Raw genomic sequence first — 144,179 nt, forward strand, 5'->3', positions numbered from 1 at the left:
TAGTGAGGCATAGACTGTGCCAGGCACTATTCCAGGCACCAGGGACACAACAGTGAACACAACCACCCACAGTTCTGGTCCTATAGGACTGACATCCAGTGAAAGACGCAGGCAGTAAACAAGATCAGACAATATACAGGATGACAGATGGTGGTTACGTACCATGGAGAAAAATCAAGAAGACAAAGGGGAGAGGCAGTGATGAAGAGTCACAATTCTAACTGGGATGATGAAGAAGGCTCCTCTAGGAAGGTGAGTGGCATTTGAGCACAAGCTCAAAAGATGCGAAGGAGGGAGCCATATACAGTTTTAGAAGGAGAGAATTCCAGGAAAGAAGAGCAGGACTTGTGAAGAATGTAATACACTGGCACCAGTACTAGGACTTAAAGCAGGGCCAGGCTGTCCTTCCAATTAGAGATGATGCCACTGCCCATTAACCCTCAGCAGAAGTTCTAGGATATGCTTTTCCAGAACACCTGTCATCTGTTTTCTCATGGAAACCCAAAGCACCCTAAGTGAAAATGCAGATTTATGCCAAAGATAAAATGGGTAGGGATTATTCACTTTACCCAGGGCTTCACAATAGGAGGCTTTTATTCAGGAAACTCCTCTAGCATGTGTAAAGTGGTTTTTGCATTTAAACTGTGATTCTCACAATTTTTTGAAAGCCTATCTATTGCACAAAACAAGGAACCCCTATAACGCAGATGGATTTAGTCTGAGCCAGCCATACCCCCCTTTCCAGGTCTAGGGTCTCCCCGTATCTCCTTATCCAGTGTCCTTTGCAAGCTGCCAGATAAGGTTAGAAGCATGACCCTCAGTGGGAGCTAGCACCAAGTGACAGGCTGGGCTAGACTCCACAGTCTGGGGCCTCTAATGCCAACAGCACTGGGTGCTGACCCCCGGCTACTGTCCTAGCTGCTGTTACAGCCACTCTGCCCCCTCCCACTTCACCCTACCTCCACAGGATTTTCACTCAAAGTGGTGGAGGTTGTTTCATTGTTGTTGTTTTTTAAAATTAGAGGTTATCGTTTTTCAGATTCAAACAATACCCCATTTGGAAGATATAGAAAACGCAAAAGAGAATGAATAGGTTTTTTACAAAACATCCATAATCCCATCATCTAGAGAAAACCACTGGTGTCCGGCCTGGCTGGCTACTCATTATTGAAATTCTAGCCATTTAGATTGATCATCATCTTCTGTGTCTCCATAAGCTTTTCTGCCATGATGCCATTCCCCTCAAGAATGCTGGAAGCAAAGGCTTGGATGTTGATAACCACAAAGGTAGAAAGGATGGAGATCAACATAAATTGACCGATTCAATTTAAACTGCAAACATCCATGTCTGTAACCAGCTGGGCAGATGCTGAACCTAAAGATGGAGTGAGGAGGCTTCCTAGACATGCAGGTGCACCTCGGAAACATGGCTTCAAGAAGAGGCTGGGAACTACCTCATCCGCAAGAGATTACAGGAGAGAGCAGTAACAGCATTGTAAAAGGTAGGAAGAGGACCCAACTCCTTCTTTCCAGGGTCTGTATGTGCTATGAAAGGTCTGGCTCTGCATGGTGCCCCTCAGGAATCCAGCTCTATGGTGAGAAGCTGCCTTAGTACCTGGAGCTATAGCTACTGCCAGTGTTGCTGGCACCCCAAAACAGAAATGTGGCAGTGATGGTGGAGACAGTGGTGGGAAGGGGTGGATATGACAATTGTAAGACAGAATGTATCAGTCAGACCTTGCCATAACCCTGTATGACAAGTCATCCCAAAATAAAGTAGCTTAAAACAATGATCAATTATTATTACTTAGGCATCTATTGGCTTAACTAGGGGTCAGCTGACCTAGGCTAGGCTCCACTAGGCTAGGTTTCAAACTGCTGAAAGGTATAATCTCCATGTCTCTCTAACCAACCTCGGAGCAATGGAGTAGCTAGATTATGTTTTCATGCCAATGGCAGACATGTACAAACATAAACTTGATTTCAAGGTACATTTCAAGCCTTGGTTTACATCACATCTGATAACAGTCCATTGACCAAAGTAAGTCCGGTGACCAAGCCAAGTATCAGTGAAATGAGGAGATATTCTGCTTCTAGGGAGGGAACCGAAAACTAACATAGCAATGGATGAAGAATAGTGCAATCTACCACATAGTTGATAGGCCACCAGCATAGGCATCAAACGTCTGCAATAATTCAAATAGGACCAGAAGGTGGCAGAGAGCCAGGGAATAAGTATGGGGCCAGATGGGTAAAATCACCCCAGGATTAGGGGCAGCCAGGACACACCAGTGCCTGGACCCCCAGTGCTGCCTGTCCTGACTCTTCCGATGCCTTGGCAGCCTAGAGGGTCCATCATTCTGCTGGTTGGTGGAGGCCCTGGAAAAACTCTCAGCCACTTGTTATGTACTGAATGTTTATATTCCCCCCAAATCCATATGTTGCAACCCTACCTCCCAGTGTGATGGTATTAAGAGATGGAGACTTTGGGAGGTCATTGAAATAAGATGAGGTTATGGGGTGAACCCTCGGGAATAGGATTAAAGCCTTTGTAAGTCACAGGAGAGTTTTCTTCCTCCCCCTGCTGTCTGCCATGTGAGGGTACAGCGAGCCATCTGCAACACAGAACAGGGCTCTCACCAGAACCCAATCGTGCTAGCATCCGAATCTCAGACTTCCAGTCTCCATGACTGTGAGAAATAAACTTCTATTATGCGTAAGCCAGATGCACAGTCTATGGTACTTTGTTATAGAGCAGCCCAAACTGACTAAACTATCAGTCCATGCCCTCAACTTTCTTCTTTATAAACTGCAACCGTTAGAGGATTTCTTCTGAACCCCCACCTCTCTCCCCCCCTTTCTTATCTTTATACTCTTTTCTCTGTCTTCATTAATGTCACTTCTTCCATAGTGTATTTATCCAAAGCAGGTAGAACTGCAAGTACCACCAGAAACTGGTCAGAGGCAGGTATTTCCAGGTGGGTTGGACTGCCTTGGAGAAAGCAGTCTAGCTCTATAGCAAGGCATTCTGACTTTAAATTAAGACAGAAACATGGCCAAGTCTTAGCCCCACCCTATCAGTGTGATTATTTTAGTATCTCTTAGCTTCAGTTTCTTTACCTACAAAATGTGTATAATCACTTTTACCTTGACAAAGCTATGAAAATTAATTATGATAATGTGTATAAGGCAGGAATTGTCCAGCACAACCTTGGATGCAAGAAATATTTCATTAAGATAAAAGTAAACCTAACTTTAAATCCCCATCCTAAAAGTTAGTAGCAAATGCAATCACAAGCATTATCAGGGCTCTCTCCTGTTTTGTGATGTGATAGTCTCTCTAAGCTGAGCTCCAGGGGCTGTCACTTGCTCTTTCCTGAAGGCCCACTCTACAGGTGGTTAGATAGTACTCAATAGTTGGATGGGGAATACGTGTAAATCTATGGCTGAACTGTTTATAATAGCCAGGACATGGAAGCAACCTAGATGCCCATCAGCAGATGAATGGATAAGGAAGCTGTGGTACATATACACCATGGAATATTACTCAGCCATTAAAAAGAATTCATTTGAACCAGTCCTAATGAGATGGATGAAGCTGGAGCCCATTATACAGAGTGAAGTAAGCCAGAAAGATAAAGAACATTACAGCATACTGACACATGTATATGGAATTTAGAAAGGTGATAACGATAACCCTATATGCAGAACAGAAAAAGAGACACAGAAATACAGAACAGACTTTTGAACTTTGTGGGAGAATGTGAGGGTGGGATATTTCAAAAGAACAGCATGTATACTATCTATGGTGAAACAGATCACCAGCCCAGGAGGGATGCACGAGACAAGTGCTCCGGCCTCGTGCACTGGGAAGACCCAGAGGAATCGGGTGGAGAGGGAGGTGGGAGGGGGGATCGGGATTGGGAATACATGTAAATCCATGGCTGATTCATATCAATGTATGACAAAACCCACTGGAAAAAAATAATAATAATAATTTTAAAAAAAATTTAAAAAAAAAAAAAATCTATGGCTGATTCATATCAATGTATGACAAAACCCACTGAAAAAATAAATAAATAAATAAAGGGAAAAAAAAAAATAGTTACCAGAAAGACCACCCTCCAGAGGTGGCTACTGCTCGCTGACCTGTTATCTACATTGTGATCACCAGAAAACCTGCTGTATAGCATCCTAAATAACAGAATCATTGATACAATGAGTTGGATTGTGACCCTCAAAATATGCTCATGTCTGAAGCATCAGAACCTGTGAAAGTGACTTTATTTGGAAAAATTATCTTTGTTGATATAATTAAGTTAGAGATCTTAACATAAGAAGATAAGGAGATTATCCTAGATTATAAATTAGAGATCTTAAGGAGATTGTCCTAGATTATCCAGATCTACCCTAAATCCAATGCCAACTGTCCTTACAGAGGGAGATTATACAGACAGAAGTGAGGACACTGACACCCCGTCAGTGTCAAGACAGAGGCAGAAATTGGACTGATGTGACCACAAGCCAAGGAATGCCAGCAGCCGTGAGTAGCCAAAATAGACAAGGAACAGATAGACCTCTAGAGTCTCCAGAGAGAGTACAGCCCTGGCTCACCTTGATTTCAGATTTCTGGCCTCCAGAAGCATAAAAGAATAAATTCCTATCATTTTAGGAAACCATGTTTGTGGTCATTTCTTACAGCTCTCACAGGAAATTAATATGTAGTGTATATAAAGATGCTAGAAAGAGGTTCTCATTGGTCAACTATGAGAACTGACTGAAATAGATGAGAGAAATGATGCTACAAACAAGGGGTTAATTTCCAAAATATACAAATAGCTCATCCAGCTTAATATTAAAAAAAACAAATATCCCAATCAAAAAATGGGCAGAAGACCTAAATAGGCATTTCTCCAAAGAAAGATACAGATGGCTAACAATATGAAAAGATGCTCAACATCACTAATTATTAAAGAAATGCAAATCAAAACTACAATGAGGTATCACTCACATCAGTCAGAATGGCCATAATAAAAAATCTACAAACAATAAATGCTAGAGAAAAGGGAACCCTCCTACACTATTGGTGTGAATGTAAATTGGTGCAGCCACTATGGAGAACAGCATGCAGGTTCCTTAAAAAGCTAAAAATATAGCTACCATATGACCCTGCAAACCCACTCCTTAGCATATATCCAGAAAAGAGAAAACTCTATTTCAAAAAGATACACACACCCAATGTTCATAGCAACACTGTTTACAATAGCTAAGACGTGGAAGCAACCTGAATGTCCATCAACAGTTGAATGGGTTAAAAAGATGTGGTACATATGTATACAATGGAATATTACTAAGCCAGAAAAAAGAATGAACTAATGCCGTTTGCACCAACATGGATAGACCTAGAGATTGTCATACTGAGTGAAGTAAGTCAAACAGAGAAAGACAAATATTATATATCACTTATTTGTTTAATCTTTAAAAATGATACAAATGAACTTATCTACAAACCAGAAATAGACTCACAGACATAGAACACAAACTTATGGCTACCAGAGGGGAAGCGGGATGGGATGTGGCAGGGAGATAAATTAGAATTTGGGGATTAATATATACATCTGAGGATATATAAAATAGCTAAACAAGGACCTACTGTATAGCACAGGGAACTATATTCAATATATTGTTATAACCTATAATGGCAAAGAATCTAAAAAAGAACACCTACATATATGAAAAAAAAATAGTTGAGAGATACTACCCATCTCTGCACAAACCTAGCATAAGAACCCAGCAAGGCCTTTAGCCTGGATATGTAGGGGTGATGCACAGACTTGTTCTACAAACAATCCCATGTTGAGCTATTGATTTGGAAAATTCTGGATGCCTGAAATCAACTATACAGGGACTAGACCCTAGCTCTGGTGTACTATTATATCTGTATCAAGTAACTAGTACATGTAAGGAAGTGGTCGAAGCCTCTAATAGAACAGAGAACTGGGACTTCACACGTGTACAAGAGGAGGTGGTAGGAAGTACATGCCCCCTTGTTACTAAATGCTGGGTCAAGCTACTCAACACTCCACATCTCTGAAATTCACTTATTCTTACTACTGGTGCTACTGGTGTTTCTTTTACATTTTTCTTCTGAGTATTTCAGACCAACTGTTAATATGCTAGGCCAGATGCTAACCATAAAGATTTGGTCCTCCAGTGTTTTGTATATAAGCTCACAGATGCTATGTAAATGCTTCGTAACAGTAAGGAATATAAACAATTTGTCACAGCAAGTGGATTTTAAGTGAGATGTAAGAAAGAATTCCTTAATGAGGCATCAGGATGTTGTGGAAACTCCTTTGGTGGAAGTCGTTTAAAGCAGCTCACTTTTTCTTTCTGGACAATTAAAGCATCACTTTCCTAAAGTAATGGATGTTTATATTCCTTCCAAAGTTATAAGATTTTATTTTTTATTGCTTAAATTAATAACATTTTCTCCCAAAAGTTAAAAATAATAGCAGTAATAAATGCTAGTTCAATGATGGTTGTGTGGCAATATTGGACCTGAATTTGGTTTCATTCTCATCGTTGCAAGAGAATTAAAGACTAGTGTGAGATTAAAGTAACTTAGATCAGTTCTACAAAGGCTCTAAAGACCACAGGAATCCTGAAACATCAGGAACTCGACAATCATCACTCCACACTGGTCAGCAAGCAGGTGCCACTGTCAAAGGCTTCATAGGCTCTTGTGTCCGAGTAGCTCAGTGCTCTCCGTACAGATGGGTTTGATGGCCTTTGCTGTTGCTTTGAGCATAAGTAACTAGAGTCTTCCTTCTCCTTGATGTGTTGCCAGCCTTCCGCCACCCCTCGACTCCCCCAGGGAGAAGAACATAGATCCCCACCACTCTCAGCCAGCCCCATCTGTGCCCTGTTCATTTCTGTAGAAATTTAGTTCCCACCTCTGCCTCCTCCAACCACAGTGCTCTCCTGCCTCCTCCTCTGGGGCCCCATCCAGGATCTCCTCTGGGATTGTGCCCAGAGGCCTCCCCAAAAGACAAAACAAGAAGGTGTCCCTGGTAACATGAACTTCACCACTGGCAAAAGCACATCGGTGCAGCCCAGTGCCCTTGGAGTAGGGAGAAGGAAAATCTCTGAAAGAATACACATATAAAATTGAAGAAACTAAATTTCCCTGACACATGCAAACTGCTAGGCTTCCCAGGTGGCACTAGTGGTGAAGAACCCACCTGCCAATGCAGGAGACATAAGAGGTACAGTTTCGATCCCTGGCTCAGGAAAATCCCCTGGAGAAGGGCATGGTATCCCATTCCAGTATTCTTGCCTGGAGAATCCCATGGACAGGGGAGCCTAGCAGGCTACAGACCACAGAGTTGCAAAGAGTCAGATATGGCTGAAGCGACTTAGCACACACATGCACATATGCAAACTGCTAACGTAGTGCTAGCTATTCACTCGGTGAGTCCTCTTAATACCTGTCAGCATCCATCAGATCACACCGCCTAGCGATGGCATATGTGTACCGGCAGACCCATGTCTGGTTTGCTCACACCCTGCTAGGCCTAGCAGGGTTCCTGGCTCATGGCAGGTATTCCATAAACAGTGTTCAAAGATTAATTTGTTATTCCATGAATGAGGAGTGCAAACTTTCCTAGAAACTGGTGCAAAGTTGGAGATACGACAAGATATAAGAACTACTATGTTTGTGGGTAAAAATCAGGCAGTTGCTAAAAAAACAGACAACCATTTTGGTTGCTGGCACCAGGGTGAAATGTTTGCCATTTATCTTCATAGACAAATGTTCCTTCTTTATACTTTTATGTATGTTCCAAAATATCTGTAATAAACAGATAGCAGTTGTACTTTGGGTAAATTAACTGTCTAAAAACATAATTTTTTCATGTCCTCACTTCTCCACTGCCTATTTTCCTATTAATTTGGAGACAGAAAGATGCATGTGTTCCCCACATTGCATGCTCCTGATTAGTCCCACTTGTTGGTGAGGTAAAGAATGCCATTTGCAGAAAGTCAAAGAAAATGGATCTAAGAAGCTGCTAAGAATGGTTAATGACTCTGTCTAATCCCTCCCAGACTCCATGGATGGGATATGAGGGAATCTCCAGTTCGTCAGTCCCTTTATTTGTTTACCTAGAGCTTCTGGGTAGGAATAATTTTCCTGCAATGTTGATCTCCGATAAAACAGGTGGAGACCTGGACCCTGTGGGCATCTAAAGAAAGTAATGGTCAACACAAAAGTAAGACCTTTGGGACATCGGGCCTCCCTGGTGGCTCAGCTGGTAAAGAATCCACCTGCAATGTGGGAGACCTGGGTTTGATTCCTGGGTTGGGAAGATCCCCTGGAGAAGGGAATGGCTACCCACTCCAGTATTCTGGCCTGGAGAATTCCACGGACTGTATAGTCCATGGGGTCACAAAGAGTTGGACACAACTGAGCGTCTTTCACTTGGGACATTAGTCCTGCCTCCACTGGTCACACACCAGTGATGCCATGTCTCTAAAAGGAGCTCTCTCCAGGACAGGGATTCTGAGGGTTGTCACCATCTAAATGACACCATGGGGTGAGGATAGGGCCAGAGAAGATTTTGTTGGCTCCTTTCCATCCCCAGTGGTGGTCCTCAGAGAGCTTCTGAGGGGCTGCATGTGGGTGGGAGTGGTTCCCTTCCAGGAAGAAGAAAGCAGAGTTGGCAAGCTCACAGCACTAAAACACACCAATGTACAATGCCCCTTCATCCTCCATTGCTCTTGTAGAAAAACAAGAGGAAGTAACTTACTCATCAATTGCAAGAAACATTTAAGTCACTATGAGAAAAGCTTTCTGACTCCAGGAGAAGCTGAGATGCTGGGAAAGGCTCAAAGGATGAATGGTACTCAAATCCACACCCTCAAGGGGAGAAGATAAGGGTTTCAGGTTATCCTGGCTGAGAAAACTGAGTAAGAGGGTTTCACAAGGCCAGGGACTGCCCTGGCCCATGGTCTTGACCTTGAAGATAATTGGAGACAACCAATTGAGAGGAGAAGGCAAAGCCAAAGAACACATCCAAGACTACACAGAAGCACTGGATGTCAAAATGCCTGAAGGATCAGGATGTTTCCAACTCTGCATGGATGGGAGTGAGGCTCAGGGTCTCAATCTGAGGACAAAGTAAGTGCCCAGAGTCAGAACCAGCAAAACAAGAGCAAGCAAGGATGGAGTTTGAATGAATGAGTACATCAGTGAGCGAATGAACAGTGTCACAGGAACTAGGCTGGAATGTAACCTGGCAGGAAGGTTTGGGGCTCCAACCAAAGAAAGATGTCAGGGGCTTGTCCAGCTTCAAGACAGAACCAGGGTGGAAGCGGCTCAGTGTTGCCTGCAAGTAGAGCACAGGCTTGGATCATTATTTCCAAAACCCCATTTCTCAGAATGCTTGTCCCAGGATATCACCTTTGAATAAAAAATAATTTGAGGAGGCTCTATAATACTTAGTAATTAGTAATGGAGCCCTGTAACACACTTGAGTTTATTGAAAGTTCTGAGAAGGAACACATTAAAGAAACCTGTTGAGCCAAAAACATTTCCCAAATGGATAAGACCATAGTTTATCTCTCATCCATTAAAAAATATCCACCCTAAAATACCAATTAATATCATACTGAACATGACCCCTTCTCTGAATACACTTTGGGGAGAGCTGGCCTGAGAGCAGGACCCCTTCAGCTATTTTTTGGTAAAGATTAAAGGCAGCACCTACAAGTGTTACATAGTCAATACTCCATACCTACAGATTTTCCATCCCTAGATTCAACCAACTGCAGATGGAAAATATTTTTTAAAAATTGCAAAGTTCAGAAAAGCAAAACCTGAATTTGCTGTGTGCAGGCAACTATTTACATAGTTTTACACTGTTTTAGGAATTATAAGATGATTTAAAGTATACGGGAGGATGTGTGTAGATTATACGCAGAAGTGTTAGTTGCTCAGTCATGTCTGACTCTTTGAGACTCCACGGACTGTAGCTCCTCTGTCCAGGAGATTCCCCAGGCAAGAATACTGGAGTGGATTGCTATTCCCTTCTCCAGGGGATCTTCCTGACCCAGGCCTTGAACCCATGTTTCCTGCATTTCAGACAGATTCTTTTCTGTCTGAACCACCAGGGAATATGCAAATACTCTGCATTTTATATAAGGGACTTGGGCATCCAAGGATTTTGGGGTCTGAGGGGGTCCTGGAACCTATCCCTGCCCCCATACAGACGAAGGACTGTAGTCCCTTCCTCCCTCCTTTATTCCCCCTTTTCCTCTCTCCTTCTTTACCTACCTTCCCTTTCTTAATCCAGGGGTTCCCTTTCATTTCCCTCTTTTTCTTGCCCACCTTCCCTGACAATGCACAGCCATTCCTTGGTCCTCAGAGTGAACATCCCACCACAGCTGTAGCTCACTGGTTTCCTCTCATCCCCAGAGCCATCCAGAGATCCCTATCTCAGCAGTTTGCCCAGGGCAGGCACCGCTCCAACAATGGCCCTATTAACTGCCAGCTGCATTTCACCAGCCTGCTGCAGGTTAATTGGTTCACATGACAGAGATGGAAAGTAAACTGCACCCCCGTTGAACTGATCCTTTCTGGGTAACAATCCGTTGTACTTCCCATCTGTTTTCACAAAGCTTCCAAGAAACAAGTGAAGGCACCAGGCTTAAAGACGAGGAATGGTTTCTCATTAGCTTGCCTGCTCTGGAAGATGGCCTGGGCTCCCCGTCCCCTCCCTCACCCCCATGCCCCCAGCAAATACAGTGGGCTCACCATTTCTGTGGCCTTAGAAACCTCCACAAATTCATCATAGGCTCTGCATTTTGGGTTTCTAGTCTTCTGTTGAAATAACTGCTTTTTATTTCTGAGAAGCTTTAGCTGAGTTTTTGGCGGGGGGTTGTTTTTGTTTTTTTTTAAAAGCACATTTAGAATCTTCCCAAGACTTTTCAAATAATTGCCAGACCATGGATTCTAACATGCTTTTTCATCATATTTAAGCATTGACTGCCCAGGTGGAAATCTATATTCCTTCTCATACTTAAGAGTCTTTTCCCCTGAGTATTGTCTGCCCTGCTATTTTATTCCAGGTATAATTGATCTTTTTACTCTCCTCAAAAGTGCCTTGCAGAGTGCCAATAATTTTGTAATAGAAACCTTTTATTAATGGACTCCCCACAGCTTAATTTTGTTTAGATAAGTTTAAACACACACACACACACATAGGAGGAAGGAACAGTTGATAAACTTTTTTTTGCACCAAAAGTCAGGCCACCTGTGGAGTAGCTTATAGGGACTTGGGGGTGTGGAGTGAGCAGGAGACACTGCTATAAACAAAACTTCAAGCAGCTGCTGGGGAACTGTGAGTCACCCAAAGCAAGCAGGATGTCCCACTAAGCTACAGATTGTTTGGCTACACTCGGAGCTGAGTGGCATCAAGCCCAGCATTGAATGATGCACAAGGGCCCAAACCAGGCAGACACCTCTTAGCTAGCTGTCCCCACTAAGAAAACCCAAGATGCTTCAAGAGCAGCTGTGGGCTGACATGTCCTGTGTGCTTGACGTGAGAAGGAGTGCATTTTTACCCCAAGATCAGCCTCTACACAGAGAGATTAAATCAGTCCCATACAGAGGAACTGGTTTTCCCACGCTGACCTGTGCTTGTGAAAGGCTGTCAAAAGTTGTTCCAAGTGAGACTAATCAGAGTGAAAGTGATGACAGGACAGATCTTACCCACAATCCGAGTACCCTGACTACAGAAGGAGCCCCACCACTGAAACCCTCCAAGGAGGTCAGCAGTGGGACCCAAGGCAGCTGCCTTGCAGAGGCCTCTACACCTGCTACAAACCTGGGCCTTCCCAGCAATAGAGCCTTTGTGGTCTCCACTACAGGGTGATTTCATTCTATAATGACAGCAATTAGCAGAGGTGACTTTGGACTAAGCTGAATCATCTTCAAATTTGCTTTTATCCTGACATAACAGATCTAAGCTAAGTAGCTCTATGATTAAGTAGAGAATAGGACAGCTAAATTCACCATATGTTCCTCCCCAAATATTTACCCTGTTGGCCTGTTATCATGCCAGAAATCCCTTCAACTGGGGAAGGTTAATGTTAAGACTGTTAAAGCCATTAGCACTGTAGTTTAAATTAACTTTCCTGAATGGTCAGTTAGTTGGTTGGTTGGATGATGGAATCGAAGGGTTGATAAAAGTATAAATTGACAGAAGGAGGAATGGAGGGATGGAGAGAAGGCAGGCTTAGGTTCTCTAGAAAATGTAGACTAAGACACATCAGTAGGGGTAAGATAGTGAGAAGAGAAAAACAGAGAACATGAGAGACTGCCTAAAAGGACCCATTTGGGAGAGGAGAGGACATGGAAACCATGATAATTTGGTAGAGAATGGAAGATGGAAATGGAAATAGTGGAGGTGAAAATCCTAGGAGAGTAAGATAAAATTGATTATCTTCTTCACAATTTTGAGCAAGTTTTTTATAGTCAGAATCAGCTGCATTAGAGCCATTCACCATCACTTCCTTCCAGCCATTCATCCAACTACTACGCTAGTACCATCCCTTCTCCAAACCGCAGAATGTAAAGAAAAAGGACCCAGAGGAAAGAGAGTCCAGTTAAGGATGTTTAGTAACTGGACCCACAGGTAGATCTTTAGAGGGAACTTGATTGTCCACAAGGGTTGGTGTGTGGCTTGGGAGAGGCACACACCCTCAGCAGCTGGGAGACTTGCAGTCTCTGAACCTGCAAATAACCTTGAACTTTTGAGCTCTCTTTTCCTACCACCCCTTTGATCTCTTTACTCCAACTCAACACCAAAGATCTGGAAAAGGAAGTACCTTTCAAAACCCTACCATTTGGCTACTTGTTGGCAGTGGAAAATTTTAGGAAAAAGTTAAAAAGTTGGTTATAATGGCACTGATGGTCAAGTGAAGAGTTCCTCTATGATCCCTGACCAGGCAAGGATGATGAAGAGATGATTAGCAACATCATCCTGCAAGCTCCACCTGAAGTCAGCTCTTCCAGGGAACAACCGTATACCCTAACTTTGACCAATCCTTTCCATGGAGTCTGACACCCACATCTCAGCACTTTAGTGAATGCCTGTCTCTAGCTGTTTCCTGTGTACAAAACTGCTTCATTGGTCTTCTGATTCAATATCTCCATGGTGTCTGGAGGTTTTACACAATAAAACATCCTTAATGAACACTCATTTACTGGACATGCCCATGCAATTTTGGTAGAGCTGAACTTTTACAATGAATCATTTTGGGGAAATAATTTGGTATAAGTCTTCAAGCAGAGACTATGATTGCCCACAAACAATTATTCTCTCTATCTTTAGATTGCTGAATTTTAATTAGGCATAGCCAAGCTTAGAAGAAATGGAGTAGCCCTCACAGTCAACAAGAGTCCAAAATGCAGGACTTGTGTGCAATCTCAAAAACAACAGGATAATCTCTGTTCATTTCCAAGGCAAACCTTTCAGTATTACAGTAATCCAGGTCTATGCCCTGACCAGTAATGCTGAAGGAAAGCTGAAGCTGAATGGTTCTATGAAGACCTACAAGACTTTCTATAACTAACACCCAAAACGATCTCCTTTGCATTATAGGGCAATGGAATGTAAAAGTAGGAAGTCAAGAAATACCTAGAGTAACAGGAAAATTTGGCCTTACAAGGCCAAATTGTACTACAGTACAAAATGAAACAGGGCAAAAGCTAATGGAGTTTGCCAAGAAAACACACTGGCCATAGCAAACATCCTCTACCAGCAACACAAGAGAAGACTCTACACATGAACATCACCGAATGGTCAACACCAAAATCAGATTGATTATATTCTTTGCAGCCAAAGATGGAGAAGCTCTGTACAGTCAGCAAAAACAAGACCAGGAGCTGACTGTGGCTCAGATCATGAACTTCTTATTGCCAAATTCAGACTTAAATTGAAGAAAGCAGGGAAAACCACTAGACCATTCAGATATGACCTAAATCAAATCCCTTACGATTATACAGTGGAAGTGACAAACAGATTCAAGGGATTAGATATGATAGACAGAGTCCCTGAAGAACTATGGAAGGAGGTTCACAACATTGTACAGGAGACAGGGATCAAGACCATCCCCAAGAAAAAGAAAAGCAAAAAGGCAAAATGGCTGTCTGAGGAGGCCTTACAAATAGCTATGAAAAGAAGAGAAGCAAAAGGCAAAGAAGAAAAGGAAAGATATACCCATTTGAATGCAGAGTTCCAAAGAATAGCCAGGAGAGATAAGAAAGCCTTCCTCAGTGATCAGTGCAAAGAAATAGAGGAAAGCAATAGAATGGGAAAGACTAGAGATCTCTTCAAGAAAATTACAGACACCAAGGGAACTTTTCATGCAAAGATGGGCTCGATAAAGGACAGAAATGGTATGGACATAAAAGAAGCAGAAGATATTAAGAAGAGGTGGCAAGAATACACAGAAGAACTGTACAAAAAAGACCTTCACGACCCAGATAATCACAATGGTGTGATCACCCACCTAGAGCCAGACATCCTGAAATGTGAAGTCAAGTGGGCCTTAGGAAGCATCACTACAAACAAAGCTAGTGGAAGTGATGGAATTCCAGTTGAGCTATTTCAAATCCTAAAAGATGATGTTGTGAAAGCGCTGCACTCAATATGTCAGCAAATTTGGAAAACTCAGCAGTGGCCACAGGACTGGAAAAGCTCCGTTTTCATTCCAATCCCAAAGAAGGGCAATGCTGAAGAATGCTTAAACTACTGCACAAGTACACTCATCTCACACGGCAGCAAAGTAATGCTTCAAATTCTCCAAGCCAGGCTTCAGCAATATGTGAACCGTGAACTTCCAGGTGTTCAAGCTGGATTTAGAAAAGGCAGAGGAACCAGAGATCAAATCGCCAACATCTGCTGGATCATTGAGAAAGCAAGAGTTCCAGAAAAACATCTACTTCTGCATTATTGACTATACCAAAGCCTTTGACTGTGTGGATCACAACAAACTGTGGAAAATTCTTCAAGAGACGGGAATACCAGACCACCTGACCTGCCTCCTGAGAAACCTGTATGCAGGTCAAGAAGCAACAGTTAGAAACAGACATGGAACAACAGACTGGTTTCAAATCAGGAAAGGAGTAAGTCAAGGCTGAATATTGTCACCCTGCTTATTTAACTTATATGCAGAGTATATCATGAGAAACGCTGGTCTAGATGAAGCACAAGCTGGAATCAAGATTGCAGGGAGAAATATCAATAACCTCAGATATGCAGATGACACCACCCTTATGGCAGAAAGCAAAGAAGAACTAAAGAGCCTCTTGATGAAAGTGAAAGAAGAGAGTAAAAAATTTGACTTAACATTCAGAAAACTCAGATCACGGCATCATCTCCCATTACTTCATGGCAAATAGATGGGGAAACAGTGGCAACAGTGACAGACTTTATTTTGGGGGGCTCCAAAATCACTGCAGATGGTGACTGCAGCCATGAAATTAAAAGAGGCTTGCTCCTTGGAAGAAAAGTTATGACCAACCTAGACAGCATATTAAAAAGCAGACATTACTTTGCCAACAAAGGCCCATCTAGTCAAAGCCATGGTTTTTCCAGTAGTCATGTATGGATGTGAGAGTTGAACTATAAAGAAAGCTGAGTGCTGAAGAATTGATGCTTCTGAACTGTGGTGTTGGAGAAGACTCTTGAGAGTCCCTTCGGAGATCCAAACAGTCCATTCTAAAGGAAATCAATCCTGAATATTCATTGGAAGGACTGATGCTGAAGCTGAAACTCCAATACTTTGGCCATCTGATGTGAAGAGCTGGCTCATTGGAAAAGACCCTGATACTGGGAAAGATTGAAAGCAGGAGAAGGGGACGACAGAGGATGAGATGGTTGGGTGGCACCACTGACTCAATAGACATGAGTTTGAGTAAACTCTGGGAGTTGGTGATGGACAGGAAAGCCTGACATGCTGCAGATCATGGAGTGGCAGAGTCAGACATGACTGAACTGAACTGAATTGAAGCTGGAAACTGCATTTTGTAGCCTTCTTGTTATTTGGTCATCTGACTAAGCCCTGACGTAGAGATATGGGTAGGAAAATATGTGCCACTTCCGGGTCATGGCCTCATAAGGAAAGCATGTGTGCCCTCTTGAGGTTTTCCTTCCTTGTTGGCTGGGATGTGACAGGAGCTGGAGAAGCCGCCATGACCAGAGGTGCAAGCTGCTGTGGACGTGGCAGGGTTACCCCTCAGGCCCCAGACCACTTAGCTCTGGTCTGTTTTATAAAAGAGAAGAAAACTTCCTTCTTTACTGAGTCACTCTATCTTGTCACTGTATATTAGCCTTTACTTTCAGCAATTTAATGTCCTAAACATTACAAGTTTTAAAATATTCTTTGGCCAAATAACTCTACTTCTAGACACACTGGTGAGGAAACAACACTAAAATAGCAAATAACAACAATAACTATAATAATGAATTAAGCTTTTGTTCAGTTGGACTGGGGGATGTATCTAAGAGATAGAGCATGTACCTAGCATACACAAGGCCCCAGATTCAATCCCCAGCACCTCTACTTGGGAAACTCTCTTCATCAGGCTTCCCAGGTGGCGCTAGTGGTAAACAACCCACCTGCCAATTCAGGAGACATAAGAGACTTGGCTTCAATCCCTGGGTCAGGAAGAACCCCTGGAGGAGAACATGGCAACCCACTCCAGTATTCTTGCCTGGAAAATGCCATGGACAGAGGAGCCTGGCGGGCTGCAGTCCATGAGGTCACAAAGAGTCGGATACGACCGAGTTACTAGCACATTCACTTTCAATTGGACTATTATTTTCCATATAAAAATTGACAGCATCCTAAAGGTATAACACTAGGGAAATTTATGTCACTGGTGCAACACGTATGCCCTCCAGTCTTACCACTTCAGAGCCTTAACTGATCTGCATTTCTTTGCCTGAGGACTTCCTCTGCCCTTGCAGGAGGCAGGCTGGCAACGCTGGGAATCAAAGCCTCCTAGGAATCATCCACCAACCAATGACTGACAGGAGCTGATATATACTGAACACATGTTGGGATATACTGCCCTGCCCCCTTCATTTCAGAGACCACAGTACTGAGGTGGTAAATGATTTAGCCATGGCAAGAACTGACTTAAAACTCAATTCTCCTGCCTCTTTGCTCACCACACCACACTGCAGTGTTAGATGGGGGTTAAGATAAAGCAATGCTGGAGAGCTTGTTACCTGTCCCTAGAAAAGAGCTAAGACTCCAGTAGGAGGTCAAAGTTAAGTATAACATCAAAGGTAAATTAAACACAGAATGATATTTTGAATGGAGAAAGTGACTGCCAATTCAGTTATAATACTGTAGGTCCAGAAAGCTGTTATTGCCAATAATCACTGTTAATGAACAGATTCAGATCTCAGCTTTAAGTACTTTGTTCAGGTAAATGGACTTGGGGGCAGGGGTGTGGGGGTGGGGGGGGGAGAATTCTTCTAGAAAGATCTGCTAATAAATTTCAGCCTTGATATCTAGGAGTCCATCCTTTGGGGATAAAATCAAAAGGGCACTCGCCCTGACTGACACCTCAGCTTTAATAGTCTCACAGGGTCCCCAGTACAAGGATGGAGGTGTGTCCTGCCTTTCAGCCAGTTCTAACTGTTCATCGGTTTCCCCTTCTCAGGCTGATTTCTTGTCACTGCACAGCAAACCCACTGTTTACATTCATTCCCGACTGGGTCCTTTCAGTTGAGGTTCCTCTTCCTTATCTCATCTTCTCTGTTGCAATTTGTGGCTGAGTGAGGAAATGCGTCATAGAAAGAGCAGCTCTCTCACCTTCATTGGTCCCAATTCTGTTGGCACAAATGGTGGGCTGAAGATAAGTTGAGACTGGGCCCCCAAAGGGTGGGAGACAAGCCAGACCCAAACACCAACCACCAGGCAGGATCTTGCCTCCTTTTCAACAGAGCCCTGCTCTATTTACACTTAGATTTTTGGAGAACTGTGTTCACCAACCATCTTTTTATCTTGCCTAAAAAAGCCTCCTTTAAGAGCATGAGGAAGCTGTCTAATCAGGTAAGGGCAGCCCCATTTAGAGGATTCAAGTTGAGTGCTTTCTCTTGAACAAGAAAAAAAATTAAAATATAGCAAAGATCTCTCTCACATTTCATTAACAACCAAGTCAGAAGAAGGAGAAATTCCTGACCAGCTAAATGTGTGTTTTATCTGAAGGTGTCACCTTTAGAGAATCACACCTTGGGCTGTCTTCATTTCCTTTACAAGTTGCTTCCTGTGAAAAATGCAGAAAAGCCCGTTACCTAGTTTCAGACTCCTCAACACCCTAGAACTTAAGAAGCAACAAAAATTAGAAATGATATATGAATGAATAAATAAAATGTTATGAACATACAGTGGACTCAACCATAAAAAAGGAACAAAGTTCTGATACAAGCTACAACAGATGAAATCTGGTTATGCTAAATGTAAGAAACCAGACACACGGATCACACATCATATGATCACATTTATTTGACATATCCAAAATAGATAAATCCATAGAGACAGAAAACAGTGGGGGAGCTGCCTGGGCCTGTGGAGGAAAATGGGGCAGGGTCTACTGGGGGCCTGAGATTTCTTTTTGGGGTGATGAAACTGTTTTGGACTTAGATAAAGGTAGTGGTGTGTGCTAAGTCTCTAAATTGTGTCTGACTCTTTGTGACCCTATGGACTATGGCCCACCAGGCTCTTCAATCCATGGGATTCTCCTGGCAAGAATACTGGAATGGGTTGCCATACCCCTTCAGGGGATCTTTCTGACCCAGGGATCAAACCCGCAGCTCTTACATATCCTGCATTGGCAAAAAGGTTGATGGTTAAAGGAAAAGGGAGCAGCAGAGGATGAGATAGCTAGACAGCATCACTGACTCAATGCACATGAATCTGAGCAAACTCTGGGAGAAAGTGAAGTACAGGAAAACCTGGTGGACTGCAGTCCATGGGGTCACAAAGAGTCGGACACAACTCAGCACCTGAACAACAACCATAGAGGTAGTAGTGGCACAAAATTGTGATGGAAAAAAATTGTGATAGCACAAAATGACACTGAAGTACGCACTTTAAAAAGACAAATTTTGTGTTATATAAACCTTCCCCAATTTAAAAAAAGTGACAAACTGGGCAGCTAGTTCTCTCTCCACAGATAATGGACCAATCTGAACATTTGCAAAACAATTCATGAAAATTTCCAAGTTTACAGAACACTCCACCATATCAAAGTTGAGGCCCAGACAACCTTCTACAAATACCTAACCAGAAACCTCAGATGGGTCCAATGTTGCCTAAATTTGAAGGAGTTGAGGATTACTTGTCTGAGCTAGGTTGACCTAGAACTGAAACCAGGCTGGGAACAAGTGTTCACATTGTGAGCAGCCTCTTTGAATCATTCTTTCCTCCCCGGGTTTCTTTCCGAAGCACTCACAGGTCTGCTCTGCAGGACAGCCTCAGTGCGGAAGACCTAGTCAGCTCAACTTAAAAGAGAAGGGTCCTATTCATGCCTGGGGGCTTCCTTTCTGGGAGAGGAATTGACCTGAGTAGAAGGCCAATAGGTGGGAAGGGAGTAGAGGTTTGGTGGGCATAGGGGGGTCGGGACAGGGGGCGGCATATGGGTTGAACCAGGCAACGTAGATTTTGTTTAAACTGCTTCTCATTCTAAAGAACTCTTTTCTACAGAGGGCCCCAAGTTCTTCATGTCCCGGAGCCACTCTGTAACTGAGCAAGGGCCCCGGCACAGAAAGCCAAACCAACCGCAGGTGTTTGCAGCAAAATAAGTGTTCATTTGCAGGGTGCCAAGCAAAGACAATGGGGAGCTTGTGTTCAAAAGACCCAAACTCCCCGATGACTTTCAGGCAAGGGTCATAGGATGCCTATCAGCTCCGGACCTTCTTTTGATGAGTTGGTGGTGAGGTAAGAGGTAATATTTCAGGAATCTCAACATTTTGGTTCCCAGTCACCTGTAGTCAGCAGGTAGTCACCATCCTCCACCTGAGTAGGGTTCTTAGTTTCTAGAGAACGACTCCAAGATGTGCATCAGATTGCTAGATAACAATCCATCCTTCAGGAGGAACTAGGAATCCTGTTACTCTGTGGTTCTAGTCATTAACTGCTTTGAGTCGGCCCTTTGGAACTTACGGAAGGCCCAAGAGACCAGAGCCTTTTCTATAAACAAGAAATGGGAGACACAAAAAGGCTTTTGTACCCAGGAATGCTCCACAGGGTTCTGCTCAGCTTCAATCCCCTTTTCTTTGACACTCCTCAATCCTGAGGGGCTCAGGGGCAGGATGAGAAAGAGGATAACATTTTGGACAAAGGGAACTCTACTTAATGCACTGTGGTGGCCTGAATAGGAAAGAAGTCCAAAAGGGAGGGGCTATATGTATATGTGTGGCTGACTCATTTTGCTGTACAGTTGAAATGAACACGGGCTGCCCAGATGATGTAGTTGGTAAAGAATCTGCCTGCCAATGCAGGAGATACAAGAGACATGGGTTCAATCCCTGGGTCAGGAATAACCCTGGAGTAGGAAATGACAACCCGCTCCAGCATTCTTGCCTGGAAAATTCCATAGACAGAGGAGTCTAGAGGGCTACAGTCCATGGAGTTGCAAAGAGTTGAACACGACTGAGCACACACATGCATGCACACACAGAAATTAACACAACATTGTAAACAAGTTCATTCCAATAAAAATTAATTTAAAAGGAAAAAACCCCAAAAATCCAAAACAAAGATACATATTTTGGTTAGCTCAAACTACAAGAGGCTTTTAACTCAGAATATGTCAATGAATAATACAATAATATTTTTTAAATTTAAGATAAAGAGAGTAATCATAAACTCAGTGAGGGAATTCAGTTTAAGGGGAACTCAGTTCATCCCTATGCCAGTTTTAACTTTCCTCACATCTTTGAAAAAATAGGGCATTAACTGCTCTGGCTACTTTCTGTTGAAAAAGGACATCATCCTGCCTGGATCTGGGGAATCACCTCCATTTCAATCACCTCAGTTTCTACAATCTGATTTGGCCCTGGACCCTACTGCCTCCCACTTCCCCCCACCCCCCACAGGCTCACTTTGGCTCAGGCAGAAGCACGTTCCTCTGGGACCCTTCCCACACTTCCCTGCATGAAGTGGGAAGTGTCTGTTCAGGCCCCTAGGGGAGGGTCACCAACTTCCTGACTACTCTACGTCTTCACTGCTGATGGAGTCTTTATCTCTCTGACTCACCTCCACGGATTTCACCAGCTCAGGACCATCAATCTAACAGCTGAAATCAGGATCTCGGGCTTTATAATGGGGTTGGACCTTTAATCAGTCACTTCTTAACTGCCCACTGGGTTTCTTTGCCTCCCACCGAGGACAGGACCTAGGTCTTAGAACACGGTGTCTCCCCCAATGTGCCCAGCACACAGCAGACTCTGAAAGGTTATCTGCTAAATGATTCAATGAGTGAATGTCAGAAAGTTAGTTCACATGTGCTTAGTTGCTCAGTCATGTCCAACTCCTCGTGACCCCGTCGACTGTAGCCCACCAGGCTCCTCTGTCCATGCGGATTCTCCAGGCAAGAATACCAGAGTGGGTTGCCATACCCTCCTCCAGGGATCTTCTCAACCCAGGGATTGAACTCAGGTCTCCTGCACTGCAGGTGAGTTTTTTACTGTCTGAGTCATTGGGGAAGCCCAAGAATACTGGAGTGGGTAGCCTATCCCTGCTCCAGAGGATCTTCCCAACCCAGGAATAGAACTGGGGTCTTCTGCAGTCCAGGCGGTTTCTACAGAAAAAGGCACTGGGGATTAAAAATGAGAAGAGGTCCCTGTTTATTTGAAAAGTCAAAGACCTGCTATACAATGTGACAGATGCTGGAGTAGAGGTTTGTAACAAAGGCTTTGGGAGCGCAGAGGAGAGAGCAAATGACCCTCTTGGGGAGAATCCAGACTGCTGAGCATGAGAAGGTGAAAGGAGCTGGACAAACCACAGAGGAAAAATGAGTGGGACTTGAAGGATAAGCAGGAGTTTTCACAGGATGGAGGGGCAGGGTATCTTAGAGACAAGTCATACGAGGGTAGATTTTATTTCTAAGTCCTTTGGGGAACTGGATTTTCCCTTGATTCCCTTTTTTTAATCTTTTTTTTTCCCTTGGAATACACAAGAGGCCTTCTTCTATGTCTATTTTATTATCACATGGTTGAAATGTTTTTAAGTAAAATAAAAGGAAAGAAAAAAATTGGACCATCTTTCTTTTCTTTTCTTTTTTTCATTTATTTTTATTAGTTGGAAGCTAATTACTTTACAAAGTTGTAGTGGTTTTTGCCATACATTGACATGAATCAGCCATGGATTTACATGTGTTCCCCATTCTGATCCCCCCTCCCGCCTCCCTTCTCATCCGATCCCTCTGGATCTTCCCAGTGCACCATACATACCATACATACTACTACACATACATAAGAAAAGAGAGAAAAAAAAAGAGAGAGAGAGAATATCACACACTCCAAAGATATATGTCACTGATGGGTTTTTTACATTATATTCCGGTCTTTCTTTATGGAAAGAAAGCTGAGCACCATAAAGAAAGTTGAGTGCCAAAGAATTGGTGCTTTTGAACTGTGGTGTTGGAGAAGACTCTTGAGAATCACTCAGACTGCAAGGAGATCAAACCAGTCAACCCTAAAGGAAATCAGTCCTGAATATTCATTGGAAGAACTGAGGCTGAAGCTAAAGTTCCAATACTTTGGCCACCTGATGCCAAGAACTGACTCACTGGAAAAGACCCTGATGCTGGGAAAGATTGAAGGCAGAGGAGAAGGGGACAACAGAGGATGAGATGGTTGGATGGCATCACCAACTCAATGGACATGAGTCTGAGCAAGCTCTGGGAGTTGGTGATGGACAGGGAAGCCTGGCATGCTGCAGTCCATGGGGTCGCAAAGAGTTGGACATGACTGAGTGGCTGAACTGAACTGAACTGATTCTGGTCTTAGCTTAACAGATGGGTTCTCTGATAGGATATCACACGTGCCCTCCCTCGTGTCCTCCTGGGTTACCTTTCCACTCTAATCAATGACGAGGTGACTGCCGTGTGCAGGAATAACCTGACAACACCTTGTCTCCACTGCTCCAGAGCTTCCCTGTCCCACCATGTAGGACACCACGCATTTCTAACAGATTACAAGCCTGGAAGTATGAGGAGTTAACACCTCCTGGGGAAAATCTTGACTAATGGAGGAAGAGAGACAGTGGGTATACTGGACAAATACTCCTGCCTTGTGTCTCCCAAGCAGACATTCCTTAGCCAAATGCTACCTAGCTCCTCAAAGGGACTTCACTGGAATCAAACTTTAGTCTCCCAAAAGTTTAAATGAATTGGCAATTCATTCACTTAATAATGTCCTTTTTCAATTTGCTTATTTTTTAATTGAAGAATAATTGCTTTACAGAATTTTGTCATTTTCTGTCAAACGTCAAACATGAATCAGCCATAGGTGTACATATGCCCCCTCCCTTTTGAACCTCCCTCCCATCACCCAATAATGCCCTCTTGAATTAAATTCCCTCCTTGCCTTTTGTACTCTTCTCAGTACCTTGGGGTCACTTCCTAAAATAATCTGGATGCAAGCCCTTCTCTCAGGCTTACACATTTGGGGGAAAACCCAGGTTAAGACAGCAGATACCAGAAGTGGTCCTAGAAAGCAGACTCTTGGAATTGGATCTCTCATGGGTCAGAAACACTGTGGCTGGTGATAAATTTGGTGATAAAAAGCCCTGAGGTACAGGAGCATCACAATGACTAAGACTCTCACCGGTAGTCATCCTGGATGAAGCACAGATGAAAGGTGAGGCATTGGCTTATGTGGTAGTAGCAGCCCTTGAATGGTAGAAGCAATGTAATTTCAAGAATTGTGGAAGTATACACATTTTGTCAATGACTTTAGATACTTTGATTTAAAAAAAGAGAGTGGCCAACTAAAGATAGCCAACTATCAACTTTGATATATCCTGTGAAAATGAAAATGCATTTTTGCAGTTTTTTATGATGGAAGATATGGCTTATTTCCTATAGCCAGAGATCAGGTCATACTGAAAAACATGCACAGGATTTCATAATAAGGTTCACAGAGCTCCAAAGGAGACTGAATGCACTGCCTCAATCGACCTCTTTACTAGATCAGAGTCCTCAAAGAGCAGGCTCCAAAAACCTAGGAAAGGGACATTTGGGTAGATGAGTGTGCAAATTTGGAATGTTCAGAATTTTCTTAATCTGCAGCCTAGCAAGAGGCTCCCTCTCCCTTGCCAGAAGAAACCAGCCTCTTCTCACCTCAAACAGCAATAGGATTTGACCTGAAGAAAGTGCTCTTGTAGAATGGCGCTTGTCCTCCTCAATATCACCTTGTTCCCACTCAATGCCTTGATACTAAAAACTGGAATCAGGTTATAGCACACGCCAAGTGAGTAAACCCAGCCCTTGCTGCGGGATGAAACAGCATATAAAACCAAAGAACTGCAAGACCTGCTCAGATCCCTAGGGGAGGGTCACCAACCTCCTGGATAGTCCATGTCTTTACTTCTGATGGAATCGTTATCTCCCTGGCTCATGTCTTTCTAACATGTGCACAAGCTGACTATATGTGCCAGAAGGAGGGAGCAGGTGAATGAATCTTGAAAGGTGAATATAAGGCTGGATAATGAAGAATTTTGGGATTTCCCTCAAAGCTGTCAGTAAAGAATCTGCCTGCAATAACAGCAGACCTGGGTTCAATTCCTGGGTCAGGAACATCCCCTGGAGAAGGAAATGGCAACCCAATCTAGTATTGTTGCCTGGAGAATTCCATGGAGAGGGGAGCCCAGCAGGCTACAGTCCATGGACTTGCAAGAGTAGGACACAATTTAACGACCAAACCACCACCAAGGAAGAATTTTAGGACATTGACATTTTAGGGATCAGTGAACTAAAATGGACCGGAATGGGAGAATTTAATTCAGATGACGATTACATGTTCTACTGTGGGCAAGAATCCTTAGAAGAAATAGAGTAGCCCTCATAGTCAACAAAAGAGTCCAAAATGCAGTACATGGGTGCAATCTCAAAAATGACAGAATGATCTCTGTTCATTTCCAAGGCAAACCATTCAATATCACAGTGCTCCAAATCTATGGCCCAACCACTAATGCCAAAGAAGCTGAAGTTGAACAGTTCTATGAAGACCTACAAGACCTTCTAGAACAAACACCAAAAAGGAAGTCCTTTTCATCAGAGGGGATTGGAATGCAAGAATAGGAAGTCAAGAGATACCTGGAGTATGAGGCGAGTTTGGCCTTGGAGTATAAAATGAAGCAGGGCAAAGGCTAACAGAGTTTTGCCTAAAGAGCATACTGGTCATAGAAAACACCCTCTTCCAACAACACAGGAGACAACTCTACACATGGACATCATCAGATGGTGAATACAGAAATCAAATTGATTATATTCTTTGCAGCCAAAGATGGAAAAGCTCTATATAGTCAGCAAAATCAAGACTGGGATCTGACTGTGACTCAGATCATGAACATCTTGTTGCCAAATTCAGACTTAAATTGAAGAACATGCGGAAAACCACTAGACCATTCAGGTATGATCTAAATCAAATCCCTTACGATTATACAGTGGAAGTGACAAGTAGATTCAAGGGATTAGATCTGATAGAGAGAGTGCCTGAAGAACTATTGATGAGGTTCATAACATTGTGCAGGAAGCAGTGATCAAAACCATCCCCAAGAAAAAGAAATGCAAAAAGGCAAAATGGTTGTCTGAGGAGGCCTTACAAATAGCTGTGAAAAGAAGAGAAGTAAAAGGCCAAGAAAAAAAGGAAAGATATATTCATCTGAATGCAGAGTTCCCAAGAATAGCAAGGAGAGATAAGAAAGCCTTCTTCAGTGATCAATGCAAAGAAATAGAGGAAAACAATAGAATGGGAAAGACTAGATATCTCTTCAAGAAAATTAGAGATACCAGGGGAACACTGCATGCAAAGATGGGCTCAATAAAGGACAGAAATGGTATGGACTAACAGAAGCAGAAGACATTAAGAAGAGGTGGCAAGAATACACAGAAGAACTACACAAAAAAGAGCTTCATGACCCGGATAACTACAACGGTGTGATCACTCACCTAGAGCCAGACATTCTTGAGTGCAAAGTCAAGTGGGCCTTAGGAAGCATCACTACAAACAAAGCTAGTGGAGGTGATAGAATTCCAGCTGAGCTATTTCAAATCCTAAAAGATGATGCTGTTGAAGAGCTGCACTCAATGTGTCAGCAAATTTGGAAATCTCAGCAGTGGCCACAGGACTGGAAAAGGTCAGTTTCCATTCCAATCTCAAAGAAAAGCAGTGCCAAAAAATGTTCAAACTACCGCACAGTTGCACTCATCTCACACATTAGTAAAGTAAGGCTCAAAATTCTCCAAGCCAGGCTTCAACAATACGTGAACTGCAAACTTCCTGGTGTTCAAGTTGGTTTTAGAAAAGGCAGAGGAACCAGAGATCAAATTGCCAACATCTGCTAGATCATCAAAAAAGTAACAGCATTCCAGAAAAACATCTACTTCTGCTTTATTGACTACGCCAAAGTCTTTGACTGTGGATCACAATAAACTGTGGAGAATTCTGAAAGAGATGGGAATACCAGACCACCTTACCTGCCTCCTGAGAAATCTGTATGCAGGTCAAAAAGCAAGAATTCAAACTAGACGTGGAACAATGGACTAGTTCCAAATTGGGAAAGGAGTACATCAAGACTGTATATTGTCATCCTGCTTATTTAACTTATATGCAGAGTACATCATGAGAAACACTGGGCTGGAGGAAGCACAAGCTGGAATGAAGATTGCAGGGAGAAATATCAATAATCTCAGATACACAGATGACACCAGCCTTAAGCAGAAAGTGAAGAAGAACTAAAGAGCCTCTTGATGAAAGGGAAGGAAGAGAATGAAAAAGCTGGCTTAAAATTCAACATTCAAAAAATGAAGATCATAGCATCCGGTCCCATCACTTCATGGCAAATAGATGGGGAAACAGTGGAAACAGTGACAGACTTTATTTTCTTGAGCTTCAAACTCACTGCAGATGGTGACTTCAGCCATGAAATTAAAACACACTTGCTCCTTGGAAGAAATGCTATGACCAACCTAGATAGCATATTAAAAAGCAGAGATATTCCTTTGCTGACAAAGGTCTGTCTAGTTAAAGCTATGGTTTTTCCAATAGTCATGTACGGATGTGAGAGCTGGACCATAAAGAAAGCTGAGTGCCACAGAATTGATGCTTCTGAACTGTGGTGTTGGAGAAACTCTTGAGGGTCCTTTGGACTGCAAGGAGATCCAACCAGTCCATCCCAAAGGAAATCAGTCCTGAATATTCATTGGAAGGACTGATGCTGAAGCTGAAACTCCAGTACTTTGGCCACCTAATGAGAAGAACTGGCTCATTAGAAAAGACCCTGATGCTGGGAAAGATTGAGGAGAAGGGGATGAAAGAGGATGAGATGGTTGGATGGTGTCACCAACTCAATGGACATGAGTTTGAACAAGCTTCAAGAGATGGTGATGAACAGGGAAGCCTGGCATGCTGCAGTCCATGGGGTCACAAAGAGTTGGACATGACTGAGCAACTGATCTGAACTGACAAATATAACAAACATGACACTCAGTATCTGTTAAATTTAATACATGTAAAAACAGAATTATATTTGAAAAGAATTTGTGGGTTAGATTATTCTCACTTTGAGAGGATTCCTAATTATTTTTGAATCATGTAATTCTAGTCAATTACAAACAAATATTATAATAACTACATATTTTTAAAATCTAATTTATAAAATTGGATAAAACAGTATGTGTGTGTATGTCTAATGTGAAATCTGGGTACTTTGTAATGTGCATACTTGGATAGAGAGTGGGAAATCTCTGGGAGGAATAGTTTGGTCCATAAAATTCTTAAATAAGTCTTATTTATAAATATCACACTTGATATTATCACTCTTGTGATGTCATTAATTCTAATTTATAGATATGTTGACTTAATATAGAAATATCTTTGGAAGTATCTTTGATTCTTCAACCTGAAATCAGAACAAACTTGTTAATGTATGTTATTATAATTTTAAAATGTAAAAAATAATCATGTGAAATAGCCAACTAACATATTTAAATCAATCCTTCTCAGGAAATACTGTCTATTACTTATTAAATGAAAGTTTTACTGATGGCAAAACTGGCCCAGAAAGTTTTACCACTGGATAATACTGATTAGAAATTCAAGTCCCTGGACTTCAGCTCAACTCTGAACTGTTTAATCCAAGAGGAACAAATGGTCCTGCTTTACATTATCATAAATTATCATCTTTTTTCAGATCACTTCCTAGTTTTCTCAGGAGTCATAGCCAGTTGGGAGCATATTCATTTACAAAAGGATTATGAAAATTCAATAGTTTAAAATTTAACAGGCCAACCTGGCAGAACTGTCAGAGATGAATGATGCTTTAAAAGACACACAGTGAAGATGCTGCTCCAAAGATCTGTTAACTAAAGTGCATGGTAAGACAGTGGTGGTTTCTTCTGGACAATTTTGACACCACTTCTAACGAGAGAAGAGACCAGTATTCTGTTTTGCTTAACCATGAAAACAAGTGGGACCAGAAGCTTCTTCTTCTTCCTCCCTCCTGGGAACAGACTCCAGGTTTACAACAAGATTCCCTTCTCTTTCATTCTGTGGGATGTAACGACAGAGGCTCACGGACAGTGCTAAGGCACTGTAGTCATTTTGCAAACCAACCATCAGAAGAAGAATGCCCGCAGATGACATAGCATATCTCAGAGTGAAGACTGTGGAAATGATGGTATTATTTCAGTGCCCTCTTGATGGCTTTTACACCAGTGTATTTCCTGTGTCTGAATCTTGTATGCAAAATCTGACCTTAAATTGGGCTACCCAGTACCAGCTCAAAGTTTTGTGGTTTTTCTTGAGTAATACAGGCCATTTTTGAAAGTTGGGAGAAGAAAGACAAGAGGATGTATCTATCTGAGTTTATGGGAACTTTAGACACGTGTCTCTTGAGGCCCTCCGGAGAGACAAACAGTCTGATACCAGTAGCCCCAGTTTTTAGCCTTCCTTAAACAGCAGGTCAGATGTTTTGCTTCCCTGTTTCCTGTTTCTGTCGTCAAGAAATGTTCCAGCTTTGCGGTAACACCCCCATCTTCATTGTCTGCCCTCACCTCTGCCCCCTTCACCCAGGGAATCTGTTTACAAAGCCATCTGGTTAGTCTTTGAAAGCCACAGTGCTGGGGGCCCCAACTCCAACTACCAGCAGCTCACTCTGTAGACCAAAAGAAAAGGGGGGGGGAGGGGCAGCTTTTTGTTGTTGTTCTCAAGTTGATGAAACCAGCAAGGTCCAGTAACTTTTCAGAAAGTTAGAACTTGATGATAAATGAAAATTGAGGACAAGTAAAGATATTTTTTCAAACTCCTCCTCCATTCATTAAAAAAAAAAAAAAACAACCCTACCATCTATCTGCCTTTCAGTCCTAATGGCAGAAATCATTAGGAAAAGTGACTGAACTTAGGGGCAATGCTCAGGGAACCTGGCATCTCGTAAGTGTGTTTTGAGAACCAATAGAGCCGGCAGTGGATTCCTCTTCACACATAATTCTGCAGAACTTGATAACCTTAGCTATACACAAATTTAAAGAAACTATCTCATAATATCTCAAACTATCACATTCTGGCAGAGCTCACAAATAAAGAAGCATGCGTAACATGTGAACGTGGTGTCTGTGTTTGCGTCAGGAAGGGGGGTCATAAAGCAGTTAAGAACAGGGAAGGCAGGACCCTGGGATCTGCTCGTTCCAGAGTCAGCCCCTCTGGCGTTGCTGCTCTCAGCGCTCTCTTGATGAAACCCAGTCGCCCACACAAAGTCGGAACAGATTTGAGGAAGGTTTACCAAGTGTCTTGGGGAAACTTCTGTGGCCTGCAATTGGCTGTCTGAAATGTGTGCCTGAGGTTTTGCATCGCCTGCCAGGAGTGCTGCCTCCAGCGGAACTGCTTGAGGAGCACACAGCATCCCTCAGGCTCTGCTGCCTGGGGATTTCCAGGGCTGAGTGATGAATAAGTGATGCTCCCAACACTCTCTCCCAGTGGTCAGGGTTCTCTTTCTGTCATACAAACAGAGGCTCATAGCAGCATCTCTGCAGCCACCCATTCTTGGTTTCAGCACTCATCTCAACCTCAATGGAATAAGTCATCACAGGAGGGAGAGAGGACCAGAGAAAGCAGCTCTTAACCAGCAGTTGTACCATTTAGCTGACTCTGACTCTTAACATTAGCTGCCTCATCTTTAAAATGGGGATTGTAATTCTTAAATAACTGGTTTTGAGAAATATAAGTATGTAAAGGGGCTTGAAAAATATAAAAAGCACAAAGTAAATGGAAGATATCATCGATGGGCTCAGCTCTGATTATCAACTGGTTGTGCGATCTCAGTGATTATGAATGTAACCACTAAAGGCCATTCTGAAAATGCTATGAGCTGTGAAAGATAAAAGAAAAATTTTAAACAGCCAGTTAGTTTCTGTCTGGCTAATATGATGTTCAGCACAAATATGTTCTCTGGTCCTGATCACATGGAGTCAGTTCTTCTGGTCTTAGTGGTGAAACCCACCCTCCTCTCTACCTCTTCTCCTCTGGTAATCTCAGGTCTGATTTATAATTTTTCCCTGAAAGAATCTTGACTTTCGGGAGGACACTGGACATTTCAGCAGAGGGCCAGGCAGCTCTGCTCCCCTCTCTTGAGTTTTAATTCTATGAACAAATGAGTACTGAGTGGCTGCAATGTGAAGTAGGTTGAGGGGCTTTACCAACACTGCACCTGTGACTGCAGGCAGCCTGATCTGCTTCCTAACTGGCAGAGATAGGCACACCCAACCTCTCTCTAAGACCTTTTCCGTTAGAGTTGACTGTCCTAATTAAAACTGTGACCCAGATATAGTCACCTCTACTCCAGAGAACTGATACAACTGTCTCGGCAGGAAAGAGAATTTCCAGTTTAAGTACATTAAAGTGAACTAGAGTCAGATTTATATCAAGTCAACCTCAAAAGCAGTGAAGGTGGTGATGTGCTCAGCTAGGGAAGAGGAATTGGGATGAATACCTTGAAACTCCCAGGCTGCCAAGTGTTGACATGCCCTGACCCAAACCATTGTTCAGCCAGGCTGATGCTACGCCCTGAACATGCCACGGTCATGCCCATCTCTGTGGCTTTGCTCTTTCTCTGACTTCCCTTCCAGGCTTGTCTTCTGCCCTCTTTTCAGTTCTTCAATTGGTCACGCAACAAATATTTCCTGAACGTGTTTTGTGGTTCAGCACCAGACTAGGTATTGTGGATCTAGAAAGATAAAACTAATATGACCAAGACTCTCAAGAAGCCTGTTTCCTGGCAAGGGAGATGGAGCATATGCTCAAGTAATTCTAGTAGCAAACATCCAGGGAGAATGGGATGTATGCTCACTAGAGTGGCTAGGAGAGTATGGAGAAAGGAGTAACCCCTTATGGCCAGAGGACTGGGGAAGGCTTCATGGAGGAGGTGGCATTTGGTAGAAGCCCTGATAAAGTGTTTCAAGAGACTCCAGCTAGCATAAGATGATGTGGCGACAGAAATTGGCTTGGCTGGGTCTGCAGGTCTAATAGGTCCAGGAAAGGATCTGAAGGGACAGTGGAAAGGAAGGGAAGCAACTTTTCTATTGAGTACATACTATGTGCAAGTCCATATGTCATCATATAGTCTATACCACTGCTCTCCATAGGTTTTACTATTTCTATGTTGTGGGTGAAAAAACAGTTTCAAAGAAATTAAGTGACTTCCTCTAGGTGCCAACAGGTAGTAACTGGCATAGCTAGGATTTTAGCTACATCTGCCACCTCCAAAGACTGTCCACTTTCTCTACATGAAGCTTAGATCTGAGACTCGAAAAAGAATAATACAGAAACCTGTATATCCACATCCTAGAAAGCTAAAAAACTTGGATCTCTCCTTCCTCTTTGCTCAGTTCCTCAAACTCTATCCTTCCCACTAGTCCTTGTGTCCATGTTTCAGGCTCTCTGATATTCACAGTTACTGTTGGCAGGGTCCCATTGCCCTGAAACATTCTTTATCAGCCCATAGGAATCAATCATAAACTCCCAACAAAGATGCAAGTTCTTAAGGGAAAGGAACTGATTGTACCCTTCTTCCTTACCCCTGAATGAGCAGTTGCGGAATTAATGATCTCTTTTTAGAGACGATGCAGAGATCAGCAGTGACTGCCCCCTCCCCATTATGGGCTGCCTGCACCAGTGGTAGAATGAGTGTGGACTTCTCAATTCCTCAAGGCCCATCCACAAACATTTTGCCTTCCCGGAAGTTTCTCTCCACAAGGAAGACACAAAGAAAGATGTCCAGCCCTGCTGAGAGCAACCAACTCAGTGGGCCATGGGCCACAACTGGCCTTGCTTAATCCAGTGGTCATGTATGGACATGAGAGTTGGACTGTGAAGAAAGCCGAGCACCGAAAAATTGATGCTTTTGAACTGCGGTATTGGAGAAGACTCTTGAGAGTCCCTTGGACTGCAAGGAGATCCAACCAGTCCATCCTGAAGGAGATCAGTCCTGGGTGTTCATTGGAAGGACTGATGCTGAAGCTGAAACTCCAATACTTTGGCCACCTCATGCGAAGAGTTGACTCATTGGAAAAGACCCTGATGCTGGGAGGGATTGGGGAAAGGAGGAGAAGAGGATGACAGAGGACATGATGGCTGGATGGCATCACCAACTCGATGGGCATGAGTTTGAGTAAACTCCAGGAGTTGGTGATGGACAGGGAGGCCTGGTGTGCTGAGATTCATGGGGTCACAAAAAGTCGGACACGACTGAGTGACTGAACTGACTGACTGACTGAATCATGAGCCAGTCTGAGAGTTGATTATGGCATTTTTACTGATGGATCTAGAGAACTGCACCTCCCTCCCTAAGTGCAAAGAAGGAGAAATTCCCAGCCTGGAAGGAGACACTGCCCCAGGTAGTTCCAGCTCCCACATGGAAAGGCCTGCTGTTGATGCCAATTCACAGCGGAGGAATTTATTTGGGTATCTCTGGATTTAGTGCCTTGATAGATGTGTCAAAGGCAGGAGGCAGCCTCACCTTCCCACTGGTGTGGATCTGATGGCCCTAATCATTTCCAGACCATTTAACACTTCCACTCTTATAATGGTTGATTTTTCCAGGTCACAAATTTCATGGCCATACTTGCTACTTACAGGATAACTATTGATCATTTAATTGCAAGGTGAGTACCATGGAAAGGATGAGAAAATCACATGGTAAACAATTAAAGCCTATGTGATTGGTTATTTTTGAGTCTGCCTGGTGACCAGTCATTTATTTTCAAAGTAAAATTTAGTCCCAGAAAAACTCCCATGGGTGTACATAGGGATGCTCAAAAAGTGTCTTCCTTTTAATTCAGAATTATATCAATGTTCTTATTTACTCTCCCTGAAATCTAACAGGAGGTTTTCTTTCCATGGTGCATTCCCCAATGCAGCAGAGTAGAAGAAGGCTAGAATTGGTGGATACAAACCTGATGAAGAATCCCAGTCCCACCAACTACCAGGGTGCCAATTACCAGATGATACCTTGGGTGAGATGCCTAAATTCTCTTAGCCTCAGTTTTTATTGGTCAGATGGAGTGAGCATACCTACTTCCTGGGGATAGTGTCAACTGACTGGTTCAAAACTGGGAAAGGAGTACTGCAAGGCTGTATACTGTCACCCTGCTTATTTAACTTATATGCAGAGTATATCATGCAAAATGCTGGGCTGGGTGAATCACAAGCTGGAATCAAGATTGCCAGGAGAAATATCAATAACTTCAGATATGCAGATGATAGCACTCTAATGGCAGAAAGTGGAGAGGAACTAAAGAACCTCTTGATGATGGTGAAAGAGAAGAGTGAAAAGGCTGGTTTAAAACTCAGAACATAAAAACTAAAATCATGGCATCTAGTTCCATTACTTCATGGCAAATAGAAGGGGGAAAAGTAGAAGTAGTGGCAGATTTTATTTTCTTGGGCTCCAAAATCACTGTGGATGATGACTGTAGCCATGAAATTAAAACACTTGCTCCTCAGAAGAAAGGCTATGACAAATTTAGACAGCATATTAAAAAGCAGAGACATCACTTTGCCAACAAAGGTCTGTATAGTCAAAGCCATGGTTTTGCCAGTAGTCATGTATGGATGTGAGAACTGGACCATAAACAAGGCTGAGCACCAAAGAATTGATGCTTTTGAACTGTGGTGTTGTATAAGACTCCTGAGTCCCTTCTACTGCAAGGAGATCGAACCAGTCAATCCTAAAGGAAATCAACCCTGAATATTCGTTAGAAGGACTGATGCTGAAGTTGAAGCTCCAATATTTTGGCCACCTGATGCCAAGAGCCAGTTCATTGGAAAAGACCCTGATGCTGGTAAAGATGAAGGCAAAAGGATAAGAGGGTGGCAGAGGATGAAATGGTTGGATGGTATCACCAACTCAATGAACATGAGTTTGAGCAAACTTCAGGAGATAGTGAAGCACAGGGAAGCCTGGCATCTGTAGTCCATGGAGACACAAAGAGTCAGACATGACTCAGCAACTGAATAACAACAAGATAATTTAAGTAATATGTCTTGTGCAGAGCTGTGATAACTGTAAGTACCTATATGGTGCTTATTCCATGTCACCTGTTGTCTTAAACACTCCATATTACACACTGACTTGATCTTTATAACAAGGAGTAACTATTATCAGCCCCATTTTATGAGTAGGAGCCTGAGTTAAAAGTAGCTTGCCCAAGTTCGTCAGCTGTCAAGTGGTAGAGCTAGGACTCAAACTCAGGAAAACAGGCTGCAAAGTCCATGTTCTTAACTTCTATATGGTAAGTTCCCTACATACGAACCTTCAAGTTGTAAACTTTCAAAGACGCAACCATGCATTTTGCATGTCCTATTACATGAGTTAGCTCAGGTGCCTTACATAGTTTACATGGATTCTCACATGCATGCATCCTCTTCAAGTGATTGCTCTTTTGTGTACTGTATAGAGTTCAGTAGTACAGTATCTTTATTTCAAGGCCAGGATGTCCGGATGCAAGCGTAAAAGAAACAATGATGGAGATGGTACTACTGTACTTTTCAAGGTACTGTACTATAAGATTAAACATGTTCTATAAGATTAAATGTACTATAAGATTAAAAATGTACTATAAGATTAAAAATGCTTTTTTGGTATTTGTTTGTTTATGTATTATTTATGTGAAAAGTATTATAAACCCTACAGTACAGTACTATATGGGCTTCCCAGGTAGCTCAGGGTAAAGAATTCATCTGCCAAGCAGGAGACATGGGTTCAATCCCTGAATCAAGAAGATCCCTTGGAGAAGGAAATGGCAAACCACTCCAGTGTTCTTGCTTGGAAAATCCCATGGACAGAGGAGCCTGGTGGGCTACAGTCCATGGGGTTGCAGAGAGTCAGACAGGACTTAGTGAGTAAAGAACAAGAACAACAACTGTACTATATAGCCAATTGTGTTAGTTGGGTACCTGGGCTAACTCTATTGGATTTATGAACACACTCTCAGTATGGATCTTGTTTGCATATAGAAGACTTACTGTACTAGATTGGCCCAGAGGCAGTAAGCACATGTTATTTGAAGTCAGAAGGTACTCGGTGATGAAGCTGATTCACTAGATGAGTGAGAAAATCAGAGGTTAGGTTAGAGGCTGTAGTAGGCAGCCTTAAATGTGCCTCTCAAGGACTCATGATTCTTGGTATTCAGGCCCATATGTAATCCCCTCTGCTTGAATGTGGACTGGACCTAGTGACTTGAGTCTGAAAATTAAAATATGGCCAAAGTGATGGTGTATCACTACTAAGACTAGGTTGCAAGAAGACTGTAGTTTCCATTTGGGAAATGTGTACTATCCCTCTCCCTCGACTCATTCTGAGAGAAGCCAGCTGCCATACTGTGAGCTGCCGCACAGACAGGTCTATGTGGCAAGGAACAAATAACTCTTGATAAACAGCCAGCCATGGTTTGCCAGCAGCCACGCCAATGAGGTTGAAAGCAGATGCTCCACAAGTCTTTGTAACCAGCATTGTCAACGTCACCAACTTCAGTCGATAGTTTCTAAACCCAATAAGCTAGGCAAATACATGGTTCTTTCCAGCACTTTCAGATTGTTCACCAACAAACTTACCAAACATAAACCTAATAGCCAGATGAAAAGAGAAAAGGAAGAAAATAGGTTTGTATATTTGTTGGTTTCCATTTTCTTAATAAGGATCTTCCTGTCCCTGGCAGAGTGAGGAGGTGGGTGAAGCTATATCTGTATCAGAAAGAATAAGACTCAGGTTTCAGCCCCCTCTCAATCTCTCTCCTCCTCCTAACTCTGCACTCAACAGCTGCAGGGCTTTGGAGAAGGCTGTGAACCTTCTGGGTCTCAGCTATACCATCTATAAAAGGGGGGTGATATTTAGCCTTCCTGAACAATGAAGGGGACTGGGCCAATCACTCTTCAAGGATCCTTCTAGTTCTGAAATATGATTGCCTGTGCCTCTATTCAGACTGAGTTTTGACAGCTCTGTTACTGTGGTTCTCAAGCTTTTTGGTCTCAGAACCTCTTTACTCTTAAAATTTTTGAGGATCTGAAAATTCCTTTTGTTTTGGAGGTGTATACATATATATATATATATATATATACACACACACACACACACACATATGCACACACACACACATATATATGTTTTTATTGTATTGAAATTGAAATAAGAAAATTTCTATGAAGTATTAGTTTATTATATTAACTAATAATGATTCTTAGTTCATTTAAAAATAAGAAGCCTGTTACATGTTAACATAAAAATAAAGAAGGGATGTTGTCTTACACTTTTCAACTCTCTTTATGTCTGGCCTAATAGGAGACAGTTTCCCGTATCTGTTTTTGCATTCATTCTGTTGCAACACCACATGTCAGGGAGCTTCTGGAAACTGCTTAGTACACTGGTGAGGGAATGAAAGTGAAAAGGGCAAATAACATCTTAGTGTTATTATGAAAACTGTTTTGACTTTACAGAAACCCTAAAAGGGTTTTCTGGAACCCCCAGGGATCCCTGGACCACATTTTGAAAATTGTTGTTCTGTTAATACTGGTTGGAAATGCCAAGGTTTCTTCTCAACCTTTTGACTACCCACCATGGGAAAAAACAAAAAACACACATGTTCAACACATGCACACACACACACATACACAAATACACACCATACAAGGGCAATTTCCACACTTTTTTTTTCTAAAGCCTCTCTCTGAGAAACCAGAAGTCAAAATGTCCACCCCAAGCAGACCCTCGGCAGAGACCCCACTCCTCAAGACAGGGTGTCAGCTCATCCTCCAAATGGTAACTTCCTGCTTATCTACAGAACCCAGTGAAAGTAACAAATGGCTTTTTGAGGGTCTGCATCTAGCTTCTCCAACCGGATAAATAGCTGAGGAATTTCAAATGTTGCTTGCCTTTGAAGCTTTGGCTTCAAAAACAAATGCCTAGAGGAAATCAGCAATGAGAAGGCCTGCTTCAAAAGCCAGCAACACCCCCACCACCACCATCCAACAAAGCAACAGGGATGTTCCAAAGCCCCTGCAGTCAGCCAACCAGGAAGCAACCCAAAGTGGGGATGGGGGCAGCATCGGACCAGTTGGGGGCTTTCTGAGAAGACCTTTAATAAAGAGCTAAGTGGAAAAGGAAATCCCTAGATCTGACCGTACTAATTGGGTGGGATATGAGGTAGGAAGTCTGCCCAACAAGGAGATTTGGTTTTGGCACTACCATCTTGGCGTTGGTAGCAAAATGACTTTTCTGAAAAGGACAAATGGGAATAATAAAAATGCTAAAGTTCCTTCCAGCAGCTCTTCCATTCTGTGCTCCCTACCAGTTACGCACACAAATCTGTGGATATATTTCTGAACCAAAGCTAGGACACAGCTCCTATCCCATTTATGCCTGAAATACATAACTCTTTCATTTCTTCAACTGCTATCAAGACCCCAGTTTGCTGTAGGCACTGTTCTAACACTGTAACAGTGCTGTCACTGAAGTGATAGTCAGTGTTCACTGTGACTAAAACAATGAAAAATTCTTGCCTTTATAGGAGAGAGACAGACAAACAAAATACGTCGGACGTCAGTGGTGATGTGTCATAGAGAAACTTAAAACAGGAAAGAGGAATATGGGCTATAGGGTTGAAGGCTGTTTGCAATTTTAAATAAACTAGTCATTATAAGCAAATACTATCTATGAGCCTTAGAATTTGAAATATTATATAACTTTGTATGAATATGACAATCAGAAAGTCAAACAGCATTCATCCATTCAGTGAGTCAGATTATCAGTCAGTCAACCAACAAACATTCACTTGGAACAAACTTGGGAAGCTTGCCCCCTTGGGTGGAGATGTTTTTGTTCAAGAGGCAGCATAGGGGGATTTGTTCAAGACTCCTCATGGATACCAAAATCTGAGGATGCTCAAGCCCCTTATATAAATAACATGGTACACTCAGCTCTCCATACCCAGGAGTTCTGCATCTGAAGATTCAACCATCAGTAGATACCAAGGGCCAACTCAACTTACTTGAAGGGTTGTTCTAAGATGCAGCTTTATTCACGCTGGACACTAGACATAAAACCACTCCCAGAAGGTAGCCATCAAAGAGGAAATCAGCAGGGACGACCAGAGGGAATTATCTGTGGGCACATGAGACACTCCCCATGGGAGCTCCCCCTGAGAAATAAATAGGGTCCAGTGAGATTTGAGACTTACTTGGATCCCATTTGGCTGGTTGAGTCTTGGGAAAATCAGGTTACCCTGTTCTTTTTCAGAGATTCTGCTGGGCTCCCAAAGCAGAAAGGAAGACTCCCACTGATGATTATAACTGACCAACAGAGCTGGCTGCAAAAGGGGCCATTCCAAACAGATCAGCTGATTTTATTAGAGACAGAACTGTTTTCTGTGAAATAAAAGACTGTTACACCTCGGCCTGACTGGAATCCAGGCTCTGTCTTCCTTACTATGCAAGTGCTGGCCAAACCCTCTTGGGATAATAGTATCCCCATTCCTGCCCCCCAAATGTTGCCACCAAATGACTATAGCTCCTTCTTCATTTGAATAAGAATCCTGCTCCATCTGTTAGAAGGAGCAATATCTGTTCATGCTAATCTGATTGCTCCTACAACTTGTATTAAAAAACATGGAGGTTACCACAGGCTTTGCTCTGACCTTTGATTTTCCAATATCGCATCTGGGGTAAGCACTTCCTTTTAATCTCTACGGACAATAGGCAAAATTTCACCGAGGGGTCTGCCGACGGAGACAGAGATCATAGAGCATGTGTCCATGACCCCAGGTTAGATGATTATAATAATGCTTTTTTAGACTCTTCTAATAAAGAATATGCTGAACAGGCTCCAATACGCAATTGCAAAAGTCTAATTGCTGTTAACATGTCACTCCCATCACGGGGGCACAACTGTGTACTGACGGCTTGTCAAATCCCGAATTGATTTTGAAATTGCTTTAATGAGGCGGTGAATAAGTTTGCAGCGGGCCTGGCCATCTGAGTGGCCTCCACGGCATCAGCCCAGATCACCTGCAGTTGCTTTGTTGGCCGTTCATAAATGAGGACAGGGCACGCAGACGGTTGTTGTTTGGTGGCTGAAGATTTGCAAGCTCTGAGCAGGGATTTTAGTCCCTGTTCCCACCTCTGAAGTCCCTTCTTGCATTTTAGATTTATTTTCATGTGTGTGTGTGTGTGTGGTGTGTTTTCCTTCCATCTTCACTCCCCTCACCCCCCAGCCCAATAAATACCTCCAACAGAAAGGGTTGGGCTGGTTTTTCACAAAAGCACAAGAAAGGGTTACAGGTTCCTTCTTGCTCCTCAGCCAACCCATGTGAGAGCCACTCTGAGAGTAACACACCACTCTGTTCTGAGCTTTGTCCTGTTGGTCAGGACTGATTGGGGATATTGGATGCAGAAGGATAGAATCAAGCTTGCTACTTGTATCACTGTCCAAAATCGAGACGTTGAACAACCACCCCCCTGCCTCCAAGATGACTATTCCCATTTTTTGTTTCCCCTGAAGAATGAGAAAAGTTGGTAAAGGTTTTTCAAACTGTCAAAGGAGGGACCTCATAGCTCTTCTCCATATCCAGCCAACTAAAACCTAGTGGGACAGAAATGGCAATGTTTGTTTTGATATCATGCTCTAAAAGCAGCTATCAGCAGGTATTTCAACACTGCAAGGCAGGATTGGGCACAGTACCAAAGAAACCTTCCAAATCTGACCAAATCTGACACAATGGGCTGCTTCATTCCTGCTCAAGATGTGGTTTGGGATTCGTGATGAGGAAATGGTACTATCCCAGCCAAGAGAACTGAATAAGCTTTCCTGTTTCCTTATCGTTCACGTGTAAACAATACCAACACCCTGACAATGGGGACAAGTGTATACTCAGCTTGCAGTAAAAATGAAAAAAAAAAAAAAAGACTGCCAGCAACACTTCACAATCGTCTCTTTTATTACCTGCCTCCCCCGCCTGGAACATTATTTCTTTCAGAGCCAAAGTAGCCAAATTGCCTATTTCCAAAGGAAATGAGCACATTTTAGAAAAGCATCTGTGTGTATTATATTCTGAGGGGCATCGTCTCATTTCTATGGCCACCATGTTTCTGAATGCCTGACCAGCATCCTTATCAAGAACAGAGATGACTTCAAGAAATTGGATGCTACAGCATCCATATATCAATGTTACGATGATGTATTTTTCATGAAATCTGTAAATGAGGTCAACAGGATAGGGATATTCTGGATGACAGAACCTTTAATAGATTTTGAGGAATGACCTGCTTCCCTCTAAAAAGTCAATTTACTTTTTTTTTTTTTTTTTTTTTTGATGCTTGCTTATTACAGTCTGATCCTGCTACTTTGGCACAAAGTCCCACACAGCATGTTGTGAGAAAGAGGTATTTATTTTTCTATAAACCGGTGAGTAGAAATACAAGTTGTTAGCATGAAAGCAGTAGGTAGTTGGCATCTCTGGGGTTTCTGATATTTTGTCTTTTCTTATCACCCAAAACATAGTCTCAAAAGCTGAAGGAACAGGTGACGTGGTCATCAAAAAAGAGTGACAAAAAAAGGACAAAGAAAATGCTGAGAGTCCTGGGTGTTAGGATTTAAAGTTCCAGAGTGTCATTTTTATACTCTCAGTGAAACTGGAAAGTCATCTCAGTTTCTGCCAAGACCTCTGTCTGTCCAAGACATCAACTGCATGCTGGGGTCTGTTATTGTAAGAAGTGTCTGACAGAGGGTTGAGGGTGAAAGAAAACGGAGCTCTTACGTACTGCTGTCCATTCATTCCCCTGCTCAGCTCTGGCTGAATTCATGCAGGGCTGAATGTGGGCACCCAGCGCAGCTCACACACCCTCAACCCAGCAAAGGCCAAAAGCAGAATGAGGTCCCAGGGAAAGAGGGACACCAGGAACAAAAGTGGCTGAAGTGAGCCATGGCTCAGAGTGAAACTTCCCAGCAAAACTGGGAAGGCTGAAGGCCAATCACCAGGTCTCCTGCCTGGGCTTGGGCATCTTCTATCATTTTTCTGGGCCTTCCTCTCCAGAGCTGTGGAACAGAACTATTAGGAACTCTGAACCAGAAGGCAGCTGTGAGGAAACAGAGCTGTTAGGGCTGCAAAGGCCTTAACAAGGGCCACTTGGTGAAAGCAGTAAACACTGAACTCATACTTAGATTTAGATCCTGATCCTGATCTATATACACATACATATATATCTGTGCATGCACACACACACACAGAAAGAAAGGGAAATGTGGTTTTAAAGATATAACAGGAACTTTTAAGCAACTAAAAGAAGGAAAATATCTTTCTATATTATATACATTACTCTATTATTGTCCTTATGATTAACAAAACAGTATAGACAGTCTTTTCCAGATCAGTGAACATGGCCTCAGGCCTAAACACAAGAGGGAAAATGAATCCTGAGTGACAGAGCCTGGAATTTCACTTGCTCCCGCCACCTGCTCTTGGAGGTCACCAGCACTGCAGTGTGTAATTACCAACCTCGTGACCGCCTCTTCCTTCCCCTCTGCCGATGGCTAATTGATGGCCTTCACACCAGTGCTGGGTCAGTCCTCTGAAAACATCTTGAGCAGAAACTACTCCTCCATCTAACAGATGCTGCTCACTTGGGAGCCTCCCAGAGCCAGGACCTCAATGATGGCTTGAGTTTGCTCAAGCATGAGATAAAAAAAATGATAGAGCAAAGAGCAAGATGACAAATCTACTCGAGGCGGAAGGAAAATTAACCACAGTCTTAGAATCTGGTCTTGGCTGTATCATCTACCCCATGCATTAATGTATTTATTGGTCCTCTTCCAAGAGAACGATATCTAAGGTTCAGGTTCTTGCCTTTCTTTTCAGGTCTTCCTCGCTTCCCTTTGAAATTACACACACAGTGAAATCACTGCTTCAGCAAATGCTGAAGTATTATAAACAGTCCACATGGCAAAGTGTTGTTCACATCTGTCAGTGGCTGCAAAGAGAGTCGCTAACTTCCCTAGGACCTTCTGAACCAGTGAAATAAATACAAATCTCCAGCCTAAACCTGGGACTCTAGGCCTAGGTGCTGTGCCTTCATACTGGCCTCTCTAAAACCAGAACCAACTTTGTACCCAAAAGAATTTGGGGGAAATAGTCTCTCTTCTTGCTCATCTCTGAGCTGCTAGAGAATACATCTCCTTGCTTACTCCAGTAAGCCTATCCCTTCTTTCTCCCCAAGCAGCAAATTCCAGCTCCCCTGGGGGACACAGATCCTCTGTGGTGGGCCTCGTTTCCATTCCAGACCCTACTTCGTTTCAGTCCATTAACACAGTCCAGCTCAGACAGGACTAGAGGCTTCCCCTGGAAAATGTGAGGGCAGGGAACCGCTCAGGGCTCAGGCTCATCCGGCTCTGTAAACGCTCTCGGGACTTCCCTGGTGGTCCAGTTGCTAAGACTCCGTGCTCCCACTGCAGCAGGCCCGGATTCAATTCCTGGTCAGGGAACTAGATTCCGCATGCTGCAACTAAAGATCCTGCATGCTACAACTAAGACCCAAGACAGCCAAATAAATATGTTTTAAAAGCAACACTTTCACTCGAACCCTTCACCTTACCTATAAACATAAAGCTCTAAAAACGAAACTGGCAGCAGGAGCTGTGTGCTAAGAGACGGCTCAAAAGCAGAGTTTCAAAGACTAGGTATTTTTCAATATCTAAAGCTATCTGTTTCTACCACTTGCTCTAGATTAGGAGTTAGCAAACATAGCCTACAGGCTAATTGCCTGTATTGGTAAATAAAGTTTTGGGAATATAGCCGTGATGGTTCATTGACATACTGTCTATGGCTGTGTCCAGTTCAGTTCAGTTCAGTCGCTCAGTCGTGTCTGACTCTTTGTGACCCCATGAATCGCAGCATGCCAGGCCTCCCTGTCGATCACCAACTCCCAGGGTTTACTCAAACACATGTCCATCAAGTCGGTGATGCCATCCAGCCATCTCATCCTCTGTCATCCCCTTCTCCTCCTGCCCCCAATCCCTCCCAGCATCAGGGTCTTTTCCAATGAGTCAACTCTTAGCACGAGGTGGCCAAAGTATTGGAGTTTCAGCTTCAGCATCAGTCCTCCCAATGAATATTCAGGACTGATTTCCTTTGGGATGGACTGGTTGGATCTCCTTGCAATCCAAGGGAGTCTCAAAAGTCTTCTCCAACACCACAGTTCAAAAACATCAATTCTTCGGTTCTCAGCTTTCTTAATAGTCCAACTCTCACATCCATACATAAATACTGGATTGTTAATGGTAACATTCATCAATTCATCTACTATTGACTATTTTGGCTTACGATGGAAAAGCTCACATAATCTTACCAAAAAAAGAAAAAGGAAATTCATATGCACTAGGTCCTGCTTTGAAGTGGCTGCATGCATGAAAGATAAAACTAATGACTACACACAAGCAAACCAACCCAATAATTTTTTTAAAGAATGACAAGGCAGGAGTTGCATATATTTAACTGACACCCACACTATGGATATTGAGCAAGTGCTTTAAAATCATGGAGCAAATAAAGATAAAAGAACTCTGCCTTGTAGAATATCAATGCAAAAAAAATTATTGAAGATTGTTTTCTATCAAACTCCACTAGTCAAAGTCCACAGATATGAAAATGAAAATAATCTCTGTAGAGATTTGTCTCAAATTTGTAGCGCTTGATCAAATATCAACCATTAAGTGATTCTTCACAAAGAAACCTTTTCATAAGGAGTACATGAGAACAAAGAAATGGGTACTTGTTTTTCCATGGAATATATAATGCCAAATCTAGCCAACTTCCTGACTCTGTCCTATGCCTATTTGCCATTTTAGAAGTCATTGTTGAAATCGTCTTACTGAGTCTGATATGAAGTAAGACAAGATCTCTGCAGAGCTCTAACTTGTATTTTCCAAACAGTACATAACTAAACCTTACAGCAAACTTACTTCTCTGGGTCACCCCAAACCCCAAACCTTTGGACAGAACTTGACGCAGGTCCAGTTCGCTTGGCCAAAAGTGTTAAAGACTGATATGGATTGGAGGTGGAAGTAAGCTGGAAAATCTCACTCTTGAGCCAACTCATATTTTCCCAGTTGTTGGATTACAGACCAAAAGAGTTAAGTATTCAGCATCATCAGACTCCCTTGTTTGTCTGCACCACAGTCCCAGATGGCTGCATAGATGTTCCACCCATCTGACCAAGCCCCTTTGGGTGGTGAACAAGGAGGCTTCAACTTCCCTCTTCTGACTCCAGGCTAGGATGGGGCAGGCACAGTCAAATAGATAACATCTATATCCACAGCCACATCTCTCACACATATATATACACACCCAGAATGAGCCTATTTCTTGTGATTAAAATGAAGGAACTCTATGTAATGCACTGTGGTGACTTAAATGGGAAGGAAACTCATAGGGGATATATGTATACATATGGCTGATTCATTTTGCTATACAGTAGAAACTAATATGACATTGTAAAGCAGCTACACTCCAATAAAAATTAATAAAGACAAAATATTACAAGTCAGAGTTAAAAATCAAAGGCAGAAGGACTCTGTTGGGGAAAAAAAAGAAAGTGCTACAAATGTCATCCCCTCCTTATTTGAAGCTCATCTCCCCACAGGATGTGGTGCTCCTCCTCTGTATATTGTCCACACTATTTTATAAATAAACTGCATCTTATTCATCCTTGAACACCAAGCATCTGGCATAGTACGTGGCAAGTAGGTGCTCATTCATTTTTTTTTTCATGTGTTCATTCATTCAGCCAATGTTTATTGAACATCTACTATGTGAAAAATGCCTTGCCAAGAACAGTAATAACGAAATGAATAAAACACAATCTGTGTGCTCAGTGTGGGTATGGGAGTAGTTAGGCCAGCACAAGGACCCTTCCTCTCTCTGGAAATGTAGATAAATGTTGTCATACTGCAACTTAGGATCTTTATAAAGTAAAGAAAGGAGTTTACTTTTTGACTATGAAATTTGTATTTTTCAACAATTATAGTTCACTAAGACATGGGATTGCTCTTCACAAGCAGTGAAACTTAACAAAAGGTTGTTTTGATTCTCCTAGTGATGTGCAAAGACATCACCAAGATTCCTCGGGTCTTGCCTTGCTTCAGGCACTGCTGCTGCTGCTGCTGCTAAGTCACTTCAGTCGTGTCCAACTCTGTGCGACCCCATAGACGGCAGCCCACCAGGCTCCTCTGCCCATGGGATTTTCCAGGCAAGAGTACTGGAGTGGGTTGCCATTGCCTTCTCTGGCTTTAGGCACATGGCAGTCAAAAACAACAAAAAAAGAAAACAATCAATCTGTCCATAAGTTAGAATCAGAGGATCATAGAATGGTAGAGTCTATAAAAGGGCATTTAAAATGTTACTAGAAACTATCTAATGCTAGATGACTAGTGTGACCTGTTTCATTCCTCTGTTCAACTGATAGAGTGACTGACAGGTTATTTGGGCTTTGCTGGAAGGGAGAGTTACACAGGAAGACTTGGCATAGGGTGATCATTTGATAAATGGGTTCTGAATGAATGAAGGCAAACACCTCAGGCTCTGTAGAGCAAAAGGGAGCCTCAAGATCCAGAAGCTCAAATAAAGCTGCCACACTGACCTTCTCATCAATCATCAGTCAAGGTCCAACAGTGTTCTAGGGGCAATGAGAATGCAGAAGAAATTATACCTGGTCCCTGACCTTAAAGAATATATGAACAAAGATACGAGCAGGCAGTCTGTAGAAGCAGGAAGTCAAAAATATATAAATAGATGTTCAGACTCATCAATTGTCAGGAAAAGTGCAAATCAACATATTAATTAGATGTGATTTCATTCAAAATAGACTGGAAAAAAATTGGTTTTAACTGGATGATAATACTGAGTGTCATCCTAGGGGTGGGATAAGGGGTCCTTTATGTATGGCTGGTGGGAACGAAGACCAGTGCAGCCTTACTGTGAGCAATCTGGCACTTCCAAGTCAAACTGAGCATCAGTCGCTCAGTTGGGTCCAACTATTTGTGACCCCATAGACTGCAGCATGCCAGACTTCTCTGTTCATCACCAACTCGCAGAGCTTGCTCAAACTCACGTCCATCAAGTTGGTGATGCCATCCAAACACCTAATCCTCTATCATCCCCTTCTCCTCCTGCCTTCAATTTTTTTCAGCATCAGGGTCTTTTCCAAAGAGTCAGTTCTTCACATCAGGTGGCCAAAGTATTGGAGTTTCAGCTTCAACATCAGTCCTTCCAATGAATATTCAGGACTGATTTCCTTTAGGATTGACGGATTTGATCTCCTTGCAGTCCAAAGGACTCTCAGGAGTTTTCTCCAATAGCACAGTTCAAAAGAATCAATTCCTAGGCACTCAGCTTTTTTTATAGTCCAACTCTCACATCCATACATGACTATTGGAAAAACGATAGCTTTGACTAGACGGACCTTTGTTGGCAAAGTCAAGTCTCTGCTTATTAATATGCTGTCTAGGCTGGTCATAGATTTCTTCCAAGGAGCAAGCGTGTTTTAATTTCATGGCTACAGTCACCATCTGCAGAGATTTTCGAGCCCCAAAAAATTTTCCTCATCTATTTGCCATGAAGTGATGGGATCGGATGCCATGATCTTAGTTTTCTGAATGTTGAGTTTTAAGCCAACTTTTTCACTCTCCTCTTTCACTTTCATCAAGAGGCTCTTTAGTTCTTCTTCACTTTCTGCCATAAGGGTGGTGTCATTTGCATATCTGAGGTTATTGATATTTCTCCCAGCAATCTTGATTCCAGCTTGGGCTTCATCCAGCCCAGCATTTCACATGATGTACTCTGTATATAAGTTAAATAAGCAAGGTGACAATATACAGCCTTGACGTACTCGTTTCCCAACTGGAACCAGTCTGTTGTTCCAAGTTCAGTTTTAACTGTTGTTTCCTGACCTGCATACAGATTTCTCAGGAGGCAGGTCAGGTGGTCTGGTATTCCCATCTCTTTCGGAATTCTCCACAGTTTGTTGTGATCCACACAGTCAAAGACTTTGGCATACTCAATATAGCTGAAGTAGATGTTTTTCTGGAACTCTCTTGTATTTTTAATGATCCAGTGGATGTTGGCAATTTGATCTCTGGTTCCTCTGCCTGTTCTAAAACCAGCTTGAACATCTGGAAGATCACGGTTCACATATTATTGAAGCCTGGCTTAGACAGTTTTGAGCATTACTTTGCTAGCGTGTGAGATGAGTGCAATTGTGTGGTAGTTTGAATATTCTTTGGCATTGCCCTTCTTTGGCATTGAAATGAAAACTAACCTTTTCCAGTCCTGTGGCCACTGCTGAGATTTCCAAATTTGCTGGCATATTGAGTGCAGCACTTTCACAGCATCATCTCTTAGGATTTGAAATGGCTCAACTGGATTTCCATCAGCTCCACTAGCGTTGTTCATAGTGATGCTTCCTAAGGCCTACTTGACTTCACATTCCAGGATGTCTGGCTCTAGGTGGGTGATCACACCATCATGGTTATCTGGATCATGAAGATCTTTTTTGTATAGTTCTTCTGTGTATTCTTGCCACCTCTTCTTAATATTTTCTGCTTCTGGTAAGTCCATACCATTTCTGTCCTTTATTGTGCCCATCTTTGCATGAAATGTTCCCTTGGTATCTCTAATTTTCTTGAAGAGATCTCTAGTCTTTCCCATTCTGTTGTTTTCCTCTGTTTCTTTGCATTGATCACTTAGGAAGACTTTCTTATCTCTCCTTGCCATTCTTTGGAACTCTGCATTCAGATGGGTATATCTTTCCTTTTCTCCATACCCTTAGCTTCTCTTCTTTTCTCAACTATTTGTAAGGCCTCCTCAGACAATCATTTTGCCTTTTTGCATTTCTTTTTCTTGGGGATGGTCTTGATCACTGCCTCCTATACAATGTCACAAATCTCCATCTATAGTTCTTCAGGGATTCTGTTAATCAGATCTAATCCCTTGAATCTATAGTTCCACTGTAAGGGATTTGATTTAGGTCATACCTGAATGGTCTAGTGGTTTTACCTACTTTCTTCAATTTAAGTCTGAATTTGGCAATAAGGAGTTCATGATCTGAGCCACAGCTCATGAGCATATGTGTAACCTGTACATCATTATTCCAGTTCTGGGTGTGCATACATCCCAAAGAAATCCTCACACAGATTAATAAGGGACCATGAAGCAGGATGCTCATGTTTGCATTATTGGGGATGATGGCATGAAGTTGGGGGTAATCTGGGTATCAACCCCAGGAGACTGGACAGATAAAATATGGGGGGGAAATGGTGTAATCCATGGTGTACTACACTCAGTTGGAAGCAGCCAACTAGTGTGTGTTTGTGTTTAGTCATTAAGTCATGTGTGACTCTTTGTGACCCCATGGACTATAGCCCACCAAGCTCCTCTGTCTATGGGATTCTCCAGGCAAGAATATTGGAGTGGGCTGCCATTTCGTACTCCAGAGCATCTTTCCAACTCAGGGACCAAACCCATGTCTCCTGTGTCTCTTGCATTGGCAGGCAAATTCTTTACTACTGAGCCACCTGGGAAGCAACTGACTAGATAATCACGTAAACACACAGATGGATCTTGAAAACATAGAGTTGGTTGAAAAGAGTGAGAAACAGAATAAAACATAAAACAATAACATTTAAGAAGTTAAAAAATATACACTTATAAAACTATAGTGTCATTTTGTAAGAGTTTACATGAAATGACTTTTCTTTAAATACATTAGAATAGTTGCTTCTGTAGGTAAGATGTGGAAAGGATAAATACAGATTTTGGTTCCTGGAAGCAGAGTGATGCTGTAACAGACACATGTGGGAGTGGCTTTGGAACCTAAGAGCAGACAGACGCTGGGAGGAATTTGAGGAGCAAGTTAGAAAAAGTCTAATTGCCTTGAATAAACTGTTGGTAGAAATCTTGACTTTGGGCACACTGCTGGTGAGGGCTCAGAAGGAAATGAGAAATATGCTCTTGGAAATGGCAGGAAGAGAAACCTTATAAAATAGCAAAGTTTAGTAACACTGCTACCTGCTGGTATATGGAAAGTAAAAAAATATTCCTAATGTACTGTGTAGTTGAGTTAAGGACTGTGTTCAAAGTAATGAAGGTGTCACCTGGTCTCCTGTTGAGACATAGTAAAATATAGGAGGACAAAAACAAATGGAGGAAAATATTGTGATACACAAAACAGGTTTTGAAATTTTTCAGCCTCTCCAGACAGCAAACAATGCTAAAATTCAGAAATGACTTCCAAGCAAATGTTAAATCTAGCACTGCTAGGAAAACAGAGTCTAAAGATAAAACTGAAGATGTGAAAGTAAAACTTTTGTTAAAACCTCAGAAAGATCAAGGATGGAGCCTCAGAGGTTATAAAAGCCCCCTTAAAGAGGAAAGGAAAAACTTCTATTTCCCTCTGTGTACACTATTGACACCAAAACCAGATATGGGGAGATTTTCCACATCGAGAAAGTCTCTGGTTCTCAGAGGACACCAGCTTGATGTCCTATATTTTAACTCTAACACTAACTGCCTGGAGTTGGCATCAACCCTGAAGATGAGATGGTTGGATGGCATCACCGACTCAATGGACATGAATTTGAGCAAACTACAGGACATAGTGAAGGACAGGAAAGCCAGGTGTGCTGCAGTCCATGGGGTCTCAGAGTTGGACACAACTGAGCAACTGAACACCGACAATACGCACAGGTTAAGAACGCAGCCCCATAAGACTGCCCTTCCCCACAACTTCAGACCCTGGTCTCAAGTTCCAGGTCATCACCTACACTGCTGACCAACGGGCTGTAAATGGTGGGTTTCTGCAACCCATCCTCAAGTTTGATAATCTTCCAGAATGGCTCACAGAACTGAGGAAAGCCCTTTACTTACTACTATCTATTTATTAATATTATAAAGAACACAACTCAGCGACAGTCAGATGGAAGAGATGCAGACAGCAAGGTGTGAGAGAAAGGGCATTGGGCTTCCATGCCATCTCCAGGCATCTACCTCCCAGCACCTCCAGGTGTTTGCCAACTCAGAAGCTCTCTGAACCCCTTTGTATGTGCATGCTAAGTTGTTTCAGTCGTGTCCAACTCTTTGTGATCCCATGGACCGTGGCCCACCAGGCTCTTCTGTCCATGGGATTCTCCAGGCAAGAATACTGGAGTGGATAGCCATTCCCTTCTGCAGGGGATCTTCCTGATCCAGGGATCATACTCACATCTCTAATGTCTTCTGCACTGACAGGCAGGTTCTTTACCACTAGCGCCACCAGGGAAGCCCACTGAACCCCTTTGGTTAGGGTTTTTATGGAGGCTTCATTACACAGGCACGATTGATTAACTCATTAGTGGCCCCTGGAGGACAGGGGTTGGGACTGAAAGTACCAATTCTCTAATCATATGCTTGGTTCCACTGGCAACCAGCCCCCCTCCCTCCCCCAATTCCTAGGGGTTTTCCAAAAGTTGTCTCATTATCATAAACTCAGGTGTGATTGAAATAGGCTTGTTATGACAGAAGATTCTCCTTCTATCTTCAGCACTCTGGAGCTGTTTCAGGAGCCAGGGAAAAACCAAATACTACATAGCAAAGGATGCTGCCAGTGCTATTATTATTCAGGACACCTATGAAGGTCTGGTCAGGAGCTAGGGATGGAGACTAAATACATATTTCTTATAATATCACAAGATATTAAAGGTGTGTCTCACAAATTCCTCTCAATCAAACTATAGGGCTCCTAGAAAGTCAAGGGTATTGGACCTCAGCCATCTCAGCAAGAGCCAAAGGGGCTTATCTCAAAAAAAAAAAAAATTGTAAGTATGACTTCTGCCTCATGGAGTGAACCCCAAAGAGATCCACAGGAGATGTACAAACTTCTTAAAAGACTTATATTTGTGGAAACATTGCCATCTTTGACTGCAGAAGACAGAAACGGAACAGAATCAGGAGATGCTTTTAGATTCCCAGAATTCTACAGGCAGGATGCAGGCTAAGAGAGCTACTCTGCTGCAAAAATGTACTACTTTCCATAAAAAAAGAAAAGATGATTCAAAGAGCAGAACAGCCCAGAGAGAAAAGCTACAAACCAAGCAGAAATAACCTCAGGCCTTGGGATACAATCAAGAAATAGCCATCATTTGCTTGGGTGACTTTCAGAATTTCTATGGACCAATGAGCCCTTGTGCCTCCAATTTTCCACCTTGTTAAACAGGAATATATTCTTGAGCAACAACTGTATGTTGCATATATGGAGGCCAGATCACTTATCTCTTTAGTCAGGTCTATAGATCAAGAGGATCTATATGTAAGGTACTACACTTGAGGAGCCTTACCCACACAGGAATTTGATTTAGATGCAATTCTGGACTTTGAGGGGCTTCCTAGGTGGCGCTAGTGGTAAAAACAAACAAACGAAAAAAAAAAAAAAAAAACCCACCTGCCAATGCAGGAGACTCAAGAGACCTGGGTCGGGAAGATCCTATGGAGGAAGTGGCAACCACTCCAGTATTCTTGCCTGACAAATGCCATGGACAGAGGAGCCTGGCAGGCTACAGTCCGTGGGGTCACAAAAGTTGGACATGACTGAGTGACTGAGCACAGAGTACCTAGACTTTGAACAGGTATAATATGAGATGAGGCTTTGGGGACCTGAAGGGAGGAGGGTACTTTGTATGTCAGAGGGATGTGAATCGCTGTAGGTCAGAGGAAAGGCTATGAAAGGCAACCTCTAAGGTAGCTCCAAATTATTTCTGCCCTATATTCCCAGGCTTTGTATAATAACCGCCTTGAGCTGGGGTAGACTTTAGTTTCTAAAAAGTAGAATATGGAGGAAAGTTTATGATATCACTTTGAGGTTAGGTTATAACAAGACCATGGCCGCCATCTTGGATTTTTCTCTCTCTCTTGCACTCTCTCATACTCTGAGGGGAGCCAACTGCCATATTGTGAGCAGCACTATGGGCCCATGTGAGAAGGATCTGACTTCTCCAGCTCACAGCCACTGACGACTTGAGGTTTGAAAACAGCCCCACAAACGAGCTGGCAGGTGGTTCCTTTCCCACCTGAGCATTGCATCCCTGCAGCTTCAGTAACATCATGGTCTTAGCCTTGGGAGAGATCCAGAGCCTGAGGAGTCCAGTTAAGCTGTATCTTATTCCAGACTCAGAGAAACTGAGATAATAATTGTCTTTCTAAACTGATGAGTTTTGGGGTCATTTATTATGCAGCAAAAAATGACTAATACAGATGTTATCTCCTACAGATTTGATTTTCTACGGGGATAAAAAAATGTTTTTAATGTTTATTTTTAAAATATTAAGAGGAGGTTTTCATCCTGTTTATAATTACCTAGCTAAGTAATTATAAACAGTCCACCACAGTTTCACTCCGTTAAGTCCTCATTCTACAGAGATTTTTGTCTGATTCTGTGCAAGGGCATGTATGAGGTATGGATAAAGAAAAGAGAGAGAAAGAAGTCAAATCCCCTGGTTTCTAAGAGCAGATGTCCCTTGGGAAAGAAGGCATGTGACGCAGAATAGTACAGGGTGACATAGACCACCATGAAGGCTTAGTCTAGGAAGAATAGGAACCCAGGGACAGGAGTTCCTGAGGCCCACTGGGATATCTCTAACAGTGTATACGCGACTCAGGACTCAGCGACACAAAAACAATTCTAATTGGCTTATACTCAGTAACTAAAAGTTCCAACAGGTGTCACACTGGTTTTCGGCACAGTTAGATTGAGGGCAGCCCAGATGATGCTATAAAGACCCAGTCACCCCTCTCTGACTCTGCTTCTGTTATCTTGGCTCCTTTTCAAGCAGACTGTTTTACAAGGGCTGAGCTGATCTGACAGGTGTCAAAGGAGTAGACAGGTGTCAAAGACAACATGACAAAATGAAAGTAACAAGCTTTTATTTACTTGCTACCATAGGATAGGAAGGGGCTTCCCAGGTGGAAGTGAAAGTCTCCCTCTCAGTCATGTTCAACTCTTTGTGACCCCATGGACTATATAGACCATGGAATTCTCCAGGCCAGAATACTGGAGTGGGTAGCCTTTCCCTTCTCCGGGGGATCTTCCCAAACCAGGGATCGAACCCCAGTCTCCCTCATTGCAGGCAGATTCTTTACCAGCTAAGCTACAATGGAAGCCCAAGACTACTGGAATGGGTAGCCTATCCCTTCTCCAGTGGATCTTCCCGACCCAGGAATTAAACCCAGGTCTCCTGCATTGCAGGTGGATTCTTTACCAACGGAGCTATCAGGGAAGCACTAGTGGTAAAGAACCCGCCTGTCAATGCAGGAGACACAAGAGATGTGGCTTTGATCCCTGGGTCGGAAAAATCCCCTGGAATAGGGCATGGTAACCCACTCCAGTATTCCTGCCTGGAGAATCCCCATGGACAGAGGAGCCTGGCAGGCTACAGTCCATACGGTCACAAAGAGTCAGACAAGACTGAAGTGACTAAGCATGCACACATAGGAGAGGAAGGAGAATAAATCCCTTGTCCCCCGGTGCTCTATTTATCCCCACGAGTCAGCACCTGGGGAGGGACAGCTGTGTCAGCACAGGTAGGGGGAACTGTCTCACTGCTGAGGGGTCCCCAAACAATAGGTTCCTGCCTTTCTATGCATCTGGGGTGAGAGGGTGGGGATACCTAGCATGAGAAAAGTTCAGAGTACTGAGTCCAAGTGGAGAGAGTATCTGCAAGGTTCCCCCCACTTCCCCCACAAGAAAGTTGCAGCTGAGGCCTCTGATGGAGGTTTCTGAGCCAGAAATGCAGATCTGAATAACAGCAGATTGGCCATGGGGCCTAGTCCTTGACGGCAACTCCCTTCAGAGCCTACCATGCATTGGCTGCTGTGGGGAGGACAGTTCTCCGCCCTGAGGCCTGCCAGGTAAAGTGTGATGGACTAAATGTTTGTGTTCTCCCACCCCACCACCCCACATTTGTATGCTGAAGCCCTAACCCCCATCTGATAATATTTGGAGGTAGAGACTTTGGGAAGTAATGAGGGTTAGATTAGGTCATGAGGGTGGGGCCCCCACTGATGGGGTTATGTCCTTATAGGAAGAAGAAGCACCAGGGCTCTGCCACTCTCTACACATGTACAGGCACAGGGAGGTCATGTGAGCATACAGGGAGACGGCGGCTGTCTGCAGACCAGAAAGCAGGCCCTCACATCTGCCAGCACCTTGATCTTGGACTTCCCAGCCCCCAGAACTGCGAGAACAAGTGTACATTGTTCAAGCCACCCCATCTGACATAAAATCTTTGTAAAATTGCCTATGGTAAGGCCTGAAAGATCACACATAGGTTTTTGGCTAGGCTCCGATCCCTCGCTTTTCCTCTATGGTCGTGAGATGACTATCAGCAGCTCCAGACTGACATCCTATGCGTTTCAGAAACACCACAAGGAAGAGAGGACTCTGTCTTAGTAGTTCCAGCAGAAACTTTGAGACAGACCCTGATGAGCAGACTTGGGTTCTGCACCCATCCCTACACTAAAGATGGTGGCCAAGCGGATGAAACTAACAGAGTGGTCTGGATCTGAATCTGGGGGTTGGGACAGGACTTTCCCAGACCACTTAAACTGAGAGTCAGGGAGGAACGCTTTCACCAGAAGTGGAAGTGGATCCCAGGTGAGCGGAACCCACAGATGCCCACTCTCTGTGCTTGAAAGTGAAAAGATTTCTATCCAATAAATATTTGCTGACCTGTATGCCAGGCACTGTGCTGGGCCCTGGAGTGACGGCAGGGCATGAGAGCATCAAGCTTAAATTCTACTGCCATGACAGCTAATAAACACAGTGAGCCGGTGAAATACAGCCTGTTAGACTGTGAAGAGGGGTAAGGTAACAAAATAAAAGCAAGAAAGGGGGACAGAAGGTAGGTGTATGAGGGATGAGCACCCAGAAAGGCCTTACTGAAGGCAGTCAGAGAATGTGTATCCCAGAGAGCTGGGAAAAATGTATTCTAAGCAGATGGAGCAGCCAAGACAAAGGTCTTGCTATGAGAGCATGCAGATTATTACGTTTGAGAAAAAACAAGGAGTACAAGTTGCCACATAAAATATGAAATGTTCAGCTAAATTTTAGTTTCAGGGACTTCCCTGGTGGTCCAGTGGCTAAGACTCCACACTCCCAGTGCAGGGGGCCTGGGTTTGATCCCTGGTCAGGGAACCAAATCCCACATATCACAACTAAAGATCCCTCATGCCACAACTGAGACACAAAACAGCCAAATTAAATAATTTAAAATTTTGAATTTTAGATAAACAACATAAGAATTTTTTAGCATAAGTACATCCCAAAGATTGAATGGGCCATAATTAATGCTAAAACAGTTTTGTTTCATGCAACATTTGGAACATATTTATACTAAAAAACTATTCATTGTTTATCTGAAATTCAGATTTAACTGGGTGTCCTCTATTTTTGTTTGCTAAATCTCTAGGTGAGTGTGACTGAAGTAGAGTGAAGAAGCAGGAGAGGGTGTTACAGGCTGAATTATGTTCCCCAAAAGAAGATATTTTGAAGCCCTCACCCTCAGGACCCCAGAATGTGACCTTATTTGTTAATAGGGCTATTGGAGTTGTACTAGTTGAGATGAGAATATACTAGAGTAGGGTGGGCCCTGATCCAACATAGCTGCTGTCCTTATAAGAAGACAGCCCCATGACGACAGACACACAGGGAGAAGGCCATGTGACCACAGAGGTAGAGGTTACAGTGCTGCAGCTGCAAGGCAACAAATGCTAAAAATAGCAGCAACCACCAGAAGCTAGAAAGAGGCAAGGAAGGATCCTTCCCCTTCAAGTTTCAGAGGGAGCGTGACCCTACTTTGACTTTGGACTTCTAGGTCTAAGAACCATGAAAGAATAAATGTCTGTTGTTTTAAGCCACCCAACTTGTGGTGTTTTGTTACAGCTGCCCTGGGAAACTAACAGGGGAGCCGCAGAGGATGAGGGCAGAGCAGTAAGGAGGGTGATGGCTGGATCCTGCGGGGCCTTGGAGGCCACGTGAGGACTTGGCTTGCTCTTCAAGGCATCTGAGAGTTTGGGGAGAGGAGTGGAAAGTGATGTAAGAGCTCTCCCAGAGGACGCAAGGGAAGGAAATGCTATGCGATGCTTCAGGGACTACAGGCAGTTAAGTCCTGCTAGAGTGTGTAGGTAAAGGCAGTGGGCAGGGCAAAGTGTGAGCCAGAGCTTGACGAGCCTCTTAGTAACAAAAACAGGGATATGCTTCCCTCTCTGTAGGCAAGAGGAAACCAACAGAAAACTTGGAGCAGACAGCAAGCCAGGCTCCAGTGTACTGCTGTTCATGGTTTTTATTATTCATCACATTAGAGACGAGTACTGAAGAATTCAAGGTGGTGGACCATGGTGAAATTCCAAGTATCACAGTTGGCAAGGGAAGAAGATAACCTTCTCCAGGGGATCTTCCTGACCCAAGGATGAAATCCAGTCTCTCACATTGCAGGAAGATTCTTTACCATCTGAGCCACGAGGGAAGCTCTTCCATGAGATAGGGGACCTTAATCCAAGCCTCTCAAATCACACAACTGAGACAATCACATTCCCACATACTCCAGAGTAACTTGGAATATAGCTAGGATTTCTCTGAAATATCAGAGATTCTATCCAAGACCATGGATATGCTGAGGGAAATAAAATTCTTGTCTGCAGGGCAGGATCTGGAGGAGCAAGTAGATGGTCTAGGAGAGAGCAACAGGGAGATTCTAAAATGTCATGGGTCCCTTCAGGGATATCTTACACAGAGGTAGTCCTAGAATTACACTCTGAGAAACTCTAAGATAAAACATAAATCAAGGGAGGAAAACAGGATATGTGTGTGGGTATGGACAGGTGTAATGTGCAATTTGGGTTAGGGCAGCGGGTAATGTCATTAAGAAGGTACTACTATATGCTAGAGTAACATGCAAATTTTTGTGAGTATATCCCTTCCTGGGAAAATGGATACATAACTACCATGAGATTTTTTTAAGAGATACTGAACCAAATTAGGACTGAGAACCACTGCATTAGTTAACAGACGTTTTCTGCTTTCATATAGAAGGTACTTTCTTTCACATGGAAGTTCAGAACTCACTTGTATTTTGAGTATCCTCAAGACTTTGGCCTTAAACAGTGGTTCTCAACCTTAGCTGCATATTAGAATTACCTGAGGGGCTTTAAAAATTACTAATGTCTGGGTCTTAAACCCAGAAAGTCTGATTTAATTGGTTTGAGAGTATGATCTAGGAACTGGAACATTAAAAGCTCCCCCAGGAGATTCTAATTGCAGGAAAAGCAGAGAAAGACCAATGAAGGGTTTTAGATGAGCCCTACCTCGTGTTAGGAAAGTTGGGGTGATTATTTCCACTCACCAACTAGGAAACTGAGACTTTGGAGAGTGTGTGATGACCCGAGGTTCCACAGCTGGTGAAGTGATTCGAGACCAGGTTCTTGGCATCCCGATTCTGTGCCCTGGCCACTATTCCACCATGGGGCAGAGGCAAGCAGGATTTTGGTAAGGAATGAAGGGCCAGTGCAGGGCTCCTGCACTAGGAATGACAAGCCTGGGGGGAACCCCTCATGGTAGGAAGGATGGGATGATTATTCTGGGGTGATTACTTTAGGGGACAGAGGGGAAGAAAAAAGGTGGCTCAGAGGAAAAGCAATCAAGAGTTGACAAAACCAACTGCAGGCCAGTGAGAAACGCTATCGCTTGGCCTGCATCTGTGAGGACTCCCATCTCCCCTACAACAACCCAGTCAACATCGCCCTCCCAGCTGGCCCAGTGCTGAACAAAACAACAGCGACAACAAAAACCCTCTGAGATAGATGACATTAACAGCTTTGTGGCTTCCGATAATCCAATTCCTTCCTCATTCTTTACCACCAGCCAGGATTGCTGACGTGGGGGGGCATGGGAGTGGGCAGAAGATAGACCAGAAAGAAATCACTATGCTAAAAGTAATGCCTCCATCGGCTCAGTAAAATCCTAAAACACTTTCAACTGGGACAAAGCTTTCTATTCTCTAAATGGTAATTAGTAACGACTTCAAAAGCCAAAGCCCCTAGGAGAGAGAAGACCATGGATTAAGAGCTCAAGGTCTTAAGTGTTCAAACTTCTTTTTCAACAGAACACTTTCAGCAAAAATATCTTTATATGTGTGTATTGTTTATGGATCATCTATATGTCATATTATACTTTACATTTGATGTGTTATATATACACATCTGCGATGTGACTATTACATATATACTATATTGTATGTTTATTACATGTAATATACATAATATGTAATTTAATGTATGTGTATATAAATATAAAGGAGATCAAAGTAAACTTACTGTGGACAAAGCAAGGGCCAGATCGGAAATTTCTTGGTGGACAGAAGGAGAATATCCCCAGCTCCCCCCTCTTCCACCTCCCCCTGTCTGCCCTTCCCCCAAGCCGGATCACCCTTAAGCCATCTCAGTCAAACTCCTAGGACAGTTTGTAACAGCTGCAGGAAGGAATTCATTAATTTACTGGACATGTGTTGAGATCCCACTGTGTGCCTGGCTTTGTGCTAGATTCTAGGACCACAGGTACGGGAATAACAGCCTCTTTCTTCAAGGACCTCATCATTCTCTTGAGGGTCATGGACAGGAAAGGGATAATTACACAAACTGTGATAGATCTCACCTTGCTAGGGTGGGGGAGGTAGGAATAGCAGGGAAGGCTCATCAAAGGAGGAGACCCCCAAAGTTAGGGTCCACTTTTAGAGCAAGGCTTTTTTTTTTGAGGTATAGTTGATTTATCCCTGGGTTGGAAGATCCCCTGGAGTAGGAAATGGCAACCTGCTCCAGTATTCTTGTCTGGAAAATTCCATGAACAGAGGAGTCTGGTGGGTTACAGTCCATGGGGTTGCAAAGAGTCGTCTATGACCGAGCAACAAGAATGTGCGCGCATACGCAGACACACACACACACACACACACATACACATACACATTCCCTGGCTCAGAGCAAGTTTGGATAAGATGCTGACAGGGCAGTAGAAAGACTTTGAATATTGGAACTTAAATGGGGCAGAACTAGAAAGACAAAAAGGCAGGGCACCTTCATGTGCCGGAGACCAGGGTCTCAGGGGATAAATCCTGCTTTCTCACAAGCTTCTCCCGGTGGCCCCAGTGCCATTTCCTGGGCGCTACTCGTGGGATGGAAGGAGGAGACCAGAGGCCCCGTCCAGACGCACAGCCCCGAGGTGCAGGTCTGGGGCCACCAGACTGGGGCTCTGGCGTGAAAAGAACTCTCTTTGAAGTGAAAAAGATCAAAATGGCTTTTGAGAAATCAGATCTCCTCAGCTGGATTTCAGCCCTGAGAGCTTGCTTTGCCAAAGGCTGGTAATAAAAAGAGAGCAAATGCTCAATAAAGTTCTGAGGGCCAGAGGGAAAGCCTCTCCATCACAAGCTGACCTCTGAGAAGACCCATCCCCTACACACAGGCAAGCAAAGCCCACAGAAGAGGAAGGAGACAGGGGCCTGGGCCAGGGGTACCCTGAGGCCAGGCATCACCCAGGAGAAGAGCAGAGCACAGAATCACCCTCTGAACAAGCTCCCAAGGAATAAGGGCAGGATGACTGTCTGCCTGAGACAAGGGAGATGAAAGCGGGGCAGTGTGTGGTATCATCATCACACATGTGGTGGGGCCCTCATGGTGCTCCTCTCCACCCCCAAAAAAATCAGAAAGCACAGGGATTTCCTGGTGTTTTGGCCTTTTTTCTGTGGTCTCTTGTCTCAAAAACTGCTTTTTCCTCTCTACTTCATCTTCTTCCTTCTTCCCATGACACCCTGGTGACAAAGAAAAATGCCCACATGGGCCTTGTTTTCAAGATTCAATCAAGGCTCTGAACTTTTATCCTGCTTTTAAGAGCACCCTGCACCAATAGAGCCTGGCAAGGCTCTGCGGGCCTTAACTATCTCCCAGAGATGGATGGGGCCCCTCACCCCAGGGAGAATGCACCCCCTGCAGCTTTCCCAGGTGGAGAAGCTGTGTCACAGGAGGCCGGGCTGCTTCTAACAGGCACTCATCTTTGTTTCCACACCCCACCCAGGGGATTTTTCAATGAGACTGCAGGCTTGAGAAGGCCCTCCCAGCTCAGAAAAGAGGAAACCGAGGCCGGGGACTTCCCGGCGCCCCAGCCCAAGCCTGCAATGAGACAGGAGAGCCCAGTGCGAGGATTCCCCAGCCCGCGAGTTCTCATGTCTCCTTCCGGGGGACCCTCTGCACAGCAGGCCATATTACCAAAGAGCCTGGGGAAGCCAAGGGTGGACCAAGGTCTCCCAGAGAGGCAGAGAAGAGCTGGCTTTCTGTCCCATCACCTCCCACCGCAGCAGGCACTGAGGAGGAAATTAAAGCTTCAGGGAGAGATTGTTGACAAGCACACCTTTCATACTAAGGTGCCCATATCAAAAACCTTCCATGGCAGGGTGCCACCCAGAACAGTCTGCAAGCGGTAGCCTGTGACACGGTGCCCCAGCCTGGGGGAGGATGTGAGACGCTGCAAGATACAGGAGGCAGGAAGGTTGAGCCTATGATAATCTTTACTTGATAAGAAGAGTGTGCTGAAGAGCCATATAACTAGGTAATAACAGCTGCTAACTTTCACTGAGCTCTGCTGTGCTCTCATGGTCTCCCTTTCTTTTAAACTCAGAGCAGCACAGCCCACAAGGTGAGCATAGAGAGTTGAGTCTCTTGCCAACAGTCAGAAAGAGGAAAAGCTCGGATCTGAAACCAGGCAGTGTGGCACCAAACCCCGCATCACTACCACTCCCTCTGCCAGATCTTTCAACAAAGCTTTAGGCCTCCTGGGCTTCGTTACAGGAGCCAAGTAGAAGGCAATTGACGTTCTCATTTCCTCATTTGTCCAAAGTTGTTTTCCAGGCTGGAAGAAAGCTATACAATTATCCAGGGTGACCTTCCAGAAAGAGAAGGTTGTGGGCTCCACAAGGACAGGAACCAGGTTTGATTCTTCTTTGCATCCTCAAATCACATGTTCAAATAGCCCTTGCTGACTCCTGGCTTGGACATATACAGACTGTGCAGACAGAGGCAAGCTACTGAATGCCTCTAGGCTCCAGGTCTCTAATCTGTAAAATGGGGAGCATAATGCAGCTCTCCCACTGTAGCTGCATGATTAGAAACCATATGTGTAAAGTCCCTCTCACTATACATGGCACATAGTAGGTGCTCAGTGAATAATGGCTGTCACAGTTACGTTCAAAGCCATAATGCCAAGGATCAGGAGTATGACTGGACATATCCAAAGTGCTTGCCTGAAAGCCAGATAGAGCAAGACAAGATAACTCAAGATATTCTTATAGGTGTTTTTCAAGCAACCTTCTCTGAAAGTTCTCTTTTAGAATTTTAGAAGGCTCTAAGTGATTCAGACTCTCAAAGAAGGAAGATTCTCAGGAATCTCTATTGTACAAGATATTTGATTGGCGGGCTTCCCTTGTGGCTCAGGTGGTAAAGAATCCACCTGCAATGCAGGAGATCTGGGTTCGATCCCTGGGTTGGGACGATCCCCTGGAGAAGAGAAAGGTTACCCACTCCAGTATTCTGACCTGGAGAATTCCATGGACTATACAGTCCAAGGAGTCACAAAGAGTCGGATAGGACTGAGTGACTTTCACTTTCACTTTTCACTTTGATTGGGAATTCCCCCACTCTCTCCTCCTAACAGAATCCTGATGTCATGCTACACTCCTCAGTAGGGTCTTATGCTCTCAGGAAGTCTGGCTCCAGCCCCAGAGTCTGAGACATAATTGATCTAAACCTATCATGGTGGTTCATGGCCCATATCAGAGATTTATTCAGACATGGGCACAGGACATGGTTATGACTAATAGAAGATGAGAAAAAGTAAGACAGAATTTTCTTATAGAAAGAATTTTCCTTAGGGACCAAAAGTGTGTGTGCAGTCCTTTTTGTCTTCCTGAATACTGTCATGATGAGTGACATCTGGAGCCATGGCAGCTATTTTGCACTCATGAGGAAAGCTGATGCAAAGACAAAGCCAACACACTAAATATGGCAGAAAAGAGAAGAAACAACTTGATTGTTAACAACAAACTGGAGCTACTAATTTACATAACTCTGTAGCACCCTACTTGGGACTTCTTCTTATGTGAAATGATAATGTTTCTTTCTATTCAAGCCACTTGAGTCCATGACTTTTATTGCTAGCACCCAAGAGTATTTGGCAAATTTGCCATCTTAAAAAAGGTAATCTCTGGAAGGAAGTAATCCTTAAATTACCTTGACAGAGACCCTAATATCTTGAGTTGAATAAGAACCCATAGTCTGAGGCTCAGACACAAATACTTCTGCAAGCACACAGGGTGAAGCCAGTCATAATACACTGGAGTCCAGAAAGGTACAGTCTTAGGAAGGAGTAGTCAGTTTTTCTGATTCTGCAGAAATCCTGGCTTCCTGACCCAACAATCCTGAAACTCAAGGAGCAGCAGATCTGTAGGCTGTCCTGGCCCCCTGGCTTAGTTCAGGAGGGCTCTAGGTTTCCTCTGAACCCAGCGGCAGCCACGTTCCATGCTTTGTGAACAAATAACAAAGGTTGCTGCAGGGTTTGGACAGGGTAACACTCAGAACTAACAGTGAAGCCTTAGGAAGCACTCAAGTAGTCACACGTTGCCAAGAGTCCACAAAGCACAGGATGTCTTTAATTTTTCCACCTGTTAGGGTTCATCAGCAGGGAAGGGGGAAGTATGGAACCTAGTGTAGCCCATGAGGCATGCACTCAATGACACATGATTTGTGCAGGGTAGCAGATACTGCTCTGGGTGCTGGCAGGGGATGAGGTGGTTGAAAACCTGCCCTGCTGCTGCCTTCATGGGGCTCTCAGAGGAGGTGGGGAGTGTGGAAGGAGGCGGGGAGAACAGCCTGGGCACACATGAACACAGGAAAGCATCCGTCCAAATGCCAGGCAGTAGATGCTAACTGCCCAGAAGGTCCTAGAGGAGGTCTGGGTACTGCAGGAGGGCAGGGTCACGTCAGGTAGGGGGCCTTCTCAGAGTGTGTAAGGAGTCATGTGACTGCTCAGTGCATGTTCATGTTTCTAAAAGGACTATCCAGATCTGAGAGCCTTTTTTTTTTTCCCCTAAACTACCCAGACTGGCTGCTGGGTGCCCACCATCACTTCTGGGTGGCTTCAGTGTGCAGAGCAAAGACACCCAGAGTTTCATCACCAAATGCACAACAGGAGGCAGGGATAGCTGTTATGACCCCAGGGCCAATCCAGCCTTACTGGACATGGCTAAGATTGTTTTCTACATGTTGAACAAGGAAGAAAAAGCAGGAGGGAGAAGAAGAGGAGAACAGGGTGGGTAAGGGGTGGAGGAGAGGAGGAAAGAGAGTGGGGAAGAGAAGAGGGAGAGGAAGAAGTGGCAGTCTCATCAGGGAAATCTGGGGCCTGTGAAGCCTGAAATATTTACCATCTGGTCCTTTACAGAAACAAATTTGCTGATGCTTGGACTAGACTACAGTGGCCAAAAATGTAACCCTTATTTGACAAGTTTCCTTGAGGTCTGCCTGGGAAAACTGAAATACGCTTGGCTGCCAAGGCCCCCTCCTGATCCAGGCAGGTGCTCTGGGTAGGAGAGCAACCAGTTTAAGGGCTGAGGGGTTTGGACCCCTCCTATTAATAGTTCTCCTCTGTGTGTAACCTTGCAGGTCTGTGCCAACCTTCAGGGACTCCCCACAGTAATGATTCACGCAAGACAAACGGACATTCCAACACACTCCTGGCATCCACCACTCCTGAGAGGGAGGCCTTCAGGAAAGCCATGAAGAGTCTAGCCCCACACACCACCCATCAAACAGAAAATACACTTCTTCCCCCAGGTGGGCAGAGCAGGTGGGGGAAAAAAAGAGAAGTAAATGCCAGGAGGTCTAGGGCACCCTCCAGATCCCCATACTAAGGGGATCTCCTGGTTTGCAGACCGCAGGCCCACAGCCCTGCACCAGACTGGTTCCTTGGGCACCAGCCCTGCCTGCTCTGGCAGGAAGCCATGCCGAAGCGGCTGCCCCATGTTGGGGCCAAGATCTATTCTAGGGAGCCTATCGCCCAGGAACAGAAGCTACAAAGCAAGCCAACCGCCTTCTGTATTTGAATAGGATTCAAACAATTTGAGTTTCTAGAGTCTTTCAGCTGGCTGATATTTCCAGCAGCAATCAGCAGACAGAGGTAGTTATTGTATCAGCACAGAGAAGACACTTTTATGATCAATGAAACTCATTATATTCAAATATCCAATTCCTGCCAATATACAATTAAAATAATTATTTCAAAGCAATTTGTTATATAATTGAGTCTTTTCTATATATATATGATACATATACACACATATATATAATTTGCTATATAATTAAGTGTGTTATAATTACTACATCCTCAAAGAAACAGCAGCAATTTTTATTTCAGGGGGTGGGAATCAGACTTGGCTGGCAAAGGGACTTTTGGTTGCCCCTGGACACCTGGCCAGGCTTCCCTGGTGGCTCAGCTGGTAAAGAATCCACCTGCAATGTGGAAGATCTGGGTTCGACCCCTGGGCTGGGAAGATCCCCTGGAGGGGGGCCTGGCAACACTTCAGTATTCTTGCCTGGAGAATCCCATGGACAGAGGAGCCTGGCGGGCTACAGTCCACGTGGTCACAGCTGAGCAAATAAGCACAGGACCCCTGGCCACAGGCAGTGTTGGTAGAGAGAGGGGAGCGGGGCTGTTTGAAGGATTCCTGCCTAGTCTCTTCCTTTGGCTTGAGGAGCTGACTGCTAACCTAAGAGTTCTTTGAGACACGGGGCCTTCCCAAGTGGCTCAGTGGTAAAGAATTCACTTGCCAGTGCAGGAGATGCGGGTTCGATACCTGCATCAGGAAGATCCGCTGGAGAAGGAAATGGCAACCCATTCCAGTGTTTTTTCTGGGATAATCTCATGGACAGAGGAGCCTGGCAGGCTGCAGTCCATGGAGTCACAGAGTCGGACACAACTGAGCACGCATGCACGCACTTTAAGAGATGTATTTATTTTTGGCAAAATGTTAATACCCTTGGAAGGTCATCTCTCTCAAATATTCAGTAATGGGCACATCTTTTATAGTGAAAACATTATACTTTTTAACAGAAATAAATGTTGGGAGAGTTATATGACGAGAACCTCACTGATAAAAATGCCTTCTTCTAGAGGTGGCCAGTGGTAGGGGATGAGGCGAGGCTGGACCATCAGTGTGGATCCAGAGTGAGTGAGTGAAAGTCTCTCAGTCATGTCTGACCCTTTGCAACCCCATGGACTATATAGTCCACGGAATTCTCTAGGCCAGAACACTGGAGTGGGTAGCCTTTCCCTTCTCCAGGGGATCTTCCCAACCCAGGGATCGAATCCAGGTCTCCCACATCGCAGGCAGATTCTTTACCAGCTGAGCTACAAAGGAAGCCCAAGAATACTGGAGTGGGTAGCCTATCCCCTCTCGAGTGGATCTTCCCAGCCCAGGAATCGAACCAGGGTCTCTTGCATTGCAGGTGGATTCTTTACCAACTGAGCTATCAGGGGATCCTGACTACTTAGCTAAACACCAGGGTCCATGAAAAAGACTATTCTAGGCTTGAACCAAGGGGAATCCAACTCTTGAACACCCATGTAGGATCAGTAAGATTCAGTAGAGATGGGGAGCTTTCTCTTTGTACCTGTTGATTCATTTATCTTTGTCAAGGGAAAAACACAGACGTCCCTAGGGGTCAGACAAGTAACGTAAATGAAGGAGGCGGACAGGTACAAGTCAGGGGGAAGTTCTGGGGCCTGAGCCGTCACTCTGTTCTCAAAGGAAGCAGCTACTGTTCAGCCTCAAACTATACGGCAGAAACAAAAGGCCAATGTCACCATACTATCTACTTTTCAAAATAGAAGTTGGAAACTCAGAGTTTATGTGTGACATCCCAATTTTTGTATGTTGACTCACTTTTGTAGTCATTGTACAGGCTAGCCAAAGTATGTCAGAGGTGTATGTATAACTTATTCATTGTATCATATGGCAAAAACTAACACAACATTGTAAAGCAACTATATTCCAATAAAAATTTAAGAAAATAAAATGTCAAGTCTGAGTTTATAACAAATAAATATAACATCAAAAAAAATTTAATTAAAAAATATATGTTAGTGGGCTGTCTACAGCTTCCCACATCTATAAACCCTGACACTGATGTCTGTCAAATCAAAGTAAATAGAGGGGGAACTGTCACAGGTTGGGTCTCCAGCAGCAGATGCTAAGACGGGATATGAGCAACAGAATGTCTACTGGGGATCTACACCTGTGGAAGGAAGGGGGCAGAAGGAAGATTAGACAAAGGGAGAACCAGGCATGCCTGACCAAGCCTATGCCACATGAGAAAAAAGTTCCAGCTCAAATATTGTTTGTCAGATTCTAGAAAGTGCAACCTAATATATAGCGCCAGAAAGCAGCCCAGTGATTGCCCGGCATTCAGGACAATGAATGAGAGATGGTTACACCTAGGTAGACACCATGAGGTGTGACTGAAAAGGTTTCTTCAGCAGTGGTGGTTTCACTGGTATATGCAATTGTCAGAACACCTCAGATGGTATACTTTAAATGGATGAGGTTTATTCAATGTAAGTTATACCTCAATACACCTCAATAAAAGCATACTCTTTTATGAAAATACATTGCTAGTCAGAGCTGTCTCTCATCAGTCCCAATAGATGGACTATTATATCTTGTCTTACTCAGTCATCAGATACAGATTGTCCTAGGAAGGGGTTGACCTTGGGCAAGCCAGCTCTTAGCAACAGAGGCTGATCCTGAAAGAACTCAGTGCTAGAGACTTTCCCAGCTAGACATAAGGTCCCTCCTTGAAGGCTGGTGTGGGTATATGGACAGTGAGTCTCACCTCTAGAAGTACAGAATCAAAATCCCAGACTCAATGTAACACAATTGGCCAAGCATGTCATAGAGTCACCAAAGCCACCTTCTAAAGGCCAAATGCTACTTTCTATTATAAAGGTCACTGAGATGGGCTGGTCTGTAGGAACGATCTTGAACTGATGGCCAGAAGGTCTGGGGATTCATCCCAGGTCTGACACTTGCTTCCTTGTTTCCTTGCCCTAGAAATATGGACAGTAACCCCTTCTTTCTCCCAGTCTGCAGTGACAATCAAATGCTATAGGAGTTCTTAGAAAAGTTAAAAGCACTTTGCAAGAGTCTTCAAAGAACTGTTACTCTTAACCACCCCCAGGCTGATGACTGTCACACTTTCCTTAACTGTATATGGTAACCAGCAGTTTGGGTCCCTCTAGGAGAAAAGTTCCCAAAGCCTAGGATTCTGGGCTCTAAACTGGCCAGATTTCTGAGTTTCGATTCAATGCCCTTCATGGATACAGAACAATGACAGGAATGCCTTTGTTTGGACTAAGGCATCAGTAAGACCACCATTATCAAGAATAATAAGTGGTACATAAAATACGGGGCTTCCCAGGTGGCGCTAGTGGTCAAGGACGCGCCGGCCAATGCAGGGGACATAAGAGATGCTGGTTCGATCCCTGGGTTGGGACGATCCCCTGGAGGAGGGCATGACAACCTACTCCAGTATTCTTGCCTGGAGAATCCCACGGGCAGAGGCGCCTGGCAGGCTACAGTCCACAGGGTCACAAAGAGTCAGACATGACGAAAGCAGTTTAACACACACCCATACACATAAAATATGATTCTAAAGCTAAAGGTTGCCTCCTCTGACCTCCTGGGCACCAACCTACCAATGAGCATCAGTTCAGTTCAGTTCAGTTCAGTCACTCAGTCGTGTCAACTCTTGACCCCAGTGAGCATAGTCAGGCTCAAATCCTGTATCGCCAAAACACACCCTGCAAACAAACCTAACAAACAAACCTAACCACAAACAAACCTAAACCATAAACAAATCCAAGAAGCTGACAGGCCTCGGGTTATACCCCTGGGGAACTCATGACCCTGGGACCTTCAAGCCACTTCCCATATAATCCAGCAAGCGACAGAGATTTACTGAGATCTTGTGTAAGACCTAGGCGCTGAGCTCCCTGGCAGGGCACCAAGAAGCAGAAAACCTGGCCCCAGCTGTCAAGAACAGCTCATGTCATGGGGACAGCAAAACATGCATCCGTGAAAATAGCGGCAGGAATCAAAGGAATCAGAGGGGTGACCTCAGAAGTCTCTTCTGTTCTAACTTCTGGGATCTAGCAATCACTGTCCAATGTATTTAAATTGTCTTTCTCATAAAGATACCATTGAAAAGTAATAGCGTATAGTAGGCTCTAGGGTCATCTACCTTATTCCTAGGTAGATGAACTCTAGGTCCAGTCCTACCTCATTAGGACTGACTCAAATGTGTTCTTTTTTATAGTTGAGTGATACTCCATTTATATATGTACACAATTTCTGTATCCATTCATCTGTCAGTGGACATCTAGGTTGCTTCCATGTCCTAGCTATTATAAATAGTGCTGCAACAAACATTGGGATACATGTGTCTCTTTCAATTATGGCTTTCTCAGGGTATATGCACAGTAGTGGGATTGTTGGGTTGGTTCTATTCCTGGTTTTTTAAGAAATCTCTGTGCTATTCTTCACAGTGGCTGTATCAAGAGAAAGACAAATGTTGTATACTAACGTATGTGTGTGAAATCTAGAAAGACGGTACTGCTGATCCTACCTGCAGGGCAGCAGTGGAGATGCAGACGTAGGGAACGGACTTGTGGACACAGTGGCAGAAGAAGATAGGACAAACTGAGTGGTATTGAAACATATGCATACCGTATATAAAATAGCTAGTGGGGTGGGAGATGGGAGGGAGGTTCAACAGGGAAGGGACATATGTATACCTGTGGCTGATTCATGTTGATGTATGGCAAAAACCAGTACAGTATTGTAAAACGATTATCCTCCAGTTAAAATTTTAAAAAATAAAAGTAATGGTGCTTTCTTGTTTTCTCGGTTTTCTCTGCTGTATCAGGTCTCTGCTACTATGTAACGAACTATCCCAAAATTTGAGTGTTTAAAACAGCCTTCAAAATTTTTCTTGTTTGCTCATGAGTCTCTCTCTGAGTTAGCAATCTGAGCTGGACTCAGCTAGGCGATTCTTCCTCTGACCTCACGTGCATGGAGCTTAAGTGGGGCTGGAAACAGCCTCAGGTGACCCAAGGAAGCCTCGCTCCTATTTCTGCAGGTTGAGGCTGGCTCTTGTCCCAGGGGGACAAAGGTGGGATGGCTTGGTCCATGTAGCTTCTTCATGTGGCAGACTCAGGGCAGCATTCCAAGAAAACAAGAGCAGAAGTTCTATGGCCTCTCAAGAATTAGAGGTTGTACAGACTCCAGAGTTATACATCTTCCATTGCATTTTATAAGTTAAAATAAAAGAAAGTCATAGAGCCACATAGATTCAAGGGATGAGATAACAGATTTTGCCTCTTGATGCAAGGGATAACAAGGACAATTGAAACTGAACTTAAATTGTGTGCAGTTTATCCTGACATTATCTGCTCACTTATCTCCACAGTCCATTGGTCACCACATATTCATGTCAATTTCATTGGAAACCCACTCACATTGTGAAAATATGTAACTACAATCACAAAATGTGATTAAGCAGTTTTTGAAAAACTGCTTTTGCTTTCCCACACATGAAGCAAAATTTATCTATATGTGTATATATATATGTATATATATATACTAGGCATATATATATAGTTCACTTCCTCATTTTATACCACATTTGATCCAATATCTTTACAATATCTACCAAAGAATTTCAAAAGAAAACAATCAGGCATTTTCTTTGGAACCAAGTCCAACAAGCCTTGATGACAATGTTCCAAACAACTGCTGTAAATTAAGGTAAATTAAGAATGATGCATTAAAGAGCTGATGTTCATAGTTCTGGACTGTTTTGAGATGCATTTTAGGTCTCGAGGCTGGATAATTTTTCATGGTTATGCTAGAACATCATATTACAAGCAAGTCAACTGTCATGGGAACTGTCTGATTATTGACCATACTCCTTAGAACCTTATCAGCTTACAACTTCCTCCCTCCCCCTACCAAATATTTGGAGGGAGAAATCCAAGTAGCAAGTCATGGATCGGGTTGCCCAGCAATTCACAGACCTAAAACAACTCATGAATCAAAATTGACAAGATATTAGAAGACTAGTTTAGACAGTAAAAATCTTGCCATCAAATCTTCCAACTCAGAGGTCAACAAAAATTTGATACCTCTTGATAAGATAGACCGTTGCCTTGACATGCAAAGCCGCCAATAGAAAAGGCATTCATACTGCCTTCTGTGTACATCGCACAGAGTCAGGCTTGTCAAAAATTAGACCCTTCCAGTGATACTGCCCAAAACATATAGTTTCCTCAGAACCTTGAGAAGATACTTAGAAGGAAAAAATAAGCTCAGACCCAGTTCGGTTGAAATTTGTCACTTCCTCAAAATTTATTCAAATCATCACTTAGGCAACTTCTCTTTCTAGTGTATGGAATTTGTTCATTCCATTATTTTAGGAGCATTTCCTTTGGGGGTTAGACAGAAAACAAACACACAAAACAATACGCATATCCTGCCTTCAAGAAAGAAGAAGTAGGACTATGACAGTGAACTTGACATTTTCACGTACATTTTCTTGTTTAAGGCTCACAACACCCCGATGATGAGGTATTATTATTAGGTAACAGGTATTATTATTTGTTGTTGTTGTTTATTTGCTAAGTCATGTCCAACTCTCTTGCAACCCCATGGACTGTAACCCACCAGATTACTCTGCCCATAGGATTTCCCAGGAAATAATACTAGGTTGAGTTGCCATTTCCCTCTCCAGAGTACCTTACTGACCCAGGGATTGAACCTACATCTCCTGCATTAGCAGGCAGATCCTTTATTGCTGAGCCACCCCCATTTTAAAGATTGGGAAACCGAGACTTCAGTTAGCAACCAACATAGCCAGATTCAATTTCAGGGAATAACAAAGTGAAAAAAGCAGAGTTTGGAGGGCACTGGAGCTCAGATGAAACACTGGGGGTACATCAGTTTCTAAGCAATAGAGAACTTTGCAAATACTGTTAATGGCAATGGTTGGGAGTAGGGAGCATGGATGGGCCATGCTGGATGATGGCTGATATCTTCGTAGAAATAAAAAATTGAAACCTGGGCAGAGTTGAGAGGTGCTAAGAGAGTGAAAACGAAGAATGGGTTCAAGGATGGCTCCTGGATGAATCTGGCACAGGTGGAAGAGAAAATGCAAATGAGAAAAAGAGAGTCTTTGTGGAGGAATGAGATCTGGGAGCATCCATTAGCCCAGAAGCCAAAACTGGCAAGCTTTAAAAGTAAAATGCAGCCAAAGGGTGGAGTGGGATGAGGCTGGGTGAAAAAGTCACTGGACTTCTGGAAGAGGGAGACCAATAAGGACCATCAGGAGAGACTGCAGGTAGATGACAGATTGTGGGGGGTTAGAGAGAATGTGGCTGGTGAGAGAGTAAGGCCAGCAATATAGATTCCCTTTCCAAAAAGCTTCTCAAGGAAGGAATGAGGGACTTGAATGGCATGCCAGTTCAGAAGATGGTAAGATCAAAGGAGAGGATGTATTCTCCGAGGCTCTCTGAGGCTGGGAGGAGCGTGGGTGTGGAGATTTGATACCATTCCCCACTTCCTGGCCTATGTAACCTTGGGACTGTCCATGTAAAGAGAGATTTCCTCATGGCTGCTGAAGCTGTTTAGAAAACAGGTCCTCACCTTTTCATCCCACTGTGTTCCATTCACTCTTCCTATAAAGTGTTTCTTGGATTCATCTACTCTTTTCTGCTCCCCCACCTGAGAGCACAGACCTCTCTCCCAGAACTTTGCGTCATCCATTTCTCTGGCTTTCCAAACCTCCCACTCCCTCCCCTCATTTTGAATCTGAACCAGATTAACCTGCCATTAAAACTGGTTTGCAAAGCAAAAAAAGCACCAGAGGGTGAAAGCACTCTCATAGGCACTGGCCCAAGTTCAAAACTCCTGTCCCAAAACAGAAGTAATTCCATTAGGAGCCTCATTTCCTCAAACCCAGACTTTCTTACACACCTTCCACATGACCTGATGGTCCTGGGACTGTCCTCAGCCCTTTCACACATTAGACTCATTGAGGAAGCTTTAAAATGCCAGAGGCCCAGACCCATTTCAGAGATTCTGATTCACTGGGTCTGCAGCGGGTCCAGGCAAAGGTATATTTTAAATAGTCTTTGGTCAGTTCTTTTCTGCAGCTCTTTACTGCTCTGTGGGATATTCATAAACCTTGTTCTGAGCTTTTGTTCAGCGATGCTTTCCTTGCCTGAAATGCCTTCCTTCTTCCTTTTCATAAATCTAAATATGCCACATTTCCCTCAGGCCTAATACAAGCCTGGCATTTTATTTAGGAAGTCTTCCCAGACTACCCCAGCCAGTAAAGATCTTCCCCATCTCCAGTTCTGACAGCACGGACAGATGGCACCTGAAAATCTGTTTGTTTGTTTGTTTGTTTCCTTTGAACTTTTTGTTTTATATTGGGGTAGAGCCAATTAACAATGTAGTGATAGTTTCAGGTGATTGGTGAAGGGACTCAGCCATGCATATACATGTACACACTGCTATATTTAAAATGGATAACCAAAAAGGACCTACTTACCATACAGCACATGGAACTCAAATGCTATATGGCAGCCTGGATGGGAGGAGGGTTGAATGGATACAACCTATTGAGGAGGGAGGGGGAGCCTAATAAGAGGAGGGGGAGAATGGAAACATGTATTAATATATGAAATCTGGTTCTTAATTCAACAAGCGTGTGCCAGGTTCACTTAGTTACTGGGGGTCCAAACAGGTAAAACGAGGTTCTGCCTTCAGGGTTTATCACTGAGGTGCAGTGTGGTTTTGGGGTGCTGGTGATGCACACAAAGCACAAACATCAGGGGCAGGGATGGGCAGGACAGCACAGAGGTACCGGAAATCCCTCCAGGTTTGGGCAGCAGAATGTGAGTGTGGATCTGTTGCCACAGATGGGGCACAGGGGAGATGGAGAAGGACCTTGGATCCTATAGTCCTGCAGTCCCCAAACTCATGTCTGAGGAAATGTCCTCTGACTCTGTCCTTCTGCCTTTGACCTGACCCCATTCTCACCTAGCCACTCTTTCAATTCCAATCTGCCTTCCCTGGGGGTGGGGGCAGGGGGTTCCTCCCCAATGGCAGATGCAAACTTTTCTTTACAGGAAGGAAAAGATCCCTCATTGCAAGATAGCAAGATTGTCATCAGCTTATTATTGCATTTAATCTCAAGGCAGATAACTGTCTGCCTTGATAACTGTCAGATACCTCAGTTCCAAAGACACCCTGCAGAACCACAGGTGGGCCCCCTTCTCACCACCATACCCCCAGGATCCTCAGGGGGAGGGGCACCACACAGCAAGGAGGGCTTCAGAAACATACTGTGAAAACCATGATCACAGGTCATTGAGGAATCCTCAAAGGTCTAGGTTGTCCTATAACTGTTTCACAGGCACAAATCTCACCTCCAATAGGTTTTAAACCCTTAAAGGCAAGAAACCAGTCTCCCACATATTTGCTCCCTCCAGCTTGTCGCTCAGGACATTAGAGTATAATAGAGTTGATATATGAACTTGAACAAAGGAGGCTACTCACAATCAGGAAGCGTGGAAGACAGAATTTTCAAAGGGTTATTAATCATTTCAAGACAAATGTAAGCATTTGGACGGTACATGAGAAAAAGAAGTGAAGCTGACTTCCAAGAACTTGGAAAGGCAGTTGCCCTTGGAAAGTTAGGTTGGAAAAGCGCATTCACAAGTGGATGAGGTCAGCTATTACACTAAGAGAAAGGGGAGGGGGGGAGTAACCTAAAAGAGTTTCTGCAGCTGTGTGCCCAGAGTTTGAGCACACCTAAGTCTCCCTTCAAGGTGACAGGATTGAAACATAATTGGATTTTAGAAAATGGAGAAGTCATCAGCCATTCTGTGTGCAGCCTGGGAAAGTTCTGTACAAACAGAAAGAGGTTGAGTTCACAGAGAAAAGCAAACCAGTGGGGTCAGAGGTTGGCCGTGTTTACTCATGACCCCCAGGGGAGAGAGAGAGACAGTTCTATGGACAGAGCCTCATCATGAGAGGGCTGCATGCTGTGCGAGGCGAGGAGGGCTCTGCGGGGCTAACCTGCAGTTTTCACGGGTTTTGACTGCCCCACAGTAACTGACACTGGACCATTTCGGGACAAAAGGGAGGCAGGGAAGGGGTATGCTTTGTTGGAAAGGAAAATATATAGAAGAGCACAGAGGATGAACACAGGGGCTGGCAAACCAGGCTTGGAACAGATGAGACCCCAGCCTCCTATGAAGGTCTTGGTCATAGAAGCTACTACATAGCCTCACCTGGGTCCGGAACCCAGAATAAATGAACTCCAACCATTACTTCCTTTCAAGAAGCACAGCCCTGGGAGAGAGTAGGCAGTGGAGAAGGACGAGGTCAAACGCTTCCTTCTTGGCAGAAGGCTCCATTAGGAGGAGCATTTCACTTACGGGAGAGGATGCACTAGACGAACCATTCCCAAAGGGTTACACACGACGGAGGAGAGGAAAAACCCCTGGAAGAGAACTAGAGTGCTGCTGGCAAGTGGGAATGATCAGTGATCACTGGCCAAGTCAATATCCACAGCATGGTCTAAGGAAGTGTTTTCTAAGGCCTCTGACCTGACCCCATGCTCACCTAGCCACCCTTCCACTTCCAATGCTCCTTCCCTGCGCAGGGGCAGAGGATTCTTCCCAGAGGGCAGGCGCAAACTTTCCAAGGGAAGAAGGACCCTTCACTGTAAGTTGGCAAGACTGTCAGTCACTTGGGGACATCAGTCCTGCAGATACAATGCTCAAGCAGGACTAAATGGACCTATGATGTCAGACAAGTGTGTTGAGATCTCAGAATCAGGAAGGCTGCTATGATGATATTTATCCTTTGGATCAAAATTAGAGCTGGAAGGCCTTTTAGCAAACACTCGATTTGGTTTTCTTCTTTTTCAGATGAGGAAGCCCACACAGAGGAAGTGACTTGCTCAACAATGCAGCTCATGGGTGGAAAAACAAAGGCAAGCCTTGATTTCATCCATTCTCTACATCATAATCGTCTTAAAAATGAGAAATGGCATCAACTTTTCAGGCCTCCTAGAAGTAGGTGTTTGCCTCACTGTCTCCTCTGCCCTTCAGTTGAGGGCAGTGATAAAAGCAACTTTTGAACCCCAATACCAGACGTGATGTCTCCCTTGCCTTGATGTATAAACTCAGTGAAACTTCCATACTGAAGAACTGTGGTGTCCCCAAGAATTTACTTGCCTGGATAGCGACTAGAAAAAAATGAATTGTCAAGACCTTTTTTACAAAACAAATACTTATTACTGAAAATGTTACTAAATAGTTTGTGTGAGAGAGAGAGACAGAGAGAGAGATCTCCATCTTAGTAAATATCATCAAGAGGCCAAGCTTCAGAGGCCAAGCTCAGCCTCTGAAGTCAGGGCCCCTGGAATTGATTTCTGCTGCATCACCTTGGGAAAGTTCTTTAACCTATTTGAAGGTCAGTTTCCTCTTCTATGATATAAATAAACTACCTCCTCAGCACACTGTTTTAAAGTTTGAATTAGATGATCTACAGAAAACATTTGGGACCTGCCTGGTCAATGATGAACACAGAAGTGTTTTTTAAGTTTTTATTTATTTATTTTATTTATTTTGGGCTGTGCTGGGTCTTCACTGGTGCTAATGGGCTTTCTCTAGTTCCAGTGAGGTGGGGGGATTCTCTCTAGTTGCTGTGTGTGGGCTTCTCATTGGGGTGGCTCCTCTTATTACAGAACATGGACTCTAGGCTCTTAGGCTTCAGCAGTTGTGGTGTGTGGGCTTAGCTGCTCTGTGGCATGTGGGATCTTCCCAGATCAGGGATCAAATCTGTGTTCCCTGCATTGGCAGGCATATTCCTAACCACTGGACCATCGGACAAGTCCTGAAGTATTCTGTTCTTAATGTTATTAAGAATATAATGAAATCCCTAGTGTTTGTGCTTTCTTAGAAGACCCTAAGAACAGCTCTTGGATGTTCCAAGGCACAGCACTGGTTCTCACCCTCGTTTAGAATCACCAGGGGAGTTTTTAAAAGTACAGATGCCTAGGTCCTACTCCCAAAGATTCTGTTTCCATTGGTCCAGGGTGCACCTGGGACATGACTCCCACTGCATCTAGCTCCAAAGGGATCCTACATACAACAAAATCTGACAGCCACTGATTGACAGAATTGAACCTGTAACTAGAGACCAGGTCAGAAGAGGACCACCAAGTAGCCAAGCTTAGAGCCACTGTACCATCACCTGTCTCCTTACTTCATTGAGGCCACTACTGAGAAATAAACTGCTCTTGACGATCTCAAGCTTGTCATTCCAAAATAATAGAACAAAGGCGATTAGGCCAAAGTTAAGCTAATTCCAAATCTTGCTCTGGCAGCTAATTTTGGGGCACCAAATCCTTTACCATTTCCCACCCCACCCACCCACCCCCCCCCAAAAAAAAAAAAAAACAGAAATAAAGAGTGCCTAAAAAAATAGAGTTTGTGATGGACGGGGAGGCCTGGCATGCTGCGATTCATGGGGTCGCAGAGAGTCAGACACGACTGAGCGACTGAACTGAACTGAACTGAACTGAACTGAAAAAAATAGAATTAAAAAAACTCAGGTCATCAAAAGTATAGTGATGGTAGTCCTGAAAAATGAAGGTAGTCACTGTTTTGTTTGCAATATGGAGAATAGGTTCTCCTTTGTGCCTACAAAGTGTTTTCCTACCTATTTGTTGGGCTTGAGTTTGGCTATAGTTTAATAGGACACAAGAGTTTGGCTGTATTTTTAACAGGGCACGAGAGAAACAGAGGAAGCTATTTTTGGAAGCAGACTTTCTTTTTAAGGTTGCCCAGGGTAGGGGGTGGGGAAGCAGACATGTGACCTCTTTTTCCAGCTGACTTCACAAAAGATCAGGAAGAGGAGGGCACCCTGGATGGTCCCCATGAGTCACTGACTCAGATCCCACCCTTTTGCTGGCCTGGCCTTAAAAATTTCAGGGTGCTGCAGCCAGGCGGCTGCAACTGTTCACGTGCCCACATTTGGGGAAGTGAAGCCTGGGAAAGAAGCAATGTAGGGGCAGAGTTTGCTGCTTATCAACGGAATTTTGCCCTGAAAGCCGGGCTTCCTCCTCTCAGAGGTCCGGTCCTGGCAAGTCCCTTCACGAGCCAGCTTTCCAAAGAGGAACGCCTGGGGGTGGGCTCCAGTCCTTTAGCTTCCTCTCCTTCCCTGCCTCCAAGGCTCCTGATTCCAAGCAACTGTGGTGGGAATCTTGATGGTGGAGGCTTAGACCTGGGACCAATGACACGATGCCAGCAGGAGGTCGATTTCAATGTAGACAATAACTTTCCAAGAGTTCCATCTGGGGAAGCTCCAGTGGTTGGAGGTCCCCACCAGGACAGGTGTTGACACAAGGCCTTAGACAAGTCATAGAGGAGATTCTGGAACCAGACAGAGGTTGACCAGATGTTCTCAAAAACCTTTTCCTTACCTGGCAGTCTATTTCTATGAATCTTCAAGTTAGTGTCAGTTATTCAAGACAATAGTAAGTCTGAGAAATACTTTTCTTACTGTTTTACATTTACAAATTGGAAACAGTTCAATCATACCAAATAAAGAAAATAATAAACTAGACTTTTATAAATTCATCACCAAGATCAAACACATTTACCAAATTTGCTTCAGATCTCTCTTTCTCTATCCTCCCAAAGTAAAAATGTCCAGATACTGTTCCATTTCTTCAACCCTTCCCTTTTCCTTCCCCAAAGGAACCATTAGTCTGCAGTTGGCCTAGATCACTCCCATGTGTGTTTTTGTTTTTTAATAAACATGAATGTATTAATGAAAATCATATTTTAACATTTTAATATAAATTACATCCATATATATTAAGTATGTGTATGTAATACACACACATATCCTTTTACAACTTGCCTTTTCACTCAACATTGTTTTAGAATTTATACATTTTGATAAAAATTTAGTTTAGTACACCATTTTAGCTTTTACATAATAGAATATTTAATTGCATGAACACATTTTATAGACCACAGCTTGTGGGCTATGTGATCAGCACTCTTTTGTGTATGTGTGTATATGTATATGTGTGTGTATATATATACACACATGTACAGTATACAGATACATAAACACACAACACAAATCTGCACACACAGATGATAGCTCTGGGTTTTACACCTAGGAGCAGAATTGATATTTCATAGCACAAGCACATTTTCAACTTCAAAAGATATGCCAAATTATTCTCCAAAGCAACTGTTCCAATTTACACTCCCACCAGAGTTCCTTTATGCCCACTTCTCACCATCCCTGTTGTTGTCAGACTTAATTAATTTTTGCTAATCTGGTAGATGTGAATGGTAGTTCATTGTCTCAGTTTGCATTTCTCTTATCATGAGAAACCAGTTACAGTTTTTGAGGCCAAAAATAGAAGCCAATCCCTCCCCATCCCAACCCCCCAACATGCACACCCTTGATGGAGGCATAGGGGAGTGTGGGAGCCCAGATGGTAAGGTTCCAGAGACCCAGGGCTAGAGCAGGGACATTTCATTTAAGGGTCAAGCATAGATGAGTGTCAGAATTGAAGGCTGAATTCCAAAAGGACAGGCCAAGGAATTGCCAAAGAAAAGAACCAGAGAAGGGATAGAGTGTGAACTCTGAAATCAGAGAGGTAGACAAGAGAAAAGACGTTGGAATTGATGGGAAAGGGTCCACATTACTTCCTGAGAACAAGAGCAGTTGTTTGCAGCTGGCACCTGGAGAGGGAGCAGGACGGGGACTGGGGCAGCTGAGCAGAAAGGAAGAGAGAGTAACCGGCACCAAGGCTCTGGCAGCCCAGTCAGCCACCCCGCTGTACCCTTGACCATCATTAGTCTCCACTGTGAGCCCAGAGAGCCCTAAATAACTGTGTATGTCCTTCTAAATGAAACTCCCTAGGCCAGATCATAAAATCTGGGCCACACTTGGGTTTGAGGGTTTGGGGTTTTCGTTTCTTCAGAGCAAACAACAACAAAAGCGCTGCAATGGGTGAGTGACTTATTTTTGGCAAATTGTTTCTCCTTCTAGTGGCTTCTTTTCAAAAGATGTTTTGGAAACATTTAACAGTCTTTCCCATAGCCTTGCTTCTCAGGGAAGTTAAACAAAGCCAGATTGACGGATGGACTTCAAGGCATGTGGACCAAAATATATCTCCCATATTAAAGACACTGAAACTTTCTGGGAATAACTCATTTCCTTGGGGGGCACCGGGGGTGTGGGAATCCCATATATCTCCATGTCCTCTTACCAGGCAGAACTCTGAGAAGCAGAATCCTCTCTCAACGTGTGTGACAGATACGGTTCTTAATGGGGACAGGAAACCACTCTAACCTCAGTAAGTCCATAGTTTCAAAGCCAACTTTCCCTTCGGAGCACTTTGCTTCAAGTACAGCCAAACACTAAGAACAACAGCCAAGGAATCCTCCAGAGAGACAAGCGAGGAATAACCAGTCATGACTGCACAACGGCATCTTGAGGGGCTAAGACACCAGGACCCCAATATCTCCTTTTCTTCATTTGACACAAGGGGAGTATAAAATGTGAAGTCCTCAGTCCAAAGTGGACAGGATTGAATAAAAACCTAGAAACATTGAGTGTCTGAAATTATTCTGTAAACCCAAGATGTAATGAGGATTAATCCTCACTATTTTGACCTCTCTAAGATTAAGTATGACCAAGATACACTACATTTATGATGACTTGTGAATGACAAGGCCATGCATGATACTGATGGTCATTTCTGTTATCTCTTGTCATTGAAATCTACCATAAAATACCTGCATCTTTGAAGTAAGTTTTAGAGCCCATTTACTCATGTTCATGCAACACACACACACACACACACACACACACACACACACACACAGTAGTATATTTACATAAGAACATTAGTCATACCCTCTGGGATACCCAAAATGCCAGAGAACTCATCCATTCAAGGTTCTTATTTGAGTATTAGCTAGGAAGAGGTTGATTAGAATAGGCTATCAAACCAATCAATCCTAAAGGAAATCAACTCTGAATATTCATTGGAAGGACTAATGCTGAAGCTCCAATATTTTGGCCCCCTGATGTGAAAAGCTGACTCATTGGGAAAGACCCTGGTGCTGAGAAAGATTAACAACAAAAGGAGAAGGAGGCAGAGGATGAGATGGTTAGACAGTATCACCAACTCAAAGGACATGAGTTTGAGCAAATTGCAGGAGATAGTGAAGGATGGGGAAGCCTGGCATGCTGCAGTCCATGGAGTCACAGAGCCAGACACAACTCAGTGACTGAATAATAACAAATAAGTAAGTCAGATTCCGCCAGTAGGCAGTTCACAAGCATCAGAGATGGTCCTAATGAAAGGACTTCTGACTGAGCCGTGGGCCAGGTTGAGGGAACAGACCAAGGATGGCAAAGCAGCCAGGGCCCAGCCACCAGCAGGAAGCCATACCATGCTAAGGTTGAGGGAACTCAAGGAGGCAGCAGACTTGAAGGATGGCTCAGCCAGTGCCAGAGACTCAGGACACAGACACAGCCCAGCCTCTCTCTTTTCCCACCCCGGGACCCCCTACTATGTTCTCCCACTTGCTAAGCCCAGCTGGAGGGCATCTGATCAGCGGACCTGCATCATGCATCCTTGAGTCCGGCCCCACTGAGCACAGAGCAGAGTGGGGAAGAGAGGAGTCTGGCTGAGGTCTGGAGGGGATGCGGGTACCAATGGAAAATAATTAGCACTGGGGCTCTCCCTCCATCCCCTGCTGTTTCCTGTTTGAACTGGGGTGTCCCCCAGTCAGAAGGCACATGCAGAAAGCAGCAGAAATCCTCTCTTGATCAAACAGCTCCTAAGGGTCAGTCTCCAAATTTCTTAGCAGAAAGATAGTCCAGTTTGGAGTCATTTACCTCAGCAGTTAACCAAGCAGGAATTACCCTTATCATTTGACCATGGTCACAGCCAACTCTATGGGTGAGGAACTACACTTGGTTTTGCTCAAGCAGCTAATTCATGTCTCCAAACTAACTCACTACGGTTTGCAGTAGGGAGAAAAATAGCACACCTCTCTCTCTCTGGAGAAGCTGCATCAGACAGGCCCCAGACCAGAGGATGCAGTGACCACTGATGGAATAATGGCCAGCACTGACTTGTCCCTGACCACGTGCCAGGCATGGTTCTCCAGGCTTTGGGTATGTGTGGGTGAGTCTCCAAGGCACAGGATGGCAGGGCGAGAAGATGAAAGTTGTGGGGCTGATTCCCCTGCTCCATAACCCCCCAACTTTAACAGGAGCTGTATGCCTCTAACTATGCCCTCAGCAACTGCCTAGAGGCCCCTCTCCCAGGGCTACAGTTCTCCTTGGATTTGAGAAGATACTCCCTCAGTTTCCCCCCCAGGCCCAGAGTGCTATCCCCTGGGTGCCTTTCTATTCCCTGCTGGTTCCCTTTACCCAGCCTGGTTTTTTTATTAAAACCTTCTTCATTACTCTTTTGACTGATCCATCTACCTCCCGGCAGCTCCCAGGCTGGTCCAAAGTGTGTGAACTCCATCAATGATGCCACTGCTCCCAGACTGAGAGGGCCACCTTCATAAGTGCACGTGGACATTGATGATGGCAGGGAAGGACCAGCCTCCTCTGTGGACACAGCAATCTAGAATAGGGTTCTGTCCTCAACAGAGACGTAGTCTAACGTCATCTTCTTCTCTTTTCACAAGAGGCAAGTCAAGCAGTTTGTAGTGAACCCAGAAATGGGCTCAGCATTGCTATATTAAAAAAGCACTTTGCATTCAGAGAAAAACATGAGCTTTGGAGTCAGCCTTCCAAGCATTCAGACCCCAGCTCTACTGCTTATCCACCAGCTGACACAGGCAAGCTATTCCTCTGAGCCTCAACATCCTAGTCTGTTAAATGGGACTAAAAATATCACTCAGCATGGTCATTTAAAGATAACAAGTGTTAAATACCTGGTACAGAGTACACCTTTACTGAATATAAGTTCTCTCTTCCCTTACTTTGAGGATTCTCATGGGTCCTAGACTGAAGTGACTTAGCAGCAGCAGCAGTCTTAACATTATTGCATCTGGGTCTGAGAAACCTTCGGTCCCCCTCCTTCACATGAATTGAGTTCGCTTTGCCTCTCCATCTGGAATTCATGAATTCTGAGGGCTTTATTCCTAAAGTGGGATGGGAGGCTGGTTTTCTTGATGAGACCTGAGATTTTTGGATACAGGCAGTTTTCCCTCCTATATAATGCTGTGTGCACATGCATGCACACGTGCGTACACACACACACACACACACACACACACACACACACACACACACATGGGTGTACATGTGCACACACATTGAAATCCGATCTCAGACAAACTCATTCCCACTTATGACTCATGCATCCATTCAGATAATATTAATTGGTCCCTGGAGAACATTACAGGGGATAAAATGACAGGGATAACAAATGGGAGATGAGATTGAGAATGCTTTCTGGAAATAATAGTCACCAAGGGCCCAAGGAGCTGATGCCTGGCTTGGTTACAGTGTAGTAGGTATTTCTTCTAAGGCAATTTTAGGTTGATGCTCAGTCCTTTGTGGCAAATTCAGGAGCATTTCTAATTCATTTAGCCATAACTGTGGGGTGGAAACAGTCCATGTCTCCTCTGCTAGTGCTTATGTCTGAAATGACAAGGCCTGTGAAATTCTAATTTGGATTCCACCAGCATGCTGTTACCAGCCTATAGACTGTAGGAATATATTTCAGACAGTGGGTCTGAAACTTCATGTGTATCAGGATAACATGCCCAGACCAGAATCATATTCCCCATACCCAATGATGTCAAAATCACCCTTGCATTTTTAGGAAGTCCTGCAGATAATTCTGATGAATATAAATGCTGAAAACAAAAAAGGTTAAAGGACTAGCAAAAGAGCCTGTCACATCCCCTCAGGCCACCTGCCAATTGAATCAGAGAAGGCAGATCCATCACTGATGAACACAGATTTGCAAGTAGCCACTGGCCGATGATGAAGAGACAGCAGGAGAGATGACCCAAAAGGCATTTCTATCTGGCTTTCAAAGGGGCTTGTCTCTGATTTATCTCTTGCAAAAGATGCACCGGACATGTGCAATACAAACTTCCACACATAAAATTTCTTATGGGCAACTACATTGCTGGGTAAGGGAGGAAAGGAAGAAGGATGTAGACAAGAAGGCGGCTGAAATTTGGAAAGCAAGAGAGGGCAATTCTGAGTGGGGCAGAGAATGAGTGTGTGAAAGAAGCACAGAGCTGGAGGCTTGAGCTGAGCTGGAGGCTCTAGACTGCAGAAATCCACCTGCCTCCTTTATCACGCTGCCTGCCTATCACCCAGGCTTCCTAGGTGGCGCTAGTGGTAAAGAACCTGCCTACCAATGCAGGAGACGCAAGAGATATGTGTCCGATCCCCGGGTCAGGAACATCCCCTGACACTCGCATACCTATCACCCAGACCTATGCTGCCAGGCAGTAGCCACAGCCACACGTAGCCAGTGAGCCCTTGAAACATGGCCAGGTCATATGGTGTGACTTAAGTGTAAAATACACATCAGATTTTGAAGACATCACCAAAAACTAGTATAAAATATCTCTCAATAACTTCTATCAATTACACATCAAAATGATATTTTATATATCACAGGTTAAATAAAATCTATTATTAAAACTGCTTTTTTAAATGTGACTAACATAAAATTTTAAATCACATATGTGGTTTGCATGTTTGCCTCCCAGTAGTTCAGCTGCCCAAACTAACCTCTACTATTATTTAACTGGGTTTTTTTCCTTTACATTTGACTTACCTTTTTTACTTCAATAAACTTAGCCTTATCCCAGGCTAATAATAACCATCAACCACAAGTTCACTGTGCCAGTTTTTTTTTTTTCCTAATAAGCACTAAAATAAATACATAAAATAGCTCATCCACATACTGCCTAAATTCAGCTTGCGTTTTGCCCCGTGGGACAAAAAGCCATATCTTGGGAAATATGAGTTTACTGCAAAGACTTTGATATCCAGAGAGAAAGAAAATGAGCCGTCCATGGTCACTACGTGGGACAGGGGCAGCCCAGGGCTGTTTGGTAAGCTCTGTGGGTGGGTGGGGCTAGGGTCACCTGGGCATCCCCATGAACACGTGCAGGTCTGCACTGGAAAATGTGTGACCATCAGCACAGAGGGACTGGCAACTAGTCACGCTCTCTGCTTTTTCTCTTGCCCCGTGCCTTGCTTAAATGGTCTGTAGGGAACACAGCTTCTGCCTTTGAGTAATTGTGGAGGCAAGCAGAGCCCTTCTGTAACCTGATAGCCCACCCACATCAACCACCAGTCTCTCCCTTGAGCCCTCTACCCACCAGGCCTGCTTCCGGTGGGTAGTGGGGGAGGCAGTTGCCATTGTCCACAATTCAAGGCCCCTCTGGGTCACAGCCTGGCTCTGCCACCCTCTCCCAGCAGCCTTTCCTGATCTCAGGAGAGGATCAAAGGACAACCTCCTTCCACAGGATCAAAGGACAACCTCCAACCTCCAGGCAAGTCCCTCACCTTGGCAAGCAGTAGGGACCCGCCAGGGAAGTAGAGGGGCCAGGCCAACAGTCCTTGACCTGCAACCTTTTTCTCTCTCACCTTCACCCAGCAGGGGCTTAACAAACGCTTATGAGGAACCAGCCTGTGAGTATGAGTCTTACCGTTCCCATCTCGTGTCCTCTAACTAGGAAAATGTCCTCCTGAAGAGCAGAAGGTTTGGGATCAGTCCCAGCAGCCAAAGTGAAGGGACCCCGGCTTCCCCTCAAAGGCACCTTCTAGAACATTCTTGACCCTTCCAAAAGGACACTTCCAGAGGTCTTAAATAACCTCCTCACAGACATCAGTGTGTGCCCCCTGCCACTGTCTAGAGCAGCTTTTCCTTTCCTCAGCATCCAGATCCCTCAAAGTTCCTATCTGCTATTGGCCTTCTTCATAGTTTTAATGTGATTTCAAATTTTGACTCATTGGTCCAAAATTAGAGCTCCCCGTGGCCCCAGATGTGATCTCCCCTGCCCCAGAGCTGCCCTGAGAAAAGCCCACCCATCAGACCAGCTGCTGCCCACACCGCGCCCCCCACACACACACAGGAAGGAGAGAGCCCTCCACACAGCCCAGCGTGCATGCCTCAGAAAAGAGCCCGGATGGCTGTGCCCACACACAAGGCTGGCAGACCTGTCCTGTCCCTCAGCAGACCATCTGAAGACCAAGAAGAGGAGCAACCCAGTGGGAGACCCGGCCCCCAATCCCAGCCTGGCCTCCACACACTCAGTCTTCAGGGGCACCAGATGGCATGAGGCCATGTGGAGTTAAATGCTACCGAAACGAGGGGAAAGATCTGCAAGGAATCCAAGCTGCCTTGTGCGTCACTTCCACAAAAACGCTAACGATAGCAGATGATCATTGAGCAATCCCCACTCGCCAGGCCCTGCACTTAGCAGTGCTTCGTCTCATGCAATCTTTACTGCAACCTGAGGAAAACCATTCAGGGAGATTAAGTAATTTGCCCAAGGTCACACAGCTTCTAGGTGGCAGCTGGTTGGTACCCTTAACCAGCTGCGTGCACTGCCTCCTTCCACATTCCCTGTTAGAGATGGACAGAGGGAGACAGGCCACAGAGGGTGTGAGGGCAAAAACATGCTCAGCACAGCTGCCCAGACGCCCCTCAAGGACACACAGGGCGGTGACGTGGACCAGCACAATGGGCTCTAGGCCCAGGTGGCTTCTTCCCTTTTGTCCTTCTTACCACCACAGTGCCACACTCAGCAGAGCCCCCTCAAGGTCGCCCTACCACACACGCCTCCCCAGGGGTCTGTGACAGGCTTTCAGGGCCTGTGTGGTTGACAGCTTGAATCTGACAAGATCTGTGCTGAAGACAGAGCCCCATAACCAACTCTCAGTGAAACGCCCGTGGCCTTCTCTGGGGACCCCCGTGATGGATGGGCCTCTCTCTGAGGGTCCCAGGGGGCCAGCAGGGAGGGCTGAGGGCTCCAGGGCCTCACTCAAGCTGCCAGGAGGTCAACCACCATTTAATGACTGCCCCGTGCCAGCCGCCTCTCATTTGCTCAGAGGCTCAGCCCAGGCCAATCTCGTGTCTGGCAAACTCCACGCGTCCCAGAGGGCTGTGCTCACTCCTGTCCCAACACGCTCCTTTGTCCAGGCAGAGGCCAGGGCTGGAAGGAGGCCCTTAGGGCTGCAGAGCTGAGACAGCCTCTCATCCTAGCCTGGTGCCCTCCCTGTCTGCCTCCTAGTCACAGGATAATGGAAACAACAAGCAGAGGGGCCCACCATGCACCTAAAGGAAATCAGGAATTTGCTCATTCATTCACCCATTTGTGTATGCATAGTTCATTCACAGACATTCACTGGGCCCCTACCTGATACCAGACTCTGTGTAAGCACTGAGGATGCAACAGTGCAAAAGACAGACATCATCACTGTCCCAGGGAGCAGACCATTTGGCAGCAGTTTCAGGGAAGGGAATTGGGAATTCCCTGGTGGCCCAATGGTTAGGACTCTATGCTTTCACTGCCAAGGGCACAGGTTTGATCCTTAGTCAAGGAACCAGGATCCCACAAGCTGCACAGTATGGCAAAAAAATATAAAAACAATACAAATAAACAAGAACCCCTCTTCCTACCCAGGAAATAGTAAGCAGCGCAGGATGGTTAGAGACTATTGAGCCCAAATACAAACAAGGGATGAAGCAGGGCAACATCTCCCTCAGCAGCCCTGAGTCTCGGTTCCCAGGCCTTTTCAGGAAATCCACTATACAGGGAAAACTTCCCATATGAGAGGTTCTCCACGCTGGCTGTGTCTCAGAACCACACTGAGCACATCTTAAATATACAGATTTCTACAGTTACAGGGCTTCCCAAGTGGCAGGATGGAAAAGAATCTGCCTGCCCATGCCAGAGATACAGGAGATGCAGGTTCGATCGGGAAGTTCCCTTGGAGAAGGAAATGGCAACCCACTCCAGTATTCGTGCCTGGGAAATCCCATGGGACAGAAGAGCCTGGTGGACTACAGCCCATGGGGTTGCAAATAATCAGGTATGATTGAGCGACTGAGCACACATGCACAGCTACAAGTTTACTACTCCTAGTGATTCACCTCTAGAGGTCTCAGATGAGGCCTAGGAATCTGTATTTGTAAGCACTGTTCTAGGTTAGTGTAAGGCATATTCAAGTTTAAGAGATGCTACCCTTGAAAGAAAGAGTTTGAGTCAACTCCAGGAGTTGGTGATGGACAGGGAGGCCTGGCGTGCTGCAATTCATGGGGTCGCAAAGAGTCAGACATGACTGAGTGACAGAACTGAACTGAACTGAACTGAACCCTAGAAAGAAAGTGAAAGTGTTAGTCACTCCGTTTTGTCCAACTCTTTGTGATCCCATGGACTGTAGCCCACCAGGCTTCCCTGTTCATGGAATTTTCTAGGCAAGAAAACTGGAGTGGGTTACCATTCCCTTCTCCAGGGGATCTTCCTGACCCAGAGATTGAAGCCAGGTCTCCTGCACTGCTGGCAGATTCTTTACCATCTGAGCCCCCAGAGAGGACCTTACCCTTAATTGTTCCTTATTTATCTAGATATCTATTGGACTTAGATCCATGGGGAAACAAACAAATGAATAAACAAAGGCATGCATGTTTGGAAGGTTGTGTGTGGCTGTGGTCAGCTGGAGGGGCCCAGGCTGAGGTCTAGAGAGCTGGTGTGGCCTGGAATCCATGGGTGTTAGTACCCCAGAAAAGGTGTGCAGGGTCGGGGTAGGATGTGAGACCGCATGCCGGTCGCCAGGCTTGGGACATCCTGGCAGGGAGATGCCGATGAGTACACAGCGCTCTGATGACTCAGGGGAAGTGGAGTCTGCAGGCCACAGACATGCTCGTGACACCTCAGGGAGCCCGTCTGTGACAGGTGATACAGAGGCAGACAGCGTGGGATGGCCCTGACTCTCAAACGCCCACAGTCACTGCCTTGCATTCATCAGTTATTAATTTTGCACACACTGGGTAGAGACCTACCACAGACCAGGCAAGCCACCAGGACTGAGAAAGGAGGGAATGACCCAGTCCCTAGCCCCAAGAATGCCTGAGGCTGGCAGGAGAGACAAGCATGCAAAGACACAGAGGTTAGAGAGGTGAGGACAGGAAGCCTCTGGACATCCCAGCTGAGGACAAAGCCACATACCTAAGGGCAGAATGAATCCTGGAAACATCAAAAGCTAAAGAGAAAATAGTGACCCCCGGGTTTAGAGTAAAACGTATTGCATAGGACTCGAGTGGGGAGCAATGTGGAAGGATCCAGTTTCCACTACTAACTTGCTCTGTGACTTCAAACAAGTTACTTAGCCTCTCTGAGCCTGTTTCTTAACCCATGAAATGGGATAACAACACTAGCAGCTTCATAAGATTATTGTGTTAACAAAATAAGAAATCAGGTGTGGGAACACTGACCATACAGTCAGGACTTAATAAAATGTAATAAAGATGACCATTAATGGAGCCCCTTCCATCAATTCTCATAAATACAATACAATCTGAAGGAGCTGATCTTAGGCCCAGTCTGAGGAGGAAACAGACTCAGACAAGTTTCACATAGCAAAGAGAAATGGCAAAGCCAGAACATGAACCCAGGCTAGTCTCATTCCAGAGGCTCTACTATTAGGCTAAAGTGAAAGTGAAGTAGCTCAGTCATGTCCGACTCTTTGCGACCCCATGGACTGTAGCCTACCAGGCTCCTCCATCCATGGGATTCTCCAGGCAAGAATACTGGAGTGGGTTGCCATTTCTTTCTCCAGGGGATCTTCCCAACCCAGGAATCGAACCCAGGTCTCCCGCATTGCACGCAGACGCTTTAACCTCTGAGCCACCAGGGAAGCCCATAATACTAGGCTAAGCTGTATACAAATATATTTTTGAAAGGGAAGATGTTTAAAAATCATAATAATTATCATAATAATCAAAAGTGGCAGTTCATCCAGAATTTCACATCAGATTAAGAAAACTGGACTGTATTTATCCAGCAGGATGTTAATCATATTGATAGCTGCATTTTATTGAGTGCCAGGCCTATACAAAGCACTCTTAAAAATCCATACAAAACAACTGTTTTACAGATAAACCAAGTGGGGCTTTTTTTTTTTTTTTTTTTTTTTTTTTTTTGCTTTTTGTCCATACTGCGCACCATGTGAGATCTTAGTTCCCCAACCTGGGATTGAACCCATGCCCCCTACAGCCCTGAGTTCTAATCACTGGACAACCAAGTGATTCCCCCAAGTGGGATGTAAAAGGTTTAAAAAGCTAGCTTGAGGTCATTCCGTAACTAAGAATAGTTGAGTCAGAATTTGAACCTAGGACTCTGACTCCTTGTGAACTTCACCATGCTGGTGTACTGTAGATTCTCAAAAGGGTGCAACCAGCAGAACATCCAAAAGACAAGACTCCCTGGACTCCGAGACACATGAGGTATTTCTCAGGGGATGTCGTCACTGACATTGGAATCAGACCTGGTTTGGGTGCAGAGCGGGAGAAGGAAGAGGCAGGGGGCACAGAGCAGGGGTCAGCCCAGGGCGAGCTGCTACCTTCCTTGCAGCTGAGGAAACACCCAAGGCTGACGTCTGTCCAGGTAGCAGGAGCTGGGTGCGGAAGGGCACCTTCCCACATGGAAGCAGGAATCAAGGCGCCTCTAGGACAGTCTCCAGCTCTGCCCCAGACGTCTGCCTGCCCTTTCTCACGGCCTTGATAACTTGGGGATGGTCTCATCTGCTTTGGACGTTACCCCAGCAACTTCAGTCACATCTGAATCTTTGGTCTGTCTGGGTGAGAGTCTGTTTTTTATTGTGTGGTTTTGTTTCTTTTGTCAACTAAAAATGAAAGGCCAGTGTTCCTGACCCGCCTCGGCCTTGGAAGCCTACTGACATTGACCGGGTCCCTTCCCTTCCCCTCTGAGCTCTCCCATCCACTGGTGACGCCCGTCTTCCTGACCTCACGGGGTGACAGCAGAGAAGAAATGAGGTCATTGAAAAGACTGCACAGAAACAAGGGGTTTTTTGGTTTGGGATTTTACTGGGTTTTTTTTTCTCGTTTTAAATCATGACAGCCTATTGCCCTCTCTTTCCCTGGACTCAGGGCAGCACTTGATTCTGACTGAGGAATATCAAGGACTGTGTTGTTGAGTGAGCCCATCTCACGCACGCAGAATTGCACAACTGGCCAGACTTCCAAGGCCCTCCCCCCATCATCACCCAGAGAAGAGGCAGTGAAGGGAGGACCCAGACAAGAGGGGATTTCCTCACTCTTGTGCCAGTGTTGGCACAGACCCAAGAGGCCCAGACGTTTCCCAGCCCCGGGGTCCCTTGGCCTGAGGAAAGGTAGATGAGGAAGATTTGGTCTCTGCCCCTCCTGCCCCGGGAAGCAGAGCCATCCAGGCCCTTCCTCTGAAGATGGAGCCTTTGTGAGCCCAACTGCAGCCTCAGAAGACCCCAGTGGAACTGCCCACAATGACATTCAGACCCTTTACAACTGCCCTGTCCCGCCATTCGCTCGTTCAGCGAAGGCTTCACCCAGAGAAGGAGCAGAATGTCACGTATCAAGTGCTGGTTTTGATGTTATAGATTACCCAGCCCTCCCTCTCCCACTCCCTACCCTGCCAGGCCTCCCTCCTCCCCCTCACCAGCCCCCCAGCAAGTCTCCTGCCCAAAGCTGCCATTGCCTTTAGGGCAGAATAAATCTCCTCTCTCCCCATTATCTTAAATTCCCTGAACCCATCTGCCTTAACCAAAAAAGAAATAAGGTAAGTCTGGTACAGCTCAGGCCAGCCAAGCTCCTCTCCCCAGAGGGTCAGGAAGCTGTGTAAGTGATATATCATAAATATTCTATTCCTCGATATAAATGTCTTGGGGCTTTTATCCGCTTCCTCCCAAGTCAGGCCATTCCATGGAAAGAAAGTTTAAATGAAGTGAACCTTTTCAAGGAGCTTAACACATTCTCTTTCTTTGGAGAAAATAAGTAAATCTGCATTTAGTAGCTTTTTTTTTTTCTTCTCTGCGGGCCTGACTAGAAGCATTTTAACGGAACTGAACCCTTTGAAGAGGAGAGGAAATGGGAGACCAGTGAACCCCAGACTGGGAAAACAGGTTGGGGGGGAGGCACCAGAAGGATAGCTAAGCCTGTCACCCCTGAAGCAGCCCCATTCTGAGAGCCAGACCCCTGGGGCTCAGAAGCTCTTATTTAGGGAAAGAGAACAGCTACTGACGTGGTGGGGGTGGGGAAGCTCAGCCCACCACGACCACATCCACACAGTGAGAGAAAGTCCCAAAGTCTGAAAAACAAAAACACAAATAAGGAAGTATCTGAAGCTGAGAAAACCGGCAGACACCTGACAGCTTTCCTTACGTAAATCTCGATCAGGATACCAAAACAAATGACTAAAGCCGGCAGCACTGATGAAGAAGCTGAACCCTGGTTTCTACAGTCGGATGACTAGAGTCAGAGACTTTAAAAACAGGAAGCGCCAGATGTAATATCAAATGACCCAGACAGTGAAAAGTGAGGCAGAATACTTAAATTGGAAGACAGGAAGTCACAATCACGCCACAAACAATACAGATATTTGTCTGAGATATGTTTGGCCTGCTGCCCTATCACGGACAGAAAATAGAAAAATGCAGCCAAGCTGAGGGTATTTATCAGACGTGAGACCAAAAGAAATGGCCACCCTGACATCCTCTCTGGCAAAACCTCATCTCTGCAGTTGAGTAAAACTCCAGAAGTTATATTGCTGGGTTTAAAGTGCAACTCACAGGCCTAGGGCCAGATACCATTACTAAGCCCTGGGACTTAGCTCCCAAAATAAAACTCTTGGCCTCCCTGAGACTCCCTCACTGCTCAAGGTAAGAGTAGCGGGCAACCATCATTTCTGGCAACTGTCATTCCCCCTCCAGGTAACAAGAACAAGTTCACTTTTGCCTCCTCTCCCCCACTCTTGGTAATCCTTCAGCTAGCTTCAGTGACGCCCATTCCTCCCTGAGCTGCTGGGCTTTGTGGTAGCCCCTCAATGCAAACTGCATTGCCAATCCCTGTCCACACTGACCCTCTTTGAGCCCACGAATTCTGAAGGAACTCCTGGAAAATAGAAGCTCTTTATCAAGTAGAATTACTAACCTTAGAGCATAAAATTTTACTGTTGCTAAAAGCCACTATATGGCTAGAATCTGCTGAAGAATCAAAGCCAACACAGAGGAAACCACTGCATAATAAAGAAGAAAAAAAAAAAAAACAAGACTTCATAATATAATTATGAACTCCTGGATCCATCCTTACTTGAAGTTAGATCAGGCTCCTGGATTTTTCAGCTGTGAGAACAGAGATCTGATTTCAGTGGCAGAGATCTGTCACTTGCAGCTAAAGGACCCTAATACAATGAGCAAAGGGTTTAGTCTCTGGTCTCTGTGAGATATTCAGAGGCATCTTCTCTCTCCTGCTAGTTCTTGGCAATAGGGGTCTGCAACCATATTGGCTATGAGACCTTAGCCAAGCTTCTTTGTCTCTGAGTCTATCCTCCTCTGAAAAAGGGAGGTGAACAAGGAGAATTCTAGGGTTCAGACAAGGGCTGAAACTGTGATTTCAGAACTTTGTAATATTCTCTGAAATGTTTCAGATCCCTAAAAGCACTACCCAGGATATACTTGACTTTACAATTCAGCAGATGATTTCTACATCTTTTCTGCATAACCCAGAGGGTCAACTTTTGTGTGGGGATTTTTCAGTGTTGCAGAATAGGGAAAAATATAGGTTCTCTGGTTCAGGCAAGTTCTGCAACTCAATGTTCCCTTTGACTCTCTTCTCTATGTCTGGGTGGCCAAGAGCCACAGGTATTAGAAATGGGAAAGGTATTAGAGATGGGAAAGTATCACCCTTCCCTGTCACCCAAGATTGCTGTGATCCCTGGGTATGTGGCAGGATGCTTGTATACCAGAGATATGTGAAGGCACATTCATCAGGAAAATAAATATAAGCTTATAACTTTAAGTGTACAACTTTCAGATGATCTAGAATGTGACCTATATCGGTCAAGATTATTTAGACTATATGTTACAGATAGACCGTTTCAAAATGGCTCAAACAAACAGAAAAGATAATTTATTTGGCTTCTGTATAAAATGGAAAAAAAAAAACATTATGTCTTCAGGAATAGCTGGATCCAGGTGCTCAATTGCTATCTTCAGGAATATGTCTCTCTCTTTCTCTTAGTTTTACTTTATTCTTTGGAGAAGTTCTTAGATTTCTACCAGTTGTTCCAAGTTTATATCCATTTACCAAGTTAGCAACCTCACAAGAAAGAAAGCACCTCTTTGCCAATAGTGTCATTGAAAACCCCAGGACTAATGCCCATCAGTCCAGCTTGACTCTTGTGTGTCCATCTCTGCAACAAGTACTATGATGCTCATTGGCCAAATATAGAGCACACACCACATGTGTGTGCATGTGCCCGGGACTCAGGAGGTGTAGTCAGCCTCATTTGGCCCACATGGCCTAAGACTGAGGGAGGGCTGCCAACCCAAAGGAAAACTAAAATGCTACTTCTAGAGGAAAAGGAAATGAGTGCATGGAAAACAACTGACAGACACTACCCAGCTTTGGGGCCAAACACCAAGGGCCCAACTCTCTACAACATGTTCCTAGAACTAAAAGGAGAGGGAGTCATTCTTTTCCTCCTGCAAAGGGCCTCCCTCCCAGTAATGAAGACAGTGTGGGGTAGGGAAGAGGACACAGAAGTACAGTTCCATGGGTCAGGAATGGAAGCTTAGCTCATCTGCGAACCTTCCCATATGGGAAGGTCCTGGTCCCAGGGAGAGAGGAAGGGAGCTTATGTTAAGGCTGTGCCCTGAGTAGAACACTGACAGGTACAGAGTTGTGGGGGGCCCCTTCCTTCTTTCTTAGGCCCCTCTTCCATACCTGCTTCTCTGGGACACACAGAACAAAAATGCAACCCCAGATCACAGGCTACCTGAGCTGCTGTCATCATTTGTCTGGTTCACCAGCACATGTGGCCCTGAGGCCAGTCACTGCCGGAGGACCCACCCATTGCTGCCAAGCATCCTGCAAGAGCTGTGGTATTGAATGTCTTTACTTCCATCACATTCACATCACACAAGTGCACTGATATTCCAGCTGGAGCACAGTGAAGACCTGCTAGTAAAAGACAATAGGGCTGGACCAAGCCTCCGTGTGCACCTGACTCGATGAGTCATATCCTCCAGGGACTGTCGCGGTGCACCATTGTTATCAATTAAAAAGAGTCACGTATGTCCCGCATATTTGAACGTCAGAGTGGCAGCCAAGTTTGAGGATGTTGTTCATTGGCTTGGAATTTAATTCTCCACTAAGACATCCATAGATAATAGCACAAAAATAACATCCCTTCCAAAGGCAGTTACATTTTAATTAAAGATAAGTTAAGTTATTGTATCCAAAAGAATAACTAAGGTCCTAAACAGTGTGTGTTATTTCATTTGCTTTGCCAGCTCTGTTTTAGCCATTCTAGTCACTCTGAAACTTCTTCAAGGCCGAGTGATGTCTTAAGTTTGGCTGAGAAAAAAATCATCCTGGTTCTCTCTAGTTTTTTACTACTTTCTTCTTCAGAGGGAAGAATAAATAGCCTGATCACCACTCCCACCCCTCACTTTCACCTAGAGAAGCTCTGGTTGATAACGGTGGTAAATACTAACAGAAGAGATGTTGTAACTAAATGTCATCATGTTTATATCTATGTGCATCTTCTGCAATATAAGATAAACGAACTAATCCTCCTCACCAAGCTGGGGAGGACAACGAACAAAAATTATAGCAGAGTAACGTACCAATGTAAATATTTCACAAAATCTAAGTGACAGTAAATAGAGTCAAATTGTGAGATTGCAGTGGGACTTTCCTGAATTATTCGCAAGCTCCACCCCTTAATAGAACAATTTCTAGTTGTTTTTAATCTTTGGCTTTTCAAACTCACTACCATTTTACCATGCTGATGAAATAAGTATTGTATCAATACTAATTTACATATAACAGATAATTTTTAGGCTCATACAATGTGCCAGGCAATGTGCTAAATATTTACATGTGTATGAAATAGATAATTAACAAGGACTGGCTGTACAGCACAGGGAACTCTGCCCAGTACTCTGTAACCTACATGGGAAAAGAATCTGAAGAAGAATAGTTATATGTATATGTATAATGGAATCATTTTGCTGTACATCTGAAATGAACACACTATTGAAAAATGATTATATTCTATGGCATTGAAACATGTAAATTATCATATGTGAAACGAATCGCCAGTCCAGGTTCAATGCCTGATACAGGATGCTCGGAGCTTGTGCACTGGGATGGGGAGGGAGGTGGGCGCGGGGTTCAGGATGGGGAAGACAGGTACACCCAGGGTGGATTCAAGTCAGTGTGTGGCAAAACCAATACAATGTTGTAAACTAAAATTAATTAATTTTTAAAAAGGAAAAATAATTATATTCTAATATAAAATTTAAAACTTTTAAAATAGATATTTTACATGGATTATCTCCTTTATCCTCAGAGCAATTCTATGAGAAGAAGCTATCACCACACCGATTTTACACATGAGGAGACTGAGTCTCAGAGAGGTAGCACAACTTGGGGCCAAGCATCACACACAGGCAACGTCATCCAGAGCTCGTGTTCTTAACCATTTTTAGGCTGCTTTACATTCCATGACCCCTCCCCTGGGAGCCACAATAGCTCCCTACCACCTCCCAATTCGGGCTATAGCGTTGTCCTGTTCTTACAGCCCTCCCTGACCTGGCTGATCCCCACGTCTCCATCCTAACTTCCCCGTCTTCCTAACTAAGCACTTTTCATTCTAGATACACATTTTCTCCCCCATTCCCACCCATCACTCACGTCTCTGGAAAAAAAAGAAAGCGTTAGTTACTCAATTGTGTCCAAATCTTTATGACCCCATGGACTGTAGCCCACCAGGCTCCTCTGTCCATGAAATTCTCCAGGCAAGAATACTGGAGTGGGTAGTCATTCCGTTCTCCAGGGGATCTTCCTGACCCAGGGATGAAACCTGGTCTCCTGCATTGCAGGCAGATTCTTTACTGCCTGAGCCACCAGAGAAGCCCACTCACTTCCCTGTTAGCCCGTAAAACTAAACACATGAGCTGACCTTACTTCCATACCTTTCTACAAGCCATTTCCTTCTCTAGGAGGCTACCTCCTCTTCTCCACCAGTGGAGACCTCCAAAATCCCATCTCAAAACACCATTCTTCTTCTTTTAACTTATTATTTGGCAGTGCCAGATCTTAGTTGCATGTAGCCTCTTTCAGTTGCCACATGTGGGAACTAGCTCCCCGACCAGGGATAGAGCCTGGGCCCCCTGCATTGGCAAGGTGAAGTTTTAATCGCCGGACCACCAGGTAAGTTCCTCAAAACATCACATTCTTTTATATATACATATATGTGTGTGTGTGTGTGTGTGTGTGTATATTTTTTTTTCTTATATATATTCTGATGCCCCTGTGGCCGCCTGTCACTCTCTCTCCCTGCTAGAAGCTCCTATGACCCATTTAGGTTTTTTGTTTTGTTTTTACCATTCATTTGAAGCATAAACACTGCCTTGTGATGTTGCCTAGCTTCTAAAGCATACGAATTATAAGCCCAACTATTACTAATAGAGCATCCTTCTAGAAGGTAAGAATCACATCCTGGCTCTTCTGACTCATCATTACACCTAGCACAGAATCTGGCCCATTGCTCAGCTCAGCCCCCAGCGAGGGCACACACAGTCTGGGGTTAAGAACCCTGAGTGCCATCTAACTGCTGGGACGTTTCATACATGAAACATTCTAAACAAATGTTGATTTGTGCTTGTTCATCATGACGCAGCGCAAATCAGTCCCTAGAAGGGGACAGCCCACCGCAGACTCAGTCCTCAGCTCTGATGCCCACATGGCCGCCTGTCACAGGGGTGTAGGCCAGTTTGTGGGAGACTCCGAGGAAGAGTCAGCTGCTCCTGCATGTCAGAAGCTGAAGCAGAGGATATGCTGCAACAGCCTTGAGTCTGGACATCTGTTCAACATGTTCCTCTCCTCTCCAATCCTGAGAGCTTGAAGGAAACAAAAACTATTAAAAAAATTTTTTGGATTCTCTACATCACACATATTCAAGTTTATTTTTAAAAGAAAACATGAAAAAAGTATAAAGAATAACATATTATCCATTATCTCAACCACCGTTATCTTTCTGGTACATTTCCTTCCAGTCATTTTTTTGTTTGTTTGTTGTATTTTCTACCTGACTAGCTCTGTACTAAACAATGGAATAGCAAAAGTAGAGACCTGTCCCAGCCCTCTAGTCTCCTGCAGATGAGCATGGGAAACAGGATCACAGTGACGGGTCGAAAAGTGTGAAGACAGGGACAGTACAAAGGCCAAGGCTATGGAACTTCCCACACAGAGAGAGAAGAAAGGGCAAAGACGGACAGAGAACTCTGAAAGCGCCTGCCTCTAGTTCTCGCCAGCACAGTTATCGAGATCCTACTGTGTGTCGGAGCAGTGGGGAACTGAGAAGGCCTGGGGACAGGAAATGACTTGTAGAAGGTCAATCAGGTAGTTAGCTATTTCCACAACACTTACTAGAACACATGTTTTGAAGCCACAAGATCCTAAAGAAGACTTCATGCAAATAAACCCACAAATCACGTATATGTGAGTGTATGTGTGTACAATACATATTTTCAATTATTTATATTATTTATATATCATTTATAAATGTATATGTATTTCATACACACATGAACATTCCCTTTATCAAATTCTGTGTTAATACACACAAAATAAACTGCCTTAATTAAAGCTTCAAACTATATGAATTGAGGACCATTCAGGAAAATCTGGGGCACATAGTTTGGCCACTGTCATTATGCTACAACTTTTTCTCAATCCAACACAGATTTCCTAAAACAACCTTGCATTCCAGCAGGATATAAAGCCCTGTTGAGGATGCCCTGCTCTGGAATCAAAGAGTCAAGAGTGGCTGGAAACAGATCTGGTTCATTTTACCCTCCTGCTGAAATGGGATGCAAAACTAAACAATGTCATTAGGGAGGCAGAACCTCATTTCCCTCATAGCAGTCCTTCTAACCTAGAAAGCAAAAGGGCCTGGGCCATTAGCAAGCAGAACTACCGCTTGCTATTTTGCATTTCCTTCCTCGAAACTACCTTGAATAGTTTGAGCCATGATGGCTACAGGCAAGAGAGGAGGAAGAAGGCAAACTAAATTAATTTTTAAATTAAATAAAATAACAAAAAGGAAGCAGGGGCAGAAACTTTGTTAGCCCCATAATTCCACATACTTTGAGTCCAGGGCTCACTCCATTCTGACAAAAGGAGTGGACAGAGCTGAGCTCTGCTCCGCATGATTAATTCCACATTGTTCAATAGAGGTCGGTCCAAATGGTTAGAACTAGATGATAATCACAAAGTCCTCTGTGAGCCGTTAAAAATGAATTTGCCTGATATGTTCACAACGTCTACTGAGCAACATCAAAGGAGCTCAAAGCACAGTGGACTTTGATGAGTAACTAGTTTTAAGTCAGGTAAGAAAAAAATTTTTTTTCCTGAACGTTTTCCTGCCTGCTAACTCTAAAAGCCCAACTTGTGTTCTCAGAGTCCACAATAATAAATCAGCGCAGCAAAGAAAAAATCATCATAAAGACATATGGTGTGCCTCCCAAAAACCCATCATGTGTCCATCATTAATACATCATGGATCGTTCATCACAATGCCATCTTTTGATTACTTTCTTGTAGGGACAAACTCAAATGCATTTTCTTTCTCCTTTTCTTTTTACAAGAATAATTTAAGAAACCATCTAAGGGACTTCCCTGGTGGTCCAGGGGTTAAGACTCCACTCTTTCAAAGCAGGGAGTCTGGATTCCATCCCTGGTCAGGGAACTAGATCCCACATGCTGCATCTAAGGCCAAGTGCAGCCAAATAAATAAATATTTAAAAAAGGAAAAGAAACCATCTAAGGCATTATTACAATAGACAACACTAGAGGATGACTTTCTGGCAGCAGGAATTCCCATCACGGTGAGAGCTCTTTCCAACCTCTGGAGCCGAGGAAGCAGAGCATTTGGCTGGCTTTTCACAGCAGGGTCCCAGAGTCCCTCCATCTCACTCCTCTTCCTGCTTTGCTTTATTGCATATGCTGCTATTTTCCACACATCACTGGCTCCAAACTTGCTTCTCCCCAGACTCCTTTCATCTCATTCACCTTCTCTTACTTCCTGACTCTTTGCTAATTCAGCAAACATGGACGAAGCATCTCTTCTTGCAAAACACAGCTTCACTTTCTCCCTGTCACACGCCCATACCCATTTCCCTCCCCAAGCAAATCTTCCCTCCTGATTCTCAATACATTCTGTGTGCAGAGGAAGGAGGTACATAAGTTATCATGAAATATTTCAGACTTGCCAAAAACCTGTAAAGAGTAATAGAACGAAACACTTGTGTACCTACTGCCTACCTTAAGGGATAAGACATCAATATAATTGACATCTTACATGTCCCCCTTCCTTCCTGATGACAAACTGTACCCACAGATTATCACTAAACTAAATAAGGTTTTTATCATTCCCATGAATTTTTAAACATATTTATAATATATGTAAATATCCAAACATAATATATTGTATTGTTTTACATTTTCTTGACCTTTATTTAATGGTTTTGTACCACATATTTTCTTTGGGATGTTCTTTGGCTCAGCATTGTAAAGTTGAACATCACTCACAACTTTAGCTCTAGTTATTCTTTTGTCATCAATGTCTATTATTCCATTGCAGCAATGCAGCCCAATTCATTTATCCACTCTCCTCCTGATGGACATTTAAGTGAATCCCAATGTTTTTGTTATTACAAATAGTGTAAACATTCTGGCATATGGATCCTTGCACACATTCCCAACATCTTTTTTAAATTAATCTTTATTGGAGTATAGTTTCTTTACAATGTTGTGTTAGTTTCTACTGTATAGCAAAGTGAATCAGCTAGACATGTACATCCAATATCCTCTTGATCTTCACCTGCACAATGATACTAAGGGAATAGCTTTTCCTTAAAGTTGCCAATGAAATGCCTCCCAACACTGCCATGTTTGCCTCAGCCTGAACTCTGGCCCTTTCCCATCTGATCCATAACTTAAAGGACATAGCCAGGTGACTTTGATCAGTGAGGCTGAAAAGACAGATCCCAGTAGATGCCAGCCCCATCCCCCGTGGTCTCTGGCTCTGCCTCTCATCAACATGCCTAGGAGCTAGGGAGGTGGCATTCCCTTCCCATGCTGGGAACTTCGGCACAGAATCAAGTTGCTGCTATTGGGTTTTATACAGCACATCCGACAGGCTGTTTGCTGCCTTACACAAAGGAATTGATGCTCTCCTGAGAAATTAATTTGGATTTCCATTCCACTTCAAATTGTGAAACAAGAATGAACACATCTCAGCCTGGGTGGTCTGCTTCCCTCGCTGTTTCTCCTAATCCCTTTCCTCACAGTCAGGCTAAAAGCACCATTATCCACTCCTCATCAGGGTCTGGGGTGCCCTGTCCCAGGCTTGTTCCGTTCCCTTGCTCTGTTTTATTTCCTGTATCATCTCTTTGGTCTGGGCTTCCAGATGTTATTAAATAATCCTTGAGATATGCCTTTAGGATTTGCTGTAAAGACACTTGAGATAAAATATCTGTCAGAACCAAGCGGGTAAGAATAAATGGGAAAGATTTGGTATGAGAGCTGGGCCCTTCCCTCCAGCAGCAATTATACTAGGACAAATCGGTTTTGATTGAAGACAGAGCCTCTTCCAAAGTCTCCTTTATCAAGACATTAAAATTTCCCCCTTGTTTCCCGAAAGTCAAATTTCCTTTTTCACCTTTGCCTGAATACTGAGGGTTTTCAAAATTACTTTATAAGATGCATGTGGAGAGTCTGAGTAAAACCATAATAGGAATAAGGATATTGAGAAAGAATATCCAACTAATAACTAGAAGCAAAGAATTGTTAATACCTATAATCATTAGCATTCCAGGCACACAAGACAAAATTCTTTACAAAGAATGGTACAACCGAGAACAACATAAGGAACCACACATAGCAAAGACCATACAACTGAAATATATATTCCCGAAGGCCTTATATATTTAAAAAAAAAAATAAAACTAGTGTTGGGGAGGAAGACATTACCTTCTAAATTTCCCACATGACAATCTAAACAGATATAGAATTTACCACCATAAACACAGAGAGAAATCTTGCCCCATAAGGTATATATTCCTTGATTTACACACACACACCCACACACACCCACACACACACACACACACACAGCATGAATAGTCACTTACATGCTGATGAGGCATAGGCCTAAAACTTTCACCTACATTGAATTTTTGCAAGGTAAATAATATTTAAGCATTTCAGAAGTACTTTTTCTTCATTATGCAGTTGTATTCTATTTAATGAGCATGAACTATTGTCACACATTGTACCAGTTACTTTTTATAAGGATTTCATACATTCCCAACCAATGCAAAACACTGCATGTTTATTATTTCATTGGGTCCTCAACAAGAGGATAGTCTTACCCTCATTTTTCTGATGAGGAAACTGGTGCTTCAATAGGTAATCAACCTACTGACATTTCCTTTGTTAGGGAAAGAAGAGTAGGACTATAAATCCAAAGCAGGATTTCCCTTGTGGTCCAGTGGATAAGAATCCACCTGCCAATGCAGGGGACACAGGTTCAACCCCTGGTCCAGGAAGATTCCACATGCTATGGGGCAACTAAGCCTGTGAATCACAATTACTGAGTCTGCATGCTGCAACTACTGAAGCCTGCAGTTTTGTGTCCTAGAGTTCCTGCTGCACAACAAGAGAAGCCATCACAATGAGAAGCCCACGCACCGCAACTAGAGAGTCTCCACTTGCTACAACCAGAGAAAGCCCACAAGCAGCAACAAAGATCCAGCACAGCCAAAAGTAAATAGATAAACAAATATTTTTTCATCACAGAGATTATCCACTAAAAATCACAAATCTGTAAACCATAAGAACACACAGAGATTTTGAAGTGAAGTGTTAGTCACTCAGTCATATCTGATTCTTTGTGACCCCATGGACTGTAGCCCGCCAGGCTCCTCTGTCCATGGAATTCTCCAGGCAAGAATACTGGAGTGGGTAGCCATTCCCTTCTCCAGGGGATCTTCCCAACCCAGGGATCAAACCCAGGTCTCCTGCATCATAGGAGGATTCTTTACCATCTGAGACACAGGGAAGTCCCAAATAAATAAATCCAAAGCAGTCTGTTGGATTCTAAAACCAAAGAACTTAAGTGAAACCCTAACCTGGCTCCACACAAAAGACAACTATGGTACTTACAATTTTCAGTCCTCAGAAAAACTTGACTATAGTAGATTCAGATGGATGGATGGAAGGAAGGAAGAATAAACAGATGGATTGACAGATGATGAATGAACAACAGTTGGTAGAGACAAAGGAACTTCATATCTCAATGAGGGAAGACTCAACAAAGTATTTTTTTCTCCATAATAAGGGATGTGTTATATAAACAGACATGCTTCTAGACACAGAAATCCTTTATTATTATTCAAAATAGACAGATAAAATGTAAACCCAATCCTTTATCTGTTTTATGAATTTCATCTTCACTTCTGAATGTCTTTTGACCTTTGTACCTGAATCCACATGAATAGGAAGAAGTACTTGAAAATGGGGATTTCCTGAGTTGTGCCTATATACATCAAGCTCAGCTGCTTAACACATGAAAATAGCAAGGCCAGGGTTCAATCCTTACACAGGTCCGTTGGTTTTACCAGTTCCTCTCATACAGAATCTTCCAGGGTCTGATTACAACAAACTCCAGGAAAGAAATAGAGGATGGACCTACCCACCAACCTCCCTTGTCTACCAACCCACATGTCCCCAGTGGACTCACAAAATCCTCTTGGTTTAGTGAGGTTAGCATTTTCTTAGCATTGCCAAACCTTGAATATGAAACTGGGAAACTTGAATAAGGAAGAACAAACCTGTGAATGAGCTATGTGAAGCAGAAATGCCAGTCTTATGCCAGGAGTGACGTCCAAACCAGGACAACACATGGACCATGAGTCACAGGCCCCGTGCAAGCCAGGAGCTCCCATGTAAACCCTATAGGAGAGCTCTGGGCAGGAACTCTACATCTCATTTCATGAATCTTCACCTGCTAGAGCTGATATCGAACTGATGCCATTTTGCAGGTGAGAAAAGTAAGGATCCAAGAGATCAGGTCACTTATAGGACAGAGCCAAACTTCAGGCCCTCGTCTGTTCAGTTTCCAAGCTGGTGCTCTTTCAGACACACTGATTTCCTCCCGGCCCCTTTCTGTGGCTGGTCCATCCATCTGTCACCCAGCTGTACAGTACAGCTCTCCCAGCACACGGTAATGTGACGCTTAATTAAATAACAGTGGTAAAGACCCACATAAAATGTTTATGCCTGTATCAAGTTTTCCTCAGTGCCAGGTGACTGGGTGCTGCCTGTATCTGATGACCATTTGGCGCTGGGGTTTAACCGAGACTGCTCACAGCGCACAGACACAGCCCACAGGAGACCAGAGGCGGTGTCAGAGGCAAGGAAACAACCTGGGTCCTGCATTTTGTGTTCAAGACATGATCCTGGACCCTTCGGTTCAAGGGGCCTCCCCGAGATGGAAATAAATCTCTTATGCAAGTGTTGAGTGAGCTGATGCACATTCCTGGGAATCTGGTCCAGAACTTCCAACCATTTTCTAAAGGGGACCTGTGACCACTCCCCAAGGTTGGGGAGCACTGCCTAAGCCACACATTTTAATGCCAGTTCCTTTGGGTGTAGTCCCAGGGCAGCTGTGGGGTAGGCTTGGAGCCGGCACCTGTTTGGCATCCAAACCTGGGCTGTTTTCTAAGGCTTCTGTGCTTCACCTTCCAAGAAATTCAGGCTAACATCCTCAACAGGCCCCTCTCCAAGTTCTCACCTGCATCCCTGTCCAACCAGCCCAAAGGTTCACCACAAGCCACTGCGGTTACAAAGCTGGGTTTCTGGGCTCTGTTCCTTATTCCTTAGAAGGAACGTACTTCACAATCCATTTAAAATTTCCATGGACCAGACTCTGAAGGCTGGAGACCAACTGACCCTTAGTGTTACCTGAAGAGCAGATCCTCAAGAAGGAGAAACTGGGGTGGATGTTGCAGCCAAGACTGACACTTGGAATCTCAGCTTCGACAGTGCTGAGGAGGTCCAGAAGCCGCCAGCCCATATGCTCTGGTAAGTACTGTTTCATCAAAAAAGAGGGGGATGGTCCAGTTAGGTCAAGCCAGTGTTTTCAGGGTTCCCAGACACATGATGTATGTCAAAACAGACCTGAAAGGTGTGGGCATCAGGCAGAAGTGATAGGAGCTCTAGGGAAGCCCGCAGGAAACAAGGTGATAATAATCCTCACGGAAGCCTGGAAACCAAGAATAAACAAACACCCGGTGTCCTCAGCATGCCACATCACAGGACTCCTGCCAGGGTGTGCTGAGGGGGTGCAGAGCCCGCCCCTCCCCTGCCACCTTTCTGAACTGCCCCCAGCCCTGAGTTCTAGGCAAAGACCATGCCCCCTGAGAGCTAGCCCATAAGGGAAAGAGACTTCTTTAAACTACAGTGGGGAAAGTTGAGACTTCAAGAAGCAGTTTGACAGCAGGGAGATTGATAGACAGCAGACAAAAGGCAGGAAGGCATCCCCAGAAAACATCAGTCAGGACAAGGGTCTCATTTGTAAACCTAATGGGAACTTCAAGGAGCAGAAGGCATGCCTCCAAGCTGAACATTTTAATAAGAAAACCCATGTTGTATGAACCAAAGCCAACAAATTAATTAGGAATAGAATCGCACTGATATACAGCATTATCTATACGGCATTACCTAGTTGTCAATTTAATTTCTTCTTTTAAATAAAAAAATAAAAATAGGAGAGGTCATCTTGCAAAGTGGTCATTGACTTTCCCCAGAGCAAGTGGCAGGTCTGTTTGCTGAAGAAGCGAATTTTCACGGGGTTTCACACTGGCAATGATGCATGGTGATAACTTGTGCAGGCGAGCGAGAGAGATGGTCAAGTACAGGAGATGCAAAAACCCCACGAGGATCCTTACTGATGCAGGGAGGGCTGTTTTCAAATGTGAGAAACCTGGAATCTCTTTTTCAGAATACTTGCCAAGCCATTTAAGGCACCAAATCCCAGTTTAAAAGTAGATCCAACAAGCAAAGATCTTTCTGGGCAGCTCTCCCTTGACCATCTGTTCAGGGATTCACTGACCATAAGCTCACAGGTATTTAGCTCTCACGGTATATTGGCCCAGGTGCTAAGTGCTTTAAGTATACTCACTCATTTAATCCCTGTCTCAGTGCTTGAAGAGAATGCATTTATTACTTCCATTTTTACAGAAGCAGGAAGTGGGACTCAGAGGCTAAGGCACTCTCCAGCGGTTACGCACGCAGCGTGGAGGGACACAATGAGGTCAGTCACAGGCCGCCTGGGCCCCAGCCTGAATCGACACCAATTCCTCCTGCTTCCTAACCTGGAAAGGTTTACCAGTAGATAATTTTAAACCAATCTGAGGATTCACTTTACTGCTGTTGTAGGCAGCCTTGCTATACACCGCTTGCCCTACCTCCCAGCTAGCTCACTTTGGAATCCTCCAATATAAACCCTGTGTCTCAAACTACCAATACCACTATGGACAGCAGTAGTAACAACAACAATACTTGGCATCTGTGTGAGCATAACACACTTACACACCACTTCATCTCCATGTTGAGTCCTGTTCTTGCCAGAGTTCCTGGAAGATCCTAATGAGAGCCTGGGTATCAGGGAGGTTGATTGGGGCTGGAGGATGGAACTCTGATCTTTTTTTTACCCTGTTTTTTTTCTATCCCGTGTCACTTCTTATCACAAGAACATATTACTTTTCCATTTCTTCAAAAGAGTCAATAGAAATATAAAAAATAAAAACTGTGAGGTAGAGACCATGATATTATTGTCACTGTGTTCTATAGCTCATCCAAGGCCACATGGCCAATTTGCTCAGAACCTGAACCCAGGCCTTCTAATTCTCATCTGTTGTATTGTTCACCCCCACCAGGGATATCTGTAGTAGCTTCCTGAATTTCAATCTTTTATAGAAACTTCTAGAATAGGAAAGGAGGTTTTATAGGCTCAGGGCAGTGGAGTGACTGCCCTCAGCTGTCAGCCATGGTGGGTGGAAGAGTCGGGGCCAGCACCCAGTTCAGGCTATGCTTCATGTGCACTCTGCAAACATCACATTGTGTTTAGCCTCCTAGGCCTGGGGCACTCCCCTCGGTCTCGGGAAGACACAGGCATTGAAAAATGGTCTCTGGTCTCCTAAATGCTTACAGAGCAGCAGAAACAAAGAAGGGAAGAGAATCAACAATACCGAGAGACAGTACTGGATGGGGGTGGCTGCGGGATGACCCATGTTCACTGGGCCCAATGTTAGGCCAGGCCCTGGGATACAGAGGGAGGAGCAGGGGGTCCTTCTCTTGGAGGAACTCAGTAGCCAGGGAACCAGATGAACTCAGCACAATGTGATCCACAGATAAGGGCCTTAGGGGACATTTGAATAGAGCTCAGAGGAGCTCTGTGTGTGTGTGTGTGTGTGTGTGTGTGTGTGTGTGTGTGTGTGTTTGGGGTGGGGAGGGGCCAGGGGTCCAAGTTGCTGGACAACTGGGTGATTCACTAGGGCGATTCCTAACAAAGGCCCACAGTCAGCCAGACCCAAGCGTGCTAAGCTCTCCTCTGCCGTGGGACCCTGTCTTTCCCCTACAATTGAAAGAGTTCCTGCTCCTCCATCTTTTCCCTCCAGTCGCTGCAGAATCACTCCTAAAGTTCAGGGGTTCACGTCACTTCAAAGCAGCCTTCCTCATTGTTGTGTTGTTCTCGTGAAGTCATCCTTCAGCTCTGTCCCCTCCACATTGTTTTCTCTGCCAGACCCTAGGAGAGGCTTCAGAGGGGGATTCATTCGGGAACATCCCTCCTCCCAGAGAAGTCCATCAAAGGGAGCTCCTCTGGGTAAAAGGCTCCGTGAGCTGAGGGCAGCTGTAGGAACCACCCCAGCTGCTCTCCTGGGTCAATAGGTCAAGCCCAACAAAGAGCTGAGCTCATATTTCTGACCCTGGGTGGTTCAATAAACTTTAGAGACCATTTTGGGTATTGAGGTAACACTAGCAAAAAAATAAAAAACCCACTAAACATCAGAAACATGATATCTCTACCACTGTATGATAGCAAAGTAAAACTCAAAGAGCCTGACTGACCAGTGGCTATCTGTGATGCAAGCAAGCAACCTGGAAAACATACCAGAAAAAAGGGAAGTTAGAGGTTTGGACTCTAAAGTAATCCACCAACACAAGGAAGTAGTTCAAGTTTAGAGGTTATGCGTAAATCAACAGGCCTTTGGACCCTTAAGTGTCTGCAAGATGGATAGGCAGAAAGAAGCTTGGGAGCATCTGCAGAACTCTCCAGTAGCTCTTCACGCAGCACGAAAAGCGCATCGTGAACATTTTTAACAGCTTGTTTCCTTAAAAAAAAAAAAAAAAAAAGCCCTTGCTGTGGTAGATCCTACTAAGTACTGCTTGAGTGAATATTCTGGTATGATGATTTTCACTAGAAATAAGCTTTTATTGCAGATGTGGGTGGCTCCACTGATGCATCTACATTCTTCACGTTATTTTTATAAAGGTAAACAAGAGTCGGAACAGTGAACTCAGGGGACAGCCCCAAGTGGAAGGCCCCAACCAAAGACTCTTCTTTATTTCTTTCTCCCTTTTCAGCTTCAGGAAATCCGAAATCACTGAGCCTGTGTCAAAGGCAGCCAATCAATAGCTCAAGAAGAAAGAGCCCATGTGGGGAAATTTGTACTAGAGACCCAGCAGACGGTAAGTAACAAAAGTTTACTTCATGCCTTGTCTCTACTGGCCCAAAATACTCAACTCTGGGAATCAACATGAGCAAGATAACCTTGTAGATCACTATAGCAGAAATAAAAAGAGGGCCAGGGGATGGAACAAGCTGATGGAACCCAAGTATCTTTGATTAATCATCTCCTCCAAGGACAAGTCAATAAAGAGTTTGGTGATGTCATCAGCCATCAATCATGATATAATCAATCTTCCTATCACATTCCCCCTGCTTCTGGCCATCCTACCCCAATTATCGGAGCTGACTTTTTAATTCCCTCCACAAATTCTCCAAGCATCAGCCATACCTTCTTTCTTTATGTTTCAAGAGATATGGCCCAAGTTAAGGACTACATTCAGTTGTGTAGAGAGTAGGTAATCAATAAGTGCTTCCCAGATAATGGAGCCTAAAGGTAAGATCATTGTGCCCTCCCCGGTGGCTGCCAGAGCTCGCTACCAAAATGCTGACCTGAAGGCAGCCCCAGATAACCCAAAGAGTGATTTGGGCCATGGGGTGACAGTTGTTCTCAGAAAGAGGACAAAGCTAGGAACACAGGGAGCACATTAGGAATACTCATAAACAAGGACAATTAATCCTTTTTCCGGGAAGTATAGTGAGAGACAGGAGGTGTGTCCTCTAATTTAGGGAGCATAGTTGTCTGTATGTGGGTATATGCATTTTCTAGAGGGAGCACATAACTGTCAATGGAATTTCAAAAGAGTCCCATAACCTTCCTTTTCCCCTTTATTTCTCCCCCACAAATGTAAGAGCCATTAGGAGGCTGTCCAGAAAACTAGGTCAAACGTGAAACAACACACAAGGAAAGAAATCCAAAGTTGACCAACCAGAAGGTCCATTTCCAGTGTGGAGATTCGTGGCTCCACTGCTTCATTTGTCACCTTCAATGGTCCCCACTCCAGTGTCTCATAGTCAGAAGATCCTTCTTGGTAAGTCCTTTGTATGTACAGTTTGAAAAGGACATCCAGATTTTCAAAGACCCCAGCTGAGTGGCTTCCTTCACCTAAAACCCTCTCTTCCTGCCCTAATATAGATACCTAAGGTCCCTCTCAAGAGGGAGATTTGAGAGACTCCAAGTCAGAAATTGATTATCTCTACTCTACACTACTACAATGAGTGAGCAACTCATTGAAAACCAAACAGGTTTAAATTTCTAAAATTTGAATGATTTGAGTTGTGGTCATTCAAACAGTGGAATGTTAAAGTTGTTGTTCATCATTTATTCACTTATTCATTGGACAAGCATTTATTGATCTGAGCCCTGGGGATGCTCTGTATGGGATGTCATCCCTTCCCTCAGGAAGCTCATCATTCAGGACACAGTCTGCCTTCCTTACCCACAGCAGCCACGTTTAAGCTTGTCACTGGGTCTAAACTAAGAATCCACCAGATGACTGTGGATAGGCAGTTCTCCTATCCTTTGAAACCTGCTTTGAAACTTACTAGCCAATTATATCACAAGGATTCCAATGAGAACCACCTAGAATTGCTGGAAGACTCAAGAAGATGTAGGAACTAGGGCTTTGCAAACTATAGAATACTTCAGATATAACATATTATAATGGCCATCTTCTATTCAACTCTCATCACTTATGGGTTTTCTTTTTCTTTCTTTTTTTTTTTTTTTTGTGGTAGTATGAAAAGAAAAGATACTGTCAGTACAATTTAGAAGGCATTGAAAAGCCTAGAAAATCCACTCCTTTTCTGTCTCCACCACCAAGAGAAGAGAATGGTTTTGGAGAAGGAATGCAACAAAGAATAAGAAGGCAATTTGCAGCAAGTAACCCAAAAGAATCCATATGGGTAGCAGAAAGAGAGTGAGGAGCAGAGGTGCTCAAAGCCTAGAGGATGATCAAATACTGCTCTGAATTTAAAAGGAGGAGGAGACAGAGGAACAAAAGGAGGAAGAGGAGGGAAGGAGGAGGAGAAGGGATGGGGGAAGGAGGGAGAGAAGAAAAAAGGAAAAAAAAGATACTATTTAATAAAACAGACCTTAAATCCAAACATTAATTTTGGGCAAGAATTGAGAACTGATTATAACAACAATTTTTAACAAATATGAATGTTTGCCTATACCAAATGCCACACTAAGCATTTTTCATGTATTAATTCACTTCTACCTTGTGAGTACTCAATGATAAGAATTTAAATGAGTTAATAAGCATATAGCTCTTAGAACAGCACTTGGCATATAATTAGTACTCAAAACACTCACATTATTATTATTAGATCTATTTTACAGGTGTAGAATCTGAGGACAGAGAGATAAATTGATTTACCTAAATTTAAACAGTGAGTTTTAATAATAGAACTGATTTCAAAGTCCAGCAGGAAAACATCTCTCAGAACACTTCTATAATTAATTTTTTACTATTCTTTGAATAACTAATTGAATTCAACAAACATTCATAAGTCCCTGCTCTGAGGAGAAGACTCAGAGTTCCAGGAGAAAGGGGATCTGGGTTAAATCGCTGCTCTCTCTGTATTATGCTGACTGTTCTAGGCCTTTGAAAGAATAAGAATTAAGACACAGTAGCACAGCTGCTCACAAGCCAGTAGAAAAGACACCTGCTTAAATAACCTAACAACTGCCTGGTAGAGCATGATAGAAGGATGTGCTGGGTGGAGCAGGGAGATGAGAAACTACAGATCTGGGAGAAATGACTGAAGCAAGCTGTCTCTCTCGGTGAGTCAATGTTAGAAAGCATTCGGCCATAACCCAGGCAGGGAGAAGGCAGATACCCTCTTGGTATAAGATGACCAGGGTTATTATGAGGGTTATCAGTCTACTAGAATTAGGGTGAAGATTTAATGATAGGAAGAATATGAATTTCTCCTGTTGACCAGATGGGGGTCTTTGGGAAAAATTAGTCCCAGAGGTTGTGAATGGAATTTGAGTTCTTACACTTCAGGAGAAAGCCAACACAATCTGAAGTTAAAGCCACACCATATTCCCACTCACCAAAATACTCCAGACCCCCTCTCACCCTTCTATGGGACCAGGGAGTGAGGCACCTAGACCAGGGACACAATGCTATACCTCCTCAGCCATCACCTCCTCCATCTCGGCAACCAACTTAACCCAGAGTACTTTGGGAAAATCATCAAAGCCCTTCAGAAAAAAACTCCTGAAACCCTCAATTAACTTCCCAGGGGCATGACTGGCTAGCATTGATCGTCTGGGGGCAGCAATGTATGAAATTTTTTTGAAAAAAACTACTTTTTTTCAAAGTTTTTATTAACTGTGGTGGCCACATGAATGTTCTAACTTTTGTAATATATGTGGAAGTTTTTAGGTAGGGCTTCAAAGAAAATTCCTAAAGGAGAGAAAGGACATTATCACCTAGCATGTACCCTTTTGCCCCTCAGTCTTGTTCATCCTCCTTCCTGAAATGCAGACGTGGTGGCAGGGGGTATGGCAGCTCTTTTGCAACCATGAGGGAAAGACCAAGAGATTCATAGCACCCTCAGCTTAAAAATTCTGAGCCCATTCATGTTGATGTATAGCAGAAACCAATACAATACTGTAAATCAATTATCCTTCAATTAAAAATAAATAATTTTTAAAAAATCTCTGAGCCCAAATTAACATCAACTCAATATCCAAGGATTTCTTCTTACACAGGAAAAATGAATTCCTATTATGTTCAAACCATTGTTATTTGGGTTTTCAGTTATCTGTGGCTAAAATCAAAACTCGAATCAGTCACAGACTACTGGAGAGACAATATGGTACAAAGGTACAGGGGTATAACATTAACACATAGAGCTTAGGGATCAGACTCAGACCCAAGCCCCACCTCTGTAATAATTGTGTGTGACCTGTGTCAGTGAGAGTTATCTGTAAAGGACAGTGTCTTCTGTGAGTGCTCCCAAGTCTGAGAAAAATCTTGGGTGAAGAACAGATGGCTTATCTGGAAGGTGATCTTAGGGAGTCGCAGACAGATGGTGAGACAGGGAAGGAGGGAAGACAAATAAGAGCATGCTACTGAACTGGGTCCTGCTGTGGGCAATTCTGATTCTAACCCCCTAGGGACTTTCAAAGGAAACTCTGTAGAGACTTCCCCCTGTAAATGTGGTCCATGGTTGGCAGCATCCGAATCACCTGGGAGCAAGTCAGAAAAGCAGAATCTTGTCCCACGCTACAGCTCCTGACCCAGAATTTGCATTTAAATTATATCACTGGATGTCAGGTTTAAGAGGTCCTAGTATAGAAAGCAACTTCCCTGGTGGCTCAGACAGTAAAGCGTCTGTCTACAATGCGGGAGACCTGGGTCCGATCCCTGGTTTGGGAAGAGTCCCTGGAGAAGGAAATGGCAACCCATTCCAGTACTCTTGCCTAGAAAATCCCATGGACGGAGGAGCCTGATGCAGGCTACTGTCCATGGGGTCGCAAAGAGTCGGACACGACTGAGCGACTTCACTCACTCACTCACTCGGTGTAGAAAGCATCTCTCTGCTGAACTTCAGAAAGGCAGGAACTCTTGTCACTCATCGGTCAAGGAAGCATGTACCCTCCTGCATTTCCAGGCCTAACAGTCCTCCACGGCTTAAGAGAAAATCCTAAAGAAGAAAGAGACTTGGGAGACTCGGCAAGCACTTGAGGCAGGAAGCCCTCAGGAGAGAGACTGATGGCCCAGGCTGAGGGGAGGAGACAGGGGCCCAACAGCACCCCTGCAGAGGGTGATTATAATACCTCATTTATATGCGTATCAGAGGCGTTAAACGCACTATGTAGCTTCAAGAATCCAAACCATTTGGAAAGATATATTACAACTCATAGGCTAATAGCCAACCCAGTTCCCATATAACTTTGTAAGATAAAGAGAGCATAGCCCCTGATCTCAAGTGACTGACAACCTTGATTGAGAGAGAAATCTTGGGTACATGAGGCAACACAGGACCAGTGCCCCATGTTAGGTAACAACACGCTGACATAGTATTAGCAAGTGTTCTCATGTGCCTATCTGTACTAGGCACTGTTATAAGGACTACAAAGTAGAGTGTGTGTGCATGCGTGTGCACACGCACACATGCTCATGTGTGTTTGAGAGCCTAATAGGCTAGACACTGTTATTAACACCATTTTACACATGAGGAAACTGAGGCGTGAAGAAGTTAAATAACCTGCCCAGAAGCCACATGCTTAACCTCTGTGCTGCTACTAACACTGATGGGGTTCCATATTATTTGACACCTTTACTGCAGGGAGCCTGAGACTGATTTTAGTCGTGGTCTCTTTACATGCCTGACTCTCCTTCAAGGTAAGCAGCTTGCCTGATGCTGTCCTCATTGTATAGACCGCAGGGCAACTCAAGCTTGGTGGGGCTACATTTCAGAGCAGAGAGGTGGCAAGGGCTCTAGACCCGAGACTCAAAGGAGCCAAGGTCAGCTGAGCTCCTGTCCACCAAAAGGTCAAGGAAGTGGGGTGGACAGAGCCCAGACCTAGAGGAGGAATCCTGAACCTTGAGCCTCCTCTGGCCAGCAACTGAAGCACGTGAACAAGCCGGTTAGTCACTTAGGTCTCACAGTTCTCATCGAAAACCCAAAGCAGGTGGGAGCAGTTCCTACACTAGTGCTCCCTTAAGCTCTACATTCCTACAGCAGGACAGCCTGCCCAAGCCCTCTCACCAACTCCCAAGCCCCCTGGGAAAACAGCTCTAATGCAAAATCTGAAGGTAAAGAGGGTTTTCCTAATCTTATTTGCTATAGTGCTCTTTCATCAAAGATTTAAATATTGATCATCTGAAAGGCTGCAGGAAAACTTAAAATCCAGATGATGATACCTATAAATATTCTATAGAAGTCATTGCCCATCTCATTTTAAGGTGCACACACTTCTGAAACCATTTCTCAATTTCATAAGGCATCTGCACTTGGCCTAACCTGGACTTCCCTTTCATACCCTATAAGTCTGACTTGCTCTCTTTGACTGATGTGGCCTCGGCAGCCCCTGCTCCTTCCACAATGATACCACTTTGCTTCATTGTGAATGCCATGATGCAGAGTTGCCCCCACCCTTCTCATCATGAGTGCCAGGTTACTCTGTTGCTGAGGCGATGCAATCTTTCTACTGGTGTGCAGTTTTTTAAAATAGATCAAAGATCAGAGCCAATTTCCTGAAAAGTCACCCTTGGGGCTCCAATTTTCCAGAAATCTATCCTTTGAAAATACCCGTTGGACAACTTTAATGCAAACAGAAAAATGCCATTCTGCAGGCTCCAGGACAAATATTTATGAAGGTGCCTCATCCAGTCAGCCCTCTCTTTGTCCCCACACAATCCTCCTCCACCCTCAAGGGAGGATCGTATGAATTGAAAGGAGGCTCAGGCCCGAAAAAAATCAAATGTCTGGAAAAGACGGATTTTAATGGCACATTGTTATGTTCTGCCAATTGTGCAGACTCAAGCATCACAGCTGAGCTTTATAATTTTCCTCTTTGAACCCCTTTTCTACTTTTTCTTTAAATTGAACAAGTCATTAGCAGGACTCTCAAAGCAGTTTAACAGTCATCTTATAAGCCTCTAACACTCTGAAGGACAGTATGTCCACCATATGCAAAGCACCATAGAGACACAAAGAACACAGACCAACTTTCTGTTTCTCTAAGCCTAAGACAAAGAAAACACACTCCCTGGGCTTTCCTAGTGGCTCAGTGGTAAAGTGCCTGCCAATGCAGGAGACACAGGTTCCATCCCTGAGCCGGGAAGATCCCACCTGCCACAGAGCAACTAAGCTTGTGCGCCACAACTATTAAGACTCTGCTCTAGAGCCCCGAAGCTGTAACTACTGAAGCCTGTGCATCCTAGAGCTCATGCTCTGCAACAAGAGAAGCCACCACAGTGAGAAGCCTGTGCACCACAACTAGGGAATAGTTCCCACTCTGCAGCTAGAGAAAAGCCCTCATAGCAATGAAGACCCAGAAGACCCAGCCCAACCAAAAATAAATAAATAAACTTAGAAAAGACAGAAAGCACAATCTCTGACCTCAAGAGAGAGACTTATAACCTTGATAGGGAGATAAGGCTTGGGTACGTGAAGCAATACAGGACCAGTGCCCCACATTAGGTAACAACACACTTACGTAATAATATTAGCAAGTGTCCACAGTCATAACTTCCCCTATTCTCTTTGACTTTTCAATGCCTTAATCATCTTCTCTTGAACCAAAGTTATCTGTGCTCAGTTGAAAAGACTTTTCTCTCCTATAACCCAGCAGCAAAGACAAGGACCCTGGCCTCTCTGAGAAGCTTGAAAAACAACTGGGGAGTCAGTCCAGCTAGGTTTGAGTACTCAGCAGAGATGTAACAAGATGTTAATCAGAATCACAGGCATCACTCTCAGTATCTATTGACTTAAATTCAAGAGGGGAAAAATGAAGAAAATCCCCATGCCAGCCAGAGGTTCTTTGGAACATATGTCAGTTTTTAGGGTAAATGTGACACACTCTTGAAACACACGTCACTCCTCTCCCCGCCTGCGTCTATGGCAGACATCACTAATCAATGACAGCATTCTCTCCTGCTGAGCACCATGGCCTTAACACAGTTGTCAGCACAGCACTCCAGGCAGCACTCCCAGGTGATACGTAGATGAAGCCTCTTTCTATCACTGTTAGTTAAAGGCAGCGAGGACAGCTGGTGCCTCTCTCTGGGTTCCCTCGCCTTCCCACAAACACAGCATGCTTATTTGCACCTCTGATTCATTGCATGTCAGGTCTTTGTACTCAGAAGTTCTTCCTTCTGTTTTTTCAAAGCAGAGTCATTCTTAGAGGCCTGGCTTACCTTCCATCTCCTCCCAAGAGGCTTCTCAATACCCCAAGCCCTCTTCAGTCCCCCAGTCCTCCCATTTCCCATTGCTGTCTTCTGATACCATTCAATGGATCCCTGTCCTAAGTCTTCTTCTGAATTACTCTTCTCTCCTCTACTAGATTTTAAGTCTCTAAGGTCTTTCAAACTTTTAAAAATCTTTACTGAAAAGAAGTTTTACACATAAAGAGAGGTGCTATATAAAAGAGTAAATGAAAAGATATTTTGGATTTTTTTTTTTTATTTCAGTGAGGGATTTAGGAGGAGGTCTGCCACAAGTCCCCATATCAGAGCAGTCTGAAAAATTCAAATTCCACTACAGTGCACTAGCAATGCCAAACCATACATGATGAAATACAAAGATGAGTAATGCAAATAAAGTGATATAAAGACCCCAAAGAAGGAAGATACATCATAAAGTTCATTGTGCGAATGAAACTTCACCTCTGCCCTGCAAAGCCAGCAAATGGTTGGACTTAGTTGATGGGGAGAAACTGTACTTTCATTTCACTGGCAGGTGACTTTTAACCAGTCACCAGGAACACTGACAGGATACTTACTCACAGAACACTGACACTGCTTACTACAATAAACTGCTAGAAACAAAACTCTAGTCCTTGACAGTGCTGAAGCACATACTCAAGACATTCATATCTCAAGTTACTTTGCAAACAACACATTAAACCTTAGACCTCCTTGTCTTCTGGTTTTACAGGTGTGTACAGAGAAGTCAAACAACTAAAACATCATGAGGAGATAAGAATTAAGTTCGATTTCCTCTTGTAACACTCCTCCTGAACAAAGTCATTTCCTGACCTATCGCAAGACATCATTCATCATCCCCACCCCATTAAATCTACTCACTTTCATCAGCTGTTCCTAATCCAGTTGGGCATGGACAAAACATTGGGCATGCTTCCCATGAATTTCACTTTTTACTTGAATACCCACTTCCTTCGCTTCGTTTCCCTGGCTTACCTTTCATCCATTCCTCCCTAATCCATCAGCTTCCCTGTCGCCTGGGATATAGTAGGCTCAAGGAAACTGTGACTATGCCCCCTCTCCACATCAGCCCACTCCCACCTCCACCCCCAGCTCAATTCTATACTCCACTGGTTCCTGGAAGTACTCTGATCTCAGGGTTAAGAGCATAAGAACTACAGGAAGACATTTTGCAGGGAGAGGCCCTGGTTGATGGCAGATTCTCTCATCACCTCCTTCCACACCCTCTGAAACATTTTTTCAACTTTTATGGCTTTCTAAAATTGAAGTATAGTTGATTTACAATGTTGTGTTAATTTCTGCTGCACAACAAAGTGATTCAGTTATATATATGCTATATATATATACATATTCATATTCTTTCCCATAATCTTTTATTATAAGATATCAAATGTAGTTACCTGTGCCATACAGTAGGGCCTTGTTGCTTATCTATTTTATATATAATAGTTTGTATCTGTTAACCCCAAACTCCTAATTTACCCCATTCCACTTTGGTAACCATAAATTTGTGTTTTATGTGTTCATTTGTGTGATGTTTTAGATTTCACAGATAAATTATATCATATGTTATTTGTCTTTCTCTGTCCAACTTACTCCACTTAGTCTGATCATCTCTAGGTCCTTCCGTGTTGAGGCAGATGGCATGATGAACCAACATTTTGAAGCAGGTGTAAAAAGTCACACCAAGCCCATTGTCTTTCTGCTGCACAAGGTCAAAAGGATAAGAGTCAAGGGTCGGTGCGATCCTAGGCATTCTCCTTATTCATGCTGCCAGGCCATGAGAGTCCAGGGAGAAATTAGCTTCAGAATTATAGTCTGAGCCCCTTGGCCTTCTCTAAAAATGAATGCTTCAGCAATGCCCCATAGGCAGATCATTAAAACCTCCTTAGGTGTTGTTACAGGAATGCTTCTGAGGGCCACAAATCTTGCCACAGAGCTTCAGTATTTATCCAGTCAGCATTTCCACAGTGTGCTATGGGCTGGTGAAGGGCTGACAAGGAGGCTCTACCAGCCTCCCCACTTTACAAAGTTGGAGGTGGGCTGACCTTGAGCAGGGCATGTGTCTTCTCTGAACCTCAGTTTCCTCATGTGAAAAAAGAAGGGGTTAGACCAAAGCCTGCCATGCTAAGCTGTTAGGAGATGGCTTCAAGGACACTGCTCCCCTCGCCATTCTAAACACCCTGGATTCCATGCACCTGAGGGGCTGGTTTAATACAGGATGGTCTTGCCTTGAAAAAAAACTGGCTAACAGTCCCCAAACTCAGATAAAATACTTGGTGACAGAGAAGCCATTTAACCTGAATATTTGGCAACGAGAGATGTCTCTCAGGTGTCTGTCTGCACAGCCTGTCAGAAACCCCCTTTTCTTTCGAAAACATTCTCCCAAGCAATACATGTGCATGGGCTTTCAATAGCGGCGCTGGTGACCCTGCCCCTTCTGATGACTGGCCAGCAATAGACACTGGACCCACAGGGAATCGATCAGATCCTCTCATCCAGAATTCGGAGTTGGAACTGTGAGACTGCGAGTCAGTTTCCACATGAAACTGGCACTATCACATGTTTGGGGGCTTCCTGGATCAAGATAGAAAACATATGCTCATCCTCCAGTCTTCCTTCTAACCGTTTGAACTCTAAAATCCGAGGTGTTCATCCTTACAGAGCTCTAACTGCCTGGGTGTGGCTGCCCAACACAATGTTTACTATTTCTCCTGGAATATGATACACAAAGTGGGGGTGGGGTGAAAAATTGGAATTGTGTAACCACATCTGGTGTCGGAATAGCCTCTCTGCTGGTCTTCCTGGCTTGGGGGGAACGATGTGATGGCTTCAGTGCATAGACCAAATTCGCAGATGAGCTTAAAGATGGCATTGCAGGTAAGTTCCTGAATTAGTGGTTCAAAGCTACCATCCCAAGTGTTCCCCTTATACTGGCCTGTGTGGCATTGGAATAACAAGATCCTGGCACTTTTAGGTTAATGAGACTCCTCTCTAGAGCCTTTCCATGGTCTTTAGAGGCCAGGGTAGGGCAGCCCTATGTAGTGGGGGAAAGTGCAGAGTAGTCAAAGGTCTGTGTAACACGGCTCCTGGGCTGAAGGGCAGTCATGGTTGGCTAGGTGGACCAGAGAAGAGAATGCTTCCCTGCTGATGGAGAAAGGATGTCTCAGGCTCTCTTTTTATCAGCAACAGTTGTTTTCTACTACTGGCAACCCGAGAGCCTTAACTTACCCAGCAAACCTAACAGTCAAGATCAAAGCTGAAGGCTAGTTGACAGTCTAAGAGAACAGAATGTTAGAGACAGTGGGTGACAAGTCTTGTGGGCTACCAGCCACTCTGTAGCCGAGACAGTGCCAGACATTTGTGCCGCAACCTGCCCTCAGCTTCCCCTTTCCCATGCTGCAAACAACATGTTCAGTTCTTTGCACTGCACCAACTTTGTGATCACCAGTCCCCCAAAGAGGCTTCAGGGAAGAGCCACTGGAAGGTGGTAGGCTCCCTTATGACCTGAGGCTCAAAGCAGTGAGCTGAAGGAGACAGTATGCTAGGTGGAAGGACTCACAGGAAACCAGAACTCAGAAGCAGCAGGCTCAGCTCTCTGGTGAGGTGAGCTCTGTGCCTGGGCAAGTCTCTTACCCTCTCTGGCTTTCACGTGATTCCTCTGTAGAAAGGGGAGGGAAGAACAGGTGATCACCAAGATCCTACAAGCAAAGGGATTCTCTCACCTCCTCTGGCAACACCTGCTATCTTCCAAACCATTTCCAATGACAGTCACTCCCCAGAAAGGTGTCTGAGCCTTTCCTGGATGCTATCTGCCCAAAGGCAGTAAGCCTTGATTGTGATTCACCCCACACTTCTTTCCTCCATCACCAGGACTGCTCACTTGATTTGGAGTTGAGGACTGCCAGTGTCTGGGCTGCTCTGGCAATAGATGGTTGAGTTATTGGAACAGACCAGCAGGTCTTCAGTGCATGTCAATCCGGTCCTTGGATTTGCATGATTGCACATTCAGAGGCAGGCACCTGCACTCAGAGCATCTTTGCTCGGGCTCCAACATGCTCCACTGAGCCAGCCCCAGCTGTTTCGAGCCGCCTGTTTAAACAAGGCCTGCCAGGAGCTGGGCCTGGCTGCTGAGGTGAAACTGTGTGTTACTGGCTGAGGTCACTTGACTGGCAGCCTGGCCTTAGGGACAGCTGCACAGGGTGTCGATCGCAAGAAGCCTCCACCCTCCTGGGCTGGGACATCTGCTCAGCCTGTTTGTCGTTCTTTCCCAGGATCAGAGCAGGGTCCTGGGATACTCAGGAACCCCATTACAAAGACTTTCCCTGGGCCCCCAGCTTACCTCAAGTGATATATCCATGAATGGAACTCTCCAAGAAGATTTCATCATAGCATACAATCCACAGTTAATTTCAGGGTTTCAGTCCCAACTCTACATTTACTGGCTGTGTAACCCTAGGCCTGTCTAAGCCTCTGGTTCCTCAATTATAAATAGGAATGACAATACCACCCACCACATTGGACATGACCCCAAATTCAAGGTGCCATCACCCTGACAGGAACAGCTAGTGTTTAAACAGAAGGCCTAGGAAACTGTTGAGAAAGAAAATCTAGAAGATTTTCCTAGAAATCACAAGAAAAGGAAAATTAGAGAATCAAAACAAGAGATCTAATATCCAGCAAACCAGAGTTCTAGGAAAAGAGAAGAACTCATGGAGAAGGAAATGGCAACCCACTCCAGTATTCTTGCCTGGAAAAGTCCATGGACAGAGGAGCCTGGCAGGTTGCAGTCCATGGGGTTAGATGACTGAGCATGCATGCATGAGGGTGAAGGGAGATGGGTTGGTAGCAATAAACTGGTAGAACTGAAAAAGAAAAGAAAAGAGAGGAAATCAAAGAAATAAAGTTCCCCAAAACTGAAAGGTATGAGCTCACAGATTGAAAAGGATCTGCTAAGGCTACAGACCAACTGGGGCTTAGGGACACACCATCATGAAACTTTATATCATCGAGGATAAAGAGAAAATCTTAGAGGTGTTCAAAGAAGAAAAATAAGATACATACAAAGGATTGGCCCCAGGACAGCACTGCAGTTCTTTCCAGCAACACTGGAAACAAATACCCCCCAGTTTCTGACTAAAAACCATTTCCCACTTAGATTTTAAGACTATGTCAATGAAGCATGAAAGTAAAATAGTCTTTTTTTTTTTTTTAAGTTTTTGAAACATCTACTTTCCATGTAGTCTTTCTCAGAAAGCTCTTAGAAGAGATGCTGCATCAGAAGTAAGGTGATGACCCAGTGGTGTGCTGTTAGCCGGCTCTTACTGGCCCACAGGAGCATCTCCTCACATTCCTAAGCAAGACAGTGCGACTGGGCCAAGGGGTGCACGGACAGACATCATTACTGAGTGTATCTAGAAGGGTGTTTCCAGATGAGATTAATATTTCAATTGGAGGATTCAAGTCAGTACAGTGTCTTGTCCTCCCCAGTGTGGGTTGGCATCTTCCAATCTGAGAACAAAAAAAAGGCAGAGGAAGGAGAAATTTGCCCCTTTCACTTCCTGGCTGCCTGCTGAGCTGGAACATTGACCTTTTCCTGCCCTCAGACTGGGATTTATATCATCAGCTCCCCTGGTTCTCAGGCCTTCATACTCAGACTCGAATTAAACCACTGGGTTTCTAGGCCCTCCAGCTTACAGGTTGGAAGAATCCTCAGCCCATGTAACCTGGTGAGCCAGTCCCTCATAATAAGTCTCTTAATGATTGATTGATTGATTGACAGATAGATAGGTTATCTTATTGGGTCTGTTACTCTGAAGAACCCTGACTAATATATCAAGTTTAGTGATATTATATTAGTAAGCTAAAATCAGCCGTGGAGGGAATACTGATACCACAGAAATCAGCAACACTAAAAACTAGGGCTTCCTCCCCTTTTCAACTGTCCCCTAGCCCCAGGTAGTCATGAAACATTTCCCAGCACATCCCTGAAATAAACCAAGAGAGAAAAAGACAAGGGATCCTGGAAATAGCAAAGCTACTCAGGAGAAAAAGCTAAGTAAATTATAAAGATAATGATGAAGAGAAATCCCAGGATAGCTGAGGAGAACGTAAATAGAGGGTTAGGAAGACTGATACATTATCTAACAGTTTTGACCACCTTGAGAGGGACTTAAACTCTGGCAAAGACTATAGAGATATATTAGTAACAGGTGCAAATGAAAAGCAAAAAGCCAATTATTAACTATAAGGAAAATAAAATGTTTCACAGAAAAGGAGTAACGACCCTAGTACACTGTTTGACTCCGCTGTGAACAATGGCTCTATTAGTGATAGTGATGTAAAAACCAATGTTGATAGTCCTCTTAAATACACCCAGTACTAAAGCATCTGTATTATTTTGGTAAGTGTGATCATTTCTATTGGGTACAGAGCACAAGCTGTAATTAAAGGATGGGGAGGACTTTCCCACCTGAGTATCTCTTAAGCTGTATGATATTTTTTCTCCAGTGTTTTGTTTTATACAAGTTTTGAATTTCTTTAATTTTACTATGTGTACTGAATACTGCATATACACAATTCTGATTGTTTGCTCTAGTTTACTACCAACAAAAGACCTGTTAATCACACACACACACACAAAAACACCCTAATGTTGATCTAACTAAAACTGGTGTATAACTCTATCAGTAGACTGTATGGAAAGGAACTGGAGACTCTAGGATATAGTAACGGGCTTCCCTGATAGCTCAGCTGGTAAAGAATCTGCCTGCAATGCGGGAGACCTCGGTTTGATCCCTGAGTTGGGAAGATCCCCTGGAGAAGGGAAAGGCTACCCACTGCAGTGTTCTGGCCTGGAGAATTCCATGGACTGTATAGTCCATGGGGTCGCAAAGAGTCAGACACGACTGAGTGACTTTCACTTTCAAGTTACTGGAATACTCTCTAAATCTATAGTAGGCAAACAATAGATAAAAGGGAAAATGGGAAAAACTTGCTATATAAGCATGTTATCAAAATATACAAGTAAGCATCTCAAGAAGTAGACAAGTGTAACTGGTTAGCTCTGAGGAATGATAGGTCATTGGAAGATGTCAGGAGGCAAGCAGGTGACTGTCACTTCTTGCCTAATCCTCATAGTACTATCTTACTCTCTAACTGTGCCCCTAATTATTTTAAATAAACAAGGAGAGGAGGCAGCATGGTGCAGTTAGGATTATCTCAGCCTTTGGCCCTGTGAGGCTCCCAAAATGAAGAGCAAGACCGAGTGAGCTGGGGAAGATGGAGTGCCCAACGCTTCCCTGGGTTATAGATCTGTGAAACAAAGAGAGGGGGATAGTCAGGGGGAAAGAAGTGCAAAGGGCAGGCACAAGAATCCATCTTGGAGTCGGTCAGCTGGGAACTTCTACAATTGAGTCAGCTTCTCCCTGAATTGTTCCCAAACAAGGCTGCTAGCTATAAAACACAGAAGTCAGTGGATAAAAAGTATTATTGACAATAATGGAAAACACATGATGCCAAAGTATCCAAGCATAAGGGATGACTCAAATTTTAAAAAGTACATCCATATACAGAATAGTGGGCAGGCATTTTAAGAGATGCTTAGGAAGCTATTAAATGGCATGGAAAGGCACTTAAAGTCTATTCTGTTTAAGGGGGGTAAAAGGGAGAAATGAGGAGAATATACTAAAGCATACATAGCATGCCTTTAAAGAAAATTCCAAATATGGTAATCTCCTTCTAAAATTATCAGGCAACAAACAGACATCCAAATGCAACATGCCAAAATGCTGGTTTCTAAGTTAAAACAGAGCTCTTAGTTTGGTTAATACAGTAATTAAAAGAAGTTGCACCCTCTTCATTGGAGGGAATATAAACTAATACAAACATTTTGGAAAACAATTTAGAACTATGTACTTTAGCCTCAAAAGCTGATCTGGTAATTTCTCTTCTGGGAACATGATCTAAGAAAACAATGAAAATGCAGGAAAAAGGACCTCGCACCATTATTTATAAAGCAGACCAAGTAAACTATTTAATCCCAAGGGTGGTATATTACAGTCATTAAAAAACATGTTTTCAATAATTTTAATAAAATATAGGGAAATGCTTATGATATGATTGATGGTGGTCAAGAAAAAGGATGCCCCACTGTATAATCTCCAATATTTAAGCAAAATGCACAGCATAAAAGAAATGCATCAAAACATTAATCATGGTTATGTTTGAGAGGTAGAATCATGGTTAATTTCCATTCTCTTATCTAGACTTGATTCCTCAGTTTTGTACACTGATAGCTAAAAGGTTGAATAACATTCCTGAGTAAACACAACTGGTAAGTACAATGTTGTTTTAAGTCGTGCATTCAAGAAGTATGCTCATGAATAGAGTCTCTAGAAAACAAAGAAACAAAAAAAAAATACCTGGAACTGCAGCATTTGCAATTTCCATGGTGTAAATACTCCCTCTGTGGCCAATTTCAAGCTTCAGAGCCTGCCTCACACAGGTAGACTGGAGAAGGGAGGAGGCCTGAGACGAACACCTAGGGCAAAGGCGAAACCAAGCAAGCTGAGAATGAGTTACCCTCTGTAAGCATATCATCCAACCCACCTCCCCATACCCCTACCTCCCAGCTTCCCCCTCCACTGCTAGAATCCTATTAATGAGGGTCACTTTTACCTGGAGCCATGGTAAAAAAAACCAGTCCAAGAGTAAGATTTATTCAGTCCCAAAGATAGATTTCAAAAAAAGCTGGAAAGTCCAAAAGCCAAGGCAAGCCCAGATGGGTCAAAAACTGAGATTATCGCAGATACAATCAAGAGCGAGTAGCAAGAAATCAATCAAGCCATGGAGACCAGCTGCCTCCAATCTGATTCATTTCCAGAGGTAATGGTGAGAGGAGGGATGGTTTACTCCACATTTTAAGGAGTAGCAGAATCACCTGGGAGATTTGGTAAATACAGATTGCAGGGCCCCACCGTCATCACGTATGAGTCTTAGTACATCTGCAGTGGAGCCAGAAAAGGTGCATTTGTCACTCACTCCCAGGTACTGACTGTGTTCTTGGCCCAGAAACCACATTCTGAGAACCACTGGCGTAGATGCTTGAAGTTACCAGCAAAAAAAAAAAAAAAGTAGGATTTCAGTAGAAGAGCTGATGGAAGGTGTTTACACGTGGATTAAAGGAATGAAAACAGGTCTGTTCCTTCTAAATACACAATTACAGTGGTTTCCAGTTCATGTCTCAGTAATTTGCAGATCAGCCTAGCTTAGCAAGGAAGGAAAGTCAGAAGTCATTTTCAGTACTTTACACGAGCAGAAGCAGTCGGACCTCCTAAAAACAACAAAGTTTTTTCTACTGTTATTGCTATTTTAGAAACCAGAACACACAGCCTCAGAGAGGGTCAGCTGCCTCAAACCACTGGGAATGAGCCACAGCGTATGTACTGGGAATGGAGGTAGGGAAATGCCACCTGCCTTGTGTGCCTTCCCCCCAACTGTCCTTCCAGTCTCGTTGACGACAAAGAAGGGAAGAATCCCCAGATTCTTCCTTTTCTCGTGCCATGGACCCTGGGGCAAACTGAAGGAATCTCTGAACCTCTTCTCAGAATAATGTTTTTTCAGTGCTTGATGTAAAATACCCAGGATAAAAAGAAAATCAACTGCATTGAAATATTGTTATCAAAATATTTTTTACAATAACATGTAGTGATGACAAGAAATTACTATATATTAAAACACTGAAAATCTAGGGACTGACCTAGTAACTGCCATCATTTTGAAGTAGTGAAATAAAACATTTTGATATAACTGAAGTAATTTCAATGTGCTAAGAAAACGGCTGTGATTTATACTGGTGACAGTCATAGGTTGGCTAATGCTGTGGTTTGCCACCTATATTAGTAATGAAAGGAAACACCAATTTTCAATTAGAGAAATTCAGGATTCTAAACATAGACCTCAGTTTAAGTCAGGTTCAACAAATCTTCATGCCACTCAAATTTACATTTTCATTTTACTTTTCATAGTCCATTTAAAAACATGGTTGCATAATCCCTTGCCTTTTTTCTTTTTTTCATTTTAAATCTTGGAATGAGTATACTTGTGGCTCAGTAATTACCCTAGGATCTACTACATGAAACACAAAACATACTCACATTTGTGTTTCAATAGGTCTCAGCAAATGTACTAGATCCAACCTAGTTTCCAAATATAAAACATAACTGGTTAAAAATAACTGTATTTCAAAGTTTCAATTTTGAAAGTTGGAAAGAGTTCTGGAAATGAATGGTGGTGATGGTGGCACAACAGTATGAATGTACTCAATGCCACTGAATTGGACACTTAAAGTGATTAAGATGCTAAATTTGATGTTATGTATATTTCACAATTTAAAAAATTAAAAAATACAAAAATAATTCCTAGATAAGTATTGGTGATAGAATATATATAGTCTTTTTGTATGGATATTGCCTTAAAAATCTCAAACCCTAAAAAATATTGTATTTGACCCATGGGCCCATCTTTTTCAGAATCATAAACCCAAAGAAATCTTGCCTGTAGGGCGCTGCACCAAATTCCATCCGGTGCTCACTGCAAAGCATTTTTGGCTCCTTAGAACACATTCCACTCCATTCTCTACTGGTTCTTAATTAATGTCCTGTTTGGGCCACCCCAGGAAAAACCATTCCAAAAAAAAACCTTTGTTTTCTTCTAAACAATCAAAAGCGAATAACCATCATAGCAGCAAGGTAAGAAAAAAGAAACAGTATTTATTCTTTTCCTAGACTCCGTAACTGCACACAAACATATTTAAGGTAAATGGAAGTTAAATTTCTACTTTTTACAAGTCGTGGACATCTCCGCAGAGCAGGCACCGCCAGAGCAGGCATTCACATTTTTCTCATTGCATTCCCCAAGCTCCTGCCCTTTCAAACACATATGGAAATGAGGGGGCCCAATGAGCTCTTAATGCAAATTTCTTTATAGAAGGACCCTGAAAACCAAAGGCTGTTGGTGGTTTCAGAAAATATCTTGCAGGAAAATGCTGTGTCCATAGTGAACTGTCGCCACATGACCCTGGGAAAATTAACTTGTGCGGAGGAAAAAACAAAGAGAGGCGGTCTAAGCAGGACACCTCCTTCAGTCTCCGAGCACAGAACCCCACAGCTACGCTGGTGGGGAGGAAGATTGTGAAAGGGGCTTGGGAGGGGCGCTGATTCTTTTTCGTGGATTTGAGGATTATTCTTTAACAGGAAGATATCTCTAAACATCATGCTTAATAATTCATTAATAAATGTATAAAAAGGTATTTGCTGGAGGGTTGCCGTCCTCCTACCCATCACTAGCTCAGCGCTACACTAATATGACCAGAAACCATAGTTCCCACTGGGTGCACTCCAGGGAGCCCCCACCCAAGGTTCTGCCCCTCCACCACCAGGAGGCTACAGACGTAGGGAGCCAGCTGCTGGTTTGGCTGGTGGGACTGCTTCTTGCCTACGGGATTTTCCTGCTAGCAGAGGGACTGGATTTTGTCACTTCATGGAATCTGTTGGGAATTTGATTCAAACTCTGTGCATTTCTCATAAGCCTATTTTTAAATAAGAAAGGGATGCTCTGGGGACTTCCCTGGTGGTCCAGTGGTTAAGACTTGTGTTACCAGTTCAGGGGTCCCAGGTTCCACCCATAGTCAGAGTATTAGATCCCACATGCCACAGCTAAGACCCCCGCACAGCCAAATAAATGCATAAATTTAAAAAAAAAGAAAAGGATGCTCTGTAACCAAGACCTTGAGAATCTAAGAGAAGAGAAACCAGCAAAGGGGTGAAACACACCCATTTCCATGATTTAGCCTCTCAGAGCCTCTGGATCTCATCTGTAAAAGGGAGACGATAGTGCCTGCCTGGCAGGGTTTATGAAGGTTGAATAACTACTAACCCAGAGTACACAACCTGCTATTATGTAGGTCAGCAGCTATTCAGCCTATGGAAAGTGCCAGTAGATTTTATTATGTCTTTTAACTCAGTCTGAAACACCAAAAAAACCCACACTTTTGTGAAACATTATTGATTTTGTGATCATGTATTGATTGGTCAGGAAAGTAAAGGGCTATGTCCATTAGGAGCAGCTGATCTTTTTTTTTTTTTTTCCAGAAACACACATTGCTGCACTTGTCAAACTGGTGGGAAAGCTCAAGTGCTACTTTAGAGGGAAGGCAATCCTCCCTCCAGTCTGAAACCACCACCAGTCATCGGCCGGCAATCCTGACACTGCCACCTTAAGGGGGGTTTGGAGAATCCATTCCCGACAACACCCTGGTATTAGTGATGAGATACTAGGACCAGAAGCATCTGTCCATGGTCACCAGCAGAGTCTAATCCAGAACTCAGCACCCCTAATTCCCACCCAAGTTCATCTGCAGCTCCACAGTCCCCTTGCCACCCTAAGGTGGCTCTGATTCCCCTCCCCCCACCACCAAGTGCCTTTCATCGGAGGTACCAAGAGTTGAAGATGCAATTTAGACCTATGAGTGGCCTTTGAATTTATAGCCCATTGAAAGCATATGAACTCAGAAACTAAAAGCTGGTAGTCAGAGGTTAGAGGCAGAAATGTTTCCCCAGGAACTGTCAGCACACAATTATTATTAATGTTCCAGTAATTCTCCTTACCTTCCTCAGTAGATTTCACTATTCCATTAATTTTAGGAAATGCAACCCTATAAAGTTCTAAATGCAGCCTCAGATTCTCTACTCCCAGCAGCCTTTTAAGAATAGCCACTCTCAGAAGGCAAGGTACTGAGCCCAGCTGACCTTGGCTGTATGTGAAGTTAACAAGCACACCAACCACAACCCAATCATCATCACACACCTGCTGGCCTCTGAACTCACACAACAAAATCTATACAAGTGCTTAGGGCCTCACCACTCACATTCGTATCTACACACTATCTCAACACAGAAACACATCCAGCACACTCTGTACATACAACCCTACATGCACGTATATGCACCATATTCAGCCTACACGTGTGCTCACACACAAACACCCTATGTGTGCGCGTGTTCATGCCCACCTGCATGCACACACATACACACACACATTCTTATTCAGTTCCCTACCTGACTGCTAACCCTCTAAGTCTCGGCTCTGTGATCCTAAACTTTAACCCTCAGGCCTGCTTCTGGACCTTTACACTTGGCATTTACTCTTGAGCTCTCTGGAATTTGAACATGGCTGTCTCTAAAGGTTTTTAACTCAACTTGCCTTACATCTCATGAGATCTGCAACCCAGATCTGAAACATCCATGTTCTGGCTCAATCCTCTAAAGAATCCAAGTTCTGACACCTCCCATTTGGTCAGAGACCCAACCTAACCAACCCAGCCAGTCCAGCATCAGTGGCCCCTCTTCTTCCACCACTACATTGTTCACAAAGTTGAAGGGTGGGGCCATGTGGGTGCATGCAACCAGGCCAGACAGTCCCAAAGACAACCAGAACACAAATCTCACTCACTGGAGCCGGCTGCTCAGTGCCGTCAGCCTGGAATTCTGCATCTCCAGGGTGACCCTGAGTGACCGCATCATAGGGCTGCATAGCTACCCTTTCTGGTAGGAGTTCAAAGGTTAGTTAGTTCACCTCCTCCCCTAAAAAAAGCCACAAGGAACTGGCCCATCCTTGTTCATCTTAAAATGATTTCAGATGCTGAAGTTTGAGGTGTTCGTTTTCAGAAAGCAGCTTGACACTCTGACTCTCTCTTGGTAAGTCCAGCCGTCAGCAGCGGCTAAGGACAGCCAAGCAGAATCTCCCTGGCTCCTCAGCTACCCACCACAACTACCGACCAGGCAGATATGGCTGAACTGGGCATGGGCCTAAAGAGACACCCGCTGCCTATCCTTGCCTGATCCTGTCCCCATTTCCCACCACCAAGCTCTGGTTCAGGGTGCTATGCTGAAGTGAGGTCTCCAAGAATACAACCAGAATTGACAACTTTTTTTCTCTCTTGTTTTCATGTGGTTTTGTTCTGAGAGTGTGGACAAGGGTAAAGGGGGAGGCAGAGAGGTGATCTTTATCCTGCACAGAGCTCATTCATTTCCAGTGATGCCTCTGCTGCCCGTTCTTAAACCCACCCCCAGAGGAAAACACACACAGGAGCCCAAAACACACACAGGTCCTACCAAACAGCCATGGGCATTTCACATGCACGCAGGTGACTCACTCTCCCCCACACACTGTGCGGTCATCCTAATAGCCCATGACCTCATGTTAATTGAAACCCATCCATCATTGTAAAGAGTAAAATGGACTTGGGAAGAGCAGTCCAATCCAGTTCCCCTTTCTTGCTCCTGCCTCTGAGAAGGAAGAAGTGTCTGTGCTGGTGAGTAACAGTGGTTCAGGTGAGGCGCTATCACCAGGGCAAGTGGATCCCATCCCCAAACTGCCTCGAGCTCTGAGTGATATGTAGAGGACCCAGGAGAGACTCAGAACTGGGTCCAAATGATAGATTAATACTTGGCTGAATAGTTAGAAACCACACATTATTATCTGAGCTCAGAAATGAAGACTATTTTTATTGATCATTGTACAGAATCACATATGCAGCTATTCATGTGTAGATGTATAAATGAAGTCCAACTGCCTGTGTTCTGTTTTATTACAAAAAGAATTAGAGGTGGCTAAAACTATTACTGTAGATGGTGATTGGAGCCATGAAATTAAAAGACGCTTACTCCTTGGAAGGAAAGTTATGACCAACCTAGATAGCATATTAAAAAACAGAGACACTACTTTGCCAACTAAGGTCCTTCTACTCAAGGCTATGGTTTTTCTAGTGGTCATGTATGGATGTGAAAGTTGGACTGTGAAGAAAGCTGAGCGCTGAAGAATTGATGCTTTTGAACTGTGGTGTTGGAGAAGACTCTTGAGAGTCCCTTGGACTGCAAGGAGATCCAACCAGTCCATCCTGAAGGAGATCAGACCTGGATGTTCATTGGAAGGACTGATGTTGAAGCTTAAACTCTGATACTTTGGCCACCTCATGCGAAGAGTTGACTCATTGGAAAAGACCCTGATGCTGGGAGGGATTGGGGACAGGAGGAGAAGGGGACAACAGAGGATGAGATGGCTGGATGGCATCCCTGACTGCTGGATGGACATGAGTTTGAGTAAACTCCGGGAGTTTGTGATGGACAGGGAGGCCTGGCATGCTGCGATTCATGGGCTCTCAAAGAGTCGGACATGACTGAGCGACTGAGCTGAAGGGAACTGAACTGAAAACTATTACTATACAAAAATTATAGTTTTTAAAAGGTGATGGAACAAATCAGTTAAGGAATGGATAAACAAAATTTGCTGTATCTATTAAAATGTCTGACTCTCTGCAACCCCATGGACTGGAGCCCACCAGGCTCCTCTGTCCATGGGATTTCCCAGGCAAGAATACTGGAGTGGGTAGCCATTTCCTTCTCCAGGGGATCTTCTCCACCCAGGGATTGAATCTGCATCTCCAACATCTCCTGCACTGGCAGGCAGATTCTTTTACCACTGAGCCACCTGGGAAGCCCCCATTAAAATGGAGTATTATTCAGCCAAAAAGAGGAATGAAATATGGATACATGGATGAACCTTGAAAGCATTGTGCTAAGTGAAGGAAGTCAGGTATAAATGGCCACATATCATACGATTCCATTTATAGGAAATGTCCAAAATAGGAAAATCCACAGAGATAGTAAGCAGATCAGTGGTTGCCTAGGCTTGTGGGGAGGAAGTGGGAAGTGACTGCTTAATGGATAAGGGGTTTTCTTTTTAGGGTGATGAAAATATTCTGTAATTAGATAGCAGTGATGGTTGCACGACACTGTGAGTGTTCTAAAAGCCACTGAGTTGTATGCTTTAAAATGTACAAAATGGTGAATTTTATGTTATATGAATTTTACCTAAAAAATACTAAAAAAAAAAAACAAAAATGGTACCAAAGCATGAAGGGAAAACAACAGGTAAGAGAGTAACACGGAGCCTGGAGTGGGGTAGTGATTGTTACCCCACAATCACTATGGTTTGCTCCACAGTGCAAACCATGTTTGCTGAGATGAGCCACCAATTCAGCCATGATTCGCAGACAGAACAGTCTAGGAAACCAACTGATCAGTTAGGAAGACATCCCCATCTTCCATCAGGCAAGAGCAGGCCAGTGGTGAAGAGAAGCACAGGTCTCCCAGCACAGTCTCCCACGAACACTGTTCCCTGGATCCCCAAAGCACAAGCTCTGTGATGTGGCAGGTTGGGTGCTCCCCAACAGCCCTTCAGCAAACATGACACCAACTCTCATGCAATTTCTGTTAAGGTTTCTCAATGCAAGCTGAAGGCAAACACCAGATCTACTGTCAACAAAGCCACACCCATTACTAAACACCCACACAGGTGGCTTCCAACCTTTGAGCTGTCTTTAGGCCAATATTTCTCAAAGGATTTTCTAATCTTTATCTTTCCTATATTTTTAAACATGTGTCCATATTGTATGTACCTTCAAGCCACTTTGAATCCTGCATTAGTAGCACTTGGAGTGTTGATTAAAATTAAGATTCCAGGACCTTAGGCTAAACTAATGCATATTCAAGGCCTTTGAGAATAGAGTCCATCATTATGAAGTTTAATAAACTCCTGAGATGATTTTCATGAACAATAAAGTTTGAGAGTGCTCCCCTTCCATTCTCGGGGTCCCTGAAGAAGGCCACACTACACAAGCAGCAGGTGGGAGCCATGGTGTGTCTCCTTCCTCCTTACCCTCACTGCTCACTCCAGCCGTCCAAGGTCTCCAATCCCTGGGTAGGCGTATTATCACTTCAGAGAAAAGTAGTCAAGTGGCATCTTCCAAGGTCATCTCTCAGCCCTTTCAGAGCCTCCTGCTTTGGGCCAGATGCCGAGGAGTCTCGGCAGTTCTGTTCTCAGAGACAGAACGATGTTGATGAGGTCATTAATACCTTAGCAATGAGTTCACAGGAAGAGCTAGCCATAGGACTTAGCAAAAGATGTCATGTCTCCTCGCTGCCTGTCTAGGCCCTTCTACTCACAGGAGCCACTGATTATCACTGCATGTCCAGCCTTTCTCTCCCGTTTTGAGCTAAGCCTGCGTCCGTGTTCACAGCTCTGTGCTAGATGGTTCCAACCAGAGGTCCTGGGGCAACTTCAACCCAACAGGCCCCAAATGGTCCCTAGATCTCTCAATTATCTCCAAGGAAAGAAACAGCTGAATCTCCAGACCTTTGCAGGTAGGTGTGCAGTCTGTCGCAGTACTTCTTTGAGACCAAGAAGTAAAGGCTTGTGTACACAAAATCATGTATACTATACATATGGGATTTAAGGGATCTAGTAAGGGTAATTTTTACTCAGCTGGCTTTTGCTACCATCGAACTTCAGAGACTAACACACAGTTGATGTGACTCCTCTGCACCTGTTTCTGTTTATAGCATTTATCACTTGAGAATCAGTATTTCCCCCTTGCTAGATTCTGAATCGAAGGCGAGAGTCTCTTTTTCTGTTCTTATTATTTGCCCATTTTTCTATTGGATGGGTCTCTTCCTTACTGGTTTGTTTCACTTCCAGTTTTATTGTGGTATAATTGACATACAGCACTGTGTAAGTTTAAGGTGTAATGCATGATTTGACTAATGTGAAATGATGACCACAGTAAGTTTAGGAAACAGCTATCATCTCATATAGATTTTTGAAAGTTAGAGATATAGGAAAAAAATTTTTTTTCCTTGTGATGAAAACTCAAGATTTTGCTCTCTTGACTTTCATATATATCATATAGCAGTGTTAATCATATATATCATGTTGTACTTTATTATACATTTTCCTTATTCATATTGATTTATAGGTGCTCTTTCCATAGTATGGCTATTGACCTGTTAATTGACATAGGTAGTACTATTTTGTCCTACTCTATTGATTTAATTTTAATGTTGTTTGTAACATTTTTCACTACATCAGAAATTTTGTTGCTGTTATATGTTGGCAAGATACTATGGTGGTAATATTATCCCAGAAATGAAACTTTAGAAGAAGCAAGCAAAAGGAAAGAAAAAATTGAGGAAAGCTGGCAACATTGAAGTTCCAAAAGATGCTTTTATAAAAGCTCTGAAAACATAATCTAATAAATAACTGATGGGGGAAAACAAGAATTTTCAAGCTTTTTTTAAGTACATGATTATCATTCTTCTATTTGATGCTTTAGGGGATTATTGAAAATAGCTGGGCAAGTATCTAATAATCTGTCATCACCAACACCAGCAAAGGAATGTCCCATTTTGTTGACTTTCCAATGCCTGAAGACTTTCCAAACTTATTGCATAATTCTAAGCTCCTGGAATACTTCCGAATTTTTGCCCAAAATTTGATCTTCTAAAATAATCTGTTACAGGTGCTGTGTTTTGGAAGGAGAATGGTTTTTCTCTACAGTAGTTCAGCTCATATTTTAATGGAGAATTTGATAATGAAAATAATTATGTAGTTCTAGTTCAATTATTTTCTGAAAAGCCACGGCATGATAGAAAACCCCAAAAGTAATGTTGTTTCCCCTCACAGTATAGGTTATAACATTAACAGAAGAAAATTATCAGTTAAAATTAATAGTTTGAATGATGATAGTATTGATGGTAAAATCATCAGTACTGCCTTATCTGTCCATCTTTCAACCCCTGTATTTGCAGCTTCCAGAGAAATGCTTTGTACATAGACAGTGCTCAATAGACATGGATGGATGGAAGAAAATGAGTAAGCAAATTTGTGCTAAAGGGATGGGACTTCCCTGGTGGCCCAATGGCTAGGACTCCACGCTCCCAGTGCCAAGGGGCTCAATCCCTGTCAGGGAACTAGATCCCACATGCCACAACTAAAGATCCTATGAGCTGCAACTAAATAAATAAATAAGTGTTAAATAAATATATAAATATTAAATAGTCAAATAAATAAGTATTAAATAAAAAGAAATTTTGTACTAAAAGGAAACTTCTATAAATATCACTGGCAGAAATTCTCATGTTTTGAGATAGAAGTCTGTAGGGGGAGAGCCTTGCTGGTACAACACATAAGCACTGCTTTGAGAATTTTTTTCTCAAAAAAAACCCCTCATGGGCAGACTATTCCTTTTTCACGCAGCCTCAGCAACCAGGAAAGGTCCAAACGAGAAACATGCCCACTGTCTTGCACAGTTCCCTCTTTTCTCCCCTTCTGTATGGCTCCCTCACCCACTGAAGAGAACAAATGAAATTGCTCAGGTTGGGTGGAAGGGCCTGAGTGTCCTCCTTGCCTCCCAGCATCGTGGAGATCTAAAGGATTTTAGTTTATACTGTACAGACAGCGTGTGCTAGAACTGAAAACCTAATCTGACAAGCAATACTATTTCCTTTCACCTCATCTGGCCAGTCCCCACTCTCTGATCTGATAGAAGCTTACTGAGGGAAATAAAGCCCACCACCTCTACACACCCACATAAGCTTAGTTTCCAAGAAGGGCTCCAATGGGACTACCATTCTGGGAGGTGTGCAGACACTTTCAAACTCCGGCCCCATCATTCATTAGTTATTTAATCCCAAAGTGACCTAACCTTGATGTGCCTCAGTTTCTTCATCTATAAAACCCTATTTTATAGAACTGTTGAGAGAGAAAATTAGCTGAATAAAAATATATCATTGCTTGACAATCCTGGAAAAGAAGAAACACTCAAAACCTTTGGATATTCTGAATACACACCTGTTGTCTTAAGTCTTTACTGAAGGGAAAACTTAATAGTGGTTCTGAAGGATACTATAAAGTCTTCTGTCCCAAAAGGAAGTACTGATGACTGAACACTCACAGCATAGGCTCATTTGGCCACTGTCCAGCTTCTTTGAAGAAGCTGTTTATCATAAGTTCTATATCCTTAGGGGTGGTTTCAGCCAAAATGGAGAGAAAAAAAATAACGATATAGGATTTAACATAGGCTAGACAGACCTAGGGCTACCTGGGGGTAGGGGGTGAGACCTCTGGCTCCATCCACAGCTGCTCTGGGCTTGGGACAAGGCACCATCACTGATAGGCAGTCAGATGCTAGAACTTTCCAGGTGCTCCTGGCCCCAGACCTGGACAGGGTTCCTGCAAAACCTCTGCAGATGTTTGAACCAAACCAAACACCTTACAGTTATTCTGTTGGGCTCCTTGGACCCACAGTGGCCTGTGGAGAAGAATCCAGGCCAGATTTTACCAGAGCCTCGCCTCCCCTGAGTCAGAAGAGGGTTTTCCTCTCAGTTCTCTACATTTCTCACTTAAAAGTTGATATTCAACTTAACACCGTGAAACCTCACTCCCCAGAGCAATAAAAAGTAAGCCACCCCCAAATCCTACTCAATAGGGTAAATATTGGAATAAGATAAACATCTGAGCAGCCTTAAAAAGACCATTGTATTCAAGCAAGCTGCCATTTCCTTACCTTGAGGAAGGTTCTGAATTCAGAAACTTTTGAGGAAGGGGCCCAGCTGTGGGAAGGGAAGGCTATTAATATGGGCACTGTTTATCCAGTCCCCACTGTGTGCCAAGTTCCAGTCAAATGCTTTATCCACCGATTTGCTCATCCTTTTAGTAGCACTGCAGGGTTGGTGTCTCTATCTCCTACTCTCATCCCTTTTACACCTGGACTACATGGCTGCCCCCCTCTCATGCACCAGACGGATGGGCTGGGTCAGAAAATCCAAACACCATCTCGGTTCCAACCTTCTGGACTTGCAATCTGACTTAAGGCCAGTGGTACTTCTTTTATTTTATTTTATTTTAAGAAATTTTTTTTTCATTTATTTTTATTAGTTGGAGGCTAATTACTTTACAATATTGTAGTGGTTTTTGTCATACATTGACATGAATTAGCCATGGATTTACATGTATTCCCCATCCCGATTCCCCCTCCCACCTCCCTCTGTACCCGATCCCTCTGGGTCTTCCCAATGCACCAGGTCCGAGCACTTGTCTCATGCATCCAACCTGGGCTGGTGATCTGTTTCACCCTAGATAATATACATGTTTCGATGCTGTTCTCTTGAAACATTCCACCCTCGCCTTCTCCCACAGAATCCAAAAGTCTGTTCTGTACATCTGTGTCTCTTTTTCTGTTTTGCATGTAGGGTTATCATTACCATCTTTCTAAATTCCATATATGTGTGTTAGTATACTGTAATGGTCTTTATCTTTCTGGCTTACTTCACTCTGTGTAATGGGCTCCAGTTTCATCCAGCTCATTAGAACTATTCAAATGAATTCTTTTTAATGGCTGAGTAATATTCCATGGTGTATATTTACCACAGCTTCCTTATCCATTCGTCTGCTGATGGGCATCTAGGTTGCTTCCATGTCCTGGCTATTATAAACAGTGCTGCGATGAACACTGGGGTGCACGTGTCTCTCAGATCTGGTTTCCTCAGTGTGTTTGCCCAGGAGTGGTATTGCTGGGTCATATGGCAGTTCTATTTCCAGTTTTTTAAGAAATCTCCACACTGTTCTCCATAGTGGCTGTACTAGTTTGCATTCCCACCAACAGTGTAAGAGGGTTCCCTTTTCTCCACACCCTCTCCAACATTTATTGCTTGTAGACTTTTGGATAGCAGCCATCCTGACTGGCGTGTAATGGTACCTCATTGTGGTTTTGATTTGCATTTCTCTGATAATGAGTGATGTTGAGCATCTTTTCATGTGTTTGTTAGCCATCTGTATGTCTTCTTTGGAGAAATGTCTGTTTAGTTCTTTGGCCCATTTTTTGATTGGGTCATTTATTTTACTGGAGTTGAGCTGCAGGAGTTGCTTGTATATTTTTGAGATTAATCCTTTGTCTGTTTCTTCATTTGCTATTATTTTCTCCCAATCTGAGGGCTGTCTTTTCACCTTGCTTATAGTATCCTTTGTTGTGCAAAAGCTTTTAAGAGTCATTAGGTCCCATATTTTTATTTTTGCTTTTGTTTCTAATATTCTGGGAGGTGGGTCATAGAGGATCCTGCTGTGATTTATGTTGGAGAGTGTTTTGCCTATGTTCTCCTCTAGGAGTTTTATAGTTTCTGGTCTTACATTTAGATCTTTAATCCATTTTGAGTTTATTTTTGTGTATGGTGTTAGAAAGTGTTCTAGTTTCATTCTTTTACAAGTGGTTGACCAATTTTCCCAGCACCACTTGTTAAAGAGGTTGTCTTTTTTCCATTGTATATCCTTGCCTCCTTTGTCAAAGATAAGGTGTCCATAGGTTCGTGGATTTATCTCTGGGCTTTCTATTCTGTTCCACTGATCTATATTTCTGTCTTTGTGCCAGTACCATACTGTCTTGATGACTGTGGCTTTGTAGTATAGTCTGAAGTCAGGCAGGTTGATTCCTCCAGTTCCATTCTTCTTTCTCAAGATTACTTTGGCTATTCGAGGTTTTTTGTATTTCCATACAAATTGTGAAATTATTTATTCTAGTTCTGTGAAAAATACCCTTGGTAGCTTGATAGGGATTGCATTGAATCTATAGATTGCTTTGGGTAGTATAGACATTTTGACAATATTGATTCTTCCAATCCATGAACACGATATATTTCTCCATCTGTTTGTGTCCTCTTTGATTTCTTTCATCAGTGTTTTATAGTTTTCTATGTATAGGTCTTTTGTTTCTTTAGGTAGATATACTCCTAAGTATTTTATTCTTTTTGTTGCAATGGTGAATGGTATTGTTTCTTTAATTTCTCTTTCTGTTTTCTCATTGTTAGTGTATAGGAATGCAAGGGATTTCTGTGTGTTAATTTTATATCCTGCAACTTTACTATATTCGTTGATTAGCTCTAGTGGTACTTCTTTTAGTTCATTCTCTCCATCTCCATCTTAGAATTTTCCACCTTCTTCCTGGGATAATGTGTATATAGAACTGGTGATTACTCTTTACGAGTAACTTACCACGTGGTTCTAAACACTCTGATATGCAATATTTAATGTAATCTATACATGTGATATTATTATTAATTTTATGGAGGTATGGGGGGCTCAGAAACTTGCCCAACACACTGACTCAGATCCCAGTGTTCCTAACCAAAATCTAAACCAGACAATAAGGACATAAAAGCAGCTTTACTTCTTCCAGTCGAAATCTGCACCCATGAGGCTGCCAGCTGATGTTTCCCCAAAGGGCCTGTCTCTGCAGGTGTTGATCAGGCTGCAGTCTGCACTGAGGGAAGCACTTTGAAAGTCTCAAAATGTTAAAAAGGGCATTTGATCTCAGAAAGAAGTCACTGGAAGTTCCACACATTTCCTTAGGGTGCAAGGAGCCAGAGAAAGCCACCTGCAACAGAGACAGAGAGAAAGAAGTCTTCTAATTGATTTGATTCAGGATAACATGAAGGTGTGTCACTGAAATGTCTGGGTGTTTGTAAGCCCTAATACAGAGCATGCTCCCAAAGGGCCCACTGGGATGTGAGTTTTCTCTACAAGTAATGAACTAAAGAGAGGCTGAGGATGTTGACGTGGGAGATTGCAGGTTGCTTTTTTGGTCTGGGGGGTTGGGGTGGTGGGTTTTGTTTGTTTTGGTCGCTTTTTAAGTTTCTCCTAAAGCTTGTGTTTCTAGATGACTATCTCCTGAGCAGTCAAGCAAATGGACAAACACATTAGGTTAAAAACAAACATTTACACAGGCAGGGAAGTCTTTCTCCCAAGTCCCCTAATTCACAGGACTGTATCCATTTAGGGATTAAAACAAGCTGGCTTTTTTCCCCTGAAGAGAGTAGTAGATTCCTTCCAGAATTCCCATACTCTAGAGAGCAGGAGCAGACTTGGATGACAGGATTCTTTCTTCTCTTTCCAAAAACAAAACCCCAGTTCAGACAAGCAGTGCACATGCTAACTCTTCACAGCCTCACTCCCCACCCCCTCCCCAAACCAGTAAACGATTCTCCACAATTAGCTTCTTCTCTTCCTTCAGACCATGTCCTTGACTTCCAGAAAACTGGAATGGGAGCCAATCATATACGTAATTTCTTTTAAATTGATCCAACTGGGCTCTAGCCAGTCATTACCCTGGGAAATTAATTATTCTTTCTGCTCTTAAATCTATACAGCCCGTGTAGATCTAAAATTATAGAAAGTACAGGCTGAAAGGACCCTGGGGGATCATCTAGTCCAGTGTTGTTCAAACTGAACCATGAGAGGGTCAGGAAGTCAATATAAAGCGTTATGACCAGCATTTTTAAAGACAGAAAAACAGAGAATTTCACATAGAAAGAGTAATTTCTGTTTTATAAAATTTTGTTTTAGTTATAGATGTAATCCTGAGGATCACGATGTAAAATTATGGACACTTTTTAGTGTGGGTCCTGGTCTAAAAAGTTTGAAAACGGTTGAACAACCCTCTGGTTTTACAGATGGGAAGTGAGGCCCAAGAGGGTCAATGACTTACCGAGGGTCCTATGGCCAACTAGAGGGGAACCAGCCCCTCTTGACCCCCTTCCTGACATGCTGAACACCCCACCCCCAGCTCCCTCCTACTGGTTAGCACACAAATCGGCATATATCAGGTCCAGTCTGGCATTATGTATGTCCCTTCAAACAGTGGACCCACTAGGAGGCCTGGTGACATACAGTCTTCTGTCACCCCACAGCATTGAGCACCGTGCAGAGCTCCTGGAAGGCATTGACTATTCACCTGGTGAATCATTGAGGTGGGAAATGAGGGCTCAAGAAGGAGAAAAGGCATGAAGATGCCCAAGAAAGGAGAAGAGATCCAGAAGGCCACCATGTTTGTCAGTTCCTGAACACCAATGACAATGATGACAAGGATTCTAACAAAGACCATCCACTAGCTTGCTTTGCCTCCCAGGTACTGGCTGAGCTCTGAGGATGCCATACTTTATTCACTCTTCACAAGAAGCTGGTGGAATGCTACTACCCAGGACCTGTGAAGGTTGAGAAACTCAGCCAAGGTCATTCAGCTAGCCAGCATTCAACCCCAAGCAATCAGGCTTTACACTCCCTGCTCTTAACCACTCTAGTCCACTCCTCCTCTTGAGAAAGGGAGTAGAAAGTCCTCAGAATGTTAGCTTTCTGACACTGCAGTAATGAGTAGGTGTTTAATCAATTTGTTGAAAGACTGAATGAGAGGGTAATGGAGGATCACTTTAGTTTGCCCAGAGGCTGAAGACTGAAGCAGAGATTTACTGAAGCAGAGCAGGTCTGGTCCAGAGAAACATGCTGGCACAAGATAAACCTTCTTTCAAAGGGGGAGCTGATGCCCCTGGAATGCAATTGTCAGAACTTCTCAGCCATCCTTCCACCCCTAAGTTGTCATCCATCATGCCCGCCACTGCCGACAGAACTGAAGGGAGTAACCACGCCCTCAGTCTAGTGATACAGTTTATAACCCTAGAGTATGGGTTTATAACCCAGAGGAGAAGTCTGTTACGTCTAATCCCTAAATCAACACTCCTCCAAAATTCCTGTTTAAGAAAAAAAAAATTAAAGTGAGTTTGAGCTGTGGAAGAGAAAATTAACTCAGCTTTTCATCAGCTTGGACTCCTGGGGTTGTCAAAGGCAGAGTGTCAAGTTAAAACATACAACTAAAATAAAGAAGAAAAAGGAAAGAAAAGCCTGTCTTTGGAAGAGAGCCTTTTCTTTCTATTCTTCACTGTCAAGGAGGCAAAGCTGGTTTGGTTATTCTGCTTTGCTCCCCTGGAGAAATTCTCAATATGATTGGCAAGAAGTCAGGAATAACAAGATAGAGTGGTGATGTAAATGCCTGTGGAAACAGTAGATCCTTTGTGCTGACTTTGTCTAAGTCTCAAAGTGGGAAGAAAAGCTGGGATTTAGACTTTGATGCAGAGCCTTTGCATGTAAAATTTACAGTATCCTTCCTATCGGAAATGCTTAAATACTTTCAGGTATTTACAATCTGTCTCAACATTTGGCTGACTCCTGGCAATTTTCTGCTTTCATTCACATTAACTACTTAGAGGAAAACTCCAGGGCAGCATTTTGAGTAGCACATTGAATTAAAACAAAAGATAAATCACCAAAGAAACATTGGAGGGTCTGGAATACAGTCATCACCTAAGAAAAAAAAAATCATTATTCTTCACAAATACAAAACAATGGCAAGACATTGACAAGGACCCAGAAAGCTGAGAAAACAAGTCCAGACAAAACTTCATTTGAAACCACAATGCTCTCCTCAAGAAAACATCCAAAGCTCTGACATTCCATTGTCCTGTTGTGTTTCCAATTTAGAATCTTTTTCACGATCACAATAGACACAATCCTTCCTTGTGTCTAACTTAATCCCTCCAACTGCCGTTTAATTTGAGTTGTCTTATGTCTTGCATCCAACAGAGAGAGAAACTGTATACTTTCGTCACAAAATATCTCAAGCTCCTAGGATCTTTGCCTGGAAAAAGTCTCAAGACTCCTGTTTATTTATGAATTTTATACCTTATACCAATATTATCCATGTTTGTCTTCATATGAAAATGCTATCTAAGCTATTATCAAGTTAACAAACCCACTAGGAAAATGCACTGTGTTTTCCAGTTTCTGGGCATAGTCCCAGCTCACTGGCATAAACCCCCTTTAAAAAGCCCAGCTTCTGGCCTATATAACCCATTAAAAAGTCCATTCTCTATCCAGTAGAATGCTTTTGGCTGCAAGTAAAAACATATCCAATTAAAAGTAGCCTAGGCACTTCTCTGATGGTGCAGTGACTAAGAATCCATGCTCCCAATGCAGGGAGTCTGAGCTCAATCCCTGGTCAGGGAACTAGATCCCACAAAATGGCAACTAAGAGTTTGCATGCTACAACGAAAGATCTCACATGCCACAACAAAGACCCACCACAGTCAAATAAATAATTTTTTTTAATGGTGACCAAAAAATGTATTACTGCATATAAAAAATTCCAAAGATAAATGGTACAAGATTGCTTAAGTGCTTCAAAAATGTCATCAAGGACCCAGGCTCCTGGCAACCTTCCACTTTACAAGAACTTTCAGTTTGTCCTCTCAGACACAAGATGAGTGTCATGGTTCAGGCATTCAGACAGAATACATTAACATCTAATTGAAGAAAATGAATGCTTTCT

Source organism: Dama dama, chromosome 33 (genome assembly GCF_033118175.1).
Source record: "Dama dama isolate Ldn47 chromosome 33, ASM3311817v1, whole genome shotgun sequence".
Taxonomy (NCBI): Eukaryota; Metazoa; Chordata; class Mammalia; order Artiodactyla; family Cervidae; genus Dama; species Dama dama.